Source organism: Humulus lupulus, chromosome 8 (assembly GCF_963169125.1).
Source record: "Humulus lupulus chromosome 8, drHumLupu1.1, whole genome shotgun sequence".
In the NCBI taxonomy this organism is placed as follows: Eukaryota; Viridiplantae; Streptophyta; class Magnoliopsida; order Rosales; family Cannabaceae; genus Humulus; species Humulus lupulus.
Window position 1 is genome coordinate 158,748,685 of NC_084800.1, and position 144,179 is coordinate 158,892,863.

The 144,179-nt window shown below is 39.4% G+C and overlaps 1 protein-coding gene across 1 annotated transcript; it reads left to right on the forward strand.

The window, feature by feature from the left end:
* Positions 1-126,104: 126,104 nt before the first annotated feature.
* LOC133796198 (uncharacterized) lies at positions 126,105-127,211 on the forward strand. The gene has a single exon (XM_062233678.1). The coding sequence runs from the start codon at positions 126,105-126,107 to the stop codon at positions 127,209-127,211; it is 1,107 nt and encodes a 368-aa protein (XP_062089662.1).
* Positions 127,212-144,179: the final 16,968 nt, after the last annotated feature.

Below are 144,179 nucleotides of genomic sequence, written 5' to 3' on the forward strand. Positions count from 1 at the left end.
CATTTGGCAGAATGTTTTCGATATTGGATAAGTATCAAATGAAGTTAAACTCCACTAAATGTGCTTTTGAGGCATCTTTCATGCAATTATTGGGTCATATAGTGAGTAAAAGAGGGATAGAGGAAAACCTAACATAAATGCTGTCCCTTGCGGAGGTATACAAAACATACAAAAAGAACACTAGAAAAATAGTAGCCCTGAAGCTTTTCATCTCGATAATGTTAGACAAGTGCCAACCATTCTTTCAGTGTTTAAAAAAGAATTGAAATGCTTTCCAGGGGCAATGAACATGGTACAACTTTTCTTATTTGAAGGGTTATCTGATCTCACTGCCCATTATGAGTGTTCCTTTACCAGAAGAAGAGCTTTACATCTACCTGGTTGTCTCTAAAGCATCAGTCTTAGTGTTATTTAGAGAAGAGGGATGGAAGCATAAGCTTGTATTCTACACTAGTAAAATGTTGTTAGACGCTGAAACTTGGTACGTTATATTGGAAAATTAGCGTTGGCACTTGTTTTGGCAAAAAAACGTTGAAGTAGTATTTTGAGAGCCACCCAATTACAGTCTTTACATATTTTCCCCTGAAGCAAATTTTGTCTAAACCTGATATATCAGGGAGAATGGAAAAATGGGCAATTGAATAGGGGAATGATGACATCAAGTTCCTACCTAAAATAGCTCAAAAAGGTCAAGTGCTTGGTGATTTCCTCGTCAAAATAAACTCTTTTGAACTTGAAAATTTTGAATAATTGTAGATAATGGAAGAACACCGGGTTAGGACTATAAGCATCGATGGATCATCAAACCTGCTTGGTTCGGGAATTAGATCGGTGATGGAGGCCCCTCAGGACTGTGGATAAAGGAAGCTTTGAGGCTAGAAAAAAAATGAATAATGACAAGGTAGAGAATGAGGCTCTAATATATGAAGTAGAGTTAGCCAAGAACATGGGGATAAAAAAACTCCAAGTCAAAGCTAATTCCATCACGAAACAAGTTAGTAGTATTTTTGATGGAAAATGAGCTCAAATGAAAGAATACTTAGCAAAACTTACATACCTGAGGTGGAACTTTCAATCTTTTGAGAATTGAATCAAAGGGTATATGTAACACCCTACTGCCCAGGGACCGTTACACTGCATATTTTAAATAGTGCCAAACTCGCTAAATGAGTTATTTGGCCATAATCGTGTAACTAAACGTGATTAATGGTTTAGGGTTAAAATTTTTGGTCAAATGGTACAACTATACATGAGATCCCAAAATACATTTAAAAAAGGTTAACTACAATTGAAAGGTTACAACCAGCCGAACTAAGCAGCAAAATAGGGTTTGATCCTAGTTCCTCTTTAAAACTTCAGCTGCAGTGGTCGAGCAGCCGCATATGTGCACATCGTCACCTAAGCTCTCCAACTCAAGGATGGTCCAACTTTCTTTTCCCCTTACCTACACCACAAAGCACCCGTGAGCCAAGGCTCAGCAAGAAAACTTAAACATGCTCATAAGCAGTTAATAACATATTACCAAATTATAATAAGCATGTCTAGCAGTAATAACTATACTCATGCATGCATACCATTTCATATAAATGACTACAGCGTCATATGAGACCAATGGTTCAAGATAAATGATCAATGAATCATGCTGGGGATCATTGCCCAAAATACATGATTAATGAATCATAGTGGGGCTCAGCGCCCTAGGATATAGGACTAATGAGTCACCCCGGGGCCCTTTGCCCTATCATCTGTATAACCAGCCTTGGAACTAGCCCAGCGTACCTGGCACTTTCATTTTCCATGACCAATAGGTCGGTCAAGCATATGTCATGCTCTTGATTATGCATAACCATATCGACCAGTGCTCAGCGCACCATTGCCTCCCTTGACTTATAAGTCAATGAATTTCAACTAGCACTCAGCGTGTTAATGTCGTTCTTAACTTATAAGTCAAGATCGGGGCCCAGCCCTAGCCTAGGATATGGGAGTAATAAGTCACCCCGGGGCTCATGCCCTATCCTCTATAGAACCAGCCTTGGAGTTGACCCAGCATACCTGGCGCTATAATTTTCCATGACCAATAGGTCGGTCAAGCTTATGATGCACTCTTGGTTAGGCATAACCATATCGACCAGCGCTCAGCGTGCTATTGCTGCCCTTCACTGATAAGTCAATGCTTTACGACCAGAACTAAATGCTATTGTCATCCTTGACTGATAAGTCAATGCTTTTACTGCCAACGCTGAGCGTTATTGTCATCCTTGACTGATAAGTCAATGCTTTATGACCAGTGCTCAGCGATATTGCCGTCCTTGACTGATAAGTCAATGCTTTATGACCAGCGCTCAATGCTATTGTTGTCCTTGACTAATAAGTCAATGCTATATGACTAGCGCTCGTCGCTATTTCCATCCTTGACTGATAAGTCAATGCTTTCTTAATCAGATAATGCGGCATGCCCCTAACTTCTCCATCATGTCTACCTAGATAGAACCACCTCTGCGCCCTGGGTTCACACAGGCCATGACACCCAAGAATAGGGCCACAACGCAACCTCGCGAACCCAGAAATCCTTGTTTTTCCTCAGCCAAAACCGTACCAAAAAACATCCGAATCAATTCCCAAAACCATAATTAAATCCCCCAAACATTATCAACACATGACCAACATCGAAACCCAAGCTTATCTCACTCAAAATCCTCCACCAAATCCAATCCAATACATTGAACCTCAAAGCTCAAGAACACTATAAAAACATGCCAAAATTTAACCAATTGTGTACTTCAGGCTTTAAGTTGTCCTTAACTAAAACCCAGCTTCAAGCCTCCAATTCCAAGCCAACTCTCCTCAAAATTCCAAAAAAACTCGTCAAGACAATGAGAGAGGGAAATTAATGAGAGAGAGAAAGCTGAGGGAGAGTGATGCTCTGTTTTGGTTTCCTTTAGCTAAGGGTAAGAGTGACTAATTCACTAAATTGGCTTAAAATGACCTAAATGCCCCTAGGGCCAAATTCCTCTCTCACAACCCCTCAAGGGTAAAATTTTCATTTGCCACTTATCCTGTTAATCATTATTAACATCTCACAATTCTTTTTATTTCTAATATCCTCAAATAACTACCAATTAATTTCTCCATTACCTGATCCCATTAATGTACTAAATACCCAAAATACCCATTGACTCTCACCGAGTCAAGTATTGATCCCGTTGTGACTTCCCCACTAGCTTTCTCCCTAGGATCACCTCGTGCCGAGTAACCCAAATATATCCACATAATGATGTGGTCTCACACATATATTCCAAATATACCCATAACGGGCCAAATTACGAATATTGTCCTTTTAATCAGAAATGGGCCCACATGCATATTTAATACACTTAAACATGCATATCAAGTCATATTATAATATAACTAACATAATCATATAATGATAAACATATATATATATATATCACATAATCACATAATTTCTATAATTTTCCATCCTGACCCCCTAATTATGGCCCTAAGCCTTATTAGGTAATTTGGGATGTTACAGGAGATGAGCTGGCAAAGAAAGCCTCCATGGGGGACTATACTAAGAAATCAAAATTCATTATGAGTTAAGAAGGGGGATGTCCATAAGCCTCCTTTGTAAGTGTAGAACCAGAATGTTGGATGGATCCCATAATTAAGTACCTAGAGACAAGAGCAGAACCCGAAATATTGGTAGAGGCTCGAAATCTAAATGTTAAGACAGGCATATTGTAACGACCCAAATTCACTAATTAGGCTTAAGGGCCTTGATTAGTGTGCCTGGAGGGCATAATGGGAATTATGTGTGATTTGAATGATTTAGATGCATGGTTATGATCTTAAGCATGTTATATGATTATGTGTATTATGTTATGGGATAATTATGATATGTGATTTGTACCACGTGGATGCGGTGATTTCAATGTGATGCACGTGCCGAGACGGTCCTAGAAAGCTTGATAGTGGTAACTGGTGTTTTGGTAACCTGTGTAACTGTTAGTAACCATAGAGAGTAACAAGTTTTGTTGGAGAGGTGGTAGAATTGTAAACCAGTGAAAGGACAAGTAAGCCCTTGAGGTCTAGTTAGAAAGGGATATATTTAGAGGGATAAATTAGTCTTTTGGTAGTAAATAGATGAGTTTGAGTTGAAGGAAATACATTTACGTATAACATTTTGGGAGTTGGTTTTATGCTGAATATATTGGAGACCTAGAAGAAGAACAAAAGAAAGATAGAAAAAGGGAACCTGAAATTTAGCTCTTGGAAGGAGAATCAAGGGGTGTTTGAAGTTATCAACCAAGCTTAGGCCAAGAAAACTTAGAGGTAAGGATTTGGCTATAATATGTTTAAGTTTCAAGTTTAGTTTTTAGATGATGAATATGAATTGAAGCAAGTTGGTGGCTGGTTTTGCATGAATTTAGAGTTGGAGTAATCAAAAGGAGAATGTGATTTGAAGCTAGAGTTGGGGAGAATTCAAGCTGGGTTCTTGATTGAGGTAAGAGTGTATCATGTTTAAATTCTTGTAGCTGTTATGGTTTAAGAATCTAAAGGGGCTGGTTTACATATTTCTCAATCTTTGGTTCAAAGGTTTGAATATGAATTTAAGTGTGAATTCTGTGGGTGTTTGTGTAGTTGAGCTGGATTATAGTGTTTATAGGTTGTTGGTTGGTCTATGTGGGGTTTTAAATAAGTTTTTGGGCTTGGGTATGAAGTTGGGATGATTTGGAGTGATTTGGGTTTGGGGAAAACGCAGGGAAAACCCAGATTTTCTGGGCTCGCGAAGGAGTGCCGCGGCGCTGTTCTAGCGCGCTGCGGCGCGAGGCTGAATTTCTGGGCAGGCGAGTCCTCTGACTTGCTGGGCGCTGCGGCCCTACAGGGCTGCGCCGCGGCGGAAGGCCAATTTCAGGATGTTAGAATTTGCAATTTTGACCCTTTGCTCCGGGGGTTCGGGGGATGTCTTTGGTGCATTGTTTTAGGGATTTGGGGGTTCCGAGAGAGTGGGATTGATTCTGGGGAGGTAGCTATGGATTGATTAGTGACAAAGGATGTTTCATTTGTGTTGTGATTAGGTTTTTGGAGAGGCTCGGGGTAGAGGACCGTGCTCGCAGCTTCGTGGCATTGGAAACCAGTGAATTGAAAGGTAAGAAAACTGCACCCGGATAAATGTTGGTGATGGGACTAAGTGTTCCCAAGAATTGCATTGTGTCAATGTTGGTATCATGCCAAAGGACATGTAAAAGCGGCCTAAGAGTGCTGTACTTGATATTAGCGCACTGGGCGCGAATTGGCCACTGGGAGCCAGGAACAACGGGATAACAGAGGGAGCAGCCCGAGGGCGATAGCCCTGGTTATCGTTTGTGAATTGTGAATGATATGAATTGAAATGCTTAGTATGTGGAATACTTGATTATACTGACTGATGATATATCTGAGTCTATGAGATGCAATATAAGTTATTGATTTGTTTGTTAATTGTTCATGCTCTGTTGTTGTTGTGTTTTCTTGCTGGGCCTTGGCTCACGGGTGCTACGTGGTGCAGGTAAAGGCAAGGGCAAGCTTGACCAAGCCTGAGGTGGAGAGCCCCGAGGTGGAATGTACTTAGCCAGCTGTTCGATCACCATGGTCGAGGAATGAGTCAGGACAGGGATTACCTAACTGCTCGTTTTGCCTTAGTATGGCTGGTTAATGTATTTGAACCTTGTAACTTCTGTAGATGGCCCTTAAACTAATATTTTTGGGGATCCCGTGTAAATAAACAATGTTTCTTAGTGAAAACGTGACTTTTGAGACCAAAACGCTTTTAACCCTAGTTCCTTAATAGTTTCAATAACACGGTTTTATTTTAATGACTTGATTAGCAAGTTTGGTACTTTATAAACACAAAGTGTAACGGTCCTGGCTATCCAGGGCGTTACACATATACTCCATGAACAACGACCAGTTATATCGCAAGTCATTCTAGGCGTCGTATTTAAGGTGTTTAAGGTCAGCAAAGGCTCATAAGTTAATAGGAGAAATACAGGAATAAATTTATGGTAATCATTTGGGAGGACGAAGCCTCACACATAAAGCGTTAATAGGGAGTTACTATTGACCATACATGATTAAGATGGGGGTTTATGCAAGGAATTGCGACAAGTGTTAGAGACATGCTCCATTCATACATCAGCCAACTCAACAATTACATCTAATCATATCCCTATGGCTCTTCGCAAAATGGATAATGGACATAGTGTAATAAGCAAGGTTATTATTTTCTTATAAGCTCCTTAAATATGATCTTAGGTTAGATTTAGTTATGACTTGAGTTGTGGAATAAAGATTGCTTTAAGCTTAAATTATTTAAGTTATGATTTTATGACTTAGAAATAATTATAGTTTGGGTAATTATAATTATTTTAGCATATGATTAAATTAGTGTATAGTTTTATTAAGTAATAAATGCACATGTTATTTGATGTATTAAGATGTGAACATGTGACATTAAACTAAGTCCAAGTATTAGAATTAAAATGAAAAACAAAATAGCTTAGTCTTAGGTTTGGCTCAAAAATAGGAAGGATTTGATTATTACTTTTTTTTTAAAATTTAAAGATAGGCAAGATTAGATCTATTTAAATTAAGTGACTATGTGTCAAGAAAAGTTAGATAATTAAATGCAGTTTTCGTAACTTTAGGGGGCTGTAACTTCGGGCCTATTTTTGACCTATTTATATTACGATTTTGGAAAAATAGTATTTCTAAAAGTTGTAGATAATTTAATTAGATATAGAACGGTATAAAAATGGCCTAAATCAGACTTCTACAACTCTAGCTACGTTAATTTTACTACAGAAGGGTCTAGACTTACGAGATATAGGATAGTAGTTTGGACTTTGACTAAAGTTTGAACCAAATTGAGACTATGTGGCATACTTGGAGATGATGTAGCAACAAGAAGGGAGTAAGACTAGGCTGGCCAAAACCATATAGTGGAGGGAATGTTTTATTTTTAAAAATTAAGTTGAATAGTGTGGAGAAAATCAAGGAAGGGAGTTGGGGTTATAAATAGAGACTTACCCTTCACCATTTTTCTCACACTCAGAAACCCTAAAAAACCTCTCATATTAAAATCCATAGTCCCAAATCCATAGCAGCATTATTGAAATATAAAAGCCGCTTCAGCAAGAGCTGATTAATGCCGGAATAGAAGTAGTCATTGGTCAACTGGCTAACTTGTCTATCCAGTCAAGTCTATTAGAAGATATACGGATCGGGCAAGGGCATGATGACACGTTAGTATCGCATATGGTTGCAGTCAAAGAAGGCAAGACTACAAATTTCTCTATATCAGGACAATGGTTCTTGAGATTTAAAGGATGAGTGAGCATGCCGAATGATTATGGAATTAAGATGAAGATTCTAGAAGAGGCACACACTGCTCCATACTCTATTCTCCCGGGGTCGACCAAGATGACTCATGACCTTAAGGCACTATATTGGTGGCCGTGAATGAAGAAAGACATAGCAGAGTATGTTTCCAAATGCCTTATATGCCACCAAGTAAAAGTGGAGCATCAACGACCTGCAAGCTTATTGCAACTGCTTAGTATTCCAGATTGGAAGTAGGAAGATATAGCCATGGACTTCGTGACAGGATTTCCACGAACAAATAAGCAGCACGACTTGGCTTGGGTTGTGGTAGATCGACTCACCAAGTCAGCCCACTTCTTGCCTGTCAAGACTACGTACATTGTTGACCAGTACGAAGAAATTTATGTTCGAGAAATAGTATGACTGCATGGAATCCCCAAGACCATAGTATCAGATAGAGGATCAGTGTTTACTTTGAGATTTTGGGGAAGCTTGCAGCAAGCCATGGGTACCAAGTTAAGTCTTCGTACGACATTTCATCCTCAGATCGACAGTCAGTCCGAGCGTACCATATAGATTTTAGAAGATATGTTGCGCGCTTGTGTACTAGACTTTGGAGGATCGTGGAGTAAGTATCTGCCACTTATAGAATTCTTGTACAATAATACCTACCAAGCAACGATCGGTATGGCACCCTAGGAATTACTATATGGAAGGAAGTGTCGATCGCCGTTACCTTGGGACGAGGTAGGAGAAAGACAACTTCTTAGACCCGAAGTTGTTAGAGAGGCTCAAGATGCTACGGAAGATAAAAAAAACACATCGATTTTGCACGAATGAAACCATGGAAGCTCGGGGCATAGGTAGGGGCGATATATCGCCTAGGGTAGGCGATATATCAGCTCCTGGAGCCATTTTTGAAACTTTGTGGATTTAAATTAGAAATAGCCCTCAACCACTTGGACTTGCTCTTGAACATTTTTGACCGAGTTCTAGGCATCTGTTTAACCGAAAATTCAAATATATTCATTTATTAATTCTTTTTAAAAGGGGTTAGTTTCACTCCTTGAACTCTATAAATAGGACCTAGTACTCAACCATTTCATTAATTATTCAATCATTCTTCAGAGGCTCCAAGCTGCTAAGTTTATTCTAGAGAGAAAACACTGGGGTTTGGGATTTAAAAGGTTTTCAATCTAAGCTTTATAAACACTTGGGAAGTAAGATATAGTGACATTTCAGTATTGAGGTGTAGATCAAAGTTCTAGTCCATTTAAGGTATTCTTATCCTCAGATTTAGTTCATCATAGTTCTTTTATTTTCTTTTAGATTCTAACTCATGATTATGGCTTTTGGTTAGGTGTTTAAGTTCTTGAAACTTAAGGTACTTTGGTAAGTTTCTATCTTGATGGTTTAGTTCTCTTTTTCATCTCATTTTCTTTAGAAACTCATGACTCTTACTGTTTGGTTTTAGGAGTTTTCCAATCCCGTTCTTGTCTCCAATATCCTAGTTTTTGGTAAGGAAAATAGGTTAGATTATATGTGTTATGATATGTTTATATGCTATGATATGTTATGTGCTATGTATATACGTATGAATTTGTTTTTAATCGCTTGGGGCTTATAGTTGCTTAGATAGAAAACCCCAAGATTTTTATTATTATCGTGGTTTAGAGTTATGATTTACCCTACCTCGATTAGTAGACTGAAGACCTAGATGGGTTATCATATACTATTTTGTGATCTAACCTACCTCAGTTAGTAGACTGAGGACCTAGATGGTTTTATCACGTGCTACGGTAATGAGTTAATGGCCATTAATATTGTAGTCCTATATGATATCCATTTTTACGTCATATGTTTTACAGTATATATTTTATGATATTGTCTTATGATTTATGATATATGTTTTTAGTAGATTTTCTTGTTGGGCATTAGACTCATTCCTTTTATTTTAGATGATGCAGGAAAATAAACTTGAAGGCGGAATAGATTCATGGCAGCTTGGCATGTGTATTGGGGATGGATTGATTGAATGGACTGCTGGAAGATCGAGGATGACGTTGTTTCAAGTCTTTTAATTTATGTTCTTATGTTTTTCCGCACTTAGTTTTTAAACAATTAATTAAAGTTTATATTTTTTTTAACAATGGGATCCCATGCCATGTTTTGTATTCTGTACCGTATTTTGGATTTTTAATAAAGTTCTAATATTTTAAGTATATATGTATTCTAAAATAGTAGCTATGTCTTAGTAGATTTTAATGGTTCGAGGTCTTAGAATTAGTGAGGACATTACATTTTATTTGATATAATAAATGGAATTAATGTTTTGTAAATGACAACAAAATTAAAATAACTTTTTAATAAAATTTTGAGTACCATTTTATTATATTGATGCGGTATAAATCAAGTTGGTAAAATATATTTGTTTAATAAAATCTTATGAGATTACTAAGAAAGAAAGGGGCTAAAATCTACAAACTTCTACGCATATTTTAAGAACATTCTCATGTATGTATGTCGCATGCAAGTTTAGTTTGACGTTCAAAAATACGCATTTGAATTAAATGTACATTTGTTGTTTGACATTCATTGAGATTACATTAGTAAGATTTATATTATCCTTTTATGATTTTAAGTGTGATTTTGTGATTATGTTTGAGATGAAACATGTGCCACGTGTGCATGACCCATGCACACATGGGGTATGTTTGTTGGGTATGCCTAGTCTTACTTGATATTGAGACGAATGATTGGTTATGATTCTAGGCTCCTTGTGAAGCACTCCCTATTTATTTTTCTTGGACTTGAGGTAAGGAAGTTAGATAGTACTTATTCCTGAATTGTTATAATGTAACTAATGTTTTATGATAATGTATATGTTTGTGTGGTTGATGCTAAGTTTACATCAAAAAGGGAGTCACAAAAGTTGACCGAAAGGGGTCATGAATGTATTTATGAATGCAAGGATGTTAACTAGAATTTCTATGAGTTTATGTTGACTATATGAGATGTAATGTTATGAGATGAGCTGCTTGTATGTGTGCTTGTATGTTGTATGAAAAGTAGAGGTTGTTAGCGTGCTGAACGCGACACAACAAATGAGTTACTAAGGTATGACATAACTCATAGGGCGGATGTGTCGAGATTATTCTAGGACCAGATCTCCTAAATACCTCACAAATTTACCGGTTTATGCTTTACAGGTTACCTCAGAGAACTGTATGATTGACATGGACAATAGGGGTGTCATGATCACATGAAGTATGATTATGCTTATGTTTTATATAATCTTATGTTTATGATTATGATTATGACTTATGTTATTATTGCTATGTTTTCCTATGACTTATTTTGATGATGATTGCTATAAGGAAAATATGTTAATAATTTATGAGATATGTTGCTTATGCTAATATGTTGTGTTTTCTTTTTCTTGTTTGTACTTCCTTACTGGGCTTTTAGCTCACCCCCTTACTTTCCCCCTTTCAGGTAGGCAATAGAGTTTCTCATTGGCGCTCATGGTGATGTGGGGTGGGTCTGAGTATGTATGTCGTGGGGCTATGATGAACTATTAAAACGATCTAGTTAACGCCAAGAACATTTTATGGAGTTTATATATGTTTTTCTTACGTTTACAATGGGACTTTAAACTTTTGTTTTAAATTTCATAAAAGACATTATACTTGTACTTTTAAATAAATGCGCCCATGTTGCATGTTTTATCAAGTCCCCACTGAACCTTTTCATAGTTATGGTATTTTCTTCATAATTGCCAAGTAGTCATCGTTTGAAAGGATCATGGTATAGGGCGTTGTTACAAATGGTATCAAAGACGGTTGTTCATGTTTCAAAGAACCCTTCCCCATACATGCTAAAGACTAGGAAAACCTCATCTCACCGTCTCGTAAGTATTTTCTACTTGTTTTATTTGCCTTACTTTCCTTTTATTTTATTTATTTATGTGTTATGTTGTAGTTTAATTGTTTGATTTGTAGAAAATATTTTGAATTGTTTGTTTTATGTGAATTAGGATTTAATTGATTTATTTGGAATAAGTGTAACTTGCTTGGTTTATTATTAGTATTATATTTTATCAGGTGTGACAAATTATATGATTAGAATAGGTTACATTTTTTATTTAAATGTGTGTGTATGCCAAATTTGTAAGTGTGTATGTGTTTGGATAACTGTTTTATTTATTTTTATTAAGAAATTAAAAGGCAAAAGGAAATGGGTTGTCATCTTTTGGGATAAGATGACAAGGCTTATCTTTAGATTGTGTTTACATTGGGATAGGGTTTAGGTGAGGTGTAAGGAGAGGAAATGGTGGGATTTAGCTTAATTTGTGGGATAGAAATTTAGCTTTTCACACTTGAGTTCTCTTCTTAGGGTTAGGTCACTATGGGTTATATATAGAAGAGAATGTGAGCCTTGGGGAACCATTTGCTTGGCTGCCAAAATTTGGAGAGAAAAGGAGAAAAGGGAGCACAAAAAGAGAAGGAACAAGAGAGAAAGAAAGAGGGAAAGGAGGAGAAGAGGAAAGGGTTTCCAAGATCTCTAGGTATGTGTTCTTATTTTGAGTATGGTTTTTGGTTATTGATCTTCTAAGATTAGATATCTCCTTCTCCATTCTAAGAAGTTTGTTTCTCTTTTCTTTGGTGGTGTATTTCGAAATCCCTAGGTGTCTAAGGATTTATTCGCTTTGTGTTCTTGAACACTACTAAGGAGGTAATGAGATTCCCTACCCTTTTGATGATTTGATGTTGACTAGGTTCTTATTTATGGTCATGGATTGTTGTTTGATGCTTTGGGAAAAATGTCTATGTTTGATTTTATAGTTTTAATGAATATGTGTATGGTGATGATCTCTTTATTAGAAGTATGATTAGGATTTAATTAAATTTTTGGAAAGAAGAGGATATCTTTGTGTATGTTTCGACCTAGCATTGTGGTATGATTCATTTTATTTCTTGTTAGTTTTGATAAGCATGTTTCTTGATTAAGGGATTTGTTGTTGTGGAACATATAGGTTTCAGCTAAGAGAGATGTGTTGTTCTATGGTTATGGAAATATTTTTGTTTCAATTGTATTTTTGGTTGGATAAAAATGCAAGATAAATTTTGGAAAATGATTTTGGTAAAAAAACATATAGTGTTTCAGCCTAGGGTATTTTATAAGGGTTATGAGTTGTGTTTTATTTCTTTATTTTATTTTAAGTCATTGAGCAATGAGCATGTTGATAATTGTAGCATTTTCATGTTAATATACTAAGAGTATTTCGAACATGAGTGTTTGTTGTGATTAGAGTTGTGTAATGATTTTGATTGTTAGTTTTACACGTTCAAACGTGATATTGAGGTGTTCAAAGTGTAGAAAGATGTTAGGAAAAATTGTTAAATTATTAAAGGATTAATAAGCATTGTATAGGCACTTTTATGATTTTATTAGCTTGCTGATTTTTATTTGAATAAGGAAGCATGATGTGATTTTGTGGTAAACTTGGTTGTTAAGTCCTATGTGTATTTCGGCCTAAGCTATATTGCATGGTGTGATATTGTTCCAAATGCGTAAATGAGATTAAGGATTATTAGGGACTTGCATAAGATGTTAGAAAGCATGTTAGACCTATCCATGCATTGTTGGTATATTATTAATGTTTTATTGGCCATTTTATAACTCTATGTTGTTTACATAATTTTATTGTTTATATATTTATTTAGCAATCATGAGTATACTAGGAGTGAGTTTGATGCCATGATTTCAAGATATATGCTAAAGATGAAAATGATTAGTTTCATATATTTGTTCTTTCATTTCATTAAGAAAACCTATGATTTTATGCGGACTTATATGCTTAAAAGATAAAAGCAAATAAATGAATCACATGCTGAATTTTAATTTTAGGTTTATGAGATTAGCAATCATGTGTATCTAAGGGTAGTTTTTGTGCCATGATGATATTGTATATATTAAGCAAGTTGGTATATATGTTTGGATTAAATTTTGGTATCCTTTGCCCATTGTTGATTCAGTCCATGATTACTTTGTGAGTTTTGGTTTTGATTTTTGAGATTAAGTCTTGATGCATGATTTCCAATGGTTTCAAGGTGTCAAAATGGTAGCGAGCATGCTAGGAAATTTTATGGGTAATTGATTGAGTGCTAATAATTGTAGCGACCCAAATTTGCTAATAAGGCTTGGAGCCTTGATTAGTGTGCCTGGAGGGCAATAATTGTTATACCGTGAAAATTTATGTGAATTTAATGAATATGTGATTAGAGTGCATGTTTAGGTGATTAAATATGCATGTGGGCCCCGTTTGATTGTTAGGGGCAAATTGGTAATTTTAGCCTGTTGAGGGCATAAATGTAATATATGTAATATTGTTGATATAATTGTGAATTATTTGTGATGCACGTTCCAAGACGAACCTAGAGAGCCATTCTGCTTAAAGTCACAACGGGATTAAATACCCGGCTCGGGAGGAGCCTAGGGGTATTTTGGGAATATTATAACTTGAGATTGGGAATTTGTAAGTAATGGTTAGTGACATTTTGGTAACTTGGGTAACCATAGGTAACCATTGAGGATAATTACTCTAAGTGAGAAAATGGTATATTTGTAAGGGGATAGGAAAGGTCTAAGATGCCCTTGAGGATTAGTTAGAATATGGGTTAGATGAAAGGGTAAATGGGTCTTTTGGCTAGGTTTTAGATAGCTATGGCTGAGTGGGAAAGTTATTCACGTTTTCTATACTTGGGAAAATTCAGCTCTTGCTGAAAGTGAAGGAAAAGCTAAGAGCAAGAAGGGAAGGAAGGAAGGGCAAACCTCTTGGGATCAAGAAGGGAGTTAAGGCTAGAGAACTTAGAGGATTGTTCAGCATATTGAGGTAAGGAAATTCTGTGTAATTATGTTGTAGAATTCAGCTAAGAATATCATGGTTTGAGAATTGAAGTGTGTAATTTGTTTGGTGAATTCTTGGTATGAATTGTGGTTAGGTTCAGCTTGAATTTTGTGGAATTAAGCTTGGAATTTGATTGGGAAAGCAACCCAGGGTCGAATCTCCATTTGAGGTAAGGGTTCCATGCATCTCTGTTTGGTCGATTGCTGGTGTGGTTTAAGAATTCTGAGGGATGGTTTAAGTTTTACAAGTTCTGGTTTAAGTTTTGAAAGGCTTGGTTTAAGTTTCTGAAGTTTTAAACCAAATTGTGAATTGTAGGTTTGATTGTGTGATAGAGCTTATTGTTGATGTTTTTGAGTTGTTAGATGGTCTATGTGGGGTTTTGAATTGAATTTGGGACTTGGGTAAGTCTTGGTAATGATTTAGGAGTGTTTTGGCTTGGGGAAAACATTTGGAGAAACCCAGAATTCTGGGTTCGCGAAGGGGCACCGCAACCTTGTTCTTCTGCGCTGCGGCGCTAGGCTGCAGCAGAGGATGAGGGCCATTCTGGGCGCCGCGACCCTCATAGGGTGGTGCCGCGGCACTAGGCCATTTCTGGGCAGGGGAAAATTGTGGTTTTTAGGCTTTTTCCCAAGGGGCTCGAGGGACGCTTCCGCCACTTTGTGTGGGCTTCCGGGGGGTCCCGAGGGCTCGGGTTTGGTTCTGGGAGACGCTTATGAATTGGTTAGTAATGGGGATGTTATTTGTGTGTTGTAACTAGGTTCTCGGAGAGGCTCGGATTAGAGGACCGTGCTCGAGGGTTCAGTGCTCAAGAAGCTCGGGACACAGGCAAGAAAACTGCTGTACCCGTAGAGCAGGGCATGGCCCTTAGTTGTGTTGCAGGGCACGACCCTATAAGATTATGTGTTGGGTGTAGCCCATTGATTATGTTAGTTTATGTTTAAATTATGCTGTGTATGCATATATGTGAATGATCGGCTAGGGCCGGGAATGGCGAAGGCCGGGAACGGTGAAGGCCGAGAACGGCAAGGGGCCGGGGGCAGTGTTTAGAACGAGGAGTGCGATTTGCCAGGGTAAGATCCTAAAAGGATACCTGGGATATCCTTACGTTGTGGATCACATCCCAGGGCTTGGTGAACCCCTAGGACGGCTTGGCCGTACGTGTTTAGCTTATTGGTGAATTTCTTATATGCTGTGTGGTTTGTAAGCATATGTTATATTTATGTGGAGTTTTCTTGCTGGGCTTCGGCTCACGGGTGTTCTATGGTGCAGGTAAAGGCAAAGAGAAACTCAACCGACCATGAGTATGGAGGGCGTGACGCGACGCGTGCATGTGTGGTCCACCTGGCTGCCACAGCCAGGGGTAGTTTTGAGAATTGTTTGTAAAGAACCTGATTTTGTCGTCTAGTGGACTTTAAATATATTTTGAGTTGTAAATCTTTATAAACAGTATTTTGGGATCCCAAATGTTAATTGTCTTATGAATTTCAGTAAACGGAATCATTTTCAAAGTTTATGTCTCTGTTTATGGTTTAATTACACATTTACCTTAAAACCTCGATTAGCGAGTTAAATGCACGTTTTAAACTCACTTAGTAACGGCACTAAGGAAGTAGAGCGTTACAACTTGGTATCAGAGCGAGCCAAGGTTTATTGGTTCTGGAGATTGATTGAACATGTACTCTCATAGTCAGTAACAAGCTCGACTCAGGGTTGGTTTGTATGGTTGAACAATATGCTTGAATATGTGTTTGAATGCCCTGTTTGCCTGCTTATTTCATATAGAGCATGATGAATGAGTTAACATATGCATGATGCCAGGGCATGGCCCGATGTGTGTTATGTGCTATCTGTATGTTTTCTGGATTGCTGTTCATGGTTGGATGTTGTGATTGGGAGGTGGTATTGGACTTTGTTATCATGTCTGATGAGCGGCGTCATTGATTGCAGGCATATAGTTGTGATGCCTCGGCAATCATCTAGACTCCGCGGCTGTAATGCCCCGAATTCTCCGATGTGTTTAACGGCGTGAATAGTAGGCCGGGAGGGCCATACTCGCTTGATTATGTTATTAATTGATAAATGCATGTATATGTTGATTATATTATGATATGATGTGAAATGCATGCATGTGAGTCCATATTTCTAATCACAGGGGTGTGATGGTAATTTGGCCCGTTGAGGGTAAATTGATTATTTGTACGCATGTTGGTGATATATCTTGAGACCACATTATGATGTGGGTTTGTTCGAGCCATTTGGCATGAGACGATCAGGGAATGTTAATTATCGGTTTGGTCATAACAGGCTTAAGCTCGGGGCTCGGGGTGAGTCTCGGGGTGTTTTAATGATTAGAGTGTTACCGGGCATTAAAGGGTAATGGGATATGAGTTATTGGTGTTTGAGGATTTTGAGATTAGTGGGAATTGGGAAGCGTTAATTATAATTAACGGGATAGGCGGAAAGTACCGATTTTACCCCTAAAGTAGCTTGGAAGGCTTTAGATGACACAAGGGCAATTTGGTCATTTTAGGGGTGGATATATGAGACTCTTATGACTGTAGAAGGTGGTAGAATAAACAGAACAAAAAACAGGGGTTTGCTTCTTCCATTCCCGTACATCATCTTCTTCACTTCTCTTTTGTGGGTTTTGAGTTCTTGGTGGAGATTCAATCAAGGGAGATTGAAGGGCTGGGTTGGAGCACTTGTTTAGCTTGTGTGGGAGGTTTAAAGCTAGTCTCAAGGTGAGTTTTAGCCACTGGTTTTTATACATGCTCTGTTTTGATTGTTGGTTTCAGCCTTAGAGTTTTGATGTGGGAAGTGTGAATCAAAGGGGGTTTTAGTGTTAGTTTGATTGGGGTTTGTTGAGAGTGAGCTAAGGGTGTTGTTTGGGGGTTCAATTACATGTTTGGAAGAGGTTTTATGGAGGTTTGAAGGTCTGGTTTGAGAAGAAATCGCACAGGGGTAAATCTGGTTCGTGCGTGGGCGTTCTAGCTGGTCTGAGCTGGGCGCCGCGGCCCTTGGGGTCTGTCAGGAGGGAGCCCTTCTGTCTGAAGGGCGCGTTGCGGCGCAGCAGGGGAGGGCCCCGGCCCTTAAGGCATTTTTGGCCAAAATGGAGTTTTTAGCATGGGGATTCAAGCCTAAGGCCTTGGGGTTGAACCTACTACCCGGTTGAGTAGTGTTTGATGTCCCGGAGGTTAGGTTTTGGTTTGGGAACCTTTTATTATTCATTTTATTGATGGAATCCCATAATTTGGTTATGACCAGGTAACCGCTAAAGGACCAAAAGGTCGATCATTCTTAGGGTCACTCTTTTATTTGTTCTAGCTCGGAACCCGGAGGTAAGAAAACTGCACCCCAAGTGAGACATGCATGGATGTTTGTAAGGCATGTTGATTGTGTAATATGGACATGGATTGAACATGGAATGCTTAGCATATGTTGTTCACTTGTGCATAGCACTGACTTATTAGTCAGGTTTGGCAAAGGTGCTAGTATCAACTGTGAAGCCGTGATTTATTAGTCAGGTTCGGCAGTGGTACTGGGCACTGGTCACGTTGCACTGACTTGATAGTCAGAATTGGCAAAGGTGTTAGTATCAGCTGTGAAGCTGTGACTTACTAGTCAATTTCGGCAGTGATACTGGACACTGGTCACATAGCGCTGATTTATTAGTCAGAACGGCCATAGCGTGGATCACGCAAGCCAGCAGAGATTAGATCTAATCGACTATTAGCATTGAATGGCTCAAAGAGCATTAATGCCAGACCGAACCTGAGGGTCGATGAATGAAATAAGCGCTTGGAGGCTAGTGGCTTACCTAGCAGCCACTCTCCCCTGCTAAAATCATGTGACGTTCACTTATTGGTTTGAAAGCTTAATGTTCAATGTGATTATAATGATAATCATTTGATAATGTTTATGAAAAGTATTATGTTTTCTTGCTGGGCTTTGGCTCATGGGTGCTATGTGGTGCAGGTAAAGGGAAAGAAAAGCTCACTTAGCCTTGAGTGGAGAGCTAATGTGGTGATGTGTACATATGCGGCCGCTTGACTACCACGGCCAAGGAGTTCTCAGAGGAACTAGGGGGTTTACCCTATTTTTGCCGCTTAGGTCAGCGGGATTGTAAATCTGAAACAGTAATGACCATTTTGTACTGAGAACCACTTGTAAATGTTTTGTTTAGCTCTGCAGAGCAGTTTGTAATAAAAATCTCCATTTCCTTTTTATTGGTTTTATGCCTTAACCTGTTAATTACACTTAGAGCACGTTTTTGACCAAAGGACTCAGGTAGTGAGTCAAATTTCCGGTCCACCGTTCACCGTAACTGTTCTGGGGTAGCCAGGGCGTTACAGCGGCAGTCGGGCCGAGGATGACAATCAGGGTCAGGACCCTCCACCTACCCCACATAATTGGGAAGAAATGTTTGCTGAAATGGAAGCGAGATTGCAGACAACAGAAGAAGAAATACGTCAGTTGAGGCAGCAGGCCCCTCCACAGGTCACTGGGCTGCCAATTCAGCAGGGTGCAGCGCCAGTGCCGGTTCAGCCTGTGGTTGAGAACATGTGGGAACCTATGTACGAAAGATTCAGAAAGTAGCATCCTCCCACCTTTGAGGGTGGACTGGACCCACTGCAGGCAAAGCAGTGGATGAATATGGTTTCCTCTATCCTGGATTTCATGAGGGTTGAGGGGAACGAGAGGGTTTCCTATGCCAGTTATATGTTCAGAGAGGATGCCCGCATCTGGTGGGATGTTGTGGTTCAGAGAAGGAACATGGCAGTTATGACCTGGGAAGAATTCAAGAATATCTTTAATGAGAAATATTACAGTGTGGCAGTCCGAGCTGCAAAGGTTGACGAGTTCATCAACCTGACTCAGAACCGGTTGACCGTGACAGAATATGCTGTGAAATTTGATCAATTGGCGTAGTTTACGCCAGATTTAGTGCCGAATGATGCGGCAAGAAGAGACGGATTTGTTCGGGGGTTGAATGTTATGATTGCCCGTGATGTGAAGATCACCTTGGATCCGTGCAGTTAGGCGCGATGCTAGGAGGACAATGCCTCCTTTTGTTGGATCCAGTCGGGGTAGTGGCTCTAGTGAGCAGAAAAGGAAGGCCCCAGATCCCTTTGTTCCTCCTAGTTCCGATAGGAGGGCACGGGGTGCTTTTAGTGGCCGTCAGGGAAGTGGTGAAAACTGGAGGAGTTTCCCAGTGTGTCCTCGGTGTAGACGACGACATCAGGGTGAGTGCAGGATCAGGGCCTGCTTTGTCTGTAGGAGTGACAATCATTTGAAGAAGGAATGCCCACAAGTCAGAAAGGAGGAGCCAAAGCAGGGAGACAGTCTTGCTCCTGCCAGAGTGTTTACTTTGACTCAGATTAAGGCAGAGACTAGCCCCTCAGTTGTGACAGGTCAGATTTCTAGTGCTGGGTCTTTGTATACTGCATTGTTTAATTCAGGAGCTACCCATTCGTTTGTGTCTGCTAGGGTGATAGATCTGCTGTGTAGACCTAGTATTGTGTATGTTAGGGGTTTTCAGACTTTGTTGCCAACTGGGGAACTGGTAGTCTCTAGGAGATGGATTAGGGCATTACCAGTAGAGGTAGATGGTAGGGAATTGTCTGTTGATTTGATTGAGCTTGAGATGGATGACTTTGATATGATCTTAGGAATAAATTGGTTACTGAAATATGGGGAAACGATTGACTGCAAGCGCAAGATGGTGACTTTTGAACCAGAAGGGGAGGTACCCTTTGTATTCGTGGGGTTGTCTGGTGGACTGCGAATACCTATTATTTCAGCATTGAAGGCTAGAGACCTGATGCAGGAAGGTTGCATAGGATTCCTAGAAAATGTTGTTGACACCTCTAAGGTTGAGTCGGTTTGACCAGATGAGACTAGATTGGTGTGTGAATTTCCAGACTTATTTCTAGCAGATCTGCCAGGCTTGCCGCCACAGTGGGAGATTGACATTGTTATTGAGTTGGCGCCAGGGGTGGAGCCAGTATCTAGGACGCCTTACAGAATGGCTCCAGTAGAATTAAAGGAGTTGAAGATTCAGTTGCAAGAATTACTTGATTTGGGGTTCATCAGACCGATTTTCTCGCCATGGGGTGCTCCAGTGTTGTTTGTTAAGAAGAAGGATGGATCTCTTAGGATGTGCATTGACTACAGGGAGCTGAACAAGCTGACTATTAAGAATAAGTATCCATTGCCTAGGATCGATGACTTATTTGATCAGTTACAGGGGAGCACGGTGTTTTCTAAGATTGATCTCCGGTCAGGATACCGTCAGTTAAGGATTAAAGAGGAGTACATACCAAAGACCGCTTTTCGAACGAGGTACGAACATTATGAATTTCTAGTTATGTCCTTTGGATTAACCAATGCTCCAGCAGCTTTTATGGATATGTGAATAGGATTTTCAAGGATTATCTGGATAAGTTCATGATTGTATTCATCGATGATATCTTGGTGTACTCTCAGTCAGAGACAGAGCACGAGCAGCATATGCGGTTGGTTTTGCAGCGGTTAAGGGAGCATAAGTTATATGCTAAGTTCAGCAAGTGTGAATTTTGGCTACCGCAAGTCACGTTTCTGGGTCACATCGTTAGTAAGGAGGGGATTCTAGTTGATCCAAGTAAGATTGAGGCAGTTAGAGACTGGCCCAGACCGAGAAATGTTCCTGAAGTGAGGAGTTTTCTGGGTTTAGCAGGATACTATCGACGGGTTGTTGAGGGGTTTTCCAGAATAGCTACACCTTTGACATAACTGACAAGGAAGAAGACAAGGTATGTCTGGACGGACAGATGCGAGAAAAGTTTTAAAGAGTTAAAGCGATGACTGATCAATGCGCCAGTGTTGAGTCTGCCAACAGATAATGAAAAGTTTATGGTTTCCTGTGATGCTTCTAGACAGGGTTTGGGGTGTGTGCTGATGCAAGCTGGTAAGGTGATAGCCTATGCGTCGAGACAATTAAAGGAGTATGAGCAGAGATATCCCACGCATGATTTGGAGTTGGCAGCGGTGGTATTCACACTTAAGATTTGGAGATATTATCTCTATGGTGAGAAGTGCGAGATATACACCGACCATAAGAGCCTGAAGTATTTCTTTACTCAGAAGGACCTGAATATGCGCCAGAGGCAGTGGCTAGAATTGGTTAAGGATTATGACTGTGATATCCTATACCATCCTGGGAAGGCTAATGTAGTGGCTGATGCATTGAGTCGGAGAGGCCCAGGACAATTATTCAGTTCAAGGCAGATATCTGATAAGCTGGCTGAGGAGATGACTACAGTAGAAAAAGAGTTAGTGGTTGGCCGGTTAGCCAACATCACTCTTCAGTCTACACTCCTTGAGAGGATCAAGGAGGCGTAGGGGAAAGATTCCCAGTTGAGAGGTCACAGGGAGAATGTTTTAGTCGGAGCGACTAAGGACTTTTCTATTTCAGAGATGGGGTTACTGAAGTACAATGGCCGAATTTTTGTTCTAATGGATTCTGTTATCCGACGGGAGATTCTCGATGAATCGCATACCACTCCCTACTTTTTGCATCTAGGTACGACGAAGATGTACCAAGACTTAAGAACTTTATATTGGTGGTCGGGCATGAAAAGGGACGTGGTGGATTATGTAGCTAAGTGCTTAACGTGTCAGCAGGTTAAGGTTGAACATCAGAGGCCAGCGGGGTTGCTGCAGCCTCTAGGGATTCCGGAGTGGAAATGGGAGGATATTACTATGGATTTTGTGGTTGGTCTGCCGAGAACTGTTGGACAGCATGACTCAGTGTGGGTGATTGTGGATAGGTATACCAAGTCGGGCCACTTTCTGCCTGTCAGGACGACTTATACCGTGGAGCAGTATGCTAAATTATATGTGAAGGAAATTGTTTGACTTCATGGAGCTCCGAGGTCGATAGTGTCTGACAAAGACCCCACCTTCACCTCTAAGTTTTGGGAGAGCCTGCAGAAGGCTACGGTTTAGTACCGTTTATCATCCTCAGACAGATGGACAGTCTGAGAGGATGATTCAGATATTGGAGGACATGTTGCGAGCCTGTGTATTAGACTTTGGGGGATCTTGGAGTAAGTATCTTCCTCTGATTGAGTTCTCGTATAATAACAACTATCAAGCGACTATTGGAGTGGCTCCGTATGAGATGCTATACAGGAGAAAGTGCAGATCATCTATCCATTGGGACAAGACGGGTGAGATAAGTTATTTGGGTCTTGAGATGGTACAGAGGACCAATGAGGCGATTGAGAAGATCAGAGCGCGAATGCTCGCCTCCCAGAGTCGCCAGAAGAGTTATTCAGACCTGAAACGTAGAAGTGTAGAATTTCAGGTCGGTGATCATGTGTTCCTTAGGGTTTCACCTCTGAGAGGAATGAAACAGTTCGGTGTTCGGGGCAAGCTGAGCCCTAGGTTTGTTGGACCCTTTGAGATTCTGGTGCAGGATAGGGAGGTAGCTTACAGGTTGGCGATGCCTCCAGCCTTATCAGGGCTTCATAATGTTTTTCATGTGTCCATGCTCCGAAAGTATGTATCACATTCAACTCACGTGCTGAGTTATGAGAGTTTGGAGCTGGACCAGGTTTTGTCCTATGAGGAGAAGGCGGTTCAGATTCTTGACCAGAAAGATAAGGTTTTGCAGAACAAGACCATCGCCTTGGTGAAAGTGTTGTGGAGGAACAACAAAGTTGAGGAGGTGACATGGGAACTTGAATCAGACATGCGGGAGCGGTATCCCGAGTTGTTCAGGTAATTTCGAGGATGAAATCTCTGTAAGGAGGGGATAGTTGTAGCGACCCAAATTCGCTAATAAGGCTTGGAGCCTTGATTAGTGTGCTTGGAGGGCAATAATGGTTATACTTTGATAATTTATGTGAATTTAATGAATATGTGATTAAAGTGCATGTTTAGGTGATTAAATATGCATGTGGGCCCTATTTGATTGTTAGGGGAAAATTGGTAATTTTAGCCCGTTGAGGGCATAAATGTATGTAATGACCCAACTACTCTAGACTTTTGGACCATTAACGAAAACTATGCATAAACACTAATCCTTAAGAAAAACTTACATGTGAAACGATCATAACTTTATTAAAAACTTGTAAAAATAAATGTTAAACTTACATAAAACTCAAAGTAGGATATGGGATCCCATTGTTTTAAAATCAAAACATAACATAATTGTAATTAAAAGAGATTACATAATGAAGTGCGGAAAAATACACATAAAACCATAAGTAAAGAACTTCATCCTCGAATCGAACTCTCGGCTCTTTGAATCCATTCCGCCTCAATACACATTCCCAAAGCTACCAAGAACCTTTACCGCCACCAAAGCTATTTTCTTACACATAAAAACATAAAGGAGTGAGCGTAATGCCCAGCAAGGAAAATCTAACACATAAATCATAAACATAAATTTCATAATGTAACATAAAACATATTGTAACACATATATAACATACCTACTATAATGGCCATTATTACTTGGGGTCCCATAAACTAAACAAGTCATATGCCCATTAGATTAGTGGGGCTTGCTAGCTAAGCAAGTCATATGCCCATAATTTATTGGGGCTTGTTAGTTGTACGGGTCATATGCCCATGTTCTACAAACATACATATTATAACATATTACATAACACATAATCATAAGATAACATTTATCATATAAATCATATCACATAACACATAAATCCTATCCTATTTTCCTTACCAAATTACTGGGATTTGAGAACAGGTTCGGGACCTTGGAACACTCCTAAAAACCATTTATAACAGGGTGAGTATATTGAAGAAAAGGGATGAAAGTGAAGAAAGAGCTATACCATCAAGAATATACTTACCAAAAACCTTATGCTCAAGAACTTAGATTTCCTATCCAAGAATAAAGAATGAAGTTAGGGGCTGAGTAGAAAACTATAAGAGTTTTAAGGAAAACAATACAGAAATGGACTAGAGTTTTGGAATACCTTGATGACTTATATGACCGATCTAAACCTTGAACCAAAATAAGCTATAAACCTTACTTCCCAAGTGTTTGGTAAGCTTATAGTGATCAAGCTTATGATCCCCAACCCAAGTGTTTACACTCTCACAATAACCTAGCAACTTGCAGCCTCTGAACTTAGCTTGAAGAATGAATATATGGTTGGGTACTAGGTCCTATTTATAGAGTTTAAGAGTGAAAATATCTTCATTTAACTTGAATAAAAATAATGGCTTTTTAAGTGAAAAACATTTGAATTATCGTTCAGCAGAGGGTGAAGACTCGTTCAGAAAGATGCTGGACTTATCAAGAGGTTGAAGATTTGAATGGAGAACATTTTCAAAAAGTTTCAAAATGCCCTGAAGGAGGCGATATATCGCCCCCTGTAGGCGATATATTGCCTGGGCCAGTATGCCCGAGGCAATCGTGCGACGTTTCGTGTTTTTCGTATCTTCGTGCTGTGATATATCGCCCCCTATAGCTGCGATATATCGGCATACGCTGAACATTTAAACACGAAAGTACACATGTTTAGCTTAATTTGAATTGAGTAAACAACCTTGAATAATCCCTCTAACATTTTCAAAGCTGCTGACTGACCCTAGGATATTCAAATTTTACACTTAAGAAACTTATTCCTCAAAAATACTTAATTGTCATTAAACATACATGTGATAAGTGTTACGTTCTTATTGGGTCTATCTAAACCTTATAATATAATATTTATCACCACCAATATCAATCATATTAATCAAACCTTAGGTTAAAATTAATATTCTTAAACTATAGGTTAAACTTAGAAAATCTACAAGTGTTACTATGAGTGTCCAAATAAATCCCAGTCTGAACCATAATCCACAGTCATAAAAATACTATTACTGTTACTATTATACTACTATCTAACTAGCTAAGTAAAGTTCTTGGACTCTACAATGTAATATATGTAATATTGTTGATAAAATTGTGAATTATTTGTGATGCACGTTCCGAGACGGTCCTAGAGAGCCATTTCGCTTAAAGTCACAACGGGATTAAATACCCGGCTCGGGAGGAGCCTAAGGGTATTTTGGGAATATTATAACTTGAGATTGGGAATTTGTAAGTAATGGTTAGTGACATTTTGGTAACTTGGGTAACCATAGGTAACCATTGAGGATAGTTACTATAAGTGAGAAAATGGTATATTTGTAAGGGGATAGGAAAGGTCTAAGATGCCCTTGAGGATTAGTTAGAATATGGGTTAGATGAAAGGGTAAATGGGTCTTTTGGCTGGGTTTTAGATAGCTATGGCTGAGTGGGAAAGTTATTCACGTTTTCTATACTTGGGCAAATTCAGCTCTTGCTGAAAGTGAAGGAAAAGCTAAGAGCAAGAAGGGAAGGAAGGAAGGGCAAACCTCTTGGGATCAAGAAGGGAGTTAAGGCTAGAGAACTTAGAGGATTGTTCAGCATATTGAGGTAAGGAAATTCTATGTAATTATGTTGTAGAATTCAGCTAAGAATATCATGGTTTGAGAATTGAAGTGTGTAATTTGTTTGGTGAATTCTTGGGATGAATTGTGGTTAGGTTCAGCTTGAATTTTGTGGAATTAAGCTTGGAATTTGATTGGGAAAGCAGCCCAGGGTCGAATCTCCATTTTAGGTAAGGGTTCCATGCATCTCTGTTTGGTCGATTGCTGGTGTGGTTTAAGAATTCTGAGGGATGGTTTAAGTTTTACAAGTTCTGGTTTAAGTTTTGAAAGGCTTGGTTTAAGTTTCTGAAGTTTTAAACCAAATTGTGAATTGTAGGTTTGATTGTGTGATTGCGCTTATTGTTGATGTTTTTGAGTTGTTAGATGGTCTATGTGGGGTTTTGAATTGAATTTGGGACTTGGGTAAGTCTTGGTAATGATTTAGGAGTGTTTTGGCTTGGGGAAAACATTTGGAGAAACCCAGAATTCTGGGTTCGCGAAGGGGCACCGCAACCTTGTTCTTCTGCGCTGCGGCGCTAGGCTGCAGCAGAGGATGAGGGCCATTCTGGGCGCCGCGACCCTCATAGGGTGGTGCCGCGGCACTAGGCCATTTCTGGGCAGGGGAAAATTGTGGTTTTTAGGCTTTTTCCCAAGGGGCTCGAGGGACGCTTCCGCCACTTTGTGTGGGCTTCCGGGGGGTCCCGAGGGCTCGGGTTTGGTTCTGGGAGACGCTTATGAATTGGTTAGTAATGGGGATGTTATTTGTGTGTTGTAACTAGGTTCTCGGAGAGGCTCAGATTAGAGGACCGTGCTCGAGGGTTCAGTGCTCAAGAAGCTCGGGACACAGGTAAGAAAACTGCTGTACCCGTAGAGCAGGGCATGGCCCTTAGTTGTGTTGCAGGGCACGACCCTATAAGATTATGTGTTGGGTGTAGCCCATTGATTATGTTAGTTTATGTTAAAGTTATGATTAAATTATGCTGTGTATGCATATATGTGAATGATCGACTAGGGCTGGGAACGGTGAAGGTCGGGAACGGTGAAGGCCGAGAACGGCAAGGGGCCGGGAGCAGCGTTTAGCACGAGGAGTGCGATTTGCCAGGGTAAGACCCTAAAAGGATACCTGGGATATCTTTATGGTATGGACCGCATCCCAGGGCTTGGTAAGCGCCTAGGACGGCTTGGTCGTACGTGTTTAGCTTATTGGTGAATTTCTTATATGTTGTGTGGTTTGTAAGCATATGTTATATTTATGTGGAGTTTTCTTGCTGATCTTCGGCTCACGGGTGCTCTGTGGTGCAGGTAAAGGCAAAGAGAAAGTCAACCGACCATGAGTATGGAGAGCGTGACGCGACGCGTACATGTGTGGTCCACCTGGCTGCCACGACCAGGGGTAGTTTTGAGAATTGTTTGTAAAGAACCCGATTTTGTCGTCTAGTGGACTTTAAATATATTTTGAGTTGTAAATATTTATAAACAGTATTTTGGGATCCCAAATGTTAATTGTCTTATGAATTTCAGTAAACGAAATCATTTTCAAAGTTTATGTCTCTGTTTATGGTTTAATTAGACATTTACCTTAAAACCTCGATTAGCGAGTTAAATGCAATTTTTAAACTCACTTAGTAACGACTCTAAGGAAGTAGGGCGTTACAATAATGCTTGCTGAATTTCGGTAAAATTGTTAAGAAATAAGTGTATGATATCATAAACTTTGGCATAGTTTTCAAGAATGGTCACACATATGCATGTTACATGTAAGTACATTTTTACGCACAAAATTATATGCAATACGATTAAGTCTAAGTTTCTTGTTTAAGATGATTGATGATTGATGAGTAAATGACATTATTTTTGTGATTTTATGTGAGACTTGCAAGCATGATTTGATGTATGGATTGTTACTAGAATTAAGAATGTGGTGCAACTATATGAGATAGGTGCCAGGTGTGCATGGCCTATGCACACGTCGAATGTGCTTGAAATGTTCATGTGTTGTTTTACATGATATTAAGACAAGTGCTTGATTGTTATTCTAGGCTCTTTGTGAAGTTATTCTGCTATTATTTTGTTCTTGGACCTGAGGTAAGGAAGTTAGCTAGATTTTTGTTTTGTTTCCGAATGGACTCTAGTTATGATGATATGTGTGGAAATTGTTTGTGTTTGCTTAACCTAGTGCTGCAACATTATTAAAGGTAGACGTGCCTAAGATACTGGCCAAAAGGGTGCCAGGGAAATTCATGGCCAAAAGGGTGCCAGGAGAATTATGACCAAAAGGGTGTCATGGAAGTGACCAAAAGGGAGTCACATGTGATCATTGGACAATAGAGGAGCCATGATATTATGTTGTATGCTTATGATTATGTTTCTTATGATATTACATTGAATCTTTATGCTCATGTTGTAAATGATCTTATGGTTATTGTTACGATCTTATGATGTACGATTATGCTTATGTTGCAATAGTATCATGTTTATGATTATGACTGATGTTGATAGCGATTATTAGAAGAAAAGTATGTTGAGAATGTATGAAATATGTCACTTATGTTTGTATGTCTTGTTTGTACTTACTTATTGGGTTTTTAGCTCACCCTCCTTACTTTCCCCCTTGCAGGTAGAGACTAGGTAGACTTGTTTGGCATGCATGGTGAGCTGAGTCAGTTTTCCATGAGTATGTATGTATCCTGCAGGAAGCCAATGAATGAGGAAACGATCCAAAATGCCGTAGTGACTTGGAGTCTTTATCATCTTAATTTATCAGTGGGATGTTTTTTAATTATTTTTTGAAAGACTGCATAAAACTCTTCTTTGTTTTAAACATTGGATTCATACTTGCATGTATTTCCAATAAAGTCCCACTGTGTTTTCGGGCAAAGTTATGAAACCTTTTGAGCTATTGTTAAACTAGTATTTTAATAAAGATAGGCAAGTATGGGTGTTATACATATTGGTTATTAGAGTTGAAAACCCTTGATCACACTTTCCAACTCCCTCTCTAACCTTTTTCTCTCTCTAGCTTTCTAAGATGACAATTTTCTCCAAGAAACTCATCAAGCTTTGCTTGACTTGCATGAGTTTTAAGGCTTGTTAAATCCTGAATCTCATTCTACTAAGTTAAAGCTTCTAGTGGAGACACTCTACCTAGTAGAGGGAAATCCTGAAGAAGTCACATGAAAATTTCCTATGACTCTTCAAGTTGAGGATGATCCCAAAATATTCCAAGAAGCAATGTCTTCAAGAGACTTCACTTTTCTGAAAGAGGCAATAAATGATGAGATGGATTTAATTATTTCAAACCACACATGGGAATTGGTTTAACTTCCACAAGGTTCAAAACAAATTAGGTGCAAGTGGGTATTTCTTAGGAAATATCACACCGATGACACATTATAAACATTCAAGGCAAGATTAGTAGCAAAAGGGTTTAAACAAAAAGAAGGAATCGATTATTTTGACACATATGCACCAGTTGCTAGGACAACCACTATAAGAATACTATTTTCCTTATCATCAATATACAACCTTTATGTTCATCAAATGGATGTCAAAATGACATTCCTAAATGGAGATCTCGATGGAGAAATTTATATGGAGCAACCGGAAGGTTTTGTTCTGAGGGGAAATGAACATAAAATGTGTAGGCTTGTTAAATCATTATATGGTTTAAACCAAGCATCGAAAAAAATGTCATGAGAAATTTGATAAAGCCATATCAATCTTATATGTTACGACAAGTGAGGACTTAACGGATCCATTTGCAAAACCTCTTGCAAAGAGGTTAGTAAGTTACATTTCAAAAAAGGATGAGAATAAAGCTCCTAGGATAATATATTCACCAATGATGACAACCCAACTTGAAACTTCTGAACATGAAGGGCAAGAGTTCAATGTGTAAGAACAAATTATTGGGTAAATAGTTTCAACACAAACAAAGTAAGGAGTTCCATCCAAGGATGGTTAGTGTTGGTTGCTACCGAGTGAGGGTTAAGCCTTGGGCTTTTAATGAAGTTTGGTTGTGTGCAACAAGCATCTCTACAGGTAGCAAAGATTTCGTAAGAACTTCACATATGTGAAATTAGAGGTGGTGCCGCCTCTCATGGGAGTTGGAGTTTATCCTCAGAAAGTTCATGAAATGGATGAGCACAAGGCCATGAGAAGTGCAAAACACGATACTGGGAAAATAAATTGTCAAGTGGAGGTGTGTGAGGTATTACTGGTCTTATCATTAAGGAGTAGTCGGTTCAATCTTCAAGACACCAATAAAGTAATGAGTTCCATCCAAGGATGGTTAGTGTTGGTTGCTACCGAGTGAGGGTTAAGCCTTGGGCTTTTAATGAAGTTTTGTTGTGTGCAACAAGCATCTCTACATGTAGCAAATATGTCGTAAGAACTTCACATATGTGAAATTAGAGGTGGTGCCGCCTCTCATGGGAGTTGGAGTTTATCCTCGGAAAGTTCATGAAATGGATGAGCACAAGGCCATGAAAAGTGCAAAACACGATACTGGGAAAATGAATGGTCAAGTGGAGGTGTGTGAGGTATTACTGGTCCTATCATTAAGGAGTGCTTGGTTCAATCTTCAAGACACCAATAACTTCAATAAGGCCTTGTAATACTTTCACTAAGGTAAAGTTCAAATCGAAAGATGCTTTATTTTATGCACCAAAACTATTAAGCTAAGGAAAGAGGATTATATTTAACCAAGTGGTAAATTGTTGAGATTGATTAAATATAGTAGTTATGATATTTACACGTGTTAGGATTAATGCCCTAAAAGCATGTAAAGACATTTTATTGGTTTTAAATAAAAGTACAATTTTATTGTATTTGAGTGTTATAATTATTGTTTGAATTAATTATATAAAAATATCAAGAAAATTACCTATTCATTCATGAGAATATGATTTTGTATTAGTACGAGAGAATTAAGATCATATATAATGAATAAAATAATTAGTAACATATTAAAGTAAGGAATCTGTAATGAATGGTTACTAGTACGGTTTGCTAAGCATACAAGATGCAAGTAATCTAGATTTGAATTATTGATGTGGATAGACATCTTAGTAAAAGGTGTTGTAGATAATGGAGATTATATATGACAAGACTGATGAGAATTAATTATCTTTATCAACTTTTCGTTTGACGTAAATATTTAATTCTTGTCATAATAGATGATCATTTGGAGATCAGTTTAAATACTGAGTATTCATGAACTCATGTTTATGTTTATTGGATCTTTTGATTCACTCATTAAGGTCTCTTAGAATAATGAGACTAATGACTTTTGTTTTGGAGATTCAATATCATGGATGGCTGGGAACATGAATTACAATAATGGAATCCATGATTTCCTAACGAATCAAATATTGGTTCATTAAGGGTTAATTCTGGAACTGAATTAGATTATAGATTAATTATTCGCTAGTGAATTAATTGTACTTAAGGATCAAGAGGTAATTATAAGGGTAAAACAGTAATTTTGACTAGCTCTAATTAATGAACAAATAATGGAGGACAAAACTACATATATTTATTATATCAATGGACTACTAGAGAAAACTCTATAAATACTTAGAGTTCAATTCCATATTTATAGTGGAGTAATCGTGGAATTAATAAATAAGATTATTAGATTAATTTTAATTAATAATCTGGTTTATTGGAGCATCGTATTATAGGTCCATGGTCCCCAGATGTAACACCCTGGATAGCCAAGACCGCCACACTGTGTACTTATAAAGGTGCAGGACTTGCTAATGAAGTTATTAATTTAAAAACGTGAAACTAAGCATGTAAGAGCTAGGTTAAAAAGGGTTTTGGTCTCAAAAGTTACACTTTATATAATTAAACAGTTTTATACATGAGATCCCAAAAAGAAACAGAGTTTAAAAGTTGGTTTACAGAATCTCCAAAATACAGACAACCATTAGCCATACTAAGGCAAAATAGACATTTCTGGTTCTCATGTCCCTGCCTAATCCCCAACCGTGGCGGCTGAGCAGCCGGTTATGTACATTCAGCTCGCAGAGCTCTCCAAGTCGAGGCTGATCGAGCTTGCCCTTGCCTTTACCTGCACCACGTAGCACCCGTGAGCCAAGGCCCAGCAAGAAAACACAATATGCAACACAAACAACAATAACAGATAATCAACTCTTTAAGCATGTTCAAACACTTAATATTCCACATTAACCACTCAACACTTATACATAACCAATAATGCAACTAAGGCAAAATAGACATTTCTGGTTCTCATGTCCCTGCCTAATCCCCAACAGTGGCGGCTGAGCAGCCGGTTATGTACATTCAGCTCGCAGAGCTCTCCAAGTCGAGGCTGATCGAGCTTGCCCTTGCCTTTACCTGCACCACGTAGCACCCGTGAGCCAAGGCCCAGCAAGAAAACACAATATGCAACACAAACAACAATAACAGATAATCAACTCTTTAAGCATGTTCAAACACTTAATATTCCACATTAACCACTCAACACTTATACATAACCAATAATGCAACTAATCACAACTAACAATCAGGTCACATAATAGTTAGGGCCGACAACTTAGGCCACACCCTCTGTTTACCCCACTGACTCCAGCCCACTTAAACCGAGCTCAGTGCATAAGAAGCTATCCTCGGCTACCAGTGGCCAAGCCGCGCCCTGTGCGCTAGTGTAACCCTTGACACTCTTAGGCCGTTGGTTCACTGTTTACATGGCATAATACCATCCTTTCAAGCATACATATTAGGGAGCCCTTAGTCCCATTACAAATACACAGCCGGGTGTAGTTTTCTTACCTTTAATTTCTGCGTTCACTGATTATGAGCGACATTCCCCGAGCCCTAGCCTTAACACCTAGTCACAAACCAAGATATTGGATTCCATTAATATTCAAATAAAGATTTCCGGGTACAATACTAGCTTCCGTGACATCGAATTCCACCAAGCACGGTGGTGAAATCGATCCAGAGCACCCTAGGTTAGATTCTCGCACCTAAAATCCCCGAAAGATCAAGAATGCATCCAAGGGCTGCGGCCCTTGAAACCTAGCCGCAGCCCTCACCTAAAACAGAGCCAAAGGCCCCCAGCAAGCAGACACGCACCGTGGCCCTGCCCAAGGGCGCCGCAGCGCTCTCCCTTAGCTGAGCCTCCCTGAATCTCTTGCTTCGTAGGGCCGCAGTGCTCTAGAACAGAGTCGTGGCCCTCCCCTTCGTGCCCAGAAAATCCACCATTTCTAGCATCCTAACCCCATTCAAAATCATTCCAAAGCACCCTCACTCAAAACTCATTTATCACAAAACTTTTATCATGACTCTAACAACATATTCCAATAGAAATTCCGCCGAAAAACCTACTAAAACTCCATTTTGATTCTCTGAAACCGAGCAACTCAAAACAACAAAACCAATCATGCAAAACTCAAATTTTAACCTTTGAATTACGAATTGAAGCTTACCTCTTATGCTGAACCACCTCCTTGTCAACCTCTAAGCTAAAACCCAAGCACTTATCTTCAATTCAGCCCTTAAACATCAAAATCATAAATACCTTAATATTCAGCCAAAAACTTAGAGTTCTAACACCCAAAAACGTAATTCAATTCTTACCATAATCTTGATTGAGTGACCCTTAGTCTGAGCTAAGCTAAGCCTTCATGAATTCAGCTCAAACACAAAGTTTTTCCCAGCTGATTCCCTTAGGTTTTCTGTAGTTTCTTAGGAGAGAAAAGAGAAGAGAAGAGGAGATAGAGAGAGCATGGGTTGGTTTATGTTTTATTACCCTGTTTTTTATTAACTTACTCTAATCCTAGCCAGTTAAGTCAATCCCGAGGCTCGGGGTACCGGAAACGTCCCCGAGGGAAAAACGATAATTTCCCCCAATATTCCCGCCTAAGCTTTCTATCCTCAAATATATCTCCATATATTTATTTCCATAACCTGATAGCTAAATAACTACCCGATACCTAAATTACCCCTGACTTATCCAAAGTCAAATACTAAGCCCCGTTGTGACTTTTCCTGCTATCTATCTCCGTAGGATCGCCTCAAGTCGTTCACTACAAGTCTACCCACATAATAATGTGGTTCTCACAAATACAACATTTAACCACATTTACATTCAAATAATCATACAAGCATGCCTATCATATAATCATGTATTAAATCAATAAATTTACTCATAAGTCAATTATGCCTTCCCGGCACACTAATCAGGGCCCTTAAGCCATATTAGATATTTTGGGTCGTTACAACTATCACCTCCTACTGAGAATTTCTTCCTTGAAATTTACCTGAATAGCTCGAGATACTGATCCCGCATCGCTGTCTCTAACTCCCAGGTCGCTTCCTCGACCTTGCTATTTCTCCACAACACCTTAACTAACGAAATTGTATTATTCCGTAAAACTTTGTCCTTCCGGTCCAAAATCTGAACTGGTCGCTCTTCATAGGAAAAATTTGTCTGTAACTCCAAATCCTCATACTTCAATACATGCGTCGGATCTGAGACATATTTCCGCAACATGGAGACATGGAATACATCATGAACTCCCGACAGTGACAGTGGGAAGGCCAACCTATAAGCCACCTATCCAATCCTTTCCAGGATCTCGAAAGGTCCAATAAATCGAGGGCTCAACTTGCCCTTTACTCCAAATCTCCTTACCCCTCTCAATGGTGAGACTCGCAGAAACACGTGGTCCCCAACCTGGAACTCCACATTCCTACGCTTAGGATCAGCGTAGCTTTTCTGTCTACTCTGTGAAGCAAGCATTCTGGCTCGAATCTTCTCAATTGCCTCATTAGCTTTCTGAACCATGTCTGGCCCTAAGTACCTCCTCTCACCCATCTCATCTCAATGAATGGGTGATCTGCATTTTCTCCCATATAGCATTTCATAAGGAGCCACTCCAATCGTGGATTGATAACTGTTATTATACGAAAACTCAATCAACGGTAGATACTTACTCCAAGACCCCTCGAAATCAATCACACACGCCCTAAGCATGTCCTCTAACACCTGAATCATCCTCTCAGACTGTCCATCAGTCTGAGGATGAAAAGCTGTGCTAAACTTCAGCTGGGTCCCCATAGCTCTCTGCAAAGCTCCCCAAAACTTAGAGGTGAAGATAGGATCTCGATCAGATACAATAGACTTTGGAACCCCATGGAGACGAACTATCTCCCTCACATACAAGTCTGCATACTGTTCCACTGTATAGGTCGACTTGACTTGTAGAAAATGAGCTTACTTGGTGTATCTGTCTATTATCACCCACTGTCCTGGGTAATCCTCCCATGAAATCCATCGTGATGTCCTCCCACTTCCATTCTGGGATACCCAAAGGCTGAAGCAATCCTATTGTTCACTGATGCTCAGCCTTTACCTGCTGACATGTCAAACATCTAGACACATACTCTACCACATCCTTCTTCATCCCGGGCCACCAGTATAAGGCCCGTAGATCCTGGTACATTTTCGTGGTACCTGGATGAAGCGAGTATGGCGTAATGTGAGACTTATCCAGTATCTCTCGTCTGATCCCCTCATCTGCTGGAACACAAATCCGCCCCTGATATCGAAGCACACCAGTCTAAGAGACGGAATAATCCTTAACTGACCCCGCTAAAGCATGTTGCCTAACTTCCTGCAACTGCACATCCACCAATTTTCCCTCCTTAATCCTCTCTAGCAGGGTCGATTGGAAGGTAATATTAGCTAACTGGCCCACCACCAATTCTATCCTTGCTCTGGTCATTTCATTTGCTAACTCCCTCGAGATCTAGGTGGAACTAAACAACTGCCATGGGCCCCTCCGGCTCAATGCATCCGCCACCACGTTGGCTTTCCCCGGGTGGTAAAGGATATCGCAGTCATAATCCTTAACCAACTCTAACCAATGCCTCTGTCTCATGTTTAGATCCTTCTGAGTGAAGAAGTACTTCAAACTCTAATGGTCCATGTATATCTCACACTTCTCTCCATACAAGTAATGCTGCCAAACCTTCAGTGCGAATACCACTGCTGCCAGCTCCAAATCATGAGTAGGATACCGCTGCTCATACTCCTTCAGCTGCCGCGATGCATTGGCTATAACTTTCTCATTCTGCATCAACACGCAGCCTAAACCCATCCTCGATGCATCACAGTAAACCTCAAACTTTCCTTCCTCCGAAGGAAGGCTCAGCACAGGTGTAGAAATAAGCCATCGCTTCAACTCTTGGAAACTGTTCTCCCACCTCTCTGACCAAGCAAACCTCTGATTCTTTCTTGTCAACTCTATCAATGGTGAAGCGATCTTTGAGAATCCCTCCACAAACCGCCTGTAATAACCTGCCAACCCAAGGAAACTCTGCACCTCCGAGGTATTCCTTGGCCTCGACCAATCTCTCACTGCTTCCACTTTGGACGAATCCACCTTAATCCCTTCTGCACCAACTATATGCCCAAGGAAATTCACCTCTGGAAACCAAAACTCACACTTCTTAAACTTGGCGTACAACTGATACTCCCTTAACCTCTGTAAAACCTATCGAAGATGTTGCTCATGCTCTGCCTCTAAACTGGAGTATACTAGAATTTCTTCGATGAAGACAATGACGAACTGATCTAAGAAATCCTTGAACACCCTGTTCATCAAATCCATAAAAGCTGACGGGGCATTGGTCAAACCGAAAGACATGACCAAGAACTCATAGTGCCCATATCGCGTCTGGAAGGTTGTCTTTGGTATATCCTCATCTTTGATCCTCAGCTAGTGATAACCAGATCGTAGATCAATCTTTGAGAACACTGTCTTTCCCTGCAGTTGATCGAACAAGTCATCAATCCTTGGTAAAGGGTACTTATTCTTTATGGTCAACTTGTTCAATTCTCGATAATCTATACACATCCTCAACATCCCGTCCTTCTTCTTAACAAATAACACTGGAGCACCCCATGGTGAGTAACTAGGTCTGATGAAACCCAGATCCAGAAGCTCCTGCAACAGTATCTTTAATTCCTTCAACTCATCTTGTGCCATTCTGTATGGTATCCTCGATATTGGTTCTGTCCCTGGTGCTAACTCAATCTCAAACTGAATCTCCCTGCGCGGCAGCAACCCTGGTAGATCCTCAGGAAACACATCCAAAAACTCACACACAAATCTGGTCTCTCCCGGCATTGTCGGCATAGCCCTAGTGGTATCCACTACACTGGCCAAAAAACCTATGCATCCTCCATGCAACAAGTCTCTGGCTCTCAATGCTGAAATCATGGGTACGCGGGGTCCACATACCGCACCCACAAAAACAAAAGGATCCACGCCCTCAGGCTCAAAAGTCACCATCTTCTTCCTGCATTCAATAGTAGCCCCATATCTGACCGACCAGTCCGTCCCCAGAATCATGTCAAAATCCTCCATGTCTAACTCAATCAAATCTACCAAAAGTTCCCTACTGTCAACCATCACTGGCAGTGCCCTAATCCATCTCCTAGAGATTACCAGTTCCCCTGTAGGCAACAAAGTCCCAAACCCCGCGGCCCGATATTCACTAGGTCTACACAATCTATCAATCACTTTACTAGAAACAAAGGAATGTGTAGCACCAGAATCAATCAATACAGTGAAAGGAGAGCCAGCGCTAGAAAGCTGACCTATCACTACCTAGGGACTAGCCTCGGCCTCCGCCTACATCAAAGTGAATACTCGCGCTGGAGTCAAGCTATCCACTTTCCCAGCTTCACCTTTCTTCACTATTGGGCAGTCTTTCCTGAGATGCCCCACTGTTCCGCACACATAACAAGCTTTGGCCCGACATTCATCCAGGTGACGCCTTCTACACCTCGGGCACTTTGGATAGGTCCGCCATGCCTTGTCACCACCCTGACGACCACCCTGACCACCCCGACCCCTCCTGTCAGGACCACCAGCAGTCGAAGTGTCATTAGTCTTTCTCTTAAAGTCACTGGGGCCTCCGCCCTTACCTATCCCTGAATAAGGAGACACCACTCTGCGGCCCTCGCGTCTCACCGCACTTTCCCTCCAAATCTTGTTCTCCGCTTCCTCAGCAGTAAGAGCCTTCTCAACGATCTGGGCATAAGTTGTTCCTCCAGGTACTGTTGTAATTCTGACATCCCGGGCTATCATATCATTAAGCCCCCTAATGAATCTATCTTTCCTAGCAGCATCAGTAGGCACAAGATCTAGTGCAAACTTCGCAAGCCTGTAAAACTTTAGGGCATACTCTGTAACAGTCATATTGCCCTGCACCAAACCCACAAACTCATTAACTTTTGCTGCCCTGATGGCAACATTATAATATTTCTGGCTAAACAAGTCTCTTGAGCCTTCCCAACTCAGAGTAGTGACATCCCTGGTCTGTGAAGCCACCTCTCACCAGATGCGGGCATCTTCTCTCAACATATACGTGGCACAGGCCACTCTGTCACGCCCCTCTATCCTCATAAAATACAGGATAGTAGTAATCATAGTCAGCCATTGCTCGACATTCAGTGGATCAGGTCACCCTTCAAAGATTGGAGGTTGCTGCTTCCTGAACCACTCATATAATGGCTCCCACCTGTTCCCAACCTCCCCAGACTGTACAGCTGGTACCACTACAGGTGGTACAATAGGGCCAGCGCTCCCTGACGGAGCCTGCTGTCGCAATAGGTGAATATGCTCATCCTGGCTCTGTAATCGAGCCTGCATATCTGCCATGAGTTACTGCTAGTTCTCAGGGACTGGCAGAGAGTCGGGCCCTGGTCATCACCCCCCGGTCCCAAACCTAGTGCCGGCTAGTCGCGTAGATTTTCTTGGATGCATAGCTATCCAAGTCAATCTCCAATCAACAGCTCGGCAATCAGACCATGATGACAGGATAAAAACTTCTCCAAAACCCATCAAAGGAACATAACCAATCATAAACATTCAATATATAAGCATCCATCCACATGCACCGGCTGCTAATAAGCATGCCCCAACATTACCACACCACATCTAAGATAAGAGCATTCACCAATACATAATTTATAGTTAATCACTCAAATATTCATTTACATGCACTGCGATACTAATAAGCATGACTTATATTTTCACACAACAGTCAAGGGCTAGGCCCTATCAGTATCTCATGCTTCCTATTAAACCAATAAACAACAACATTCATAACTCATTTTAGGCATATAAGCATCTATACACATTACCAAAACCTAAATCGAGCTTGTCTCTAGCAGTGAATGTACATGTCCAACCGGTCTTCAGGAACCCTTAAACCTAGAATGCTCGAATACCAAGTTGTAACACCCTAGATAGCCAAGACCGCTACATGTGTACTTATAAAGGTGCAGGACTTGCTAATCAAGTCATCAATTTAAAAACGTGTCACTAAGCATGTAAGAGCTAGGGTTAAAAAGGGTTTTGGTCTCAAAAGTTACACTTTATATAATTAAACAGTTTTATACATGGGATCCCAAAAAGAAACAGAGTTTAAAAGTTGGTTTACATAATCTCAAAAATACAGACAACCATCAGCCTTACTAAGGAAAAGCAGACATTTCTGGTTCTCATGTCCCTGCCTAATCCCCAACCGTGGCGGTTGAGCAGCTGGTCATGTACATTCAGCTTGTAGAGCTCTCCAAGTTAGGGTTGATCGAGTTTGCCCTTGCCTTTATCTGCACCACGTAGCACCCGTGAGCCAAGGCCCAACAAGAAAACACAATATGCAACACAAACAACAATAACAGATAATCAACTCTTTAAGCATGTTCAAACACTTAATAGTCCACATTAACCACTCAACACTTATACATAACCAATAATGCAACTAATCACATCTAACAATTATGTCACATAATAGTTAGGGCCGGCAACTTAGGCCGCACCCTCTGTTTACCCCACTTACTCTGGCCTGCTTAAACCGAGCTCAGTGCATAATAAGTTGTCCTTGGCTACCAGTGGCCAAGCCGCGCCCTGTGCGCTAGTGTAACCCTTGGCACTCTTAGGCCTTTGGTTCACTGTTTACATGGCATAATACCATCCTTTCAAGCATACATATTAGGGAGCCCTTAGTCCCATTACAAATACACAGCCAGGTGTAGTTTTCTTACCTTTAATTTCTGCATTCACTGATTATGAGTGACGTTACCCGAGCACGATCCGTTTCCTGAGCCCTAGCCTTAACACCTAGTCACAAACCAAGACATTGGATTCCATTAATATTCAAATAAAGATTTTCGGGTACAATACTAGCTTCCGGGACATCGAATTCAACCAAGCACGGTGGTGAAATCGATCCCGAGCACCCTAGGTTAGATTCCTACTCCTAAAAGCCCTAAAAGATCAAGAATGCATCCAAGGGCTGTGGCCCTTGAAACCTAGCCGCGACCCGCACCTAAAGCAGAGCCAAAGGCCCCCAGCAAGCAGACACGCACTGCGGCCCTGCCCAAGGGCGCCGCGACACTCTCCCTTGGCCGAGCCTCCCTGGCTCTCTTGCTTCGTAGGGCCGTAGCGCTCTAGAACAAAGCCGCGACCCTCCCCTTCATGCCCAGAAAATCCACAATTTCTAGCATCCTAACCCCATCCAAAATCATTCCAAAGCACCCTAACTCAAAACCCACTAATCACAAAACTTTTATCATGACTCTAACAACATATTTCAACATAAATTCAGTCTAAAAACCTACTAAAACTCCATTTTGATTCTCTAAAACCCAACAACTCAAAACACCAAAACCAGTCATGCAAAACTCAAATTTTAACCTCTGAATTACAAATTGAAGCTTACCTCTTTTGCTGAACCTCCTCCTTGACAATCTTTGAGCTAAAACCCAAGCACTTATTCAGCCTTTAAACATCAAAATCATAAATACCTTAATATCCAGCCAAAAACATAGAGTTCTAACACCGAAAAACACAATTCAATTCTTACATTAATCTTGATTGAGTGACCCTTAGTCTGAGCTAAGCTAAGCCTTCATGAATTCAGCTCAAACACAAAGTTAATCCCAGCTGATTCCTTTAGGTGTTCTGTAGTTTCTTGGGAAAGAAAAGAGAAGAGAAGAGGAGAGAGAGAGCATGGGTCGGTTTATGTTTTATTCCCCTATTTTTTTATTAAATTAGTCTAATCCTAGCCAGTTAAGTCAATCCCGAGGCTTGGGGTATCGGAAACGTCCCTAAGGGAAAAACGGTAATTTCCCCCAATATTCCCGCCTAAGCTTTCTATCCTCAAATATATCTCCATATATTTATTTCCATAATCTGATAGTCTAAATAACTACCCGATACCTAAAATACCCCTAAATTATCCAAAGTCAAATACTAAGCCCCGTTGTGACTTTTCTCGCTATCGAGCTCCCTAGGATTGCCTCAAGTCGCTCACTGCAAATCTACCCACATAATAATGTGGTTCTCACAAATACAACATTTAACCACATTTACATTCAAATAATCATACAAGCATGCCTATCATATAATCATGTATTAAATCAATAAATTCACTCATAAGTCAATTATGCCTTCCCAGCACACTAATCAGGGCCATTAAGCCATATTAGTGATTTTGGGTCATTACACCAGATCACCTCTGTCCTACACTATCAATGGTAAGGATGTCAAGAGAAAGATTTGTTAAGAGAAAGGTCTGAATTGTAAATAAATTAATTTTCTAGGGCAAAGAAATAATTATTTGATAATTATGGGTAATTGATTAATTGTGAATTAATTTTATTTTGAAAAACTATAGGTTGAAATTAATATTAATCTTGTTTGAATTAATATAAAGAGAGAGAGAATAATAAATATCTTATATATAATATGATATTTATTTATTTAATTCAAAACTAATATTTTAAGATATAGTTAATTTTGAATTAATTGATATTTATGTTGGGATAAATATCTTGTCTTAAAAGTTGATTAAATAAATAAATGAGAAAATTAGGGCAACCCTAATAGGGCTAGGTGACACACACTGTACAGTAAAGTGTGTTGCGCCTAGCATCAGGAATTTTTATCCCAAGGATTTGAATTTTGAATTTCAAATAAGTTTGTTTAATCGGTTATTTAATTATTCTTTTTAATTATGATTTAAATAAATAATTAAATGAAAATATCTAATCAGTTTTTAATTTGAATTATATTTTAATTAAATAAAGATTATTTAATTAGATTAAATATCTTTATAAGTCTGATTTTACGTAACTTTCAGGATAAGTAATTATTATTATTTTGAATAATAAAAATACAGACTCTCTCTTTCTAAAGCGATAGTTTTCTCAAAACCTTAAAACTATTATAAACCTTCTCTCTGTCAAAAACTCTCTAGATCTCATGTGTTGAGTACATCTAGGGAGTCGCGTAAATCAACCTTTTGAATCCTACGTGCCCACACACGTTCTTGTGTGTTTGAGGATTGGTCTGGAAGATCAGGGTGTGAGATCTCAAAACACTGGATAGGAAGATCGTTGATTTATACAAAAAGACTCAAGGACACTTGATAGGCTACAAGAGCGAAACCCTGATATATTTTTTATGTGATTTAATATTTATATATGTGTATGATTCTGGCTCGTATAAATATTTATTAAAATGGGTCCATATATTCTGCTGGGCACCTTTGATTTGATCATTTAATACCAACAACACGTTGAAGTGCAAAACACTTAACGATTTTCTCTTAAAGAGAAGTGAAAACATGAGATTGTGTAGAAGACATCTAAAAGTGAATTTTATCAGTCTAAAGTGATATAATGAGGTATCCAAACATTTCCAAAAGCTTTGGTAGCATTTGGAGAAATTTTAGGAACATTGGAGGGGTCCAAAGTCAAAGGGGGTGGCGATGTGTCGCCCCCTAAGTGGTGACGCATCGCCAAAGTACGAAGGACTTCAAAAGCCTTAGCAAGCGATGCATCACCTGCTAGTAAGGGACGTATCGCCTGACAGGTGATACATCGCTTATGCTGTCTTTTAGGGTCATATAGTTTATGTAAAATGACCAAAATGATGTGTTATAAATTCTATTATCCCATTGGTTAGAATAATGATGATGCCTAAACAATATATATGTGGTATTAGAGTTGAAAAGCCTTGATAACACTTTCCAACTCTCTCTCTCTCTAGCTTTCTAAGACCAAAGTTTTCTCAAAGAAACTCATCAAGCTTTGCTTGACTTGCATGGGTTTTAAGGCTTGTTAAATCCCAAATCTCATTTTACTGAGTTGAAGCTTCAAGCAATAATAGAAGGATTGGAATAGAGATTTTGGACAACAATATTCTTATTCTGTATAAGCCTTGGAAGTTCCCCAAGTTTGAAGATTCAAGTTGCTCGATACAAAGGTTGTATCTCTTTAACCCTAATCTTTTATTTTGTCATTATGTTTTCATTGTTAGTATTGATGATTAAATGTTTCTAAGTTCATCTTATCATCATTTTATCATATAGTTTCTTATATTCAAGATTAACATTCATATCATGAATATATATTTCTTGGATTATCAAGAATTGCATTCATACTTTGAATTTGGATCTTGATTAACATCTAGAGTTTGGAATATTGTATCATTTTATATTATTAATTGTTGATTTTCAAAGAGCAAAGCCATATATTCCCAACACGGAATACCTCAAAGAGGAGGATTTATCGGTTTATGCTTTACTGGATACCTTAGAGAACTATATGATGTGACATGTAAATAGAGGTGCCATGATCACATGAAGTATGATTATGCTTATGTTTTTGTTGACGCCATTTTTCGTCAACTTAAATCGCAGAGCAATTAAACAATATAAACTACTGTGCGAACGAATAGTAAAGAGGAACAAGAAGGTTTTTACGTGGTTCAGCAGTTAAATCTGCCTAGTCCACGAGTCTGTCTTATTAAGACTTAGAGTTTTCTGGAAATTATTTAAGGATGAATTGCCCAGATTTTTCTCTCAAGATCTCAGATTATCGATCCCCCTACAAATGGTCATTCCTTCTCTATTTATAGGGAAGGTTACAGAGTCTGTTCCCACATATTTTGGCAAGATATTCTGTATATCAATTTAAAATAATGACTTTAAATGCTATATCTTCTATATACAAGGAAACGTCCCCTGAAGACTTGGGAATGAATAACAAACTAAATAATATCCCCTTAATGTTGGGATTTTACAACAATAAATATGTTCACACATACACAACAGGTTATCTTAGGTGACTCATCGAATCTTCGAGGTCAGCGATCAGCATCGTGATTGTCAAGACTTACGGACATGTTACGAACTTGCCATCTTACTCCAAGACCTGCTCGGAGCAAATAAATACTATCGAGGCTATCACACTCGAGCTTGCACTTGTTAAGCTCGGGCTGCTTAATCCGAAGGCACTCGATAATGGATGTATCCCGATGTCATGCCATTTCGAGCCTAGAAAGAATCTCGAGGTTACGTCTTCGAGATTGCCATTTTACTTCGGAAGTTTTACAACTGGACCATGCAATGTGTTTCATATATTTTGAGCTCATATTTGATGAATCCAGCTTTTGAGGTCATAATCCCTGGTCTCGAAAATCCGGGTGCAACAGTTTGCCCCCTCAAAAGTATTAGTTCGAATCCATGAGAAGGAAACTTTTGAACTACTCCCATTGGGAACCATTCCATCAAATATACTCGAGTGTGGGCACGCGTCAGTTGGGTATTAGCCAATCAAAGTACTTGAGTGCCTTGAAACTCTACCCACGTTCGTTCGCCTGCCAACTTTACGGTATTATCATTTCATTTGTCCCTGGCCGTCAGATCTGATATGGAATCTGGCCAATGGCCCAGATTAGTTCGACTTTTAACATTCCTAGGGGTCTATAAATATATCCCCATTCGTCTTCCCCATTTTTCTTTCACGTTCAAATTCTCAGAGAGAAAAAACCAGAAACTTCTTTGCCCAGTTCTTGCATGTTCTCCAAGCCGAGAAGACAACGCAACGTTGGCCTCTTTGATTCTGTGAGATCGTATTTGCAGCTGCTTATACAATCATCAATTTCTCTGTTTCAGCTGATCATATTGTGTAAAATTTCTGTTCATGGCTTCGTATGTCTATATATATGCATTGTTTTCATGCGCACTTATATTGTTGCACTGTTGGTCCACTCGTTAGTTTAACGTACTAGAATGTTTTTGCTGATAAATATTAGACTTAAGTTCTAACATCATGGGTTCCAAACCCAGATCATGCGTGAAAGACCCAAATATGGTTCTTTTACTGAGTTTTTGAATTTCGGATGACATATCTTGTACACCAAGATATTGGGTACGAAATTAGGGCTTTATAAATTGCACGTTTCCCAAAAATATCACCTTTTGAGTAACCGCCACCTTTTTTCCCTGATATATTGGGATCTCCAATGACAAGTCCACCTTCCTTTCCTTCGGTGGAGTGCACGCCCTAAGACTGACCTCGTCCTTTGGATCGAGTTTTCCTTGTAGCCTCGATCATTCGAGCTTAGGTCTTGTAGTTTTTTCATTATTTCCTGTTCGCATGGCCCTCACCCTTTTGCTTTCTTGTTAGATGTCGCAAAACTCGGGAAAGTGGTGGGGGTCAAAGCTTGCGATTCCTTATTCACTAGTAACTCCGAGCCCGGAGTCTCCTTTCATTCGGAACCAGCTCTTGATCCGGGAGCACGAACTGAGGTGTGAACAAGAGGACATTCAAGATCACTTTTGATGTCAGATAGATGAGGTCGAAGAAGGAAAAAGGAAATAACTAAGAGTCACCCTCTATCCAAATCCAGACCCCAAGCCTAGACCGATCCCCCTCGACCCTACGCTCAGAGTGACAGTCGCTTTCAAGCCAGGTGATCTCCAATTCTCGCTGATGGGGGAACCTTCCACCTCACAGCCAACCTCCGTACCTACCATGAGAAGGGAATTTTTTTAGGCCGAGCACTATTGGAGCTCGATCTCATCATTAGGGCAGATCTCTGACATCCTGGCCCTTCACAGCATTGGACTGTCGGGCTCACTGAGGTGTCGAGCTCTGGCCTCCCACGAGCAAAGTTTCCGCACCCTGGGAGATGGGAATCCTGACAGCAAGCTGAGGAGTACAGCTTGGAGTCAGGAGCACATGAAGGCGGGGGCTGTACTGCATTTGAAGTCCTTTTTTAAAGGCTTCTTGGATTTTGTTGGGCTGGCTCCCTTCCAGCTCAACACCAATTGTTACAGGGTTCTGTCCACCCTGAGGTCGGTTTACCACAAGCTGAAGTGGGAAGGACCTTCGCCTGAAGAGATCTTATATCTCTTTTCTCTAAAAAGCAATCCCTCCCGTGCTCGGGGAGGAGGTAGCTTCTATTAACTCTCGAGCCATCCCAAGGAGAAGAAGATCTTCGAGGATCTTCCCAACCATCCTCCAAACTTCAAGAAGGCCTTCTTTTGGACAGATGGCCTAGCTCCATCACGATACTATTCGTTTAGACGAATTCGTAAGTATCTAAAAATTCTTTCTTTTTTGTGCTCGAGTGTTTGTTTAAGCTCGCACTTAGTTATAATGTGTTTATTCTTCCAGCCAACTTCCGCCGTCCTACTCCAACCAAGGAGATGAAAGAGCACAAGGAGGCTCTGCTCCAACTCCCCTATGGCAGGAGGTCCCTCTCCTATCCCCTGCAAGAAGACAAACTCCAAGCCTGCGGCCTCTTGGAGAAGGATCAATCCACATTTGATTGGTCCATTAAAAAGTATGCCCAGTGGGAGCTTGTGCCTCTCCCAACCGGCAACCTCCCCCAGAGGCGAAATACAAAGCCTCCATCCCCAACTCGGCATCGTGGGAGCCTGCAATCGGGGAACGAGGCCAATGATGAAGCCTCGAGCTCGAGTGACAGAGGTACAATCATCCTTAGCTCGGATTTGTGGTCTCCCTCACCACTAAAGCATAAACCTGATATATCAATATTATGCAAGGACGATGGGACCATTTCTTTGTATGGAGTTGGGAAGATGAGAAGGTACATTGGTTCGATAGTTGGCTCGGGAAGTATGACACCATGTATAGTCTGAACGAGGTATGGGACAGAATAACCGTTCAATATGGGACGAATGACTATAGAGACCTTTTGAGGTTGACTTCCACTTATAGGGAAGGTACTCCCCCTGCCTCTTCTGAAGATGGGGGAATTACGTGGTCGCCAAGCACGAGCTCGGGGGAGAGTTCCAGTTAGGTTTCTCTCCGCTTGTCTTTTCACTCTTTGCCTGTCTGCATCATGCTAGCTTATTTTGTTTTGGAATATCTCATAATGCGATGTGACTGTGCAGGTGATATGGATTCTGACCTCGACAACGTACTTGCTTGCGGCGGAGCCCAAAGGAGTAAGCGCCCGAGAGGGCCGTAGAGGTTAGACCGACCTGCTAAGGTCCTTAAGAGGATCGAGAAGACACCTCCTCCACCAGCTTCAGTTGCTCTGAGCCCATCTGTGAATCCAACTCCTCAGGTCAAGGCATCCTCTACGACCTTGCTTCCCGCCCCTCCTTCGATCCAGGTCGAATCCACGCTTGGCCCACCTCCGAAAAAACCCTCAGCCTCCAAAACACATCTGCTTTCGATTTCTACTCACATCGATGAGTATGTAATTGATAATGTAGCCAGACCTCACGGGGCTATGCTTGGCTCAGACGTTTTGTCTCGAGTGGGCCAGAGTTTTGGCAGCTTCGACGCTCCTCATTGGCAGTTCTTGAATAATGCTCGAGACTGCAACACTCTTTATGACAAGAACATCGAGCTCACTGCTGCTGTAATCTTTCTCATCTTGCTACTAGCTATTTTTATACTTAGTTCATATTCTAATTTGATTTCTTTGTATGTCAGACTCTTGCTGTCTCGACTCAACTTAACTATAAGTTGAACAATGAGGTCCACTCGAGCATGTCTTATGCTTCGAAGGATCTCCAACTCAAGCTTAGTGACGAGCTCAGGGCCACAAAAACAAAGATGGAGGTTGAAGATGAACAACTAAAGGCCAAGATAGCTGAGCTCGAGGAGTTGAATGCCCAACTCGTGGAGCTTGAGAAGATTAATGCCAAGCTTGAGGAAGAGAAGGCTTCCACTTTCGATATCATGGAGGGCGAAAAAGCTCGTCTCCTTGCAGAGTTTAAGGAGAAGAAGGATCGGGTGGTCGACCTGTCCATGTACAGAATCTGGGCCAATAATGTCAACCTCGACACTAGCTTCTTAGGCTCTTTTGAGGTAGAACTCATGGCTAAATGGCAAGCTCAGCTTGATGAGGAGGAGGCTGCTCGGGATGAGATAAAGAGAGCCAAGGAGGATGCTGAGAAGGCCAAGGAAGATGCTGAGAAGGCCAAGGAAAATGCTCCTTCTTCCTAGATCTTGCTTTGGGGCTGCGTCCCTTTGAATACCTTGTAATAATTTTTGTGTTTGATTTTTTTCTTTTTATGCCCCTGGGGCTAAGACAATGTTACAACTCGTGAAATAGCTGCCTTCTTATGAGCTATTTTCGAGCTCATACTTATGATATTTGTGATACCATTTTTGACTTTGCTTTATTATACTTGCTTTACATTTCTTAGGTCGAAATATTTTACGCATTTTATATTAAAGTGTCTTATATGTCTGTTTATTCATACAAACATATGGTGGATTTAAACCCAAGCTTCAACGCATTCATGCACAGTTTGCTCGAAATATCCGCATCCGATCTCGTTATTTTGTCAAGGTCGGAGATTACTTTTACCATGCACCTGAAGGTACTTATATGGCGCGTAACGTAGGTGGTTTAGTTATATCTTACTTTTTTAGTTACATTTCCTCATCCTCGGGTAGCTCCCTGAGGTTATGAGGTCGAAACTATCATTTTGCAAGATACTCCAGCCTCGATCTCGACTTAACGCGAAGTGGGTTTATGTTCCAACTTACTGTCGATTAGTTTTAGCTAGTTTGTTCCATACCTATTAAGGCCGTGTTTGGTTTGTAATCCATACACTTATATTTTTGATCTGGTTCGCATATTTGGTTACATCCAAACACTTTTATCTTTTGATAATTTGGTTATGTCCAAACTTACTTAGCTCGCGTGTTTGGTTATATCCAAACACTTATATGTTTTTGATAGTTTGGTTATGTCCAAACTATCTTAGCTCGCACATTTGGTTATATCCAAACACTTGTATGGGTTTCATATATGCTATTTCATTTTTTCAAGCTGATGGTATATGTACCACTAATGCCCCCTTAATATCCTATGAGTGTGACCATAGGTTATTTAATTAAGAGAGATTGGAAAAAATACATCATATTAAAATGAAATCAAACTTTATTCGAATAATTTATTAACCGGAATATAGTAAAGATTAATAGGCATGGTTACAGGTGACATCATTCCTACACTATTGATAGTAAGGTCGTAGATGTTCGCCATTCCATGGTCGTGGTACCAAACTCCCATTCAATCTTGCTAACTTGTGTACGCCGGGTCAGATAACTGATTCGATCTGATAAAGTCCTTCCTAATTAGGCTCGAGCACGCCAGGCGCTGGATCCCGTGTCGCCAAGAATACACGCCTTAGCACCAAATCCACCACATCGAATTTTCTATCTCGAACCCTTTTATTGAAATACCAGGTAGCTCGCTGTTGGTATGCAACATTTTTTAGCTGAGCTTCGTTCCTTCTTTCTTCAATCAGGTCCACACTTACTTCGAGCTAGGATTGGTTCGAGGCTTGATCATAAGCAAGGGCACTAATTGTGGGAATTTTGACCTCGATTGGCAGAATAGCCTCGCATCCATATGCCAGAGAAAAGGGGGTATGTCCCGTTGACGTACGGGCTGTGGTTCGATAAGCCCACAGAACTTAGGGCAACTCTTCGAGCCATTTCCCATTAACTTCTTCCAATTTTTTCTTCAGCGAACTCTTTAGGGTTTTATTCACAGCTTCGACCTGGCCATTTTCCTAGGGATGGGCCACAGAGGAGAAGCTCTTTATTATCCCATTTTTTCCACAAAAGTTGGTAAACAGATCACTGTCGAATTGAGTACCATTATCAGACACAATCTTTCTTGGCACCCCATATCGGCATATGATGTTCTTTACCACGAAGTCCAAGACTTTCTTCGAGGTGATTGTCGCCAGAGGTTCGGCTTCGGTCCACTTCGTGAAGTAATCTACGGCCACTACTGCGTACTTCACTCTGCCTTTGCCAGTTGGCAATAAGCCTATGAGGTCGATTCCCCAGACCGTAAATGGCCATGGGGAGGTCATCATAGTTAGCTCGGAGGGTGGAGTTCGAGGGATTGTTGCGAACCGTTGGCATTTTTCGCATCTCTTGACGCAATCGAACGAATCTGCCTTGATGGTAGGCCAAAATTACCCATGGCCTATGATTTTCTTAGATAGGCTATGCCCCCCAGTGTGGTCTCCACAGAATCCTCCATGAATTTCTTCTATGATCTTCTTAGCCTCGGGTGGAGTCACACATCGGAGTAATGGCATGGAGTATCCTCTTCTATATAGCCTTCCATCTCTAATGGTGTACCTGAGGATCTAATACATCAGTGTTCGAGCCTTGGTTCGTTCTTCTGGGAGAATGTCGGCCATAAGGTATTCAACTATCGGAGTCATCCAGGTTCGCTCAGAATTTATCATGCAAACATCTTCCTGCTCAGGCTCAGTTATACTGGGTGTCGTTAGATGTTCGATCGACACGACATTCAACTCGTCGACCTCAATGGATGTAGCGACCCTGGCTAAGGCATCTACGTTTGAGTTTTGTTCTCGGGGGACCTGTTCTATCGCGTAGAACTCAAAATGCTCGAGTGCTGCTTTTGCCTTTTCTAAATACGCAGCCATTCTCGTCCCACGAGCCTGATACTCCCCTAAAATTTGATTAACCACTAACTGGTAGTCACTGTAGCAATGTATCGCTTTGGCCTTGAGTTCCTTGGCTATACAAAGTCCTGCCAATAGAGCTTCAAATTCAGCTTCGTTATTCGACGCTTCAAAGTCAAATCTCAAAGCAGAGTGAAATCAACTTCCTGCTGGGGTGATCAAAATTGCCTCTGCCCCCGATCCATTTTCATTGGAATACCCGTCAACATAAAGTTTCAACAGCTCGCGGGCTGGGGTTATAACTTCATCGTTAGTCACTCCAGTGAATTCCACTATGAAGTCTGCCAGGGCCTGTCCTCTTATGGTCGTCCTCGGATGATAAGTGATCTCGAATTATCTGAGTTCAATGACCCATTTTAGCAGCCGACCCGAGGCTTCTGGCTTGAAAAATACTTGTCTTAGTGGTTGATCGGTCAGTACATGGATGGGGTGTGCCTGGAAGTAAGGTTGGAGCTTTTGAGATGAGTGGATTAGACTGAGAGTCAACTTCTCCATCAAGGGGTATCTTGATTCTGCCCCCAGCAACCTTTTGCTGACATAATACACAGGCCTTTGCACTTTATGTTCTTCTCGGACGAGTATGATGTTAATGGCGTGCTCGGTCGTAGCAAGGTACAGGTACAAAACTTCTCCCATGATGGGTTTCGACAAGATAGGGGGTTCTGGGAGGTGCTTCTTGAGCTCTTGAAAAGCTAATTCGCATTCTTTTGTCCATTCGAACTTCTTGCCGCCATCCTTCCAGTCAAAATTTGGACATCGTTATGCTTTCGAGGTGAGGGCATATCAATCAAAGCCTGAATCTTTTCTAGATTTGCTTCTTTTCCTTGGGCATTTACAATGAAGACTAGGAATTTTCTCGAAGATACTCCGAAAGAACACTTCTGAGGGTTGAGCTTCATGTTATACCTCTGTAACACGACGAAGCATTCTTCAAGGTCGTCCACATGGTTATTGTTATGTTGAGATTTAACTAACATATAGTCAACATAAACTTCCATGTTATTACCTATTTGTTCGGGGAACATCATGTTTACGAGTCGCTGGTAAGTGGCTCCAACATTCTTGAGTCTGAACGACATGACATTGTAGCAATACAACCCTTTGTCCGTCACAAAACTCGTATGCTCTTGGGCAGGGGCATGCATGACAATCTGGTTATATCCAGAATAGGCGTCCATGAATGACATAAGTCCATGTCATGTCGTGGCATCTACGAGTTGGTCAATCCGAGGTAAGGGGTAGCAGTCCTTAGGACAGGCCTTATTGAGGTCTAATGTAACGCTCCAACTCCTGGGACCGTTACGGTGTGCCTTGTAAATAGTGCTAAACTCGCTAATCGAGACATTTAGCCAAAATCGTGATCTAAGTATGATTAGCGGTTTAGGGATTAAACATTTTGGGTTAAGATATAACGTTTCACTAGAACGTTTAACATATACATTGGGATCCCGAAAATACAATTCAGAGTTTATTACAGAAAATATTTACAACAGGCCGTTCTAAGCGGCAAAACAGGGTTCAACCCTAGTTCCACTTTAAACCTCGACCGTGGCGGACGAGCAGCTGCATATGTACACGTCATCACCTAAGCTCTCCAACTCAAGGGTGGTCTAGCTTCCTCTTGCCTTTACCTGCACCACATAGCACCCGTGAGCAGAAGCCCAACAAGAAAACATAACACATTTCATGAACATTATCAAATGATTATCATTATAACCACACTGAATATAAAGCTTTCAAACCAATGGGTGCACATCACATGATTCTAGTGGGAGAGTGGCTGTTACATAAGCCACTAGCCTCCAAGCTCTCTTTTCTAGCAGGAGAGTGGCTGTTAGGTAAGCCACTAGCCTCCAAGCTCTGTTTTCTAGCAAGAGAGTGGCTGATAGGTAAGCCACTAGCCTTCAAGCTCTGTTTTCTAGCAAGAGAGTGGCTGATAGGTAAGCCACTAGCCTTCAGGCTCTGTTTATTCATCGACCCTCAGGGTCGGTCAGGCATTAATGCTCCTTGAGTCATTCAATACTAGTAATCGATTAGATCTAATCTCTGTTGGCTTGCGTGATTCACGCTAAGGCCGTTCTGACAAGTAAGTCAGCGCTTCCTGACCTGTGTCTAGTAACACTGCCGAGCCTGACAAATAAGTCACAGCCTCACAGCTGATACTAACACTTTTGTCGATTCTGTATTCAGTCCATACACAAGTAAGCAATGCTATCAATATGTATCATATGCCAATTATCCAAGAATAGGGCATTCAGCATGCTTACTAAACAGTTTCTAGCACAGTCATGATCATGCATAAACTCAGAGACTCAAGCTCTGACCAATCTCATATTCATCGTTCATGGCATGCCCTATCACATGTTTCACGTGCATTACATGCATCACACTTAATTATCTAGCATGCCTCAACAACAGTCATATGCAAATGGGCAAGATTTGCCAAGCATTCATTATGCTAACAATGTTTACATTTAAACGCCCAACATGCATCAATCATAGCCATGCATGTCATACTCAATAGCCAATCAACATGCATCATAATAGCCATGCATGTCATGCTCAATAATCAACCAACATGCATCCATAATAGCCATGCATGTCACATATACACAGGGTGCAGTTTTCTTACCTCAGATTCGAGCTAGTACCAATATAAGAACGATCCTTGAGAACGATCAACCTTTAAGTCCTTAGCGGTCACCTAATCATAACCATATATTGAACACCATTAATAACATGATAATCAAAGGTTCCACACCAATATCTAGCCCCCAAGAGATCAATCCAAACTAATCCAAGTAGTAGGGACACTCCCGAGGCCCATAACTAAGTTCCCGGGGTCAAAACGAGCAAACGGGGCAAAAACAGGGCAAGGGCTGCGGCCCTAGCACCTTGGGCCACAGCCCCTAGGGTTCTCTGAGGCAAGGGCCGCGGCGCCCTCCATCTAGGGCCGCGGCGCACAAGAACAGGGCCGCGGCCCCCAACCCTGGGCCATTCCCAAACGTGTTTTAAACACTCCAAATCTTTCAAAAACATACCCAAACATTCCCCAATCATCAAATAAAAGTTCCCAAGCTTCCCAATACTCCAAAACCCTCAAAACCCAAAGCTCAAACCGGCCAAAAACTCAACAACTAACAAAGTCCAATTCTAAGCTTTAAAACTTTAAAAACTTAAAACTTCAAACTTAGATTACCTTCGATTGGGTTGTTTCTCGTCAAATCCTTCGGTTAAGAAGCTTTTAATCTTTCCTATGATTGCTATGCCTCGACCCTCGCTTGATTCCGACTCCTATAACTCAAGATTTCCTCAAAAAGACTCAAACGGTAAAACGGACTGTTTTGAGAGAGAACGAGAAGTTTCTAACGTATGTTCTTATCTGTCAAGCTACTTCAAGCTTAAGTAACCTTAAATAAAACCTAGTGCTCGGGGTCCCGAAAACACCCCTGGGGACACTATAGTCAAAACTTCCAGAATTTCACCCTGATCTCAAATATTCCCAATCTATCACCAAATAACATTTCTATTACCCCAAAATTGACCCCGTTATGATAAAACTGCTAACTCATTATATATGAGCGTCTCATGCCGCATAGCTCGAATATATCTCCATAATAATGAGATCTCATTCACATATTACAACATGCACCCAATTTACAAATATGCCCTCAACAGGCCAAATTACCAAAATGCCCTTATCATTTTAAATACTCCCATACGCATGCATTTGTCATCATATAATAATATAATTCACATTAACATGCATATATTCATTTTATAACATATTAAATCAATTATGGCCCTCCCAGCCTCCTAATCAAGGTCCTAAACCTTATTAGGAAATTTGGGGCATTACATCTAAGTAATTGATACAGGTTTGCCATGTCCTGTTAGGCTTCGGAACTAGCACCGGGTTGGCTACCCAATCGGGGTAGAAAGCATCCCGGATGAATCAGTTTGTTTTCAACCTATCGACTTCCTCTTTTAGGACCTTCTTCCTGTCGTCATCTAGTAGTCTTCGGTTTTGCTGCTTCGGGGGGAAGCTTTTGTCAATATTCAAAGCGTGGCTCACTACATTTGGACTTATCCCTACCATGTCCGAATGCGACCATGCGAAAATATCCTGATTCTTTTTCAAAAAGAAAATTAATTGTTATTTCGTCTCTTCGGGAAGGTTTTTCCCTACCTTTACTGTCTTCAGGGGTTCTGCTTCCCCGAGTCTGACCTCTTCGAGCTCTTCCAGTGGTTCGAGGTCAGCTCTTTCCTCTATTCTTGGATCGATTTCTTCGTCTATTTTGAAGACTGCCCCATCCTTATTATGAATTATGACGAGCGTTTGTGCACTCGTCTGCTTCTTTCCTCTAATGGAAATGCTATAGCATTCCCTCCCTGCTAGCTGGTCTCACTTCAGTGTCCCGATGCCACTAGAAGTCGGGAACTTGATGGCCAAATGCCTCATAGATGAAACTGCCCCCAGCCCTACTAGGGCGGGTCTCCCGAGCAGCACGTTGTAGGCCGATGGCAGGTCCACTACTACGAAATACATCATCTTGGTTGTTGAGACTAGGAAGTCTCCCAAGGTCACAGGGAGTTCCATGGACCCCATACAGGCAATCCCCTCTCCTGAAAAGCCGTACAACGTCGTTGCACAGGCCTTTAGGTCACAAAGCGCGAGTCCCATCTTTTCTAAGGTGGCTTTATAGAGGATGTTCACTGAGCTCCCATTATCAACCAGGACCTAGTTAACCCTCTTGTTCGCGAGCTGAAGGGTGATGACCAGTGGGTCATTGTGAGGAAATTGGACATGGGACGCGTCGCCCTCCGTAAAGGTTATAGGTTGAGATTCAACCTTTTGGTATTTCGAGCTCTGGGTTCGGGTTCATAAGGGGACCCATCGCCAGTTTTTAGCTCATTTACGTATCGCTTTTCAGCATTCCTGCCCGATCCTGCGAGATGAGGCACGCCCGAGATGGTTATGACGTCTTCTCCATTAATCGGAGGGGGTCTCTCGTCTTCCCTTGCTCGGGAGTTACTGTTTTGGGCAGGCAGTGGTGCAGCTGTCTTCTGGCTGGAAGAAGCCTGATTATTGTTCTGGTTCCTTACATACTGCCTGAAGTTTTCTCTCGAGATCAAACCTTCGATCTCGTCCTTTAGCTGCCTGCATTCATCGGTTGTGTGTTCGGTTTCTCTGTGAAATCTACAGTATTTACTGGAGTCTCTTTTGGATTTCTGGTTTCTCATGGGGTCTGGATGTCTGAAAGGGACCTGGTTTTCATTAGTCAGGTAAATATTCTCCCGAGACTCGTTGAGCTCGGTGTACACCTTGTACACAGATAAATACCTTTCCCCTTTCGCCCTTCCTCCTCGGGGTTACTTCCTTCATTCTTCTTTCTTTTGGAAGGGTATTATGCATGGGGTTTCGAGGCTGATGGGTCCGCCGAGGTCGAGGCAGAGTTCAAGTTTGTCATTGTAGTTATGGGCTGAGAGGCCATATTCAGTGTTAACCTCGCCTCTTCTAAATTGACAAACCTCTGAGCTCGTCGATTAAATTCGGTTATGGACCTCACAGGTTTCCTCTGCATATCTTCCCAAAGGGGACTTCCTGGCATTACCCCAGCTCATACAACCATTAAATGGCCGCTGTCGTCTACATCACGACCTTGGGCGACTTCTAGATTGAACCTTGTATGGTAACTTTTCAGTGTTTCATTCAGTTGTTGCTGAACATTGGTCAAGGTGGACGCCTCAGGCCTTATTCCGATCATGGCTCTAAATTGCTTCTTGAAATCTCTAGACAACTGATCCCAAGAAGTAATTGAATGCCTCTTATATTTTTTGAACCAGTTTTTTGCTGGTCTTGTAAGCAAAGCTGGAAACAACATGTATCTGAGCTCATAGCCCACATTACTTGCTCTCATAATAGTGTTAAACATACTTAAGTGATTGTACGGGTTGGACTTCCCATCAAATGGTGAGACATGAGGAATCTGAAACCCTTGAGGAAACGAAGTGCTGGAAATATGGGGGGAAAAGGGTTCGAGTTCCTCGACGGACTCTTCGTCCCAATACCGACCTCGTTCATTTTGTAAGAGCCTGAATGCTCTTTCCAGTTGATCAATCCTCTCCTGGACTGGATCCACGGGGGGTCTAACCTGAAATTGGTTATCATTGATCACAATTCCAAGTTTGGGCCTTCGCATGGGATCCTTGCGTCCATTTAGGCGGTCCCTCAGGTGTGGGTTTGGGGGGTTACCATTACCCAGATTCTGATTTAGGTGTTCTCATAAGTCAGGTTGATCCCTTTGATTGCTAGTCTTTATGCCTCCTCAGTCATTCATACTGACCAATCTTGTGTCTTCTGAGCCTTCGCTGGCAAGGCTCCCCGCATAGTTGTTTCAAGATGGGTTCCTTTAAGGTTGTCTCGTCTCTATAGTGTGAGACCGAGACATTTGGCTTCTTGTAGGCTGGGTGCCTCTACGTTCTCTAGCAGTTTCCCCATTCCCATGTTTCCGTCCAGCCCGCCTTTCCCTATCACCTTGAGTCGGTTGTGTGTTTCTCCAAGGTGGTGAGGAATATCTTATCGACGATAGTGGGTGTCGTATGGGTGATGGTGGCTACCACCCATTTCGAGGCCTAGAAGGTCCCGAGTTCGCCTGTGCTGGTTCAGGAATGTTCTATGCGTTACCAAGAGTTTGGGTCCGACCTCCTGGGGGGCTCGGTTATTCCCAGTTTCGGTTGGTAACTCAACAGTTGAGTTGACAAGAGCTCCGGCCCGGGTGTTTCTCTGGGGCCTTGAGGGAGCAGGCTGATCTTCCAGTAGTAGAGGTTGCTCCGTTCTTCATGTGGCAGCGTTTTTGTGAGGTCGCCCACGAGGCCTGCGAGAAGGAACAGGAACATCTCGCGGAGGTGGAGCTTGGGCCTCAGGCAGAGGCAGGGGTTGAGCTGCCTGCACCTCAGCAGCCAATCTGGCCAACTCCTCGTTACGTTTCTAGGCCTCCGCCAACTGCTTCCGCAATTGACGGTTTTCAAGCTCCACAATAGGGACATATCGCTCAGGGTTATAGTACATTTCCTCGTCGTCCCTGGGGGCCGGTGGTGCAGGTGGTCCTCGAGAGTTAGAGGATCCACTCCTCTCATCCAGGTCCGGATTAATCATCGGTTGTTTCCCAGGGTGCTGTGGATAACTAACTTCTTCTTCAGGAATATTAGGATCATTCGCGGCCATAGTTGATTCAGGGAGGCTTCTTCGACTGACTAGACTCAGATTTGTGTTGTTTAATGCTCTCAATGAAAGCACCAAACTATTGACGCCATTTTTTGTCAACTTAAATCGTAGAGCAATTAAACAATATAAACTACGGTGAAAATGAATAGTAAAGAGGAACAAGAAGGTTTTTACGTGGTTCAACAGTTAAATCTGCCTAGTCCACGAGTCTGTGTTATTAAGACTTAGAGTTTTCTGGAAATTATTTAAGGATGAATTGCCCAGAGTTTTCTCTCAAGATCTCAGATTGTCGATCCCCCTACAAATGGTCATTCCTTCTCTATTTATAGGGAAGGTTACAGAGTCCGTTCCCACATATTTTGGGAAGATATTATGTATATCAATTTAAAATAATGACATTAAATGCTATATCTTCTATATACAAGGAAACATCCCCTGAAGACCCAGGAATGAATAACAAACTAAATAATATCCCCTTAATGTTGGGATTTTACAACAATAAATATGTTCACACATACACAACGGGTTATCTTAGGTGACTCATCGAATCTTCGAGGTCAGCGATCAACATCGTGACTATCAAGACTTATGGACTTGTTATGAACTTGCCATCTTACTCCAAGACCTGCTTGGAGCAGATAAATACTATCGAGGCTATCACACTCGAGCTTGCACTTCTTAAGCTCGGGCTTCTAAAATCGAAGGCACTCGATAACAGATGTATCCCGATGTCATGCCATTTCGAGCCTAGAAAGAATCCCGAGGTTATGTCTTCGAGATTACCATTTTACTTCGGAAGTTTTACAACTGAACCATGCAATGTGTTTCATATATTTCGATCTCATATTTGATGAATCTAGTTTTCGAGGTCATAATCCCTGGTCTCGAAATCCGAGTGTAACAGTTTTATATAATCTTATGATTATGAATTATGTTATTAAGGTTATGTTATGCGGATGATGATTTCCATAAGGAAAATATGTTAAGAATTTACGAGATATGTCGCTTATGCTATTATGTTGTATTTTCTTTTCTTGTTTGTACTCCCTTACTAGGCTTTTAGCTCACCACCCTTACTTTCCCTCTTTCATGTAGGCAATAGGGTTTCTCATTGGCACACATGGTGATGTGGGGTTTTCCTAGGTCTGAGTATGTATGTCGTGGGGCTCTGATGAACGAAAAAACGATCTAGTTAACACCAAGAACATTTTATGGAGTTTATCTATGTTTTTCTTACGTTTACAGTGGGACTTTAAAATTTTATTTTAAATTGCATAAAAGAAATTATACTTTTATTTTTATATAAATGAGCCCATGTTGCATGTTTTATCAAGGCCCCTGATATCACCTAATAAACTCCTAAGCGGTTGCAGTAGTAATCGGGCTATGCCGTATCCATAGAGAGGTAAAATACATGTAAAAAGAAAGATTAGTAAATTAGAAATAATAAACTTTGAAATAATGAAACTTTGAAAAATAATATATTTTTTTAAACACTAAATAAACAAAATTGAGAAATTAGAATCAGAAAGAAAATATGGAAGGCATAAGTTTCATTCATGAAAACATATATATATATATTAATAAAATTGATTCATTCTCCTCGACTATAATTCTACACTATTAATTATAGTTGGAAAATATATATAATAAAGCTCACCTTAAAATATGTTCTTAATTAAATTATATTAACTTCTAATTTTAAAAACATATCATATTATATACTTTAAAGCGACAAAATACCAATGGCAGAATGCATTAAAAAGCATATAATATAACAAATATTATAAATTAAGTCAAGAGCCTAAATTACATAAGAAGAGCAAGACTAGACTTATGTAAAAGACACTAATAAATTCAGAATAAAAATTAGAAGAAAATAAATTTAATTGTAACAAATATATAGAAATGAAGAACAAAATAAAAAATCAATATATTAATAATATAATATGAAAACATGAACTTCACTCTAGCCTTAGCCTAAAATAGGCATTGTTTTCACTCAAAGAAATGTAAAAGAAATGAAAGAAAAATAAGAACAAAAAATGTTTTTCTCTCTAACTATACTCTCCACACTTAATTCCACAATCTGATGATTTTTTTCCTCCATTTGGCTCTCTATTTATAGTGGAAATAGGACCCAAAATGTGTAAAATTGTGTACAAAATAGTGGGAAAGTGGCTACAAAAACTGATGGAAGTGGGGCAAGTGGTGTTGGGCTGTGGGGGACAGCTGGGTGACGTGGCATGCTCTGGTTGGCTCGACAGAGGAGTAGCAACTTTGTTGTTGGGGGGGGGGGGGGGGGCAGCCGCCTGACGATTGGGACGCGTGGTGTCTCTGGAGTGGCTCATTAGTGGAGTGTGTCAGGCGTCAGGTGCGGCAGGTGGTGCAGGCGCTGGTGGCTTCGCTCGGCTCCGACGACTCAGCTTAGCCTTTGGCAAACTTTGGGGACGCGTGTCAGGCAGACAGGTGCACGTCAGGCGGCTCGGCTTACCGAATCAGAGACCCACACGTGGCAGCTGTAGGTGTCTTTTGGGCTTGGGCTATTTGGACTTGTTTTGGGCCTAGTTCACCTTCAAAAATGCCATTTTTTCATCATCTCTTCTTTTATAAGTCTTTCTTTCTTCTTTCTTTATTTATTTGTGTCAAAATACATTTTATTTCCTTAAAATTGAACATAAATTAAATTAAAATTAATATTTTCAATTATAAAATATATAACAATAAATCCATAAAAATATTATTTAAAACTTAATTAATTTTAAACTTTAAGACTAATAAAATGATATTTTTGAGCACTAATCAGCCCCGCTGAACATTTTCATAGTTATGGTATTTTCTTAATAATTACCATGTAGTCATCATTTGAACGGATAGTAGTATAGGGCGTTGTTACAGTAGAACATCAATAAAAAAAAGGGTCGTAGTGCACCAAAAGAGCCAAATATTTTTGTATTTGTATTTATTTAAATTAAGAAATGGCCATTTGTTTGATTAATTGTTAATTGTAGGATTTTTATTTAATTGGTTGAGTGTTATTTAATTTGAATGATTATCATTTGAATTACTTGAATTTTTTTCAAATCCTTTATTTCCTTTTTGGGTGTTGTTTTGCCGTGTGTGTATGGTGTCTAGGTGTGTACACGACTATGGGCTGTAGTGAAGAGCAAGACATCAAGTTGAAAATTTGAGAAGTTTCCCTGTTGTTGTGTGAAAATGGAATAAGGAAAATGGCTCTTTCATTTATGAGAGGATATGAAAATTTATGAGCTAGATTGATCTTGTGTGAGTGTGTGTCCCGGCCAACCAAGGAAAAAAGGATCTAGTTTATTTATTTTTCTTTATTTCTTGTTAGGAAAATGATTTTAATTTCTAGAAAGGAGGATCAAGCAAACAATCAAACACAATTTGGGGACCAAGAGCACTAGGGTTCGGCTAGGATGTGCAAAAGAATAGGTTTCCTTTTCTTTCCTCTCCCACGTTTTTTCTTCTTTCTCTCATCACCTTGGAGGCTGCCCAACACCATAGAGAGAGCTTGTGTCTCCCTACGTTCTTGCCATTAACACAAAGGGTGCTAGGGTTCGTGAGTTCTAAAGAGTCAAGGCAAGGTCATTATCATCATACTTGTCCATTATCTCGATCTCTTCTTCTAAGTTCGAAGTCAAGAATATTTTGGGGATTCTTTGAACTAGGATCTTTGTGGAGGTTCATGAGTTTTTCCCTTATAGCGAAGTCGACCACCAAGCCAAGAGGGTTAGGCTCTCAAAATTGGAAGAGTTATAATGGTAGATGTTGTTTTCTTATTTCTTTCCTTCTCCTTACTTTTCCCTCCAAGATTTATAATATACAGATACTTGGGGTGTATCGCTTCTAGGTTCTTATGATAAGTGGTGAGGGTTTCAAGAGACACGATTCTAGAATTCTTGGCTAAGCAAGTTTACTGAGAGGTTTGTGATCTTGTTCATGGCTATTTGGATATATTTTTTACTCTCTGTATGTGTTGATGATTTTTCCCCGTGTCGCTATGTTTTCTTTTCTTAATTCGAAGGAACATGATAAGGTTATATGGGTAGTACATATATGGGTATTTTCTATGAACAAATTCATTTATGTATATGTAATTACGCATGTAAGAATTATTTTCTTTAGTTAATATCCTATCAACTTGTTTGTGAATTTGGAAGATAGGACCATATTAGGTGTAACGTCCCAAAAATGCTAATAAGGCTTAGTGCTTTGATTAGAGTGCCGGGAGGGCATAATTGGATATATGTGTGAAATGAATTAATTAAATGTGTGACTACGTGGCATACATGATTTACATGATAATATGAATATAATTTTATGTTTATGGGTATTAAATATGCATGTGGGCCCATTCTTTTCAATAAGGGCATATTTATAATTTTGTCTTATTGAGGGCATAAATGTGATTATATGTGTTAAATGATTGAGACCACATTATTATGTGGATATATTTGCAATATTTGGCTCGAGGCGATCCTAGTGAGCGGATTAGCGGAATGGTCACAACGGGATTTAATACCCGACTCGTGGTGCGTATTTGAGATTTATTGGTTAACGGACAATTATTTAGTGATTAGTGGGGCACGTCGGGATTAATTGGGAACTTATAGGACCATTTGAGGATTAGCAGGAAATGTGGTAAAATGACGGGTTTTCCCTTCATGGCAATAAGGGGTTGAGATATCACTAGGGGTATTTTGTTCTTTGCATTAGAGGATATACTTAAGAAAACTTCAGGAGTTAGCCAGAAACATCCAGACAATCTCTCACTTTCACATTCATCTCTCTCTCTCTCTAAGGCGTTGGGGGGACTTTGGGGGTTTTAAAGAAAAATCTTAGGAATTGAGGCTGGAAATTGGGGAATCAAGAAAGGAGCAGGATAGGGGACAACAGAGGATCAAAGTTATTGCTGAGGTAAAATTATAAACCTTGATCTGTTGAATTTATGGGTAGGTTTTGGATTTGCTTAGGGATGCTTAGTTCGCTTCTGATTTTGGGATTTAAGGTAGTTTGAGCTAGTATTATAGGTCACATGTGCTATTTATGATGTGTTATTGAGAGTTCTAGACTCAATTCTTGCCATAGTACATGTTTAAGTCAAATTCTGGTGACTTTTGTTTAGGGGGAAACGCAAGAAGGAGCTGGGAATTCTTGGTTCGCGGGGTCGCGTCGCGACCCTGTTCTTGGGCGTCGCGAACCGCATGAATCCAGAAGCCCTAGGGAGCTCTCTGTTTCGTAGGCGCGCCACGACCCTAAGGGCCAAGTCATGGTGCGTGTCCCTAGGAATTTAAGGGCTGGGAGCCTCTGACTTGGAGGCGAACCGCGACCCTCAGGGCCATGTCGCAGTCTGCCTAGGCAAACTTAGCCAAATTAGGTTTTTGGGCTCGAGAGCTTAAACCTAAGTGCTTTGGAAGGATTCTACTACCCGGTTTAGTAGAATTCGAGGTCTCGAAGGCTAGTATGTTATTCTTAAAGATTTTAATTGGTTTAGGTTTTAATAGTTATCCATTATCGCTTTGTGACTAGGGTTACCGTTAAGGCTCGCGACCATCTTATATCTTTAGCTCGAGACTCGAGGTAAGTGAACTGCACTCGGGTTGTGAATGGGGCTTAGACCCCTGTTAACAAGTATGTTATGATTGTGAATATATCTGAGAATATCAGGATAGGCATGCTTGTATATGTTGCCTTTGATTACTTGATGTACAATGCATACTTGTGATTGTATCTAGTTTGAAGGTCGTCCTAATGGTGCCAGGGGCCGATAACAAGCGTGCAGAACGCAGCCTTGCCTAAGTGTGTCAAGTTCGGCTATAAGACCAGAGGACTCTGCCTAAGGGCGCCGGGCCTGAACATTATACAATAAAAAGAAGTGTTGTTTGCACTTAACTAATTATATTGATTGATGTGAATGGTCTATGTGTTTGTTTGAGCTAAACATTTCTGTTAAGCTTATTGCTTATATTTTTCTATTCATTGAACTTATTGACCTAAGTTTACTGTACATATATTGTTGCTTATTTGGGCTTCTTGAATCAAGTTTTCTTGCCGAGTCTTGGCTCACGGGTGCTATGTGGTGCAGGTAAGAGAAAGGGAAAGCTGGACCAGTCATGAGTTGGAGAGCTTTAGGGGCGGTGTGTACATCAACAGTTGTTCGACCGCCACGACTGAGGGACTGAAATGAACTAGAGCCAAATTGTATTTTGCCACTTAGGCTGGCTTCAGTTGTAATTATTTTGACGGTTGTAATTGCCTTGTAAACACCTTTTTGGGGATCCCATGTACAAACTCTTACTTTTTAATGAGACACAACTACTTTACGATCAAAATATTTTAACCCTAATCCGTTAACTACCTTAGTAACATGTTTATGTCCAAACGTCTTGATTAGCAAGTCCTGCACTATTTAAAATACATAGTGTAATGGGCTTGACTATCCAAGGCATTACATTAGGATTCTATGACAATCCTCTAGAGTATTGATTTTTTTTGTTATTGTTGATAAATTGAAATTGGAATATTGTTATTCAAAAAATCATGATGTTTTGCGTTATTAAAAGTGCAAGTTGGGAGTAGGAGCATGCACTAGGGTTTTCGGCCTAGGGTGTATTGCCATGTTCTATGGATGGTGCCATTTTTTTTGTTATTGGTACTTCTTCTCATTTAGAGACTTGATAGATTTTGAAAAAATATTTTGATGGGGGAACATGTGCATTCGGCCTTATGTGATGATATGGTTTAGGGTAGTTTGATTTTTTTTGTTTGTTTGTTGTTGTTAGTCTTGCAAGCTAAATGTAAAATTTAAGGTGTGTCTAGTGTAGGAGAATGTTAGGTGATTTTATGCTTGCTGTTTTTTTATTTTATTTGATGATAATGATAAATCAAAGATTCTAAAATGCACAAGGAATGTCTCAAAATGATATTTTTGATTTTATATAAGTACGGGGCATTTTATTTCACATGATGATAAGTTTTTATTCAAATAATTAACATGCAGTTTTTTTATTTAATTTGTGAAAGAAAATATAGTTATAATCCAAGGTCTGATTTATTAAATAAATAGTTGCTAGAATTTTTGGTTAATAGTAAGAAAAGTCTTGTAAATGAAATGAGTAAAACTAATGCATCAAATAAATTAAACCCTAAGCTATCTATATGTGGTATTCTCATAATATAAATATGTATTTTTCACACTATTATTTATGTGCAGTTTTTTTTTTATTTAAAATGTGAAAAAGATTATGGTTTAAATTTATTTGTGATTTTTATACAATTTATTAGTTGGTAAAACTTTGCGTTATTAAGGTAAAATGATTATTTTATTTAAGATGAATAAGTCCTACTCCCCAATAAATTAAGTCATAAATAATATATAAGAAAATGTAATTTTTCCCACTTTATTTTTGAATTTTCACATTTAAAAACATTGATTTTTTTTAGAGATTAGTAAAATTATTTTCTAAAGGAAACAAGGAACTTATTTAGTTATTCTAAATAGCTACAAATTTTGTAACATGTTTTTTTTTGCTATTTAAATAATAAATGGAATTTGTAACGACCCTCAAAACATACAAGACCAAAATCATGCGGAAATTTAAACTTTTTTACTTTTAACTCACTGTACCAAAAATCCTTATAAAAAACCTTTTAAAAAGATCGTGTGTGCACACTTTTAGTTTAGCAAACAGAAATACAACTAGTCTTCCAGAGAGTTATAACAAAACAATTATCCCAAAAGAAATAACAAACTTCTAGCTTTTTCTTTTCAAAATGGTGATCCATCAAAAACCTCCCTAGGTCAGGCCACATGTACATATCCACAAGAAGACTCCGGCGCTCACTGCTTCACTTTACTTTTGTACTTACCTACAACATGAAACAACTAGGTAAGTGCAACACTTAATAAGAATAGCCTTATGCACAAGTATACTAAATTAAGTAACGGGTTGACCTAAGGTAGTTATCGCTACCGATCATTAGGGTATTGGATAAGTTCTAACCCTATCTTACAATTCTCAAACAATAGCCAAATCAGAATCAAATACTTTGATTGTACCTAACAACCAACGTTATAGATATCATGATAACCTGCACTCAGAAAATCTCAGAACATTCGATGTATATATATATAATTACACAATTTATCAAATCAACAAACATAAATGATCTTGGCTCCAACCCGGATTCCCTCTAACGTCCTGGCTCCAACCGGACTATCTTACCATGTCCTAACTCCAACCCATACTTTATCTTACCATGTCCAAGCTCCAACCTGGACTATAATTTTACCATATCCTAGCTCCGACCTAGACTATAATTTCACCATGTCCTGGCTCTAACCTGGACTATAATTTCACCATGTCCTAGCTCTAACCCGGACTATAATTTCACCATGTCCTGGCTCCAACCCGGACTATAATTTTACCATGTCCTGGTCCCAATCCGGACAATATTCCCATAAAGTTCTGGCTTCAACCTGAACTCACTTACCATTAAGTCGCATAATGCATAATCATTCCAAAGGTAGGCATTAAGCATACCCTGGACTTATTGACCCAAACAAAACTAGTGTAACCTACTACTACAAGCACACACTAGTATATTCATGTTGTAGCCAAGAAAGAGAAAGGCTAACTTACTTGGAGTCTTTAGTTCCCAGCTGGATTTTTAACACCGCTATTTGTTTTCCCTTTCATAGTTACTGTAATTAATACAGTGTACTCGAATTAAACTATGGCATACTCTTATATCTAATATTATACGATAGCTACATGCAATGAAGTTCTCTTAGAGACTCTATACTATAGCCTCTTATACACCTTAGAGTGTATAAAGCCAGATTTCATTTTAGTCTTTATGATATCATGAGAAAATTGGCTTCACTGCAACAGGCTTTTTGTGACGTGCATCTTAATATTCTTTAACTAAAGAATCCTCTTATCGGATAAGTCGTATTTTGGTTTTAGGAAAAAGGAGTTCTACTCAACTCATAACTTTAGAAAAAATACCATGTTGTCGTCCTCTTACGAAATTTTACTGTTTTCTATCATTTACCAAAATACTGCTTTTTCACCCTTTACAAATAATATCTGACAATGTTTTCTCGTTCTCTTAAAGGTTCTAAAAAACCCAAACTCCCATTTTTACCATTTTTATCCATAACCTAGGATCTCTTTCTATGTTATTTTTGAAAAGAAGGGCATTGGACCCTTAACTTATAAAAAGGTAAAAATCAACTTTTAAATTAACTCAAGCTGATTTTAGATTTGTTGAATTTCTAAATCCTTAATTATCTTTGCAAATTATTATTTCTTCTTATTTCCAAAACTTTAATGCCATTATATGTTTTAAAGCAATAAAATCCTATTTTTAAGCTTTTACCCTCAATTGAGTTTTTATAACCAAAACCCTTAAAATATTGTTCACATATTCTATGGCATAAGGATGGAAACTAGATGAAATTATCATGTCATAACTTGTTTTAGGTTAAGAGAACTAACCTCCAAAAAAAAGATATTTTTCGTTTAGATTCGACATTACTACTTTTCAGATTTTAGGGCAAATTTAGAAAAAAAAAACATTTCTCTTAAACAGTGACAGATTTTTCTATATACTTTCACAGGGGTCCTTATACAAAGCTTAAATAACTCCCCTAAAAATTTCATAATTTTTGGAATGGAAAAACCCATTCAAATATTTAAAGCAATCTGGGCAGTGCCTGTTGCCAAGAAGTTTTTTTCCAGATTTTAAGGTAACTTTGAAAATTTATTTCTCTTAGAACTTAATCCAGTTCTTTCTGAAATTTTATAGGTATCTTTGTACATCTCTAAATTAGCTTCCTTAAAATTTTCATAATTTTTGAAGAAATAAAACCCATCAAAATTTTAGATTCAAGGGAAAACTTTGAAAAACAATATCTCTCATAACTTAAGAAATTTTTCTCTACAAATTTACAGTGACCCTTACATATGTTTAAACTAACCCCTACCACATTTCATAGCTTTTATATTAGGAAAATCTATTAAAAATTAAAAAAAATATGAGCAGTGCATGGTGCCCAGAATTTTCCAGATTTGGATCACAATGCCAAAAAGTGTATAACTTGGGTTTAAAAATACCTTTTTAAGATTTTCCATAGCCTATCATCAAGTACTCACAAAGAACTATGCAACTACAAAAATTACTTTCACAAAGAAATGAAGTGGAATTCGATCTGACCCATTGGAAACAAGACCACGAAATTTTGGCGGCATGCATTTTTACTCACACTCAACAACAACAACAACAAGCTTCCTAGCATAAACCCTAGCCACATTCATACATGAAAATCATCATACTGCACAATCTCAAACTTAAGCATAAAATAAGATAAAAAACTATTGAAATACCCTATACAACTAGATCTACAAGAATCACCACAAAACTGTAATGACTCAACTACTCTAGACTTTGGACCATTAATGACTACTATACATAGACACTACTTTTTAATAAAACTTACAAGTGAAATAATCATAATTTCATTAAAACATGTAAAAACAAATGTTAAACTACATAAAATTTAAAGTAGGATATGGGATCCCATTGTTTTTAAAATGAAGACATAACATAACTTTAAAATGGATTACAAAATAAAGTGCGGAAAATACATATAAAGCATAATTTTTAAAAGACTAAGAAGCGATTTCATCCTCGAACCGAACGCTCAATCCATCCATTTCCATTCAGCCTCAATACACAACCCCCAAGCTGCCAAGAACCCTTCTGCCACCATAGCTACTTTCCTGCACATATAAACATAAAGGAATGAGCCTAATGCCCAGCAAGGAAAATCTAACACATAAATCATATACATAAAATTCATACCGCAACATATACTAAAACATATCATAAACATATGTTACATATACTATAATGGCCATTATTACTTGGGGCTCATAAACTAAACTAGTCATATGCCCATTAGATTTGTGGGGCTTGCTGGCTAAGCAAGTCATATGCCCATAAATTTATTGGGGCTTGTTAGTTATACAAGTCATATGCCCAAGTCTACAACATACATAATATAACATATAACATAACACATAAATCATAAGATAACATAACATATAAATCATAAGATAACATATAACATAACATATCAAATCCTAACCTATTTTCCTTACCAAATATATCGGGATATGAGAGCAGGTTTGGGACTTTGGGACACTCCTAAAAACCATCAAAGAAGGGTGAGTATACTAAAGATAAAAGGGATGAAAATAATGAAAGAACTATACCATTGAAAGATACTTACCAAGAACCTTATGTTCAAGATCTTAGATTTCCTAACCAAGAATAAAGAATTAGGATTTTGAGTAAAAAACTATAAGAACTTAAGGAAACAATACAGAAATGAACTAGAATTTGGAATACCTTTAATGCTTCTATGACCGAACTACACCTCGAACCGAAAAATACTATGAACCTTACTTCCCGAGTGTTTATTAAGCTTATAAAGTTAAAGCTTATATTAACAACTCAAGTGTTTAAGCACTCAAAAATAACCTAGCAGCTTGCAGCCTCTAAACTTAGCTTGATGAATGAATAAATGGCTGGGTACTAGGTCCTATTTATAGAGTTCAAGAATGAAAAGATCTTCATTTAACTTGAATAAAATAATGGCTTTTTAATTGAAAAATATTTGAATTATCGTTCAGCAGAGGCTGAAGACTCGGTCAGAAAGATGCTGGACTTATCAAGAGGATAAAGATTAAAATGAGCTTGGTTTAAAAAATATTCAAAAATCATTCAAAGGAGTCGATATATCGCCCCTAGTAGGCGATATATCGCCTGGGCTAATATGCCTGAGGCTCATCGAGTTGGTCGTGCGAAGTTACGTGTTTTTCGTATCCTCGTATTGCAATATATCGCCCCCTATAGCTGTGATATATCAGCATACGCTGAATATTTAAACACGAAATTGCACATTTTCGGCCTAATTTGAATTGAGTAAACAGCCTTGACTAAGTCCTCTAACGATTTCAAAGCTGCTGACAGACCCTAGGATATTCAAATATTGATCTTAATAAACTTATTCCTCAAAAATACTTAATTATCATTGAACATACACATGACAAGTGTTACTTTCTTATTGGGTCTATCTAAACCTTATAATATAATAAATATCACCATCAATATCAGTCATATTAATTAAACTTTAGTTTAAAATTAATATTCTTAAACTATAGGTTAAACTTAGAAAATCTACAAGTGTTACTACGAGTGTCCAATTAAATCCCGGTCTGAACCAAAATCCACAATCATAAAAGTACTACAATTATTACTATTGCTACTACTATCTAACTAGCTAAGTAAAGTTCTTGGACTCTACAATTTTCCCCTACTAAAAAGAATTTCGTCCTCGAAATTTACTTACCAAATAACTCCGGATACCGACCTTGCATGTCCTCCTCCAACTCTCACGTTGCCTCTCGTTCAGAACTATTACTCCATAGGACTTTGACTATAGGAATGCTCTTGGACCGTAAATGCTTCACCCCTATCGAGGATGCTAACTGGTCGTTCCTCGTAACTCAAGTCTTTCTGGAGTGCTATCGTATCGTACTTGAGGATGTGAGATGGGTCTGACACATACTTTTGTAGCATCGAGATGTGGAACATGTTGTGATTATCTACTAGTGCTAGCGGTAGGGCTAGTCTATATGCAACCGCTCCCACTTTGTCCAATATTTCAAAAGGACCTACAAATCGGGGACTAAGCTTGCCTTTCTTCCCAAACCGCTTTACGCCCTTCATAAGAGATATCTTCAAGAAGACTTGATCTCCGACTTTGAATTCCACATCCCGTCGCTTGGCATCCGCATAGCTTTTCTGACGGCTTTGAGCAGCAAGCATACGCTGTCTGATAAGCGCTACTGATTCTTGAGCTTGTCTAACAGCTTCGGGACCTAGAAGCTGCCTTTCTCCTACTTCGTCCCAGTGCAACGGTGATCGACACCTTCTTCCATATAGCAACTCATAAGGTGACATCCCAATCGTTTACTGGTAGCTATTGTTGTAGGAGAACTCTATCAGCGGCAAGTATTTAATCCACGATCCTCCAAAATCAAGTACACATGCGCGTAGCATATCTTCTAAAATCTTAATCATACGCTCGGACTGCCCGTCTGTCTGAGGATGAAAAGCTGTACTAAGACTTAACTTAGTACCCATAGCTTGCTGTAAACTTCCCCAAAATCTTGTAAACACCGATCCTCTATCCGACACTATTGTCTTGGGGATTCCATGCAACCGTACTATCTCTTGGACATAGATGTCTGCATACTGGTTTGCCGTGTATGAAGTCTTAACAGGTAGGAAATGAGTTGACTTGGTTAGTCTATTAATTACTATCCAAGCGGAATCATGCTGCTTATTTGTCCTTGGCAAACCTGTCACGAAGTCCATAGCTATATCGTCCCACTTCCATTCTGGTACGCTAAGCGGTTGCAATAAGCCTGCAGGCTACTGATGTTCTGCTTTCACTTGCTGGCATATAAGACACTTAGACACAAACTCTGCTATGTCCTTTTTCATCCCTGGCCACCAATAGATTTCCTTGATGTCATGAGTCATCTTGGTCGACCCTGGGTGAACTGAGTACGGGGTACTGTATGCTTCTTCTAGAATCGTCTTCTTAATCCTTTGATCATTTGGAACGCATACCCGAGCCTTATATCTCAATAGACCTTGACTAGATATTGAGAAATATGTGGTCTTGCCTTCTCAGACTACATCCATATGTGCTGCTAGTGTGTCGTCATGTCCTTGACCAATCCGTATGTCTTCTAGTAGATTCGAATGAATAGACAAGTTAGTTAGCTTGCTGACAACTACTTCTATTTTGGCACTGATCAACTCCTGCTGTAGTGACTTTTCTATTCTGTCTAAAGCTGCTAAACTTCCATAACTTTCCTACTAAGCGCATTGGCTACTACATTTGCTTTTCCTGGGTGGTATAGGATTTCACAATCGTAATCCTTCACTAATTCCAACCACATGTGTTGCCTCATGTTGAGCTCCTTCTGAGTAAAGAAGTACTTTAAAATTTTGTGGTCCGTATAAATCTTGAACCATTCTCCGTAAAGATAATGGCGCTAGATTTTCAACGCAAAGACCACCGCTGCCAACTCCATATCGTGAGTTGGATAGCGCTGCTCGTACTCCTTCAACTATCGTGAGGCATAGGCTATTACCTTATCATTTTGCATCAACACGCAACCCAACCCTTTCTTTGATGCATCGCAGTAGACTACGAACTTATCCTTGGGTGTTAGTACACAGAGTACTGGTGCTGAGCAAAGCTTATCCTTAAGCAACTAGAAGCTTTCTTCACATCTATCATTCTAGTTGAATCTTTGCGATTTCTGGGTTAGATTGTTCAGTGGAGTGGCTATCTTAGAAAAGCCCTCTACGAACCTCCTAACCCTAGAAAGCTTCTTACTTCAGATGCGTTCTTTGGTCTTGGCCAATCCTTCACGACCTCTACCTTTGATGGGTCTACTGCAACTCCATCTTTTGATATAATGTACTCGAGGAACGCCACTTGCGAAAGACAAAATTCACATTTCTTGAACTTGGCGTAGAGTTGATGCTCCTTCAATCGTGACAAAATCAACCTCAAATGTTCCTCGTGCTCTACTTCATCCTTAGAGTATACTAAGATGTTGTTGATGAACACTACGACGAATTTATCTATGTAGTCCTTGAAGACCCTATTCATCAAGTCCATAAATGCGGCTGGTGCATTGGTAAGACCAAAAGACATAACTAAGAACTCGTAATTTCCATAACATGTTCTAAAGGCTGTTTTAGGAATATCTTCTCCCTTTACCTTGAGCTGGTGATACAAGGACCGTAAATCAATCTTTGAGAATACAGTCACGCCTCGGAGTTAATCAAACAAGTGGTCGATCCGGGGTAGCGGGTACTTATTCTTAATCGTTACCTTATTCAGCTCGCGATAGTCTATACACATCTGCATACTTCTGTCCTTTTTCTTCACGAATAGCACCGGGGCTCCCCATGGCGATTGGCTCGGCCTAATAAAACCCAAGTCTAGGAGTTCTTGTAGCTGTGTCTTTAATTCCTTGAGTTCCATAGGTGCCATCCGATATAGTGCCTTGGAAATAGGCTTAGTGCCCGGTACTAATTCTATCGTGAAGTCAATTTCCTGAGTCGGCGGTAAACCTGGCAAGTCATCGAGAAATACCTCTGGGAATTCTCTTACAATACGGACGTCTCCAACCTTGAGTGGTGTTTCCTTTACCACATCTGTGATGCTGGCTAAGAGTGCTTGACATCCTTTTGCCATCATTCTTTGAGCTTTGAGAGATGATACAAACGGGGTGCGTAATCCTGAAGCTTGTCCCATGAAGCATAGTTTCTGGCCATCAAGAGTCTCGAACATCACCTTCTTGTGTTTGCACTCGATGGTTGCGCCATGCCGTGCTAGCCAGTCCATGCCTAGTATTACGTCAAAGTCCTTGATCACCAATTCTATCAGGTCTCCTTCTAGTTCTACATCCTCAATCTTGATTAGTACGCCTCGTATTATCCGTGATGATAGAACTACTTTGCCCGAAGGCAACTTGGTTACAAACCTAGTTCTAAATCTTTCAGAAGGTTTGTCTAGTTTTTCTATCATTCCTAACGAGATATACGAATGAGTGGCTCCCGAATCAAATAATACAGAGCATATGTTATTGAGGATAGAAACCTGACCTGTGACCACTTTATTGCTAACATCAGTCTCTCCTTGGGTTAAGGCAAAAACCCTAGCAGGAACCATCTTGTCGTCTTTCTTCCCTTCTGGCTTGCGCTGAGGACAATCTCTTTTCTGATGTCCTTCCTGACCACAGTTAAAACATTCCTTGGTGTTTGCACGGCATTCTCCAGGATGTTTCTTCTGACACTTAGCACATGGCGGGTATTCCACATAACCCGGCCTATTTCCTCCATTATTTTTCTGTGCCCTCTTATCGCTGTCAGATTGCTTGTTATCAGGATGCCTTCTCTTCTAACTGTTACTGTTGTTGCCGGACTGATCGTTGCTGTTATGGTTGTTGTTCCGACTGGTCTGAGGTTGACCTTGCTGTCTAGGTTCGGGCTTACTGGCTTCTTATTTACTTACATTAGCCTGCAATCTCTCTACTTCTATTGTCGTCTCTAGAACGTCGGCATATGTAGTATTCTCTAGGTTCGCTAGCTTAACCCCCATCTTGATCTTCGGTCGAAGTCCTCTAACGAACTTGTTCACCCTCAGAAAATCAGTTGGAACCATCTCAGATGCGAACTTATCTAGGCGGTCGAATTGGCGAGCATACTCTGCCACTGATAAACTACCTTGCTTCAAGTTGGCAAACTCCTCAACTCTCGAAGCGAGTACAGCCGAATTGTAATACTTCTTGTGGAACAGCTCCACAAATCGAGTCCATGACATGGTGGCAACATCATGCGATTGCTGGACCAAGTCCCACCATATCTTGGCATCCCTCTTGAGCAATGATGAGACGCAGGATATACGGTCCGCATTACTGAGATTCATGTGCGTCAGAATTGGCTCCACATTCCTTAGCCACTCTTCTGCCTCAAAGGGGTCTGTAGTCCCTTCGAAGTTTGGAGCATGCTTGTAGAGTCCAAGAACTTTACTTAGCTAGTTAGATAGTAGTATAATAGTAATAGTAGTAGTATTTTTTATGACTGTGGACTTTGGTTCAGACCGAGATTTATTTGGACACTCATAGTAACACTTGTAGATTTTCTAAGTTTAACCTAAAGTTTAAGAATATTAATTTTAACCTAAGGTTTGATTAATATGACTGATATTGACGGTGATATTTATTATATTATAAGATTTAGATAGACCCAATAAGAAAGTAACACTTGTCATGTGTATGTTTTATGATAATTAAGTATTTTTGAGGAATAAGTTTATTAAGAGTAATATTTGAATATCCTAGGGTCTGTCAGCAGCTTTGAAAACGTTAGAGGACTTAGTCAAGGTTGTTTACTCAATTCAAATTAATCTAAAATTGTGTAATTTTGTGTTTAAATATTCAGCATATGCTGATATATCGCAATTATAGGGGGCGATATATCGCAGTACGGGAATACGAAAAACACGAAACTTCGCACGATCAACTCGGGCATGCTGGCCCAGGAGATATATCACCTAAAAGGGGCGATATATCAGCTCCCTTAGTGTATTTTGAAGTTTTTGAAAACGTTCTCATTTTAAATCTTTAACTTCTTGATAAGTCCAACATCTTTCTGAATGAGTCTTCAGCCTCTGCTGAACGATAATTCAAATATTTTTCACTTAAAAGCCATTATTTTTATTCAAGTTAAATTAAGATCTTTTCATTCTTGAACTCTATAAATAGGACCTTGTACCCAGCCATTTATTCATTCATCAAGCTAAGTTCAGAGGCTGCAAGTTGCTAGGTTATTTTTAGAGTGTAAACACTTGGGTTGGGGATTATAAGATTGATCATTATAAGCTTACCAAACACTTGGGAAGTAAGGTTTATAGCACATTTCAGTTCAAGGTTTAGATTGTTCATAGAAGCATTCAAGGTATTCCAAACTCTAGTTCATTTGGTATTATTTTCTTTAAGTTCTTATAGTTTTCTACTCAGCACCCTAACTTTATTCTTTATTCATGGATAGGAAATCTAAGATCTTGAACATAAAATTCTTGGTAAGTACATTTGATGGTATAGCTCTTTCACGACTTTCATCCCTTTTTCTTTAGTATACTCACCCTTTCATTTATGGTCTTTAGGAGTGTTCCAAAGTCCCAACTCTGTTCTCATATCTCGGTACTTTTGGTAAGGAAAATAGGATAGGATTCTATATGTTATGTTATGTGTTATCTTATAATTTATGTGTTATGATTAACCTATGATTTATGTGATGCTATGTATGTTTGTAGACTTGGGCATATGACCTGTATAACTAACAAGCCCCAATAAATTTATGGGCATATGACTTGCTTAGCTAGCAAGCCCCACAAATTTAATGGGCATATGACTTGTTTAGTTTATGGGACCCCAAGTAATAATGGCCATTATAGTATGTATGTGACATATGTTTATGATATGTTTTATGTTACATTATAAATTTTATGTATATGGTTTACGTGTTAGGTTTTCCTTGCTGGGCATTAGGCTCACTCCTTTATGTTTATATGTGCAGGAAAATAGCTTTGGTGGTGGGAAAGGTTCTTGGAAGCTTGGGAATGTGTATTGAGGCGGAATGGAATCGAAGGGCCGAGAGTTCGATTCGAGGATGAAGTTTCTTTACTTATGGTTTTATATGTATTTTTCCGCACTTTATTATGTAATCAATTTTATATACAATTATGTTATGTTTTTGTTTTAAAACAATGGGATCCCATATCCTACTTTAAATCTTATGTAGTTTAACATTTGTTTTACATTTTTTTAATGAAGTTATGATCATTTCACTTGTAAGTTTTATTAAAGATTAGTGTCTACATATAGTTGTCGTTAATGGTCCAAAGTCTAGAGTAGTTGGGTCATTACAATGCTGCTTGCGGAACCTCTCATAAACTGGCTCCATGTGTTGTACTGGATATGGCGCATAGTTCGCCACTGGCCATCCCCCATATGGACCAACTTGTTGGGGTGCTGAGGCCATTTGCTGTGGCTGTGGCTGCGGCTAAGGCGGAGGATGAGTCTGGGGCTGAGCCCATTGTCGTTGCTGTTGCAAAAGTTCCTCGACTTGTTGTCGCAGTCTGGCGATCTCCGCAATGTTGTCAGCTGGCGGTGCCGGCACGTTGCGGCTGGCAGAAGCATGAACTCCCCTTCTGCGAATTGGAGGGGCTTCATTGTTTATTGGAACAGCATTGGAGGCGTTTCCATTAGTGTGTGCAGATCTTCAGAGCGACATCGCAGCAGAGTTCTAACAGTTGAAAGAAACATGTTAGAACTTTACCTAATAGGCTCTAAGGCAAAAACTCATTCTAAACAGACATAACTCGGACCTATTGATTATGACTTCTTATGAAAATTATATAAGTCTTCTTTTTTATTATTATTATTATTTTAGAATGAGTTTCTATACTTAGAAAAACAAGCCATCTTTATTATTTCTAAGTCTGTTTCGAATTATCCTATAAGACTTAATTCTCAGGCTCGAAACTCATCTTTGTTCCAAAGTTAACCATATTGAGGGAGGGCTGGGATCAGTAAAATTGTTCCCACTACTATGGCCCCCTAACTCTCAATATAGAAACTTGGTCCATTGATTTGTATCCACCCTTACCGAACTTAGTCATTATTTATTTTATTTATTATCTATTATGATTGCGAAATAAAAATCAAACTCATACATGATAACAAAATAACATGATATTAATTTGGAAAAGAGTTTTCACTTATTACAACCATAAAACAAACAATAAATAAAACAAACAATGAAACTAACTATTCTAAAAATCAGGATCTTCTACATCCAATCCTTCATCTAGCATATCATCGTCTAGCTCTTCATAATCTCCATTATCATGTGCCTCAAAATGTCCTCGAGGAAGGTTCATAAAAATCCTATGTTTTTGCTCATTTGTAAACTGAAATTCTGATTTTGAAGTGAACCTAATTAAGAGAAAGTAATATCGCATTGCTGCTGGCAGTTCATCTTCATCATCCATTGTTTCCCATATCTCCTCTAAGGATGCAATTACGGGATAAAAATCTCTAAATAGTCTAATTACTAAAACATATTGTTCCGTTGCTCTCATCATGATTTGCTTAGACTCTTGAAGGTGACCTATTTCTCTGTGGAACAAAAGCAGTCTCCAAGTGATTCTCTCTAGTGTTCCTATGGTGTTTCTCGGTTCTCTTATTCTCTTTAAAGCCTTAATGGCCCGGATATCCTCATAGGTTAATGCTCCGTTCATACTTAACTGAAAACATAAATGCTAACATCGTTAGCTATACATATAAGCATAATAACTATAACTTAAATACTTACTTGGCGGTCAGATTCGGAGCTTTGAGTGTGTGTATCGAGGAGAACTTCATGAGAATGAACTGTTTTCTCTGATACCAACTGTAATGACCCAACTACTCTAGACTTTGGACCATTAATGACTACTATACATAGACACAACATTTTAATAAAACTTACAAGTGAAATAATCATAACTTCATTAAAACTGGTAAAAACAAATGTTAAACTACATAAAATTTAAAGTAGGATATGGGATCCCATTGTTTTTAAAATGAAAACATAACATAACTTTAAAATGGATTACAAAATAAAGTGTAGAAAATACATATAAAGCATAATTTTTAAAAGACTGAGAAGCGACTTCATCCTCGAACCGAACGCTCAATCCATTCATTTCCATTCAGCCTCAATACACAACCCCCAAGCTGCCAAGAACCCTTCTGCCACCATAGCTACTTTCCTGCATATATAAACATAAAGGAATGAGCCTAATGCCCAGCAAGGAAAATCTAACACATAAATCATATACATAAAATTCCTACCGCGACATATACTAAAACATATCATAAACATATGTCACATATACTATAATGGCCATTATTACTTGGGGCTCGTAAACTAAACAACTCATATGCCCATTAGATTTGTGGGGCTTGCTGGCTATGCAAGTCATATGCCCATAAATTTATTGGGGCTTGTTAGTTATACAAGTCATATGCCCAAGTCTACAACATACATAATACAACACATAACATAACACATAAATCTTAAGATAACATAACATATAAATCATAAGATAACATATAACATAACATATTAAATCCTAACCTATTTTCCTTACCAAATATACCGGGATATGAGAACAGTTTTGGGACTTTGGGACACTCCTAAAAACCATCAAAGGAAGGTGAGTATACTAAAGAAAAAGGGATGAAAATAATGAAAGAACTATACCATTGAAAGATACTTACCAAGAACCTGATGTTCAAGATCTTAGATTTCCTAACCAAGAATAAAGAATTAGGATTTTGAGTAAAAAACTATAAGAACTTAAGGAAACAATACAGAAATGAACTAGAATTTGGAATACCTTTAATGCTTCTATGACCGAACTACACCTCGAACTGAAAAATACTATGAACCTTACTTCCCGAGTGGTTATTAAGCTTATAAAGTTAAAGCTTATATTCACAACTCAAGTGTTTAAGCACTCAAAAATAACCTAGCAGCTTGCAGCCTCTAAACTTAGCTTGATGAATGAATAAATGGCTGGGTACTTGGTCCTATTTATAGAGTTCAAGAATGAAAAGATCTTCATTTAACTTGAATAAAATAATGGCTTTTTAATTGAAAAATATTTGAATTATCGTTCAGCAGAGGCTGAAGACTCGGTCAGAAAGATGCTAGACTTATCAAGAGGTTAAAGATTAAAATGAGCTCGGTTTAAAAAATATTCAAAAATCATTCAAAGGAGTCGATATATCGCCCCTAGTAGGCGATATATCGCCTGGGCTAATATGCCTGAGGCTCATCGAGTTGGTCGTGCAAAGTTACGTGTTTTTCGTATCCTCGTATTGCAATATATCGCCCCCTATAGCTGCGATATATTAGCATACGCTGAATATTTAAACACGAAATTGCACATTTTTAGCCTAATTTGAATTGAGTAAACAACCTTGACTATGTCCTCTAACGATTTTAAAGCTGCTGACAGACCCTAGGATATTCAAATATTGATCTTAATAAACTTATTCCTCAAAAATACTTAATTATCATTAAACATACACATGACAAGTGTTACTTTCTTATTGGGTCTATCTAAACCTTATAATATAATAAATATCACCATCAATATCAGTCATATTAATTAAACTTTAGGTTAAAATTAATATTCTTAAACTATAGATTAAACTTGGAAAATCTACAAGTGTTACTACGAGTGTCCAATTAAATCCCGGTCTGAACCAAAATCCACAATCATAAAAGTACCACAATTATTACTATTGCTACTACTATCTAACTAGCTAAGTAAAGTTCTTGGACTCTACAAAAACATAAAGAAAACAATGTTAGATTCTACCTTTTGAAGCCCTAGCTTGGAGATGTATTCCTGAGCTCTTCAAAGCCTTCCCTTGGTGCTCTAAACTCTCAAAACAGAGCCCCAAGTCCCACATGCAGATTTTTAATAAAGGATTAGGGTAGAAAGAAACTAGATAAGGGACAAAAACATGCTAGCTTACAAAAACCTCTGACCTTGCTTTATTTGATCACAATGGTGCTCAACTTTGAAATCCAACTAGTAAAGGCTTCTCTTGAACCCTAGAACACAAGAATAAGGCCATGCATTGCTTTTAGAACACATGCATGCACAAGGAACCCTAGGTTTTTGGGTTTAAAGAAGAAGTAGAAAGAATGAATCACAAGAAAGGATTCACTTACCTTGAGTTCGGTTTTGCTTTGGAGGGTACACTAGCTTTAAAGGAGTCCTTCTTTGAGAGAGAAAGGGAGAGGGACAAATTGAGAGGGAGCGAGAGAGAAAGCTTCTAATTTTTTTTTTCAGAGTTAGAAAAATGAAAAGGGAAGGGGGGAGAAAGGGTGCCTCGGTTTTGGGGAGAAATGGTAGAGAGAAAATTGTCTTGAGAGGAAAACAATGATTAAACCCTTAACTTGTGAATGGGTAAGACTCTTCCTATTCTCTTTGGGGTATGTATCCTAGCTCTTGAGAGCCCTAGGATCTAGCCCTCTCTCTCTCTTTCCATAGAAATTACTTTTATGCCCTTGCTTATTTTACCTTACATTTAACGAATCCAAGGGCCATTTGGGAATTTTGTGCTCTAAATTTCTCTTAACTTTTAACCTATAGTTTTTAAATCTCCAATCCTAATTAATTAAATTAATTTGTGACCGAAATAAAATTTGTCACAACATCACATAATTTTGGCAATTTATCACATATTGACCAAAATGCCCTTAAAGGCTCAAGCAAGGAATTTTCATTCTGAAGCCCAATTTATTGGAGTTCAAACCTCAATCAATTCTCTTAAAATTTATTGGCTCAACAATAAATTCTTAGTTGTCAAACCAAAATTAATATTTTTTTGCTTTAGTATTTCCTATTTTATTTAATCTGAGATTTTCCCCATTAGGGCTTATCCCTTGGTCAGAGACCAGTTTTTCTTTGCATAAACCTAAATCCTTTACCAGATCATTAAAACGACTATAAAATTCACTAATCATCACAAATTCATGTAATATCATTTATTAAAATAATATTCTACATAATTCTTCATTGGCTCCAACCGACTACTAACAGGATTTCAAAACACAAGATGTTACAATACCTATAATTTATAAAAGTTTCGTCCCCAAAACTCAAAACAGATGGGGGTACCGCTCCTGCATCTCATCTTCCGTCTCCCAAGTCGTCTCTTCAATGTCATTGTTAGATCCCTGCACCTTTACCAAATGTATTGTTTTATTTCTTAACACCTTGTCTTTCCGATCAAGAATTGCGATTGGTTTTTCCTCATAACTCAGCTGAGGATCTACGCTAAGTTCATCATTACTTAGCACATGGGTGGAGTCGTTCATGTACTTCCTTATGGTTGATACATGGAATACATCATGAACTCTAGAGAACGCGGGCGGAAGGGATAGTTGATAAGCCACCTTCCTAATGCATTCTAGAACCTCGAACAATTCCATGTACCTAGGGCTCAACTTACCTTTTTTCCCAAACCTCATAACTCCTCTCAGTGGTGCTATATTTAATAGTACCGTGTTCCGAACTTCAAATTCTAAAGGTCTCCGTCGATGATCGACATACTTGTATTTGTGATCTATAGAGGTCTGCAGCCTTTGACGAATTGACCTAATGTCCTCTGTAGCTTGGTCTACCTCTTCTGATCCCAAGAATTTCCTCTCACCAGTCTCATGCCAGCTGCCAAGTAATCGCACCATTTGTAATCGCACTATAATAGTAATGTACAAGTCTGCCAACTTATTTGCACCGCCTGTTGTCTTAATGGGTAAGAAATGAGCGAATTTTTTCAATCTATCCATGATAACATAGGTTGCATCGTGCCTGTAACATCCTCCTAATCAAGGAATATTACACTGTGTACTTTAAATAGTGTCAGACTTGCTAATCAAGTCCTCTGGTTATAAACGTGTAACTAAGGTTAGTGACAAGAGTTAAGGTTAAAATTTTTGGTCGAAGGGAAACGTTGAATTTTCATTTAAAAAATTTGTGTTAATACATGGGATCCCAAAATAACATAAAAAAATGTTTAAAAGGTTTACTACAGTTCAAAAGTTACAACCAGCCGACCTAAGCGACAAAATATGGGATACAACCCTAGTTCCTCATAGATAACCCCGACCGTGGTGGTTGAGCAACCTCAAATGTACACGCTGCCAACGAAGCTCCCAAACTCATGGCTGGTCCAACTTCCCTTTCCCCTTACCTACACCACATAGCACCCGTGAGCCAAGGCTCAGCAAGAAAACTTAAACATATGCATGAATAGTAAATACATATTCCATATGCATATCTAGCATGCCCAACAGTAATAACCTACTCATGCATGCATACAATTACAAATAAATGACTACCATGTCATAACGGGGGCCTGCTGCCCTAAATAAATGGTTAATTAGTCATTTTGGGGCCCAACGCCCTAGGATGTGGGACTAATGAGTCACCCCGGGGCCCCCGGGGCCCGTGCCCTATCCTCTATATAACTAGCCTTAGAGCTGGCCCAACGTACCTAGAGCTTTAATTTTCCATGACCATAGGGTCGGACAAGCGTATAATGCAGCCTAACCATATCGACTAGCAAACAAGCCTAAACCTTTTAACAGTTATCCCAAAACAGAGCATTCATGCATGCTTAATCAATTAATCACAGACATAATCCTAATCATGTTCATTCTCAAGGGCCCAAGCCATATTCATAATCACATTAAAAACCAGATAAACAGATAACCCATTATCGATAAGCACACTTCAGATAATACAAGTATACATACATATTAATCATACATCTCAACCAATTTGATACAAGCACAGTAATGACCATGTTCCTTAACGGGGTCGAGCCCTAACCACACAGATAATCACATTTAACACGTATTGGGTGTAGTTTTCTTATATTAGGTCCGAGTATAATGTATATTAAGAACGACCCTCGAGCATGGTCCTGGTTCCGAGCCTCTAATGATGACCTATTCACAACCACAATACAGAATTTCGTTAAAAATGATCAAATAAAGGTTTCTGGACTGAGTCTCTTTTGGGTTGTCGAATCTACTAAACTGGGTAGTAGGATCTATCACGAGCCCTTAGGTTTGAGTTCCCGCACTCAAAACACTCCCAGAGCTCAAAAACCCTTCAAGTGTCATGGCTCAAAACAAAAGAGTCGCGGCCCACCCCATGTCAGAGAGCCCAAGGCTTTCCTCTTCTTCGACACGCGTCGCGACTTGCCACTATAGGTGACAAGACTCAAATGGGCTGACAACACCTCTTTCTCCTTCTCGTTCATGAGAGCCATGATGCCCTAAGAACAAGGCCACGACTCCACATGAAAACTAAAAAATTTACCCTTTTTCCTCAAGACAAAACCCACCAAAATCATATCCAAACATAGCTAAATCCCCAAGGTAAAGCTCCCAATCAATTCAGCACCTCAAAACTCACAAAATCCAAGCCTAAACTTGTCCAAAACCTCACCAAATCTCAAAATTTAGAATTTAGTTTCTAAACTCCAGAACTTAGCTAAAATCCAGAAAACAGAGAGATTCAAGGTTGGAAATCGTTACCTCAATTTCCCTAAATGATGCTAAGCTTCTCCCCAAGAAATCTCGAGCGTAAGCTAGCTTCGATTCCTCCTAAATTTCAAGAATTCTCAAGGAAAATTAAGAAAGTGTGTGTGAAAGAGAGTGAGAGAGAGCAATGAAAGAGTGAACATGTAATTCTGTTTTGGTGTTTGTGAGGTTACTTAGACTCTAAGTAACTCTAAGTAATCCCGAGGGCTCGGGGTACCAAAAAATGTCCTCGAGGGTAAAATGGTCAAAATCCCTTAAATTCCCTCCTAATCTCAGTAACTCTAAATATATCCTTGAACGTTTATCCCTGTTACCCAATATCCTGTTAATACACTAAATAAAAAAAAATACTCCATTAGTCACCCCAAGTCGGGTATTAGGTCCCATTGTGACTTTCTTGCTAACATGCTCCCTAGAATCGCATCGTGTTGAGTAAACCAAACATATCCACATAGTACTGTAGTATCACACATATATCACATATATGCACATATATTCCAAATATACTCGTGACAGGCCAAATTACGAAAATTTCCTTTCTAATAAGAAATGGGGCCACATGCATGTTTAATTCATATAAACATGCATATCTAGTCATATTATAATATAACTTGGATAATCATATAATGACACACATATATATCACATAAACACATAAATTTCCATAATTTTCCATCTTGGCCCCCTAATCAAGGCCCTATGCCTTATTAGGTAATTTAGGACGTTAAAACTATCCCCTCCTTACAAAAATTTCATCCTCAAAATTTTACCTGAACAGATCTGGATATTGATCTAGCATATCTAACTCTAGCTCTTAGATCACTTCCCCGACCTTGTTGTTCCTCCATAATACCTTAACCAAAGGTATAGTCTTGTTCCTCAAGACCTTGTCCTTCCCGTCTAAAATCTGAACTGGCTGCTCCTCAAAGGACAAATTTGTCTCTAGTTCTAGATCCTCGTAACTCAAATACATGAGTCCCATCTGATACATACTTCATCAACATGGAAATATGAAATACGTTGTGCACACTAGATAGTGTCGGGGGTAAGGCAATGTTAGAGAATATATTTTATTGCTCAATGGAAAAGTGGAAAAACCAAAATTCAACTCTATGCAAACATACAATGGACAAGATAATTGATTAAATAAATATTAAAACTTAATTGCTCAAAATACAAGTAAATAGAAAAATGTAGAAGAAGAAGATTACAAACTCAATACTATAATAAAACAAGTAAATAAGAAGAACAAGAAGAACAAAAGAATGAAAAACACAAACAAACTCTCGCACAACCAAAGTGTAGAGTAGTGGGGATCACCAACTTGAACAAGGTTCAAGACCTTTGTCCAAAAGCTTATTTACCCCTATTCTCTAAGCACTAAGGGATCTCTCTAGGAAATATCTCTCTGGAATTATCAAGCATTTTTGTGTATTTTCCAGCCAAGTGCTTTGTGGATGGAAAATGGTGTATCATACAAGTGAGCATTAGGCTCCTATTTATAGAGTTTGAGACACCCTTTGGATTTCAAATTCCACCAACCCCCATGGCTGTTACCAATGTTTAATTGGATTAATATGGAATTAAAATTGAGATTTGGGAGTTATTTAGGTTTTTAGAACCGTTCAACACATTTGAAAAAAAAACTGAAAATTTGGCCTGAAATGCACCTGTGTCCGTGACCAGGGACATCAGTGGCCGCGGCCACTGCTCTCTGTCCCCCAGGCCGTGGCCACCATCATTCAGTGGCCGTGGCCACAGCCCATTTTCAACACTTGAAAATGTGTTGTTTTTCCAAACGGTTCCAAACCCTCCCAAATGATTTGGTAACTCCCAAAACACATTATTGGGGTTAAAATCATATCTCCAACAGCCATATTTCATAATGGCTTTATGAAATCCAATCTCAAATGTGTAACATATAATATACACATTATTGGGTAATATTTGGGAGTTACAAATTTGTAACTGATTTTGTAACTCCAAAATATGTCACATTTGGGCACACACATGTGTCCAATTTTGTGACTCTCAATAATATTTTACAAGGTGTGACAAATCCCATTTTGTCACATTATTTAATCTAATATTATATTATATGAAATAATATAACAGGCCAACCTATAGACCACCTGACCAATCCTCCCCAGGATCTCAAATGGTCCAACAAACCTAGGGCTCAGCTTGCCCTTCTTCCCAAATCTCTTCACCACTCTTATTGGTGAAACCCTAAGGAAGACATAGTCTCCCACTTGGAACTCTATGTTCCTCCACTTTGGTTCTGAATAACTCTTATGTCTACTCTAAGACACGATCATCCGAGCTCTAATCTTTTCAATAGCCTCAGTGGTCATCTGAACAGCCTCAGGGCCCAAATATTTCCTATCACCCATCTCATCCCAATGAATGGGCCATCTACACTTCCTACCATACAACATCTCATAAGGTGCCACTCAAATAATTGACTCGTAGTTTTTATTATAGGAAAACTCTATCACATGAAAATATTTACTCTAGGACACTTCAAAGTCCAATGCACATGCTCTCAACATGTCCTCTAGTATCTGGATAGCCCCCTCAGACAGACCATCAGTCTGAGGATGATAAGTTGTACTTAACTTCAGCTGTGTACCTATCGCCCTCTGTAAACTTCCCCAAAACATGGAAGTAAAGATGGGGTCCTTATCCGACAAGATAGACCTCGGAGTCCCATGAAGGCGTAGTATCTCTCACATAGAGATCTGCATACTGGTCAACTGTGTAGTTTGTCATCACTGGTAAGAAGTGAGCTGACTCCGTATACCAGTCAACAATGACCCAGACTGAATCGTGTTGGCCCACTGTCCTAGGCAATCCCACCCTGAGATCCATCGTGATGTCCTCCACCTTCCAGTTTGCTCAGGATCCTCCTCGGGATCTACCGCCCTGCCTTGAGGTATGCTATCAACCACGCAGATAGGCCAATCCATGGCCCAAATGCTAGCTCGATCTACATACGGAAGTCATCCCATGTGTCGCGAACTAGCCGCAACCGTCTGTGATGAAACTGTATATGTGTGAAGCCTTTCAAACAAGTGCTGACATATCGCACTCTCCGTCGCTCAAGTGTGTTGGCCCTATCAAAGACTTCTGTCATGTACTACGTCCATTGCCAAATGGCACGTCGATGTTGTTGATTGTGCTCGAAGCGTCAAGGATTCTTGTCGTTAAATAGTCTATAGTAATTGATCCTAGGCGTAAGGATCATGGGTAGGTTCTCTATCACAGGGACACATATCTCAGGTATATTGGCCGTAACCTACAATTTATAGAACCAATGTAAATAAAAGAAGACAAAGGAGAAAGATATGAAAAGACAATACTTACAGTGAATGTCGATGTATCTTGCAGAATGTATATGTGGGTTTGTCTACAGAATCGGCTCAACTCGAGCTCTGATACCACTTGTAACGACCCTCAAAACATACAAGACCAAAATCATGCGAAAATTTAAACTTTTTACTTTTAACTCATTGTACAAAAAATCCTTATAAAAATACTTTTAAAAAGATCATGTGCGCACACTTTTAGTTTAGCAAACAAAAATACAACTACTCTTCCACTGAGTTATAACAAAACAATTATCCCAAAAGAAATAACAAACTTCCACCTTTTTCTTTTCAAAATGGTGATCCATCAAAAACCTCCCCAGGTCAGTGTAACGTCCCAAATTTCCTAATAAGGCTTAGGGCCTTGATTAGGGGGCCAGGATGGAAAATTATAGAATTATGTGATTATATGATATTTATTTGCATCATTATGTGATTATGTGAGTTATATTATATTATGGCTTGATATGCATGTTTAGGTGTATTAAATATGCTTGTGAGCCCATTTTTGTTTAATTGGGCAATTTTCATAATTTGGTCCGTTTTGGGTATATTTGGCATAAATGGGATATATGTGTGGGACCACATTATTATGTGAGTATGTTTGGGTTACTCAGCACGAGACAATCCTAGGGAGAAAGCTAGTGGGAAAAGTCACAACAGGATTCATACTTGACTCAGAGTGAGTCAAGGGGTATTTTGGGTATTTAGCACATTACCAGGATATAGGGTAATGGGAATAAATATTTGATGATAAATTGGGAGTTAGTGAGATGAGGAGGGAATTAGGGGAATTTTGACTATTTTACCCTGGGGGGTGTTTTTGGGACCCTGAGCATTAAGATTTTCTTGAGGTTACTTAAGCTTGAAGTAACCTGCCAGAAAATAAAAGGAACGTTCAGGACGTTCTCTCTCTCTCAATCTCTCTCTCTCTCTCATGTTCCCTTTTTGACACCGATCACATTTTCGAAGGAAACGCGAGTTTTAGGACTCGGGTTAAAACAAGGATCGAGGCATATCAATTCTAGGAAAGATTAGAAGCTTATTATCTAGAGGATTTAGTTGGGAAATGACTTAATCGAAGGTAATCCAAGTTTTAAGTTTTTAAGCTTTGATTGGATTTTATGTTTTGATGAGTTTTTTGTTGGTTTGAGATTTGGGTTTTAATGGTTTTGGATAACTGGGATGTTTGGGAACTTTGACTTTGGGATTTGGATATGTTTGGATAGGATTTTGGAAGGTTTTTAAATGAAGAAAATGAGGAAAAATTGCTGGGTTGAGGTCAGGTCGCGACCCTATTCTTGGGCGCAGCGGCCCAAGCTTGATGAAGAAGGTGAAGTTGGTTGATGGGCAGTTAGGGTCGCGGCACAAGGTAGGTGCGCCGCGGTGCTAGGCACATGCAGAGAAGGGCTTGACCTCTATTTGGAGGCGGGCCGCGACTCAAAGCTGAGGGAAGGTCGCGACGCTTAAGGGCAGTTTTGGCCATTTTTGGTTTTTAGCCATGGGAACTTAATTCTAAGGGCCCGGGATTGATCCTACTACCCATTTGAGTAGGATTCGACGTCCCGGAGGCTAGGATTGTGTCTAGAAGTATTTATTTACTCATTTTTTAAGAGGTTTTATATTATGATTGTGACTAGGTTATCACTAAGGTTTCAAAACTGGGATCATGTTCGAGGGTCATTCATTGGTAACTTGTGCTATGACCAAAGGTAAGAAAACTGCAGCCAGTATGTGATGGATGTGATGCATGTGATACATGTGATTATGGCATGGCATGAATGTGAAATATGAAATTTTCCAGAGCTTGAGTCTCTGTAAATATGCATGATTATAATTATGCTTGTTATTATTGATTAAGCATGCTGAATGCCTTATATCTGCATATTTGGCATGTGATATATGTCTATTTGCATAACCTCATTGAGGAAGCACTGACCTATTAGTCAGGGAACAACATTCATGTTGGTATTGATTGTGAAGTTGTGACTTATCAGTCAAGATCGACAGTAGTACCGAGCACTGGTTGTATGGTATTGGCTTATGAGTCAGGAATGGTATTGTAGAGGACTAATGAGTCTGTCTCTGTGTATATGACTTATGAGTCTATCTCTGTGTAGATGACTTATGAGTCTATCTCCGTGTAGATGACTAATGAGTCTATCTCCGTGTAGATGACTAATGAGTCTATCTCTGTGTAGGTGACTGATAAGTCTATCTCTGAGGTCCCATACCCACCTAGCCATGTGACGTGTAGGTCACCTTAGCCTTTTGGCTCTGGCTCTAAATAACTAGCCTTTAGACTAGACGAGCAGTGCTAAAAACATGTCCATGGCATTTATACATCAATCATAATCCTTACTCTTCCAACATACACATCATGCTTCCAACTCCAACATGAAAATATCACATTTATATATATATATATTCACGGAGCATATAATCATATAATCATATTAATAGTCAAGAGTCAAGCTCTATCAGAATCTCATGCTCCCTAGTACAATATGCAGGTAAAGCATTTGCATTCTATTTAAGTAGTTAAGCACATAAACACATAAATAGTTACCATACCCTGAGTGAAGCTATATTTAGTGACGAGTGTACATGCCCAGCTTGTCTTCAGGAACCCTTAACCTTGGCTCACTCTGATAACAAGTTGTAACACCCTACTACCTAGGGACCGTTATGTTGTGCATTTTAAACAGTGCTAAACTCGTTAACCGACCCATTTGGTCATAATCGTGTAACTAAGTATGATTAACGGTTTAGGGTTAAATTTTTTGGTTAAGATACAACGTTTCACTAAAACGTTTACTGTATACATTGGAATCCCAAAAATATAATTTAAAGGTTATTTACAATCAAATATTTACAACCAGCCGACCTAAGTGGCAAAATAGGAATTAACCCTAGTACCTCTTTAAACCCTCGGCCGTGGCAGCTGAGCACCCGCATATGTACACATTGTCACCTAAGCTCTCCAACTCAAGGATGGTCCAGCTTTCTTTTACCTTTACATGCACCACAAAGCACACGTGAGCCGAAGCTCAACAAGAAAACTCAATATTCTTATGACGAGGTAATAACATGTCACTGAATCATAATAGCATGCCTAGCAATAATAGGCCTATTCATGCATGCAAGCAAGTCCAAATAAATGATTATGGGGTCCTGTGTCTGAATAGAAGACTAATGAGTCAATCTCTGGGGACCTGCTTCTTGAATAGATGAATAATGAGTCAATCTCTGGGTATATGCTCCCTGAATAGATGGCCAATGAGTCTATCTCTGTGTAGATGACTAATGAGTCTGTCTCTGTGTAGATGACCAATGAGTCGATCTCTGTGTAGATGACTTATGAGTCTATCTCTGTGTAGATGACTTATGAACTTATGAGTCTATCTCTGTGTAGATGACTAATGAGTCTATCTCTGTGTAGATGACTAATGAGTCTATTTCTGTGTAGATGACTTATGAATCTATCTCTGTGTAGATGACTAATGAGTCTATCTCTGTGTAGATGACTAATGAGTCTTTCTCTGTGTAGATGACATATGAGTCTATCTCAATGTAGATGACTAAAGAGTCTGTCTATGTGTAGATGACTAATGAGTCTATGTCTGTGTAGATGATTTATGAGTCTATCTCTGTGTAGAAGACTTATGAGTCTATCTCTGTGTAGATGACTTATGAGTCTATCTCTGAGTATATGACTTATGAGTCTATCTCTGTGTAGATGACTAATGAGTCTATCTTTGTGTAGGTGACTGATAAGTCTATCTCTGAGGTCCCATACCCTCCTAGCCATGTGACGTGTAGGTCACCTTAGCCTTTTGGCTCTGGCTCTAAATGACTAGCCTTTAGACTAGACGAGCGCTTTTCTTTTTTCATCGAACTTAAGGTCGGTCATGCATTTTATGCTTCTGATGATAATTCTTATGTTGATTAGATCTAATCTTTTCAGCTTGCGTTAAACACGCTAATGTCGTTCTTGACTCATAAGCCAATACCATACGACTAGTGCTCAGTACCACTATCGAACTTGACTAGTAAGTCCCAGCTTCACAGTCAATACCGACACCATTGTCGATTCCTAACTCATAGGTCAGTTCCATTCACAAGTAAGCAATGCAACCAGGCATTTATCATATGTCAAATATCCAAATATAGGGCATTCAGCATGCTTACTCAACAATCACTAGCATAATTATGATCATGCACAACTACAGAGACTCAAGCTCTGATCCATTCCATCTTCAGGATTTATGTCGTGCCCTAATGACATGTATCTTATGCATCACATGCATCGCATACTGGGTGTATTTTTCTTACCTTTTTTCCAAGGACAGGTTAACAATAAACAAGCCACAAGCACAATCCAGTTTCCAAGGCCCTAGCGATAACCTAGTCACAACCATAATATAAAACCTCATCAAAATGAGAAAATAAATACTTCCAGACCCAACCCAAGCCTCCGGGACGTTGAATCCCACTCAACTGCATAGTAGGATCGATCCAAAGCCCCTAGAGTTAAGTTCCCATGACTAAAAACCAAATATGATCAAAATTTCCCTTAAGCGTCGCGACCCTCCCCCAGCCTTATGTCGTGGCCTGCCTCCAAACAAAGGCTGAACCCTGTTCTTCCTACACCTAGCACCGTGGCGCGCCACCTTACGCCGTGGCCCTAACTGCCCATCAACAAACTTCACCTTCTTCGTCAAACCTAGGCTGCGGCGCCCAAGAACAGGGTCGTGGCCCGACCACGAACCCAGCCAAAAACCTCGTTTCTTCATTTAAAAACCTTCCAAAAACCTACCCAAACATCTCTAAATCCCAAAATCAAAGTTCCCAAACATCCCCATGATCCAAAACCAACAAAACCAAAGCTTCAATTTATTCAAAAACTCATCAAACACAAAATCCAATTCAAGCTTAAAAACTTTAAAAACATAGAACTTAAAACTTGGATTACCTCCGATTGAGTTGTTTCCCAACTAAATCTTCCGGCTAAAAAAGCTTATAATCTTACCTAGAATCTCTATGCCTCGATCCTTACTTTAATCCGAGTCTTAAAACTCAAGTTTCCTTCGAAAATGTGATAAGGTGTCAAAAATAGAACTTTGAGGGAGAAAGAATGTTCTTTTTATTTCTTAACAGGTTACTTCAAGCTTAAGTAGCCTCAAGCAAATCCTAATGTTCGGGGTCCCGAAAACGCCCCTGGCAGTAAAATAATCAAACCTCCCAGAATTTCCCCATGATCTCACTAATTCCCAATTTATCACCGAATATTTATTCCCATTACCCAATATCCCGGTAATGTGCTAAATACCCCTTGACTCACTCCGAGTCAAGTATAAATCTCGTTGTGACTTTCCCACTAGCATGCTTCCTAGGATCGTCTCATGCTGAGTAACCCATGCATAACCAAATAATAATGAAGCACCACACACATATCACATATATGCCAAATATTCCCAAAATGGCCAAAATATGAAAATTGCCCAATTGAACAGAAATAGGCCCACATGCATATTTAATACACCTAAACGTGCATATCTAGTCATATTATAATATAACTCACATAATCACATAATGGTACACATAAATATCACATAATCATATAACTCCAAGATTTTCCATCTTGGCCCCCTAATCAAGGCCCTAAGCCTTATTAGGAAATTTTGGTCGTTACATTAAGTCTTTGTAAATGTGCATGATTATAATTATGCTTATGATTATTTATTAAGCATGTTGAATGCCTTATATCTGCACATTTGACATATGATATATGTCTATTTGCGTTACCTCATTGAGGAAGCACTAACTTATTAGTCAGGGAACGACATTGATGTAGGTATTGATTGTGAAGTTGTGCCTTATCAGTCAAGATCGGCAGTAGTATCGAGCACTGGTCATATGGTATTGGCTTATGAGTCAAGAACGGTATTAGCTTATTTAACGCATGCCAAAATGATTAGATCTAATCAACATGAGCATCAAATGCTTGACTGACCCAAAGGTCGAAGAAAATTAAAAGCGCTTGTTTAGTCTAAAGGCTAGTTATTTAGAGCCAGGGCCAAAAGGCTCACGTGACTCTAACGTCACAGGGCTTAGGGTACCGAGCCCCAGAGAGTGCCTTATTAGCCACCCATACAAAGATAGACTTATTAGTCATCTATACAGAGATAGACTTATTAGTCATCTACACAGAGTTAGACTTATTAGTCATCTATACAAAGATAGACTTATTAGTCATCTACACAGAGACAGACTTATTAATCATCTATACAGAGATAGACTTATTAGTCTTCTACACAGAGATAAAATTATTAGTCATCTATACAGAGATAGACTTATTAGTCATCTACCTTAGAGAGCAGGTTTCCACAATCATTTATCTGTACCTGCCTGGATGCATGAATAGGGTTATTACTGCTAGGCGTGCTTGTAATGATTTAGTGACATGTTATTATCTACTTATAAGCATGTGTTTGAGTTTTCTTGCTGAGCTTTGGCTAACGAGTGCTATGTGGTGCAGGTAAAGGAAAAATAAAGTTGGACCATCCTTGAGCTGGAAAGCTTAGGTGACAATGTGTACATTTGCGGCTGCTCGACCACCACGGCCGAGGGTTTAAAGAGGAACTAGGGTTAAACCCTATTTTCTTACTTAGGTCGGCTGGTTATAAATCTTTTATTATAAATAACATTTAAAATATATTTTGGGATCCCAATGTATACAGTAAACGTTTTAGTGAAACATTGTATCTCCGACCAAAATTCTTAACCCTAAACCGTTAATCACATTTAGTTACATGACTATGGCCAAATGACTCGGTTAACGGGTTTAGTACTATTTAAAATGCACATGGTCCCTGGGTAGTAGGCCATTACAGTCAGGCCATATATACATATCCACAAGCAGACTCTAATGCTCACTGCTCCACTTGGCTTTTGCACTTACCTACAACATGAAACAACTAGGTAAGCGAAAATGCTTAGTAAGAATAGTCTTACACACAAGTATACTAAACCCAGTAACAGGTTGACCTAAGGTAGTTATCGCTACCGGTCATTAGGGTATTGGATAAGTTCCATCCCTATCATACAATTCTCAAACAATAGCCAAATCAGAATAAAATATTTTGATTGTACCTAACAACTAACGTTGCACATATCATGATAACCTACACATAGAAAATCCCAGAATATTTGATATATATATAATTACACAATTTAATAAACTCAACAAACATAAAGGATCCTGGATCCAACCTGGATTCCCTCTTAACGTCTTGGCTCCAACCTGGACTATCTTACCATGTCCTGGCTCCAACCTGGACTTTATCTTACCATGTCTTGGCTCCAACCACTACACCAAAATACCCCTTTTGTGTCAGTCAAACGTGCGTTGACTAACGTTATTGATCGAGAATCAACATTTGTGGCAGTTGAGCACTGCTACAAATGTAGGGGCATTTGCATCAGTGATAACACTAACGTTGTTAATTGGTAAAAATTGTGTCAGTGGCCAACTGACATTGTTAACGCACTATTTGCGTCAGTTGCCCACTTACGTAAATGGTGCGCCCAGTATTAAATCCCAGCCATCGACCCCGATCCCCTCATTCTACCAAATTAAATATATTTTTTTAGAAAAATTACAGAAAAGTAATAAAACGTATAAATATATAACTATATATATATAAAGGAGAGCTCCTAATAGATGATGTGACACTCTAAAATCTCTTTAAAGCACTCTTTCTATTTTCTCCTTTAATTTAATTTTTTATTCATTTTATGAATTTTAATTGCACATTATCTAATTTTTTTCTATTTAATTTTAAAAAATATCTAGATTACATAAAAGTAATAAAACCGTATAATAAATTGTATAATTATTTATAACCATATACCATTTATATATATTATATTTATTATTATTTGGAACTTGTTGACCATGATTTTGGCCAACTGTGAGTAGATGCAAAAACGACAATGTGTTTTTCTCTAAACTTTCAGTAAAATTACTCCGAGAATCCGATCAGATCCCCCAAATGATGCCATGAGCCATTTATTTATAGGCTCATGGGTCGTACATGAGAAATATCCCGCTTTGAAGGGGTCCTTGATTGTTTCAACAACTTTAATTACTGAATAATAAACAAATTACATTAATATAACTAGATAATAACTTCCGAGATGTTTGAGATATTCCCGCGGCAATTGCGAATGATTCGGGTTGAAGCTGTTACTGAGACTTTACCGAAGAATCACCTAGATAACAACTTCTGAAATAATTGGTCAGCCATGACAATGCCTAACACACCAAAAAGCATCACTAGTCGGCATGGAACACTCTTTGGTTGTCCATATTTCAATGGTCGGCATGGGCAAAGGATTGGGCATGGAACACACTGGTCGGCTAAGGCAAACACGCCTCTGGTCGGCCATGTTTCATTTCTGGTCTACCATGACACACTTCTGGTCTCAACCCTTCTCATGTCTTTAGCCAACTCATTGATAAAAGTGTGCTATCAATTGACACATATCTATCTAATTGCCACATCACGAAATATAAATATTTGGGGATAACATTTGCCCCCAAGTTTATTATATGGTTTTCTCATATGATAAACTTTTCCTACTCTTAGCAAGGATCCACAGTAAATTTATCAATTACCGTGTCCCAAAACTCCCTAAATAACCCTTGACATTCTCCCACCTTTTTCAAATAATAGAACGTTTCAGTCATGAAAATGGTAGTTCCTTGCTTGAAATCGTGGGAGAGAGAATACCAAGGGTTTTCAAGTGAGTGAATAGTCTCCCTTCTCCTTCTTTAAATAGAGCCACGGTTTGGTCAAAACTTCCACAAGCAAAAATAAAAAATCTCTTCCTTTCCTCTTGGTCGAACCCTCCTCCTTCTTCCAAGGTGCTTCAAGTTCCTCAAGCAACTCCAAGCTTTCTCAAGGAATCAAAGGCTTTTCAACACATTTGGGTAAGCTTCCCTTTCTTCATGTTTATTTTTAAGCTTTGTAAACTTTAAAAAATTTATACAAAACTTGTCTAAGAAACTCAATGCCGAAACCCCATTGTGAAACAACATTCTTGGATTTTTTTCATGATGAATCTTGGTAGGGTAAAGACTTTGTGGCTAATATAGTGTAGTTTAGGCTTTGGGTTAGTCAATTTTTCTTTCAATTTAATGAAATTTTCTAAGAAAAATGATTTCCCACTACACATTTAACTCTAGGTTCATGGGTTTAAGAAGAACATATGAAATCCCTACGAGACTTGTTGAACTCTTGAAATTCCACTTTTTGATCTTGTTTGCCTAGTTCAAAATTAAGAAAATAGGTTTCCCTTTTAGCCCATCAACCCATAGCCTTGGCTACTTCTAGCCATTTCGACCACTCGGACCTATGCCCTTACTCCGGACATCATTCCTTGGGCTCCTCAGATACCACTTCTCGGACGCTTGGCTCCTTGGTATGCACCAGCCCAGCCGTACCTCAGCGTGCACCAGCCAGTCGCTCCTCAAATACCAACTCTCGGACGCCTGGCTCCTCGGCGTGGCTAGCTATTTGGATGCTTGCCTCCTCAGAGGAACTCGTAGCTACTCGGACACTTATCTCCTCAGAGGCACTCGAAGCTGCTCCTCGGATGCACCAGCCTTCCGACATGCATGGACCTGCTCGGGCACCGGCTTCCTCGGACGTGCACTTGTCTGTAGCTCCTCGGCGTGGCTTAGGCTTCAGATGCACGCCTGCTCCTCAAGCACCTGCCTCCTCAGACACAGTTTCCGCTTGGATACATGGCCCTCTTAGCTCCTTGGCCATGCGGCACAGTCACTCAGGCATGCATGGCATAGCCCCTTGGGCACATTCCTTCCCTAAGTATTCTCTTTGGGGAAGATTGATTCCTCGAATAAATTATTTTCACAAAGTACTGTATGTATTTTTTTTTTCATTTATTCGTTCTCTGTTTAGTTTCCTCACCTCCCTTTATTATTATTTTTTGTAGATGAATTGCTTCGGCTATAGGGGAGGTGACAATCAAACAGACTCTGATTCCTCATCTTCCGCTTCAAGGGACACTCCTTCGAACAATGATTCTTCCTCAAAATCCCCAAACAGATGAACTCCTAAGGACCATCTTCGTCGTCTTAAAAACATCCTCCTGAGGTCGTCTTTGTACTTTCTTCACGAAGACCAGTTTCTTAAGCAACAACACTAGCACCAACCAATGAGGGTGAAGAAATCTAATCAGCTCCCTCAAAAACAAGATCCTCAGGTTGCTCGTAGAGCAACACAAAAGGTGGTAGACAGCGCACCTGATGTGAGAGAAAATTTATTAGGAGAAGCCGAGATTAAAGCCTCTTCAAGACCTGCTCAAGCTTGAAAAATTGGAAAATCCAAGAAACATTCCCCACAGACCTTCACCACAAAAATTCAATAGACTGCAACACGTAGTCTGAGTGTAACGCCCTGGATAGCCAAGACCGTTACACTTTGTGTTTATAAAAGTGCTAGACTTGCTAATCAAGTCATTTAGTTAAATTTTGTTACTGATACTATAATGGAACTAGGGTTAAAAGATTTTGGTCTTAAAAGTCACATTTCTTATAAAGAAACATTTCCTGTTTACACGGGATCCCAAAAATATTAAGATTAAAACCATTTACAAAATATTCAAGAACTAAATACAGTATTAGCCATATTAAGGCAAAACAGACAATTAGGCAATCTCTGTCCTGATCCACCCCTCGGCCATGGTGACCGAATAGCTGACTATGTACATTCAGCCCCGCAGCTCTCCATCTCAGGACTGTTCTAACTTGCCTTTGCCTTTACCTGCACCACGTAGCACCCATGAGCCAAGGCCCAGCAAGAAAACACAATAACAGATCATATGCAATCAACAGACAATCCAATATCTCATATTGCATAACATATTCTCAACCATATAAACATTCAGAATAATCAAGTATTCAGCATACTAAACATATCAACTCATATCATACACCAAATCACAAATGATAACTAGGGTTAGCGCCCTCAGGCCACACCCTCCGTTATCCCACTGACTCCGGCCCGCTTAAACTGAGCTCAGTGAATATTAAGCTGTCCTCGGCTACCAGTGGCCAAGCCGCGCCCTGTGCGCAAATATTGTATACGGCACCCTTAGGCCGCTATCACATGTCCCATGGCGTAATACCATCATTGACATTATACAAATATTGGGAGCTCTTAGTCCCATCACAAACATATAACCGGGTGCAGTTTTCTTACCTTTGGATTTGCTAGCCTTGTTCACCGTGATTCTCAAGCACGATCCTTCCTGAGCCCTAGCGCAAACCTAGCCACAAACATAGACCAAAGTCATAACCAACCCTCAAGTCCATAACCTAGCCTTGGAACCTATCCCAAGCCCTTGGGAAATCCTAGTCCCACCAAACAAGGTGGTGGAATTGAACCCCGAACCCTTGGTCAAAAACCCTTGAAAATAACCCTAAAATCTCTTTATGAAAATAGGGTAGCGCTACAGCGCTCATTGGAGGGTGCTACAGTGCTACAAACAGAACCAAAATGCCCTCAACAAGCTTGCCCTAGTGCTACAGTGCCCAAAGGCTAGCGCTGTAGCGCTAGTCACAGACTGCCAACACCATATTTTCCCTTCCTGCGATTTCCCCGAGCCAAACTTAACCAAAACTTCTCCAAACCTTCACCAAACTCAAAATCAAGCTCATTAACATGTCTAACTCATCCCAAGCATCATAACCACATAAAATCTAACCACATGCACCTCTAATCCCAAAATTCACCATAGTCACTCCTAGACTTCAGAATTCAGCAAAACACAGTCAAAACTTCAAAGTTTAAAGTTCAGAATTTATACCTTTGATGGAAATTCGACCTTAAGTTGCCTCTAGACCTCCTTAGCTTAATCTTCCTCAATCCTTGGCTCCAATTTCCTTAGAATTCCCCATCAACTCAGCTTAGATACCTTAGTTAAAAATGAAAACCAGAACTAAAGAAACTTCAGAGTCTTACCTCAACCAAATGGCCTATCCTTGCTAAACCCTTGCCAAATCTTCAATCTTAGCTCAGAATTCCTGTTGCTTAGCCTAAACTAGCTCCCCTCTGAGTTTTTCTCCAAGAAAACACAAAGAAATGGTGAGGGAGATCACCAACCGACCCTTAGAAAAACAGCTATGTTTTCCTACCTTTCTCTTTTCTTTCTTTTCCTTCTTTTCTTTCTTTCCTCAGACTTCTATATTATTCTAACATTTCCACTAAGTACAAAGCCTCAGTAATACCTATCTCTAGAAAGCCAAATGACCATAATGCCCTCCCTTTTAATTATAAATCCTTTAATCCACTTAGGGCATTTTAGTCATTTTACCCAATTCCCACTAATTCCTCGAGTGTCTCTAACATTTTCCGCTTACTTCCCGATACCTAATTAATCACCAATTATATTCCTCATTATCAAAATTAACCTCAATATATTCTCTAAATTCCCATTTATACCCCTAGGCTCGCCCCGAGCCGAGTATAAATCCTCGCCGTGACTTTTTCGCTAATCTGCTCACAAGGATCGTCTTGAATCACCGATTATAAATATATCCGCATAATAATGTGGTCTTATCAATTTATCACAGTTATTAACATTTATGCCCTCGACGGGCCAAAATTACGAAAATGCCCTTTCTATCCTAATCATGGCCTACATGCATACTAATACACCTAGTCATGCATCATAAATATACTTATAACCATATAAACATGCTTTTTCGCATAATCATGCATTTTACTCATTTAAATCACACATAATTCCCATTATGCCCTCCAGGCACACTAATCAAGGCCTTAAGCCTTATTAGCAAATTTGGGTCGTTACACTGAGGAACAAAGAAAACATTGTGCCTTCCTGGTTTGTAGCTAAACCCTCTAAGCTACACTCTAAAATGTTCGATAAACATATTGACGCTTTAGGTCTAGAAGGAGTGAATGTGACATGCCCACACCCAAACCAAAGAGCCAACAATCCTGGTGGAGCCTATTGCGACTGGTCAAAGTATCATATATATGTAGGAAGTACAATCCCTTTGCATCCTTTCTTCATATCAATAGAAAATTATTTCAATGTATCCCCCTTTCAAATTGCTCCAAATGGGATACAAGCCTTGTCTGCTCTATACATTCTTCACCACTTCCAGGGTTGGAACCCTCCTAGTCCTCATGAGGTACACTATTTGTTTGATTTTAGGACTAACCCCTGCCATAAGAACACAGGTTTTTTCCACCTCTTTCATAGGCAAAAGGGGGTCAAGTATGGTATAGCCCATAAAACAAATCATGGGAAGTATTATACAGAATATTTCCTTACTACAAACATCAAAGACAACAATCTGGCTTTCACACATGCCGGTCCTTTTGATCAGCCTCTCCCAACCAGGGAGATGCACGTTCGAGCAGAAGAACTTGCCAACATATCTCTAGATGAAAAGGACGTCGAGCAGTTAGTATCCTTGGAGAGTCTCCGACTAGTGGGGTTGTTACCAAACAGTCAAAATATCGTTGCAGGTAGCACAACTAATGAAACAGAAACAACTGATCAGTCCAATGCCGACACCGAAGTAGTGACCGATCAGTTTTCTCCTGTTCTATCCCCTCATACATGCCAACCAAGTGATCCTCTTATTAGGGAGTCTCCTTGTGATCATCCTAGCCGACCTGCCTTCCCTGTCAGGCCAGGAAAAGGCAAAAGTATCGAGTCTGAAAGAGGGGACAGCTCATCGTCGGAGGATGAAGACGAGTTTCTTAACGAAATTCTAAACTCAGGTTTACTGATAGTAATCATAATTGGATTTCGTGATGAATATGCAGCGTTTTACTTTTCACATGTGTTCATGTGTTGCCTATACTAACTCACTTTGTGCTTTTCTTTTATACATATCCAACTATGTTCAAGCAATTCAACACCCTTGCTCAAAAAAGAAAGACTGGAGAAGGTAGTAGGTCCACCCCTCCAAGCAAAGCTATAAAGACCACGCCACATAGCCAGGGAAAAACATCCGACCAGCCAGTCGTACATTTGGCTCCCCTTTCACTTCCCCCTTCTGCAAGTCTACAGACTACTCGGCCAACATGCTTAAGTGAGCCTCTTCGTGTTGTTGGTGAATACGACAAAGAGTTATTAGATCATACTATTCACCATGCGACTACATATTAGATATTCGAGACTTTACCCCGACAGAGCGTCGAAGTCATCCTCCACAAAGGCCTCGCTCAGATTATGAGTGTAAGTTTCTTATCAAAAACATTTACCTTCTCATGGTTCATTCTTATTTTAATATGTTTTGGTTATTTATTTCAAGGCCTTGTCACTGTTAGTCATGCCCAACGTCGAGCAATTGACTATAAGGAGTTGAGCAAAGTCTTGAATGATCAATTGGTGGAAGCTCAAGCAAAGATCGAAACTTTAACCAAATCTAAAGAGGATCTTCAATCCAAGGTCGAGCAGGCGGATAAGACCATTGCTGAGTGGGATGGATCTCTAAGGTAGTTGGCCGATGAGAAGAAGAAACAAATCCAAACCAACAAGATGTTGACTGATCAGTTGGAGAAAATGACTCGCGAGAATGAGGAGCTGAAACGAGAAAAATAAGCTGATCTTGCCCGTTATGAGGAGATTTGTTTCAGCTGCTTCTACCAGATATGGAAGTTGAACAAGCCCCTCAACCTTGAATTTCTCTCATAGGAGGCTAGGGTAGAAGAGCTTGCCAAATGCGAGGCAAAGGCCACTGAGGAGGCAGCCAATCCAGCTGGTGTCGTGCTTGCTTCTCCTGCTTTATCATTCCAGCCAGAGGATGTCCTTGATGCCGAGGACGGTGTTGACCAACCTGGCAGCAGTTTACTAGACCAATGACCATGCTTAAGCCGATCAGATAATCTCCTATCCGACCTGTAGGAAATTATCTCTAGCCAAAAATTCCTATTTTACTTATACTTTTGCAAAGACACTACACTATGCAGTAATTATTATATTTTTCTCGTATATCCGAGCTATTGGCATTTATTCTTTACTTTTCTTTGCTAACTTGAAACATTATAAGTTTTTGTGAATAGTAAAGTCACTCTCACATATGCCTTATATTTTTGCATGAGTACTTAGTTTTCTAACTTAGAAATTGTAGACATTTCATTAGTCCCTGCTAAGTATACTTTCTCACACTCTTATTGCTCTAACATTTTATGAGCCTAGAGTAAACTGTCACACGAATATTTGCTTCTGACTTGAAAAGTGTGTTTGTTTAAAAAATTCCAAGTTACTCAAGCTTTGATAAACAAGTTAGCTTAATGGCCATTTTTGACCTCAACAACTTCCAAGTCAGCCTAAAAACAAATATCTTCATTCGCACTCTCATTGCATGTGCTGAATTAATTACCAGTATACCCCATGTGCCCCCCCAAGTGATCGAAGGTTGAAAGATCCTTGGTCACTTGCTACTTAACCGGATCTATTCAAGTAATTATTACTCGTGAAACACATTGAATATAAGGAAAATATCCAAGCTGTTGAAAACAGTTTGAACATACCGAGCAGTTGAACACTGCTCGATTTTGCCGATCAGTTAAACACTGTTTGAAAAATTCACACATATGCACATTTTTAGCAAGGATCGACCACGTTGTGCGTAATCTCTTTTAGTACTCGTAATTTAGAAAAGGATAATACCTTTCAAAAACGGAGTTAATACCTTCTGGAGCCTTACCTATGACCTTGTTGGTTCAGTCGTAATATCATCAGTATAGTAGTCGTTCACATTCTGATTCTAGCTGGGAAGTAGTTCAACACATCGCTAATGAACCTGAATGTAACCCATTCATGTCGTGTCTGCATTCTCTGCTTGTCGGACTTATCCATGTCATTGAAGTATAAAACGATTAGGAACCTTTACTTTTAATCCATCACACCCCACTTGCTACAAGTAATAATTCCTGAAATGTCTCTTTCCTTGATCCTTATCTGATAATAACCAGATCTATGATCAATCCTAAAGACATTGTCCTATCTTGTAACGGGGCATTTAAACTTTTCATTCCTAACAAGCAATACCAACAAGTCCCATGATACAATGCTCCGTCCAATACATCCTTAAGTCAAATACTTATTCAGGTGAACCAGTAATTTTCCCCGCCAAATTAACATCATTCTTTATAGCGTCCCTGATACCAAATCCGCCCATACCTAAGTTCCAAACCGTACCCAGCAACTCCTTGCATACTTAGCTGCATCCTTACTGACCAATTTGGTTTCCATTCATTCTAATCCATGTACTTCAGGAGATTTCCTTGATAGTCCAGGGTTGTCCCTTATGTAACACATTAGTTTCCCCTCAGGCCCATATCAAAGCTCTCATATAACAAGCTCAACCACTTCCCCTATGAACCCCTTTACCACTCATATTTTAATTCTTCCTTGTAGAGTTGCTAACCCTTCCTCAACAAGGACTCATATCTGAATCTTTCCTGGTGACACGCAAACACTGAACTCTTCCAACTCGATCTAACCAAAAACAAAGATTATCAAATCCACTGGTCACTTTTGAGTAACTAGCCTTGGACTCTGAATGTACAAGGCATCCCAGTCTTCCCTTCTCTACTATAGGGAAATCTGCCCTAGCGAACAGAATCATCCCATATAGAGAACGTGCTCTTACCTGGCACCTTTTCCAGATAGCGTCCTTCGCTTTTGGTGGACACTAAATAACATCACTAGGCCTCATCCCTGTCTTGTTGGCCAACCTGTGCACTGAACCCCCTTCCTGTCAAAACCAGGAGCCATAGAACCATCAAAGGTTCTTCTTTTTTTCCAATTACTGAGTAGCCACTCTTACTAAATTCCACAAACGAGAATATCATCACCTGTATTCCTTATGTCTTTAAATAACATGGCCCTCTCTATTGCCCAAGCACAAATAACCCTTTCAGAGTTTAACTCATAAATGACTCATCATCTCTGGCGACTTCCATTTGTGTCATAATCCAAGTAGATTGATCAACCCACCAAACTCATGGACATATATTTTCACTTTCTTACCACTTTCAGCATCCTTCTGCCACAAATACATAGTACAACTACTATGACTCAATCTGTTATCCTCATATTATCAAGAATGGGATTAGCCATACCCATTCACTAACCAATTCCTGAACAAACCCAAACCTTCCTCAAAACTAGAGGATAATGCTTCCAAGGACTTCCATACAATAATTCTTATCTGTTTCCTCCTCGAGCCAAACCAACATTGGTGCCTCACACGGTCATGGTATACAAAGCAGCTTGTTTTCCCCCAGTAAACTTGCGACAAAACTCAGGGGCAGATGAAGGATTCCAACTCTAACTATCATCTGCAACCCTTACTAAAATGAAACCAGGTCCAATTAACCACCCTGAGCACATACAATCTGAATTAATCTGTCTTCTCCGACTAAACCCCTCAGCCCTGATGTTTATACCCAAAACCATCCCAAGGGCAGATCCAAATAACCATAATAATCAAGCACACATAAAGCATACCAAGCACTAATTCACAATATTATGCATAAATTATCAGATTTCATTACCATTAGATGCACTCATACCTACTATGCCTTCCATACCGATAAATAGGTATAGCATATAAGTTCAATTTAAACATATAATCACCTGTAATCCATATACCAATCATTATCCAAGTATTCATCCACATGCAAGGGCAATGCTAATCAGCATTCCTTAATATCATCACACAGCAGTCAAGGGCCAGGCCCTATCAGTCTCTCATGCTCCCTATTAATCATTCCAATTAATACACTCATATTTCATTCAAGCACATAAGCATACAATTTCATGTATTCAATTACAAACCCTTGAGTCGAGCTTGTCTTTAGCGGTGAGTGTACATGTCTAGCCAGTCTTCAGGAACCTATAAACCTAGACCACTCTGATACCAAGTTGTAATGCCCTAGGTAACGAGAACAGTTACACTGAGTGTTTAAAATAGTGCAAGACCTGCTAACCAAGTCATTTAAAAAAAATGTGAATCTAATGTCATCAATGGATTAGAAATAAAAGGTTTTGGTCATAAACAGGTTATTTTTTTTAAAAATGACATTTTAATACATGGAATCTCAAAACAGGGTTTAGATGACATATTTACAAAAATTCCAGAAGTTATAAATAACTCAGGCCACTCTAATGGAAAAATACACATTTTAGGTTTCCGTCCCTATACAAATCCTTGACCGTGGCGGCCGAGCAGCTGACAATGTACACCTCGCTCCCAGAGCTCTCCAACTCATGGTTGGTCCAACATACCTTTGCCTTTACCTGCACCACGTAGCACCAGTGAGCCAAGGCCCAGCAAGAAAACATGATATCATAGCAAGATCAATATAAATAACCAGATATTCCATAAAACGTAACCAAGTATTCAACAATTCATAACATTTGCCTATTAAGTGATAACAATCGACAAATCACCATTTGTCATCAGAATAATCAACATTTCATATTCATCAAATTAACAACAATAATCACATTCATAATCAACAATCTATCACAACCATTACACAATATTCAGGATCGGCACCCTTAAGCCGTACCCTCTGTTTAACCCACTGTCTTCGGCTCACTTAGGCCACCCCCAGTGTTATATCCACTGACTCCGACCAGCTTAACCGAGCTCAGTGATTAATAAGTTGTCCTCAGCTACCAGTGGCTGAGTCATGCCTTGTGCGCAAATATTGATTCCGACACTCTTAGGCCATTTATCATATGTCCCCATGGCATAATACCATCTCATGACATCATATACAAGTATAGGGAGCTCTTAGTCCCAATATATTTGCATGGTTTATCACAATCATATAACAATGCATACAAACATAGGGAACACTTAGTCCTAACCTAACCACAAAATTGGATGCAGTTTTCTTACCTCTTGTTCGAGCGAGAAATACGTTACGAACGACCCTTGAGAACGATCGATCCTTTGATCCCTTAGCGATCACCTAGTCATAACCAAATATGGAACCCAATTAATGAAGATATCAATAAATGGGTCTTAAACTAAGCCTCACTCCCGGGACCCCGAATTGTACCCAAACGGTGAGTAGATTCGATCCCGAGCCTTAAGGATTGAAATCCCGAGCCAAAACCCTTCAAAACACCAAAAATATGCATCTGAGAAAACAAGGTAGCGCTACAGCGCTACCCCTATAGCGCCCCAGCGCTACAACTAGGGAAATTTTTCCCTGGCTAGCGCTATAGCGCTACCCTTTGGGCGCTATAGCGCTAGGACCAGGCAGACATGGCCTTAGTTCTTCCTCCTTCGAATCCTCCATTTCCAACCTGATTCAAAAGCTTCCAAATACCATTTAAACCCCCAATTGAACCAAAATACCATATATACTAGTTCTAGGCATCATAACCTAACCAAGCTTTGCAAAAAACCCTATTGAATACTAAACTTTCAAACCCAAAATCTCAACTGAACCCAATAATAAAACAGAGCAGAAAACCATAGTTCTAATGGTTAGAATCTTACCTCAAGCTCGATATGAACTCCTCTTCAATGATGGATCAATACCCTAGATCCTCAACACTTGATTCCCTAGCTTAATTCCTCAAAAGAAGCTTCAAAATTAAAGAAGAAAACAGAAGAAATGATGAACGGTTAATAAAGGAAGAGGTGCTCTGTTTTTCTACAGCCTTCTATAGTTTTCTAGTTTAAGTATGGATATATATCATTTAGGGTAAAAAGCCTAAATGCCCCCAAGTCTAATTAAAATCCTTAATAGCCACCAAAGGCAAGATTGTCCTTTCGGACCTATCTCATTAACCATAATTAACACCCTCCAATTCCCGTTATTCTCAATATCTTCAAATATAAATAATTCATATCCAGTTACCCCTTAACTCCCGGCAACGCTCTAATCATCAAATTACCCCGGGACTCACCCCGAGCCCCGAACTTACTCCCGTTATGACCAAATTGCTAACTTATACCCAAAGATTGGCTCATGCCGAACAACTCGAAAAAATCCACATTATAATGTGGCCTCAACAATAGCTTACCAATATGCACACAAATATACAATTACGCCCTAAACGGGCAAAATTACCAGAATGCCCTCATAACAAAATATATACCCATATGCATGCATTTATTATCATATAATAATATGATCCACATAAACATGCATATAATCATATAATGGCACAACAAATCAGTTATGGCCCTCCCGGCCTCCTAATCAAGGTCCTAAACCTTATTAGAAAATTTGGGTCGTTATAAAATGTGTCTAATAACGAGTCTTACGCAACGAAAATTATTTTAAAATAAATGACTGGTAAACACTGTAAAAGAGATAACCAGATCATAAACCAACTTAAATAACAAGTAAAACACTTGAATCTAAGCTACCACTATAAAAGTGATGTTTATTGATAATATTTCCTAAGGTGCTCACCATTCCAGTAGTTTCTAACCAGCTCTCCATTCAGCCTAGAAAGTTTGTATGTGCCTGGAGGCAAGACTTGCTCAATCTGATATGGTCCTTCCCAATTTATTCCTAGCACTCCAACTCCTGAGTCTTCGATGTACACTCTTTGGAGAACCAAATCCCCAACTTTGAATTTTCAAACTTTGACTATGGAATTGAAATAGCAGGCCACCTTTTGTTGATGAGCAATAACCCTTATGCTCCCCTTTCCTTGATAAAATCCAAAGATTCAGCCACTAATTGATTGTTTTCGTCTTAGTTGTAAGTACTTCTTCGATGAGACGGAGGGTCGATCTCAACTGGTATCATAGCTTTATAACCATATGCCAAGGAAAAAGGAGTATGGCTCGTCACTGTCCGGACTGTGTATCTATACGACCAAAGAACTTCTGGTAACTCTTCCGCCCAACACCCTTTATCTCGTTCAAGCTGTTTCTTAAGGGTATCCTTTAATGTTTTATTCACGACTTCCACCTGCCCATTTGCTTGTGGGTGAGCTACCGAGGAGAAGCTCATCATAATACCATGCCTAGCACAAAAATCAGTAAATAGATCACTGTCAACCAGTGTACCATTGTCAGATACTATCTTTTTCGGCAGTCCATAGCGACATATGATATTCTTCACCACAAAATCTAACACTTTCTTTGACGTGATTGTGGCTAATGGTTCAGCTTCAGTCCACTTGCATTTCATGAGGGCGTAATTGTGTATTTTCATGTATGTGGGTGAGTTATGAATGGTACCACAATATATGTGGATTTGTTCAAGCCTTTCGGCATGAGACGATCATGAAATGCAAGTGTTCGGTCTGGTCATAACGGGTTTAAGTTCGGGGCTCGGGGTGAGTCTGGGGGTGATTTTAATGATTAGAGTGTTGCCAGGAGTTAAAGGGTAATGGGGTATGATTTATTGGTGTTTAAGAATATTGAGAATAGCGGGAATTGGAGGGTGTTAATTATGATTAACAAAATAGGTGCGAAAGGATGATTTTGCCCTTGGTGGCTATTAAGGTTTTATTTTAGACTTGAGGGCATTTAGGTTTTTCCACCCTTAAAGATTTATATCAGCCATTAAGGCTATAGAAGCTTACCAAAAACAGAGTGTTGCTTCCTCTTTCTCTCCCGATGGTTTTCTCCCTCATTTCTCTTTGAATTTTCAAGCTCTTTTTGAGGAACCAAGCCAAGGAACCAAGCTATGATAAGCTAGGGTTATGCTCCATCATTGAAGAGGGTGTGTTGCTGAGATTGAGGTGAGCTTTTAGCCATTAGAACTCTTATTTTTGCTCTGTTTTCCAAGTTGAGTTCCAGCTAGTTTTTGAGTTAGAAAGTTGGGAATTGATTGGAGTTTTGGCTAGGGTTCTTGGGGTTGTGGTGCCTAGGACATGTGGAGGTGGTATTTGGGTTTATTTTGGGACATAATTTAATGTTTGGAAGCTTTTGGTTTGGGTTAGAAATGGTGGAATCGAAGGAAGAATTTTTCTGGGCAATGTCTGGCTGGAGGTAGTGCTACAGTGCCCAGTATGGGGCGCTACAACGCTACCTAAAGGGGGGTGCTAGGGCGACTTGGTTCTGTGAAGAGCACTGGGGTGCTAGGAGGGTAGCGCTATAAAGAGCCCTGTTTCTTCATAACCCCATTTTGAGTGTTTTTAAGGGTTTTTGGCTCAGGGTTTCAATCCTTAAGGCCCGGGATCGAATCTACTCACCGTGTGGGTACATTTTGGGGTCCCGAGAGTGGGGTTTAGATGAAGACCCTATCTTTGTTGATTTTCATTAATCGGAGATTGTATTTGGTTATGACTAGGTGACCGCTAAAGCGTTAAGGATCGATCGTTCTCAAGGGTCGTTCTTGTTCTAATTCTCGCTCGAACCAGAGGTAAGAAAACTACACCCTGTGTATATGTGACATGCATGGTTATTCTTGATGCATGTGATGCACGAGAAACATGTGATTAGGGCAGGCCGTGAATATTGAATATGAGATTGTTCAGAGCTTGAGCCTCTGTGTTTATGCGTGATCCTAATTGTGCTAGTAATTATTGAGTAAGCATGCTGAATGCCCTGTATTCGGATATTTGACATATGATATATTTTTGGTAGCATTGCTTACTTGTGTATGGCATTGACTAGTCAGGGTCGACATTGGTCACGTACTACAGACCTAAGAGCAAAGAACGACATGAGCGTCATGAACGTAGGGTCGACTAAAAGATTAGATCTAATCGATATCAGCGTTGAATGACTCTAGGAGCATTAATGCTAGACTGACCTTAAGTTAGATGAAAATTATAAGCGCTTGTCTAGTCTAAGACTAATTACCCAGAGCCAGGGCCAAAGGCCTAGGTGATAGCTTGTCACATGGCTAGGGAGCAGTATCCCATGGTTATGACTCTATGGTCACGAGGAAGGTTATGTTGGTGACTAGTCATCATGCACCTATCCTGTTTATGCTAGTGAAAGGTTCACTTATCTATAAAGCCCCGGTGACCCTATCGTCACATGGCTATTGGGAACGGAACCCACCTTAGTGACTATTACAACTGTCACTCTTCTATTTAGGGCTATCAGCCCGGTATGGTTACTGGAACCACCAGTGTTAAATCACTTATCTAATTGAGATTTACTTGAAAGTCATCCACTCAAGAGGGCGGGATTCCTTATCCTGGATACCCATCATTACGTGAATTTGTTTGCCTGCTTGAATAGGGATATATTTTCTAGGTGTGTGCCTTATGATTTGATGACATGCTATTACTATTCATGAGCATATTAAGTTTTCTTGCTAGGCTTCGGCTCACGGGTGCTATGTGGTGCAGGTAAAGGCAAAAGAAAGCTGGACCATCCTTGAGTTGGAGATCTTAGGTGACGATGTGTACATATGCGGTTGCTCGACCGCCACGGCCGAGGGTTGAAAGAGGAAGTAGGGTTAAACCCTACTTTGCCGCTTAGATCGGCCTGTTGTAAATATTTTCTTGTAATAGACCTCTAAATTATATTTTTTTGATCCCAATGTATACAGTAAACGTTCTAATGAAACGTTACATGTTAACCAAAAAATTTAATCCCTAAACCACTAATCATACTTAGTTACAAAATTTTGGCCAAATGACTCAATTAGCGAGTTTAGCTCTGTTTATAAGTGTTATACCCAAAAATTGGAGAATGCATCCTAGGAGGCTAAGGAGAATGCATTCTAGGAGAGCTAAGGGGAGTGGTCCTAGGAGACTCCAAGGAGGATGTGGTCCTAGGAGACCCCAAGGATAAAGTGGTCTTAGGAGACCCCAAGGAGGATGTGGTCCTAAGAGACCCCAAGGGTGTGTAGGAGGCAAGCCTCCCAAGGTTTCCTAAGTGTTGGCTCGAACGTGTCCAAGGTAAGTAGCTAAGGAGGAGGAGTCTCATGCAAGAGGAAGGAGACTTAGATTTTGATAAGGAGGTTGCCTCAATGTTGTCCAAGGTGAGGTGCTAAGGAGGTTGCCTCAATGTTGTCCAAGGTGAGGTGCTAAGGAGGTTACCTCAATGTTGTCCAAGGTGAGGTGCCAAGGAGGTTGCCTCAATGTTTTCCAAGGTGAGGTGCCAAGGAGGTTGCCTCAATGATTGTCCAAGGTGAGGTGCCAAGGAGGTTGCCTCAATGTTGTCCAAGGTGAGGTGCCAAGGAGGTTGCCTCGGACCACCTTGGTCCGAGGAGAAGCCAAGGAGATTAGTTCAAGGAGGAACATGGCATGCTAGAGGAGAGTGCCATGTTAGAGGAGAGAAGTGCATGTCCTACCACCATGCACGTTCAACCCACGAAAACATGTCCTACCACCATGCATGTCCTACCACCATGCACGTCCGACCAACACTTGCATGGGTGGTCAGTAGGAGGTGGATCAACTAGCTAGAGGAGACTAAGTCAAGATTCCCAGAGACAGCTTCAACAACATACGCGGTAATCTCTCATTCTTCCCACAAATGGGGGGTTTGTTACATTTCGAATTTTGAATGTTTAAATGTAATAAATATAATAAAATATCCCTATCATAAGGGGATATCAGTTGAGGATCCCAGGCCTATAAATAGAGAGCTTATGGGATGAGAGAGGGGTCTTCTTCTGGCTTCTACTTTCTAGAGAGAGAAAATTGGGGCTTCTTCTTTCTAGAGAGAGAAAGTTGGGTCTGAGTATTCTAGAGAGAGAATTCTTGTATTTTTCCATCTGTACTGAAGAAACTCAGTTGGCACAGTCCATCTGATCTTGAGTATAGATCTATAAATCATAACTCTAAGTGGATTAGGCTATTACCGACAATCGGGGCTGAACCACTATAAAATCTTGTGTGTTCTTTATTTTCTTTATTATACCATCTGTGTCGTTTATATTCTCTTGAAGGCTTGTCGTTATTGACGTTCTCACGTCGTTGGCTAAAAAGACAGTCAACAATAAGGCACACTGTAACGGTCCCTGGAGTTTCAGGCGTTACAGCCAGGGACTCTGCATTTGCTTTAAAATATTTGGAGGTGCCCTGGGTATCTTAGAGAATCTCTGACACTTATCACATTTCTTCACATATTCCATGGTGTCTTTGTTTATTGTAGGCCAAAAAATTCCTTGCCGCAAAATCTTTTTAGATAGACTTATTATGTGGATATATTTGTGATCTGTGATTCGAGACGATCCTAGTGAGCAGGTTAGCGAAAAAGTTATGGTGGGGATTTATACCCGGCTCGGGGTGAGCCTAGGGGTGTAAATGGGAATTTAGAGAATATATTGGGGTTAATTTTGATATTGAGGAATATAATTGGTGATTAATTAGGTATCGGGAAGTAAGCGGAAAATATTAGAGACACTCAAAGAATTAGCGGGAATTGGGTGAAATGACTAGAATACCCCTAGGTGGATTAAAGGAGTTAGAATTAAAGGAGTTAGAATTAAAGGGGAGGGTATTGTGGTCATTTGGGCTTATAAAGGATAGGCATAACTGAGGCTTTCTGTTTAGTGGAACTTGTAGAAAGAAATAGAAGTCTGAAGAAAGAAAAAAAAAAGAAAAGAAAGGAAAGAAAGAAGGGAAAGAAAAAGGAAAGAGGGGCAGGCCATTTCCAAGGTCGGTTTAGGCATACCTCCATCAATTCTTGAGGTATTTTGGAGCAGAAACTCAAGGGAAGCCAGAGTAAGCTTGAGGCTAGAGTCCTTGGTCTGGCTTGAAGAATTGGTAAGGGTTTAGCAAGAACAAGCCATTCAGTTGAGGTAAGACTTTGAAGTTTCTTCAGTTTCTAGTTTTGGTATTGAACTAAGGTGTCTAAGCTGAATTTGATGGGAACTCTAGGGAATTCAAGCCAAGGGTTTGAGGAGGAGTAAGCCAAGGAAGTGTAAAGGCTGACTTATGGTCGAATCCCCATTGAAGGTATGAAATTCTAAGCTCTAAATTCTGAGGTTTTGATCGTTGTGCTAAAGTTTCTGAGTTTGAGGTTCAACCATGGTGAATTTTTAGATTAGGGATCCATGTGTTTAAGTTTTATGTGGTTGGGATGCTTGGGATGAGTTAGACATGTTAGTAGGCTTGATTCTAGGTTTGGTGGAAGTTTGGAGAAGTTTCGGTAGGGTTTGGCTCGGGGGAAGTCGAAGGAGGGAAAAACAGCATTAGCTGTTCTGTGACTAGCGCTAGCCTTTGGGCACTGTAGCGCAAGGGCAAGTGTTCTGGATGAGTTTGGGCTATGCTTGTAGCACTGGAGCGCCCTCCTTAGAGCGCTGTAGCGCTACCCTATTTCCAGAAAGGGGTTTTTCAGTTATTTTCAAGGGTTTTTGCCTGAGGGTTCGGGGTTCGATTCCACCACCCCGTTTGGTGGAATTGGGGCTTCCCGAGGGCTCGGGATTGGTCCCGAGGCTAGGTTTTGGACTTGAGGTTTGGTGATGATTCTGATCTATGGTTGTGACTAGGTGTGTTCTAGGGCTCAAGAGGGATCGTGCTCAAGGATCAAAGTGAACGAAGCTAGTGAATTTTAAGGTAAGAAAACTGCACCCGGTTACATGTTTGTGATGGGGCTAAGTGCTCCCGATATCTGTATAATGTCATAGATGGTATTATGCCATGGGACATGTGATAAACGGCCTAAGGGTGTCGTATACAATATTTGCGCACAGGGCGCGGCTTGGCCACTGGTAGCCGAGGACAGCTTAATATTCACTGAGCTCGGTTTAAGCGGGCCGAAGTCAGTGGGATAAACAGAGGGTGCGACCTAAGGGCGCTAACCCTAGTTATCATTTGTTATTAATTATTGATATGAAATGATATGTTTGGTATGTTGAATACTTGATTATCATGGATGTTTGGTCAAATGAGAACTTGCTTATGTGATATGAGATAGTGGATTGTTTATTGATTGATTATGCTTTGTTGTTGTGTTTTCTTACTGGGCCTTGGCTCACGGGTGCTACGTGGTGCAGGAAAAGGCATAGGCAAGCTGGACCAATCCTGAGATGGAGAGCTGCGAGGCTGAATGTACATAGTCAGTTGTTCGGTCGCCTTGGCCGAGGAGTGGATCAGGACAAGGAATGCCTAACAGTTTGTTTTGCCTTAGAATGGCTAATTACTGTATTTAAATCTTGAATCTTTGTAAATGGTTTTAATCTGATTATTTTTGGGATCCCGTGTAAACAGAAAATGTTTATTTATAGGAAATGCGGCTTTTGAGACCAAAATCTTTTAACCCTAGTTCCATTATAGTTTCAGTAACACGCTTTTAATTAAATGACTTGATTAGCAAGTCTAGCACGTTTATAAACACACAATGTAACGGTCTTGGCTATCCAGGGCATTACACTTTCATTGTTGATTTTCATTAATGGAGGTTACAATTGGTTATGATTAGGTAACCACCGAGGAATCAAAAGGTCGATCGTTCTTAGGAGTCGTTCTTGTTCTATTTCTCGCTCGAACCAGAGGTAAGAAAATTGCACCCTGTGTATATGACATGCATGATTGTTGTTGAGGCAGGTTGGTTGATAAATGTGGACATTGATTGCATATTAAATGCTAGCGGATGTTGTTTACTTGTGTATGGCACTGATTAGTCAGGGATGGCACTGGTCACATATTACTGATCTGAGAGTCAGAAATGTCATATGCGTTCTGAACGCAGAACTGATTGAAGATTAGATCTAATCGATATCAGCGTTGAATGACCCTAAGGAATTAACGCTAGACTGACCCTAAGGTCGATGAAACTTATAAGCGCTTGACTAGTCTAAACTAGTTACTCAGAGCCAGGGCCTAAGGCCTAGGTGACAGCTTGTCACATGGCTAGAGAGCGGAATCCCATGGTTATGACTCTATGGTCATGAGGTAGGTTATGTTGCTGACTACTCATCATTCACCTAACCTGTTTAAGTTAGTGAAAGGTTAACTTATTGGTTAAGCCCCGGTGACCCTCGTCACATGGCTAAAAGGAGTTGAACTCACCTTAGTGACTTTTCAACTGTCACTCCTCTATTTTGGACTGAAAGTCCTGAATGACTGTTATGATCATTGTTGATATTATTCTTGCTGGGCTTTGGCTCATGGGTGCTATGTGGTGCAGGTAAAGGGAAAGAAAAGCTCACCCAGCCATGAGTGGAGAGCTTAGGTGGTGCTGTGTACATATGCAGCCGCTTGACCACCACGACCAAGGAGTTCTCAGAGGAACTAGGGGTTTACCCTATTTTTGCCGCTTAGGTCGGCGGGTTGTAAATTCAAAACAGTAATAACCATTTTGAGTTGTAAATAACTTGTAAATGTCTTTATGGGCCCATGAAAAATTTTATGTATTAAATAAAATATATCCTTTCCTTTTGATTGGTTTTCTACCTTAGCCTGTTAATATCACTTAGATGCACGTTTTTAACCAAAGGACTCGGGTAGCGAGTTAAATTTCTGGTTCACCGTAACTGTTCTGGGGTAACCAGGGCGTTACAACTTGGTATCAGAGCGTGCCATGGTTAGGGTTCATGTAGACTGGCTGGGCATGTACACACATCACTGAAGTCAAGCTCGACTCATGGTTTGGCAACTATTTATGTGGTTATATGTATAACTGCTTAAATATAGTGTATATGCTTTACCTATATGCATGAGACACCATGTTAAACCTGTGCCCTAAAATATTATATCCTCAGCAGTGTTAAATAGTACTGAGATTGCTGGAACATACTTATTAGTATTGTTGATTGTGAATTATTATATGATACATGCTAAGTGCTAAATGCTATAATCATGTATTTGCTTGTATAATTGTATGACTATGGAATATGATAATTGTCTGCTTGTTCTTGGACCATAAGGCGGCAAGAGGTTTAGTTATTACTGGCCGTATTAATCATTATTTTAGCAAGGTATAAGAGATAAGAATGAATCTAGGGTAGACAGATGCTTCAGCTGGCTAGAGTGATCAAGGCCAGAATAATAATAGTCAGGGTCAGGAGAATGACCAGTCACAGATTCCACAGCCAGCTCCTGCAAACTGGCAACAATTGTTTAATGATCTGCAGGCTACAGTGTTGAGACAGGGAGAAGAGCTTCGTCTCCTGAGACAACAGCAAGCACCTGCAGTGGCCAGTGTATCAGAGGCACCTCCTGTGTCGGTGCCAGTAGCAGAGCAGTTGCCTGAGGTTGGAAATAAATGGGAGCCTCTTTATGAAAGGTTCAGGAAGCAACAACCTCCAGTTTTTTAGGGCAGTGCAGATCCTGCCAAGGCAGAGTAGTGGATGAGTATGATTACCACCATCCTAGATTTCATGAGGGTGACTGGTAATGAGAGGGTGACCTGTGCCACTTATATGTTTTGGGAGGATGCCCGAATTTGGTGGGAGGTTATTACCCAGACCAAGAATGTTAATGCCCTGAGTTTGGAAGAGTTTCAGACTCTGTTCAATGAGAAATACTACAATGATGCCATCAGGGCGCCAAAGGCTGAGGAATTCATTAGGCTACTTCAGGGAAATTTTCCAGTCACTGAGTATGCCTTAAAGTTTGATCGTTTGGTGAAATTTACCATGGAGCTGGTGCCCACTGATGGGACAAGAAGAGAGAGATTTATCAGGGGCTATAGCCCAGATTAGCCCGTGATGTACGTATTACCACTGTGGCTGGGGTTACTACCTATGCACAGGTTGTTGAGAAGGCACTCACAAGTGAGAGTGTAGAGAACAAGATCTGGCGAGACAGTGCAACCAAAAAGTAGTTTAGGAGGACAGGTCCTCCATTTGTGGGTTCTGGTAGGGGTATAGGCCCCAGTGATTAGAAGAGGAAGGTTCCTAACACCTTCCCAGTTCTAGGTCCTGATAGGAGGCCCCGTGGTATTTCAATGGGTCGTCCAGGTGGTAGTGAAGCCTGGAAGTCTTATCCCGAATGCCCTAGATGCAAGAGGGGTAATTTAGGAGAGTGTAGGGAAAAGGCCTGCTTCTCTTGTGGAGCAGTGGATCATCTTAAGAAGGATTTACCTAAGGCCAGAAAAGAAGAACCCAGGAAAGCGGACAGCTCGGCCCCAGCTCGAGTGTTCGCATTGACACAAGCAGAAGCTGAGGCTTCTCCTTCAGTAGTTACATGTTAGCTTCTTAGTGCTGGAACCCCTTATAATGTATTGATTGATTCTGGTGCTACACATTCTTTTGTTGCTAGTAGTATTATTGATAGACTGTGTAGACCCTGTGATTTTTATGCTGTGGGGTTTGAAACTTTGTTACCCACTGGAGAGTTAGTGGTATCCAGGAGATGGGTCAGATCTTTGCCAGTGATAGTGGAAGGTAGAGAGTTGTCAGTGGATTTGATAGAGTTGGTTATGACTGACTTTGACATGATATTGGGTATGGATTGGTTGGCAAAGTATGGGGCAACAATTGATTGCAGAAAGAAGATGGTCACCTTTGAGCCTGAAGGTGAGGATTCTTTTGTGTTTGTTGGTACTTTGCATGGACCTCGCATACCTATGATTTTTGTATTGAAGGCTAGGGATCTATTGCAAGGAGGTTGTATTGGATTCTTAGCCAGTGTGGTTGATACCACTCAGGTCGTGCCAGTGAGACCAGAAGATACCAGACTTGTTTGTGAATTTCTGGATGTGTTTCTAGAAGATTTGCCAGGGTTTCCACCACACAGAGAAATTGAGTTCATTATAGAACTGGCACTAGGGACGGAGCCAATGTCTAGAGCACCTTACAGAATGGCGCCAGCTAAGTTGAAAGAACTAAGATTACAATTGTAAGAACTGTTAGATTTGGGTTTTATCAGACCTAGTTTCTCACCTTGGGGTGCGCCAGTTCTGTTTGTAAAGAAGATGGATGGTTCTCTGAGAATGTGTATTGATTATAGAGAACTGAATAAGCTGACAATTAAGAATAAGTATCCTTTGCCAAAGATAGATGATTTGTTCGATCAGTTGCAAGGTAAGAAGGTATTCTCAAAGATTGATCTTCGTTCTAGTTATCATCAGTTGAGGGTCAAGGAGGGAGACATACCGAAGACTGCTTTTCATACTAGGTATGGGCATTATGAGTTCTTAGTTATGTCTTTTGGATTGACTAATGCCTCTGCTGCTTTTATGGATTTGATGAACAGAGTGTTCAAGGATTATCTGGACCAGTTTGTGATAGTCTTTTTCGATGATATTCTGCTATATTCTCAGTCTAAGTCAGAGCGTGAGCAGCATCTAAGGTTCGTTCTACAAAGACTGAGGGAACACAGATTGTTTGCAAAGTTCAAGAAATGTGAGTTATGGTTATCTCAGGTATCCTTTCTTGGGCACATTGTCAGTAAGGAGGGGATTAAGGTAGATCCAGCAAAGATTGAGGCGGTCAGAGATTGGCCAAGGCCAAAGAATGCTTCTCAGGTTAGAATTTTCTTTGGATTGGCAGGTTACTATAGGCGTTTTGTGGAAGGGTTTTCAAAGATAGCTAGTGCATTGACTGAGCTGACACGCAAGAGTCAGAAATTTGTGTGGTCAGATAAATGTGAGAACAACTTCCAGGAACTGAAGCAGAGATTGATTACAGCTCTGATTCTGAGTCTTCCGACAGATCAGGAGAAGTTTGTGATTTATTGTGATGCTTGTCATCAGGGTTTAGGCTGTGTTCTGATGCAGTCAGAGAAGGTAATTTCTTATGCTTCTCGTGAGTTGAAGGAGTATGAAAAGAGATCCCACTCATGATTTAGAGTTGGCGGGTGTGTTCTTTGCTTTAAAGATATGGAGGCACTATCTTTATGGAGAGAAGTGTGAGATTTATACAGACCACAAGAGCCTAAAATACTTCTTCACTTAGAAAGATTTGAATATGAGACAAAGGCATTGGCTGGAGTTAGTAAAAGATTATGACTGTGAGATTCTATATCATCCAAGAAAGGCCAATGTGGTAGCTGATGCTTTAAGCCGGAAGGGTCCAGGACAGATTTATGGTATGAGGCTGATAGCCAGAGAGTTAGCAGATGATATGACCAGAGCTGGTATAGAGTTGCTGGTGGGCCAGTTGGCTAATATTACGCTACAATCTACAATGTTGGAGAGAATTAAGGAGGGTCAGTTGAGTGATCCCCAACTAATCAAGATCAGAGAGGATGTTTTGGCTGGAGCATCCAAAGATTATACAGTGTCTGAGTTAGGCTTGTTGAGATACAAGGGGCAGATATGTGTTCCGTTAGACACTGCTTTGAGGCGAGAGATTCTTGATGAATCTCATACTACACTTTACTCTTTGCATCCAGGCACCACAAAGATGTATCAGGATGTGAGATCATTGTATTGGTGGCTGCGGATGAAGAGAGATGTACTAGAGTATGTGGCTAAGTGCTTGACATGTCTGCAGGTCAAGGCTGAGCATCAGAGGCCGGCAGGGTTATTGCAGCCTCTCGATATCCCAGAGTGGAAGTGGGAGGACATCACGATGGATTTCGTGGTGGGCTTACCCAAGACTGCTGGTCAGCATGATTCTATTTGGGTGATAGTGCATCGCTACACCAAGTCAGCTCACTTCTTGCCAGTGAGAACTACTTATACAGTTGACCAGTATGCAGATCTCTATGTGAGGGAGATTGTGCGCCTCCATGGAGCGCCTAGGTCGATCGTGTCAGATCGGGACCCTACTTTTACTTCTAAGTTCTGGGGGAGTTTACAGAAGGCCATGGGGACACAATTGAAGTTCAGTATTGCTTAACATCCTCAGACAGATGGGCAATCTGAGAGGACGATCCAGTTATTGGAAGACATGCTGCGGGCATGTGTGCTAGACTTTGGTGGATCTTGGAGTAAGTATCTACCTTTGATAGATTTCTCCTATAACAACAGTTATCAGTCTAGCATTGGAGTTGCACCTTATGAGATGTTGTATGGTAGGAAGTACAGATCTCTCATTCATTGGGATGAGACAGGTGAAAGGAGATACTTAGGTCCTGAGGCAGTTCAGAGGACTAGTGTGGCCATTGAAAAGATTAGAGCTCGAATGCTTCCTTCTCAGAGTAGGCAGAAAAGTTATGCAGATCCCAAGCATAGGAACGTGGAGTTCCAAGTGGGAGACTATGTCTTCCTTAGAGTCTCACCATGGAAAGGGGTGAGAAGGTTTGGGAAGAAAGGCATCCTGAGCTCTAGGTTTGTAGGTCCATTTGAGATCCTGGAGAGGGTTCGTCAGGTGGCTTACAGATTGGCTTTGCCTCCGGCATTGTCAGCCGTGCATAATGTATTTCATGTTTCAGCTCTTCGGAGGTATGTATCTGATGTGAATCATATTTTGAGCTATGAAGATCTGGAGCTTGAGCCAGATCTCTCCTTTGAGGAGCAGCCGGTTCAGATTCTTGACAAAAAGGATAAGGTCCTCAGGAATAAGATGATACCTTTGGTTAAGGTATTGTGGAGGAATATAAAGGTCGAGGAAGCGACCTGGGAGCTGGAGTCAGATATGCAGAGTCAGTATCCCAAGCTGTTCAGGTAAATTTCGAGGACGAAATTTCTGTAAGGAGGGGATAGTTGTAATGCCCCGAAATCCCTAATGCGGTTTAATGCCTGGATTAGTAGGCCAGGAGGGCCATAATTGTTTAATTATGCCATTAAATGATTATATGCATGTTTATGGGAATCATATTATAATATGATGTTAAATGCATGCATGTGGGTCCACATTTCATTACAGGGGTGTGTTTTGGTAATTTGGCCTGTTGAGGGCGTAATTGTATATTTGTATGCATGTCGGTGACATATTGTTGAGACCACATTATAATGTGGGTTTGTTCGAGCTATTCGGTATGAGAGGTTCTTTGAATATTAATTTGCGGTCTAGTCATAACAGGTTTAAGTTCAGGGCTCGGGATGAGTCTCGGGGTGATTTTAATGATTAGAGTGTTGCCGGGAATTAAAGGGTAACGGGATATGAATTATTGATGTTTGAGTATTTTGAGAATAGCAGGAATTGGAGAGCATTAATTATGATTAACGAGATAGGTGGGAAATACCAATTTTGCCCTTGGGAACCTTTAGAAACCCTTAATTGACCTAGGGGTATTTTGGTCTTTTCACCCCTAGGATAGTTATAAGCCATTGAAGGCTGTACAAAGTAGTGAAAACAGAGCATAGTTTAAAGCTTCTCCCGTACCTATTTTCCTTCCTGTTTTCTTTGGATTTTGGAGTCATTCTTGAGGATTCAAGCTTGGGAAGTAAGTCTTGAGAGCTTGGGAGTGTGTTCCAACATTTAAGAGCACCATAATCTGAGCTTGAGGTAAGTTTCTAGCCATTAAATTCCCTGGTTTGCTCTGTTTTAGCTCTGTTTTCAGTTGGGATTTCTAGGCTAGATGATGGGTTTTGTTGGCAGTTTTGGCTATGGTTCTTGTGGTTGTGATGCTTAGGGTATGTGAGGATGGTTTTTGGGTTCATTTGGCACCAAAAATGAGGTTTGGAAGCATTGGAATCGAGTGGGAATTGAAGGAGTCGAAGGAAGAGATTTCAGGGGAGTGTCTGGTTGGGGGTAGCGCTACAACGCCCATTAGAGGGCGCTACATCGCTACACAGGATCATTGTGGGGCGGTTGGGGGTTCTGAGTATAGCACTGGGGCGCTATTGAGCAGCGCTACAGCACTGTAGCGCTACTATGTTCCTCCAGAATCTTGTTGAGTGTTTTTAAGGGTTTTTGGCTCGGGGTTTCAATCCTTAAGGCCTGAGATCGAATCTACTCACCGTGTGGGCTTGTTTCGAGGTCCCGAGAGTGGGGTTTAGGTTAAGACCCTTTCATTATTGATTTTCATTAATAGAGGTTATAATTTTTTATGATTAGCTAACCGCTAAGGAATCAAAAGGTCGATCGTTCTCAGGAGTCGTTCTTCTTTTATTTCTCGCTTGAACTAGAGGTAAGAAAACTGCACCCTGTGTATATGACATGCATGATTGTTGTTGAGGCATGTTGGTTGATAAATGTGGACATTGATTGCATATTAAATGCTAGCGGATGTTGTTTACTTGTGTATGGCATTGATTAGTCAGGGACGACACTGGTCGCATATTACTGACCTGAGAGTCAGAAAAGGCACAAGCGTCTTGAACACAGGGCCGATTGAAGATTAGATCTAATCGATATCAGCGTTGAATGACCCTAAGGCATTAACACTGGACCGACCCTAAGGTCGATGAAACTTATAAGTTCTTGACTAGTCTAAGCTAGTTACTCAGAGCCAGGGCCTAAGGCCTAGGTGACAGCTTGTCACATGGCTAGGGAGCGGAATCCCATGGTTATGACTCTATGGTCATGAGCTAGGTTATGTTGGTGACTAGTCATCATGCACCTAAGCTGTTTAAGCTAGTGAAAGGTTCACTTATTTTTGCAGCCCCAGTGACCCTATCGTCACATTGCTAAAAGGAGCTGAACCCACCTTAGTGACTTTTCAACTGTCACTCCTTTATTTTGGACTGAAAGTCCTTAATGATTGTTATGATCATTGTTGATATTATATTCATGCATTATTGTGTTTTCTTGCTAGGCTTTGGCTCATGGGTGCTATGTCGTGCAGGTAAAGGGAAAGAAAAGCTCACCCAGCCTTGAGTGGAGAACTTAGGTGGTGGTGTGTACATATGCGGCCGCTTGATCACCACAGCCAAGGAGTTCTCAGAGGAACTAGGGGGTTTACCCTATTTTTGTCGCTTAGGTCGGCGGGTTGTAAATTTGAAACAGTAATAACCATTTTGAGTTGTAAATAACTTGTAAATATTTTCATGGGCCCATGAACAGTTTTATGTATTAAATAAAATATATCATTTCCTTGTGATTGGTTTTCTACCTTAGCCTGTTAATAACACTTAGATGCACGTTTTTAACCAAAGGACTCGGGTAGCAAGTTAAATTTCCGGTCTATTGTTCACCGTAACTGTTCTGGGGTAACCAGGGCATTACACTTCTTATCTCGAGGAGTCCTGGTCTGATCCTGCCTTGGTGGAGTCTTTTTACTGGCCGACCGGTGACTTCCTGATCTAGAAGTTCCTGATCGGTGGCTCCTGGAGGGAGTTCTAGAGTTCTCCCTTTGTGTCAAGGCAGTTCAGAAGCGGATCCCATCCTCCTCCTGACCAGAGGGATTACTCCTGTCTCTGTCCGGTCCCCGAGAATTGGCTCTGCCAGTGGTCCTTCGACCTGCATTATTATTCCTTGCTACCTGTGCGTCTTCTCCTCGTGTTGCGGTCTGGGCATTGGCCTGGGTCAACTAAGTGGCCACTTCTAGAGCAAGTGCAGCTTTGCGGTGTCGTCGATCAGCCTCCTTTTGTCGTCGCTTAATCTCTTCACTCCTGGCATCCATCTCTTATTTGTGCTGCTCGAATGCAGCCTTCTGCCTGGCCATTTCCTCGGCAAAAGACTCTTGTCGAGCATTGAATTGCATCATCTCCTCTTGGAAAGCACCTATTTCTTCCTGGAGTTGTTCAACTTCTAGAGTGGTCTCCTCGAGAAAGACCCTGGGCTCAGTCTCAGGGTTCTGAGGTCCAAGACCATCTGCTCTAGCAGGCTCTTTTGACGTACTTGTCTTTTTAGAGGCCATGCTGGTATTCTTGGGAGCCATATTTGTAGGGTAGCAGTGTATTTCTTCTATTCAGGCTCTCAACGAAAGCACAAAAAATGTTGACCACGATTTTGCCCAACTGCGAGTAGACGCAAAAACGACAACAACCTTGAATAGAAAGTAAATAACACAAGTAATTTTTATAGTGGTTCAGCCCCAATTTGTTGGTAATAGCCTAATCCACTTGGAGTTGTGATATATTTGACCTACACTTGAGATCAGATGAACCTGAGTCAACTGAGTTTCTCAAGTGCAAGTGAAAAGATACAATGTGTTTTTCTCTAAACTTTTAGTAAAAAATATTCCCTAAATCCAATCAGATCCCCCAAATAATGTCATGAGCCATTTATTTATAGGCTCATGGGTCGTACATAAGAAATATCTCGCTTTGACAGGGTCCTTGAATGTTTCAACAACTTTAATTAATGAATAATCAACAAATTACATCAATAAAACTATTATTTCGGGATGTTTAAGATACTCCCGCGGAAATTGCGAATGATTCGGGTTGAAGCTGTTACTAAGGTTTTACCGAAGAATCACCTAGATAATAACTTCTGAAATAACTGGTTGGCCATGACAATGCCTAACACACCAAAAAGCATCACTAGTCCGCATGGAACACTCTTTGGTCAGCCATATTTCACTGGTCGGCATGGGCAAAGGATTGGGTATGGAAAACACTGGTGGGCTAAGGCAAACACGTCTCTGGTCAGCCATGTTTCATTTCTGGTCTAGCATGACACACTTCTGGTCTCAACCCTTCTCACGTCTTTAGCCAACTCATTGATAAAAGTGTGCTATCAACTGACACATATCTATCTAATTGCCACGTCACTAAATATAAATATTTGGGGATAATAGAACTATACATATTATTCGGAATATATAATAATCTATATATTCTCTATTATTTGTTAAAAAATGATTATAAAAACAATTGAATAGATGAATTAAAAAATTTATAACAAATTTTTTTAATTTAATCTTATTAGATACCACTTATTAATTTTTTCTAATTTATAGCTAATTAATTTTCTAATGATTATATAGTTACAAAATGCTTAAATAATTAACTAATAATAAAAATATAAATTATACTATTACCGAAAAAGTAAATCAATACTATAAATATCTATCTATATTTTAAATAACTTAAAGCATGGATTTGAATTATAGAAAGAAAAAAAAACTAAAATATCTATAAAAATTAATCCTTAAAAATAAAATTGAAAATAACTAAAATATTATATATTATTTTATTTAATGTAACGTAAATATATGATTGAATTTAAATTATTATTATATTGTAACAAATGTGAAGATATTTATAATATCTTATCTCTTAAATTACCAAGTTTATCATAATGCTTCACTAAAATATTTATAGTAATTAAATAATTTAATACTTAAATTGAAAATAACTAAAATATTATATATTATTTTATTTAATATAACTTATAAAATCAAATATGTTTCTAATTGAATTTAAATGATTCTTATATTGTAACAAATGCAAATATATTTATATTATCTTATTTTACAAATTACCAAGTTTACATCTATGCTTCACTATAAATAGAGTTTAAGTTCATTGATAAAAGCAACTTGAATTCTAATATCTATAGAGAAAACCCTCTCACTTCTAATCATTTTTCTCTATGGTGAGAATATTGTACTTTCTGTTTTATTGATAATTCTTTTGCAATTATTATTACTACTATTGTTTTTACATATTGTCACTTTTAATTTGTGTAACCGCTTTTGCTAATAAACTATTTTCATGCTATTTAGTTATGATACTATAATCATTTTATCTATCATTGCATTCATAAGATTGATTGTTGAAGACTTCAAATTCGGTATTTCACTTCCTTTTATTTTTATTTTGTTAATCTCTTGTGTTAGTTTTTCCTTTTTATCTTTTATAGAGTCTCATGTTTGACCCAAAATACTCAGTGTATGATAATTCAATTTCAAAGAGTCGTCGTTTAGGTTTGGTATTAAGTATTAACCCAACAGTATATCATGTCCAAAAGTTGTTATTAAGAGTTCTATATGTGGATTTAAATTTCTTATTTTGTGTATTTATACTCTGACATTTGTTTCGTATTTTTTTAATTCTTTTTTAGCAACCTTTCATATCTATAATAAAAATAAATTAATTAATTAACTTAAACCAATTAAAATAAAATAAGTTATCACCATGTTATACACATGATTCTATTTTTTATCATTTTTTATTATATTTTTTCTAATTTATAATAATAATAATAAACGTTTATTCAAAATATTATGTTTTTTATTTAAATGTAAATAGTTTTACAAAAATATATCTTAACAACATATATACTTTAAATTTGAATTCTAATTTGATTTATATAAAAATTTAATTCAAGTGATATTTAATTTGAATTCAAATTTGATTAGATATTTAATAATAATAATTTTTTTAAATAATGGAATACCATTACTGTTCATTTTAGTAATGGAATACCTGTCTCGACTGCTTCAATTTGGAGCTATGCAACCTACTTTTCGGTTCCACCCAATGTGTAAAAGTCTCAAAATCATCAACTTATGTTTTGCTGATGATTTAGTGATTTTTTGCAAAGCCAACTATGGCTCTGTTCAGATTATAAAACAGATGTTTGATGATTTCTGCAATAGTTCGGGTATGAAGGCTAATCTCAGCAAGTCTCAAGTGTTTTTTGGTGGCATATCTGCTCAAGATAAGACTCAGTTACAGGAAGTTCTTCATCTTGAGGAAGGCTCTTTCCCTCTCAAATATCTGGGGATTCCTATGCGTCCTACTAAATGGAAAGAGGCTGACTGTGGTGAAATTTTGAAAAAAATTAAGCTCCATCTTCACACTTGGTCTAGTAGGCATTTATCTTATGCAGGAAAGGTTCAGCTTATTACCTCTGTTCTTCTTGGGCTGCGTAACTATTGGATGAATATTTTCTTATTGCCTCAAAGTGTTATAAAAGAAGTTGAAAAGTTATGTATGTGGTTTCTTTGGGGCCACAATGGGTCTAAGAGTAACTTTCATCTCACTGCATGGTCTAAAGTTTGTTTGCCGAAAACTCTTGGAGGTTTGGGCTTTGGTGAAGGATCTATATGGAACAAGGCCATGCTTGGGAAGTATATTTGGGCAATAAACCATCAACAGGAGACTTTATGGGTTAACTGGATTCATGCGGTGTACTTAAAAGGTAATAATTTCTGGCACTACAAGCTCAAGACAGACACAAGTTTGTATTGGAAAAAACTCTGCCAATTACGAAACTTGTTTGCTCAAGAGGACATTGATAATGCGAGTAGTCATGGGAAGTTTAAAATAGGGCTGTTGTATGCTAGGCTTATTCACCAAGTTCCTGCCAAATATCATCAATTTGTTTGGAGCCGAATGAGTATTCCCAAGCATAAATTCATCACATGGCAAGCTGTTAACTCTAAGCTCTTAACAAGAGATCATCTTCTTAGAGTTTTTATGGTTCTTGACTCTGTTTTATGCCCTGTTTGTGAGCTGGTTGATGAAAGTTACAACCACTTGTTTTTTAATGCCTTTTTTCTCAGCAGGTGGTTCGGCTGATTCAAGGATAGGTTAGATGCACTTGGCCTCTTTGTTTCTCTGCTTGGACTGTTTGGATTGAAGACATGAAGGGGGGTATTCATGCCTCGTTAGTGGCTGCTGTTTTCTCAGCCACTATTTACTATCTTTGGCATAACAGAAACATTTGTTATATTCATCACTATTCTCTTAGTGTCAAAGCTGTAATAGAATTGATCAAAAAAGACATCATGTTTAGGCTTAGTTGTTTTTCCCATAAGAATATAAGAGGCATTAAGCTTAGTTACTGAAGGTAGTTGCCTTTTGTGTTGTTTGTATCTGTTTTTGGTCCTTTGGACTTAGCCTTGATGTATTTGGTTTGTGATTAATGAAATTTATCTTTCTTGAACAAAAAAATAATAATTTTTTTAATTAAATTATAAATATAATAATAAAAGTCAATTTTCTCACTTCTTATTCTATTTTTTTTAATTTACGCTTTATAGGAAAAAATTTATCATTTTTTATTCTAATAATAATTATAATAAATGACAATTAAAATTTTTCATATATAATTTTAAAGAATCTATCTATTTTTATTTTAAACATTTTTTGACAAAACACGGTTCCAAAAGTTAGTTTTTAAAAATAAAGGTTCAAAATAAGTAATCGACCAAAATATATGTAGTTAAAATAATCTATCATATATTCCTATTATTATCCTTTTGACAAAAGATGAGATCAAAAAGTTAATTTTTAAAAATAAAGGGCTCAAATAGGTAATCAGCTAAAATAGAAGATTCAAAATTGTGTGAACCCTTGCACAAAAATAAATTATATGTATACAATTTACTTTTTTTTTTAAATAATTTTTACCCTTTTGAATAAATACATGGTGTACATGTTAATTTTAAAAAATAAATGGGCAAAACAGGAAATTGGCTAAATTGTAATATTCAAATAATTGATTTATCTATTCCTATTTTTAACATTTTGACAAAACACGTGGTCTAAAAGTTTATTTTAAAAAATAAATGATCTAAATGGATAATAGGCCAAAATAACTCTTCCACAAAAAATAGATTTATTTATACGTAATTTATAATTTAAAAAAAATAAAGCAAAGTGTATAATTAATAATAATAATAATAATAACAAATAAATAAAACAAAACTCACAACAAGTTGGTTGAATTTTGTTTTTGGTACTTTAATTATTTAGAATTTATCGAGAAAAATAAATAAATTACAAAAGATTGCGCGAAACGCGGTTATGTTTTCTAGTATATCTATAAAGGAGAGTACCAAAGACATGATGTAGCGCTCTAAAAACTATTCAAACCATTCTATCTATTTTTCTCATTTAATATAAATTTTTTATTCATTTTATAGATTATAATAATAATATATATTTATATATATATAAAGGAGAGCCCCAAGGACATGATGTGGCGCTCTAAAAATTCTTCAAACCACTATATCTATTTTTTCCTTTAATCTAATTTTTTTATTCATTTTGTAGATTATAATAATAAATGTATTTTTTAAAATTTAAATGAGATATTTATAAGATATTATTATTATTTAAATATAGATATATATCTCTTTGTGAATCTATATATATATATTCTAAACATTCTCTATTAATCTCATATTTTCCTATACTCTAATTAATTTTTTTTCTCTTCTTCTCTCTAAATTCTTTCAATTTCAAGTTTCAATGAATTGTAATGCATATCTTCAAATTTGATTGATTTATATGTTAATGATAACACAATCCTCTCGAATATTTATTCAATTATTAATGTTTGTTAATCTTTGAAGTTTGGGTATTTATTCAATTATTATTTTCAAATAGATTTTGTTGCATCATTAATCGAAAGATTTTCTACCATCTCCTAATTTCTTTATTTTTTTTCTCTTCTTCTCTCTAAATTCTTTCAATTTCAATTTTCAATGAATTTCAATTCATATTTCCAAATTTGATTGATTTACATGTTAATGATAACTGTTGACGGTGAAATCTCGTCAACGAAATTAGATCGGAAAACTCAAAGGTAAGTCGGGCAAAGTTTATATAAGAACTGAGAATAAACTTTAAGGAAAAGTAAACACAGATAAACAATGGAGCAAGCCTTAGTATATTTCTCAATAGCCTCTGCATACAATGAATTTTCCAACCCCCTCCCATGTGGGAGAGGGGTCCTTTTTATAGTAGGCTCTGATGACCTGGGATACATGGTGGTCCAGGAGACCAAATGGTACATAAGTACTCTATCAGGAGAGTGGTTTCAGAAGCTGAGGTCTTGAATCCAGTACAGGGGTAGGCGTCAGATGGATGTCTCCACTACTTGTCCGTACCCATGTCAGTGGAGTGGGGACAGACATAGTGGCGCAGGTGGTAGTGGTGTCGACTCTGACTCCTGGCCGTAGATGTACGGGCCATAACTCTTATTCCAGCATTCCCACTACCCCACTGGTATGGGTGTCCGTACTTAGACATACAGGGTCTTAAGGGTCGTACCTAGTACTAGATCGTACATGAATGTTCCATTCGACTCGTACCCGGACCTCTAAGCATTGGGGTCTTCAAGGCATAGGGAATGGGACACTTGGTGCATGCAGTGGTCATTACATGAGGCGAGGCTCTCGGGTCCTTGGCATGGGATGCCTGAAGCACCCCGAGGTCACTCACGAGCATGGGTGATGGGCATGTGGCCTCAACAGATGTCTAAGGGTGTGAGGCGAGACGCCTTCCTCGCGAGCCCCTTGTGGACACGACTCCCTTGGCGTGTGGTCCCACTCGCGTGGCCACTTGGTGGCGTGGCTCCCATGCCACCCATACTTTGAAGGCCATGGCATGGCTCCTATTCCTTCGTGAGACCTCCTTGGAAGGCCTGTTGATGGCGTGGCGCGTGCGGGATGCGGGGCCTCGCATGGTGCTGGGCGCACGCGGGACACGTGGCCTCGCCTGGTGCTGGACGCGCGCGAGGAGGGGGGTCTCGCCTGGTGCTGGCGCGCGCGAGGGGGTGGCCTCGCCTGGTGCTGGCGCGCGCAAGGCCGTCAGGGCTGCTGCGCGAAAGGCAACAGTGGCTCGGGGTCACCCCAACCCAGCAATATTTTTGGGCGTTTATGGGGCCTAAGCATACACTTTGAGTCTTTTATGGGCATGGAATATTGAGCATCCACAAAGGCCATACTTCATGGCTCACTAAGTGATGCTTCCCTTGGGACAATCTCCCAGTTTTACAAGACTTATAGGTCTGAGCCTGATAATGTGACTAAGTGACCTTTAGCCTTGTATTTTTACCATGTACTGGGGATTTTTTTCTTGGTGGATTTTTGGCATCCACAATAACACATTCCTCACGGGTATTTATTCAATTATTAATGTTTGTTAATCTTTAAAGTTTGGATATTTATTTAATTATTATCTTCCAATAGATTCTGTAGCATCATTAATCGAAAAAATTTCCACCATCACCAATGGTGTGGAAGCTATTGCGAGTTCTAATATATTTATATTTTATTTAATTACTATTATTATTTAAAATGAATAAAAAATAATAAAATTGATATAACTATCTTATTTTTTATCTACTTATTTGTGGTTAATTAATTTACTATTATTATTTTTAATTTAAATAATATATTAATTTTTTAATTTATAATAATATGTTCATATCTATTTTTTTAGACATTTTTTTTTAAATTAAAGATATTTTATAAAAAATATCTTTTTGTATATGAGTATAAATTTAATTTTAAAGAATTATTTTTCAAATTAATTAAATATTATTCTCGATGGATATTACTAAATATATTAATATTATTATTATTGTTATTATTATATGTGAAGTTTTGATACAATTTGAATTGATTCTTATAATTATGATACAAAAGCCTATAATCTCTCTCAATAATCCTTCCATTTTTTTGAAAGAGATACGAGTAAATAGAATAGAAAAAATCTAAATTTACCCTCCCATCAAAATATGTTGCTACATAGAAAATTTAATATATGTATATGTATTGTAATATCTTTTAGTAGAAATAATATATAAGAACTTATCACATCTGCCAACTTCTAAAACTAACAAGTATGAATAATGTCACATTCCTTGTCAGGTATATTTTAAATGACAATATCAAAATTAGAAAATGTCACATGTTTCTTAAAAAAAAAAAGAAAGAGAATTCAAGTCAAAATCTCTAATCTATTTCTAATTTTTCTACATTTTTTATTCTATTCTATTTAATTTATTATTATTAAATAATTAAAAAGCAAAATACAATGCCTCTTCCATAACTCTTTTTTTTAATATATATTAATAACTAATTTTCTAATAATTGTTATAATAAATCAATCATATATAAATTCACATTTATCTTGACGATTTTCCAATTCATGATAATCTTTTTATTCTTTCATATTTCAAATCCAAAATTTAAAATATCTTAATTTATTTATAAGTAACTAATTTTTTAATAATTATAAAATAAATAATTATATATAATTGACATTTATTTTAAAAAAATTCATATGTATTTATCTTTTTATTATTTTGACATTTCAAAATAAAAATAAAAATATTTATTTATATTTAATTAAAATATTTAGAAATAACTCATTTTTCAATAATTATAATAATAAATTAATCATATATAAATTGACATTTATTTTCAAGATTTATTGTTTTGATATTTCAAATTGAAAACCAAAATATCTTAACAATATAAAAATATCAACATGTATACATGTGACATTAATTTGATTAAGAACATTATTAATTAAATTAATAAAAAAATTATTTAAAAAATGAATGATTGAGCAAAATCTCATGATTTATACATGTAAAAACCTAAATTTTGACTATAATTGTAGAAATAAAGATGTTGAAAAATAAACGTAATAAATCCTAAAAAGTGTTGTCTTCTTTATTGATAATTTAAAATAAACATAACCCGAGTTTAAGAAAAATAAATAATATTCTTTACAATAAAATAAAAATTTATTGATAATTTAAAATAAACATAACCCGGGTTTAAGAAAAATAAATAATAGTCTTTACAATAAAATAAAAATAAAACTAGGCAACATTTAATCATAAAGTTCATAATTTCTCAAGAATATAACACGCGGCTATACGACCCCCACATATTCACACCAATCTTGCTATTGGGAATCCGCTCGCCACCGGTCATCTAAGGTTCACTTATTTTGCAAAAAAATAAAATAAAAGAATGAGCTTTTAAGCCCAATAAGGAAAGTACACAGCAATTCATACAGAAATCAATCATAAACTTATAACGAATAATTTCACATTCAATACTATATTCATAACATAAACCAAGGTCATAATCTATCATATATCACTGTCATACCAAAGATCTAGATCATAAATTATATCATGCAATCATAACATTAGTCATAACAATCATACCATCAATTCATAAAAGAGTTCATAACAATACTAATTTATACTAATCATACAAGATCAAAATATATCCTAGGTCATAGTCATAGGTCATAATCATAGATTATAATAACAAGACAGGTATAAGAAAAAGATAAGTGCTTATACAGGGGTGGCAATTAAGCCCCACACATAAGTTCGTCATACGTGTTTGGCAACTCAGCCAACCAGACATAAGTTTGTCATACATCATTGGTCACCTTAGGTCCAGCCACACTTACCTCTTTATTGTACCTGAAATGTTAGGTCATACAAAACATAAACTAGATCATAAACTAAACTACCTAACTTTCATTTCCTTGAGTGTGGTGCATAGAAACTATACTTGAGTCATTTATATATTAATCCCACTTAAAACCCTATTTCATAAACATAGTACCATTATTAAAACATAAACTAATAGATCTAAAACTCAAAAAAAATCAAAACTTAGCTATACCTCAACCTTGATCTTGAAGAAAAACTCTAGATCGTTAAATGCTTGCTTGTAGGGTTTTGACAATAAGAAAGATAGCCTTGGTCGTGTGGCCTCTTTGGGTACTAAGGTTTCAAAGATTTGAAGAGGTGATGGTGATGATGATTTCAGCCTTAGGGTTTGTGTCTTGATAGTGGTGCACGACAACAATAGGGAGAGAGAGAGTGTGTGCATGAAAGTCTCAAGTAGAGCAAGAGTGAATGAAAAAAAGAAGGAGAAGGAATAAGCTCTATAGGCTCTCAAAAAGTCCTAATTTCATTCTAACTATAATCCAAATTTAAATTTAAATAAAATAGAATCCTAACTTCTATAGAAAATATCTCTACATTATCTTATAAATATTTTTATTAAATAATTGAGGAATAATCTAACATCAAACTACCTAGGAAAAATATCCCAACCTCTAACTACCTAAATCGCATAACTCTGAACTCACCTATTGTAAAATCAACATAACTGGAGCTATAGGATTCTTATTTATACAATTTTATACCATTAGAAATCTAATTCAGTTATCTACAAATTTTTAGAAATACTATTTTTCCAAAATCATAACATAACTGGTCAAAAAGGGGTCCTAAGTTACAGTACGCTATAGTTACGAAAATTCTATGTAATTATCTAAATAACAACCTAATTCAGAAATATCTTAACTAACCATGTAATTCTCTAGGCTGATTTTGAATTTTACTAAGCCCAAAATCTTATTGAGCATTAGGGCTTTATGTTGACTCGATCCATAACAATTCTTAATAATAATATAATTAATTTATTCTTACACAATCACACATTTTCCCACAAACAAGGCTACTAATATCACAAAACTATACTATACTATACTAATCATAACCACTAAATATTTTAAAAATTAAACCTTATTCTATCACCACAACTCAAGTTAAATCTATTCTATAAAATAAAGACATCCTATAATCACATAAATAAAGAGGTCTAATAGAAAGGTATCCTCGGTTACTAAAATTCTCCCATCCTTAAAGAAATTTCGTCCTCAAAATTTGACTTACTAAAAACCTTGGGATACCGTTCCCTCATATCTTCCTCCAATTCCCATGTTGCCTCTCTTTCAGTGCTATTGCTCCACAAGATTTTAACTATAGGGATACTTTTGTACCTTAACTCCTTAGTTCCTTGCTCTAGAACGCGTATTGGCCGTTCTTCATAACTGCAATCTTGTTTCAACTCTAGAGCCTCGTAATTGAGCACATGGGATGGATATGATACATACTTTCTCAACATAGATATATGGAAAACATTATGTTGTTAACCTAATGATGGTTGTAAAGCCAACCAATATGCTACTTGCCTTACTTTGTCCAACATCTCAAAAGGACCTATAAACCTCGGGCTTAACTCTCCTTTCTTTCTGAAACGCATAATCCCCTTCATCGGAGAAACTTTGAGAAATACTTGATCGCCTACTAAAAACTCAACGTTTCGCCTCTTAGCGTCGGCATAGCTCTTCTGGCGACTTTGAGCGGCAACATTCTTTGTATCAATATTTTCTATCGCTTATGTTGCTTCTCTTACTGCCTCAGGTCCTAAGTATTGCCTTTCACCAACCTCGCCCCAATGAAGTGGTGATCGGCACTTCCATCTGTATAGCATCTTATAAGGTGCCATGCCTATCGTGGCCTGATAACTATTGATGTAAGAGAACTATATTAAGGGTAGATACTTGCTCCACAATCCTGAGAAGTCATAGCACACGCCCTCAGCATATCTTCTAAAATTTGAATGGTACGTTCTGACTGACTGTCGGTTTAAAGATGAAATATCGTACTTAGCTTTAACTCAGTGCCCATGGCATGTTGTATGATTTCCCAAAACTTTGAGGTAAAAATCGATCCTCTATCAGAGACTATCGTCTTTGGGACTCCATGTAATCTTACTATCTCCGCAATATAAAGCTTTGCATACTGCTCAGCATTGTAAACTGTTCTTACTGGCATGAAGTGAGCAGATTTTGTGAGTCTATCTACTATCACCCAAACAGAGTCATGCTGCTTGGTGATCCTTTGTAATGCCTTCACAAAGTCCATCGCTATATCTTCTCATTTCCATTCGGGAATCTTTAATGGTTGTAATTTTCCGATGGTCTCTGATGTTCAGCCTTAATTTGTTGGCATGTAAGACATTTTGCTACAAACTCTGCTATGTCTTTCTTAATTTTCGGCCACCAATATTGTAACGTCCCAAAATTACCTAATAAGGCTTAGGCCTCGATTAGGGGGCCGGTATGGCAATATATGTGGAATTACGTGTTTAATTGCTATATTAATTATAAGTATGTGGATTATGTGATAATATGATTAAACGCGCATATTTAGGGGTATTACACATGCATGTGGGCCCGATTCTTATTAGAAGGGAGATTTTGGTAATTTGTCTCGTTGCGGGCATAATTATGTATTTATGTGCATATATGAGTTATATTTGAGAGACCACATTATTATGTGGGTTTATTTGAACTATTTCCTCAGAGACATTTTTGGTACCCGAAGCCTTGGGATCAACTTAAGTCACTTAAGTTAGATAAGACAAAAGTTAGAAACACTTAGAACTCTGCCTATGGTGCCCTGAGCCTTGGGATCAACTTAAGTCACTTAAGTTAGATAAGTCAAAAGTTAGAAACACTTAGAACTCTGCCTAAACCGACCCTCCCTTCTACTCCTTCAATTTTTCACTCAAGCTTTCCTAAGCTATTATCATTGAAACCAAGGAGTGTTTTGGGCTAGAAACACAAGGATTGGAGCTAGAAATTGGTGGATTCAATGTTTAGTAGAGGTAAGCTTTAAACTATGGTTAAGCATTTAAATTCTAGAATTTGCTGGCAGTTTTGAGGTGTTTTTGAGCCTTTGAATTTCAAAGATTGAATTGGAGTTTTGGTGGGTTTCGAATCTAGTTTTCTCTTGGGTTTTGTTGCTGGGAACATATTAGAGTTGTTGTGTTAGTTAAATTATGTTATTGGGATGATTTTGGGTTAAATTGGATGGGATTTGGCTACTGAAAATGGAGGTTTTTCTGGGTTCGAAGGGATCGGGCCGCAGCTCTGTTCTTGGTGTGTCGCGGCCCTCTAGAACAGATGGGAGTCGTGGAGGGCTCTGCCTCGAGGGTACACCGCAACACCTCTTAGGCTGAGTCGCGGCGCGTGTCTGGTGTCTTGGGAAGGCTGAGCCTCTGGTTGAGGCGAGCCGCGACACAAGAGCATGGGGCTGCGGGTCTTAGGGGGTTTTTAGACCCCAAGAAGATTTTGAGCACAGGAACTCAACCTTAGGGGCTCAGGATTGTTTCCACAACCTCGTTTGGTAGAACCCGAGGCCCCGGAGGCTAGGACTTGTTCTGGAAGCCTTTGATCACTCAATATTAATAGAATCTTATTTTATTGTTGTGACCTAGGGTATCGCTAGGGGCTCAAAACTGGGATCATGCTTGAGGGTCGTTCTTATTTACGCTTGCTTGGACCTAAGGTAAGAAAACTTCACCCAAAACGTGTTATATGTGACTAGGGCTTGGCCCGTCTGTTATATATTAATATGATTAGGGCTTGGGCCCCATGATTGGTTATGTTAGGCTATTGTTATAAAGGCTTGTTGATTAATGCTTAAGTGCTTATATTCGTTGCATGAATTCTATGGTTAGGTCGTGTGGCCCCACTATATAAATATGATAGTATTATGAAAATGGTTATTCAATGGGATTATATAATTAGCATGAATATGTGCTTAATTTTTTGGGATCTGCCTATCCACATCTATTTCATATAAATAAGATATGTAATCCTAGATCATGGCTTGACTTATGAGTCAAGGATGGCAATAGCATGCTGTACGCTGGTCGAGAGGCATTGGCCTAAACCAGCAATGTACTATTACGTTGATCAACTCTAAGGTCGATGGTGAACCACAGGGGTTGGGCTAGCTCTATGGCTAGTGATACAGAGCTAAGGGCGAGGCCCTAGGTGAGTCTATGGTCACGTAGCTAGGGCATAGGCCCGGGGAGTTGGCTTAAAACAACTGAATAGGGCAGCGACCCCAGGTTGATCCAATGATCATGTGATTAAACTTAAATGATATTGTCTATGAATTAATGTTATTGATTATTGTTGAAAGGTTATTTTAAAGTTATATTCTTTGTTGTTACACGTTATGTTTTCTAGCTGAGCCTCGGCTCACAGGTGGTTTGTGGTGTAGGTCAGGGAAAGGGAAAGCTTGACCATCCATGAGTTGGAGAGCTTCAGTGGCGGCGTGTACATATGTGGCTGCTCGACTATCACAACCAGGGTTATCTCAGAGGAACGAGGGTTATAACCATGTTTGCCGTTTAGGCCGGTTGATGTAACTTTTGATATGTATCTATCCTTTTTAACTGTTGAGTTGTAATATTTTGGGATCCCATGTTATATAAAACTTTTGGAATAAAATTCAATGATTCTTTGACCAAAATTTTTAACCCTAACCCTTGTCACCAACCTTAGTGACACGATATAATCCAAATGACCTGATTAGCAGGTCTGACACAATTTTAAGTACACAGTGTAACATTCCTGGATTAAGAGGGCATTACAAGTACATTGTCTTGACATCGCTGTACATCTTGGTTGATCCCAGATGAAGTGAATATGGAGTGGTGTGCCTTCTTGCATGGTACTTTCTCTTAATCTATCCTAATTCGGCACACACACTTGGTTTCTATATCGTAGCATGCCTTCCCTTGTTATAAAAAATTCAACATTTTCCGAGCTTTGTAGTGCTACCTTTTTTTTAAGAAGAAACTCATCCTCTTGTTGTTTCTCCTTAATTTCCTCCATAAGTGTTGACTTGATTGTGAGATTAGAAAATTTTCCTGTTATCCGCTCGATTTCAGATTTCTTAATATCATCTTGTAAGGGTTGTGCAATCCCCTTAAGCATCAATATACTACCATAACTTTGTCTACTAAGCGCGTCTGCCACGACATTAGCCTTTCCCAGATGATACAAAATCTCACAATCGTAGTCCTTAACTAGCTCCAGCCACCTTCGTTTCCTCATGTTGAGCTCATTTTACATAAAGAAGTACTTTAAACTCTTGTGGTCGGTATAGATCTCGCACTTCTCTCCTTAAAGATAATTCCTCCAAATCTTTAAAGCGAAGACCACTGCTGCCAACTCCAAGTCATGGGCCAGGTACCTTTGTTTATACTCCTTTAGCTGTCTCGAGGCGTATGCGACCACCTTTCCATCTTGCATAAAAACGCATCCAAGTCCTTGGTTTGACGCGTCGCAATATTCTACTTACTTGCCCTTGTCATTTGGGATGCATAGAACTAGGGTTGTTATGAGCTTGTCCTTTAGCGTTTGGAAGCTTTCTTTGCACTTCTCCGTCTATACAAATTTCCTTTGCTTCTTTGTCAAATTTGTTAAGGGTGTAGCTATTTTGGAGAAAGCTTCAAAAAATCGTTTGTAGTATCTTGCTATGCCCAGAAAACTTCTTACTTTGGTGGCGCTCTTGGGCTTGGGCCAGTCTTTCACAACTTCTATCTTTGTTGGGTCTACTTCTACGCCATTTTTTCTAGATAGATGTGTCCTAAATATGCCACCTTCTTTAGCCAAAATTCATATTTCTTAAACTTGGCATATAATTGGTGTTTCTTGAGCCTTTTTAACATCAGTCCCAGGTGCCCTTAATGTTCAACTTCTGTCTTAGAGTAGATTAGTATGTCGTCAATGAGTACCACCATGAACTTATTTAAGTAATCCTTAAATACTCGATTCATAAGGTCCATGAATGCGGCTGGTCCGTTTGTCAATCCAAATGACATTACTAAGAACTCGTAATGTCTATATCGAGTCTGAAAGCCGTCTTTGGGATATCCTCCTCTCGTACTCTTATTTGGTGATATCCTGACCGTAGATCTATCTTTGAGAACACCATGGATCCTTGCAATTGATCAAAAAGATCGTCTATTTGAGGCAAAGGATACTTGTTCTTGAACGTCACTTTGTTTAGCTCATGATAATCTATGCACATCCTCATGCTCCCGTCATTCTTCTTGACAAAAAGCATTGGTGCTCCCCAAGGCAAAAAGCTTGGTCTAATGAAACCCTTGTCTAAAAGCTCTAGCAGTTGTATCTTTAATTCCTTAATCTTGGTCGGTGCCATCCTATATGGAGTTTTTGATATTAGTGCCTGTTATCCATGTTTTCACCCAGGACATATGGCACAGCACACTGGGTCCATGGGAAATTCTAAAGAGATCCAAGGCCCAGGTTGAGCTGAATGGATGGGGACAGAATAAGTCCAGATGGCCCAATTACCAGCAAGCCCAGCATTGTCCACTGGGCGCCCCACACGACCATGATGTGGGCCCGATTTGTCCTCCTGGACCCAGCCTAATGTGTCATCCGGGATGCGATTAAAGGTGATGGACTCAAGTCTAAGAATGGACTGGGGACGATAACGGATGAACCCGAGCTCTGGTAAATGAACCGAGGTCCTGGTAAATGGACCGGGATGTCGGTAAATGAACCCAGACCAAGCGTCCGGGTTGGGCATGACAGATTGTCCCCGACACTGATGTCACCCCGAGAAAAATAGAGTTTTATCTCTTCAACTAACCTGCAGAAGAGGTTACATACAGAATGTACGCCATTATTTAGAAAAGTACTGCCACTACTCTGACGGATCCTGTCCCCAGGATCTCCTTAGAAGCCCACGCGGACCAGATTGAAACTACATACTGTTGTCAATTGTATAGCGTGGTAAGGCTCAAGACGACCCAATGGCCCGTTTAGTGTATTTTGTTTGATAGAATCCTTTGTATTAAGCATCCGTTAGTGGGAAAATCAAAATTATATCCGCATTGGGCCCATATTAGTCCGGCCCAAGTCCAGTGCATCCAACTACCTATAAATAGGACTAGTTGTGCACTGTAGAGAGGATCTGAATTTTCTTTTGTAAGCACATACTTTGCTCAAACTTACAGAAAACTCCATTACTAAAGCTCTCTAAGCTCTAATATAATAGACTCGTGGACTAAGGCTCTTAAATGCCCCAACCACGTAAAAACCTGTAATGCCCGGAAATCCTAATGTGGTTTAATGGTTGGATTAGTAGGTCAGGAGGGCCATAATTGATTTATTATGCCATTAAACTATTATATGCATGTTTATGTGAATTATATTATAATATTATGTTAAATGCATGCATGTGGGTCCACATTTCATGATAGGGGTATTTTGGTAATTTGGCCCGTTCAGGGCATAATTTTATATTGTATGCATGTCGGTGTTATATTGTTGAGGCCACATTATAATGTGGATTTTTTTGAACTATTCAGCATGAGACGATCTTTGAATGCAATTAGCGGTTTAGTCATAACAGGATTAGGTTCGAGGCTCGGGGTGAGTCTCGGGGTGACTTTTAATGATTAGAGTGTTGTCGGGAATTAAAGGGTAACTGGATATGAATTATTGGTATTTGAGAATATCGAGAATAGCAGGAATTGGAGGGTGTTAATTATGATTAACGAAATAGGTGGAAAAGGAGGATTTTACCCTTGGGAGCCTTTAGAAACTTTTAAATGACCTAGGGGAAAAATAGTCATTTCACCCCTAGGATATATATGACTTTGGTAACCTATAGAAAATAGAACCAAAAACAGAGTGTTGTTCTTGCTCCTCATGTTCATCATCTTCCCTCCTTCTCCTTTGGATTTTGAACCCAAATTGAAGAATTAAGCTAGGAAATCAATGGCGGGAGCTTAGGAACTTGGTTCATCCATTGAAGAGAACTCAAAACCAGCTTGAGGTGATCGCTAAGGAACTAAAAGGTCGATCGTTATCAAGGGTCGTTCTTATATTATTTCTCGCTCGAACCTGAGGTAAGAAAACTGCACCCTGTGTATATGACATGCATGGTTGTTGTTGAGCATGTTGGTTATTAAATGTGGACATTGATTGCATATTAAATGCTTAGCAAATCTTGCTTACTTGTGCATGGCATCGACTATTCAGAAAAGGCACTGGTCGCATATTACTGATCTGAGAGTCAGAAACGACATAAGCATTGAGAACGAAGAGCCGATAAAAGATTAGATCTAATCGATATTAACGTTGAATGACTCTAGGAGCATTAATGTTGGACCGACCCTAAGGTCAATGAAAATTATAAGTGCTTGACTAGCCTAGGAATAGTTACTCAGAGCTAGGGCCAAAGGCCTAGGTGACTGCTTGTCACGTGACTAGGGAGCGGAATCCCATGGTTGTGACTCTATGGTCATGCGGTAGGTTATGTTGGTGACCAGTTCATCAAGCACCTATCTTGATAAGCTAGTGAAAGGATCACTTATTTGTAAAGCCCAGGTGACCCTATCGTGGCATGGCTAATGGGAACGGAACCCACCTTAGTGATTTTGCAACTGTCACTCCTCTATTTTGGACTGAAAAGTCCTAAATGATTATTATGATCATTGTTGATATTATATTCATGCAATATTGTGTTTTCTTGCTGGGCTTTGGCTCATGGGTGCTATGTGGTGCAGGTAAAGGGAAAGAAAAGCTCACCCAGCCTTGAGTGGAGAGCTTAGGTGGTGATGTGTACATATGCGGTCGTTTGACCACCACGGCCAAGGAGTTCTCAGAGGAACTAGGGGGTTTACCCTATTTTTGCCGCTTAGGTCAGCGGGATGTAAATTTAAACTGTAATGACCATTTTGAGTTGTAAATAACTTGTAAATGTTTTGATGGGCCCATGAATAATTTTAAGTTTTGAATAAAATATATCCTTTCCTTTTGATTGGTTTTCCACCTTAACCTATTAATAACACCTAGAAGCACTACCAAAGAACTCGGATAGCGAGTTAAATTCACGGTTCAACGTTCATAGTAACTGTCCTGGGGTTACCAGGGTGTTACAAAACCCTTGTGTGATTCTCTTTAAATCCTTTCTTTTTGCTATCTTATTTGATAATTCTAGTTTTCGAAAAACTCGGTAAACATTTTTGGTGCTATTATTGAGAGCCCGAAGAAAGTTTGAAAGAAATATTGAATATTTTCAACAATGGTGAACACCAGACACACTGTGTTCGATCCTACTCATTAACAGTAGCAAGGAAATGGGGAGCCATTGCCCAATCAACCATTCCCTCATGATCAACCCGAGGACACACCCTATCAAATGCCTCAGCCTGACGATTCTCATAATTTTGTGGATGAAGCAGACTACGAGGAGGGTTACTATGAGGAAGATGAAAAAAATGAAATGAAAGGGGATGACATGATCATGATGTAGAAGATTCTATAATCCCTGAAGAGATGGATCCTGAATAGGAGGACACAGAGGTGGTCAAACTAAAACAACAAGTCCTGGATCAAGAGGCTAGGATAGCTAAATAGAAGGAGGCCACCCGCCAGATGCAAGAATCCATCCTGCCCATCAGGCCTTCATTGCTGCCCAATGATTGGCAGCCAATCCTCCAACCATTCCGCCCCCAGGAACACGACCACCGCCCCAACTAGTTAGGACCGGTGCACCTAAAAACATGAGTATGATTTCTCCTCCGGGACCACATCCTGGAGACAGCCCATCAAACCTGGCTCAAGAGAAAGGGAAAGCCAAAGTGGTTGACCCTATGGGAAAAGCAAACCCGCAGAGGAAAACTCATCCCGTCTAGAAAACTAGGGCCAACCCAGGGCAGCTCCCTAGGAAAGAGCGGATGCGTCCCGTCTGAGGACGGGATCATCCAATCGATCCGCAAGGGAAGTGCCCACAGGGTGCCAAGCCCAGACTGTCCTTAGACGGACAGGACGGGAGCAACATTTCCATCCCAATGCCTCCATGAAAAAGGATCACAGAGGACACCAATGCGTGAAAGAGCTGGAGGCCATTGGTTCTGGAGACAATACTTCCCAGATAGACTTGCGCGATGGCCTAAACACTCGGAAAGAACGGGCACGCAAGGAAAGATTTGCCCTCGAAGGGGAGATCTGAGGAATAACCTCAACGACAGGAGAAACGAAAGGGTCCCCCTGGATGACGGAATGGCCAGATAGTTCATGGAACAGTTGGCCGCATTAAAGAAGGTCACGGACCGTCTGGTCCGGAAATAAGAGGTAGGAGGTTCTGATTCCAAGGAGGAGGAAAAAGAACCATGCGCCAAACACATCTTGGATGTGGCGCTACCAAAGGGGTTCAAAATACTAAACCTACATGCCTACACTGGGAACACAGACCCCAGGGACCACTTGTCCTACTACAATCGGCTGATGACCGTAACCCACGTTTGGGCAACAGCAAGTGCCTATGCTTCTTAATCACTCTGGACGGACCCACGGAGGCCTGGTCTGGATTACAATTGGCGTTCCACAAACAGTTCGTGGCCGCCATGAGAATGGACATGTAGATCAGTGCCCTTGCCAATATCAAGTTGCTCCCCATGGAGACCCTGAGGGCCTACATTCAGCGCTTCACGGAGGAAGCCTAAAAAACAAAGGTGGATGACGGATAGCGCCTGGTGCCTTTCCAGTCCAGGATCCAAGCCAGGTCCCCTCTCTGGGATGACATACAGCGCAGAAAGGTGGCCACCCTCAAAGAATTCATAAGGAGGGCACAAGGCTTTATCAACTGGGAGGAGGCCCGGATACAAGCTTTCGAATGGCAGCCGACCCCCTAGCCAAGTGCGCAAACCTTTCTGGGATATTGGATGCAATACCCTGCAAACCATTATCCAACACCCCTGGTGGTGCCAGGATTAACTAGCCCTCACAGAATGACCTTCACAACCTCGACGGTCGCCCCACTTCCTCGGGATATGCGCTAGCACAATCCACCCCATTCTTTGGATACGGTATGGCACCAGTCGGATACAGTGCTGCCCCTGGTGGAGCCCAGGAGTCTCTAATGGGGGGGGGGGACGGAGGCAAGCGTGAACCCCTCTCGGGGAAAGAGATCGGGTAAAGAACAAAACTGATTCGAGCCCTCCAAGAAGGGCAAGGGGGGTTACTAGCCCCAATACACATTGTTGACGGTGAGAACTCATCAACTAAGTTGAGTTGGAAAAA

Coding starts and splice junctions, on each gene's coding strand:
- LOC133796198 (XM_062233678.1), top strand. CDS start 126,105: ATGGAATACCTGTCTCGACTGCTTCAATTTGGAGCTATGCAACCTACT.